Raw genomic sequence first — 144,179 nt, forward strand, 5'->3', positions numbered from 1 at the left:
TTGTCTTGTTGGAACAGCAAGTTCTCTTGCCGGTCTAGGAATGGTAGAACGATGGGTTCGATGACGGTTTGGATGTACCGTGCACTATTCAGTGTCCCCTCGACGATCACCAGTGGTGTACGGCCAGTGTAGGAGATCGCTCTCCACACCATGATGCCGGGTGTTGGCCCTGTGTGCCTCGGTCGTATGCAGTCCTGATTGTGGCGCTCACCTGCACGGCGCCAAACACGCATACGACCATCATTGGCACCAAGGCAGAAGCGACTCTCATCGCTGAAGACGACACGTCTCCATTCGTCCCTCCATTCACGCCTGTCGCGACACCACTGGAGGCGGGCTGCACGATGTTGGGGCGTGAGCGGAAGACGGCCTAACGGTGTGCGGGACCGTAGCCCAGCTTCATGGAGACGGTTGCGAATGGTCCTCGCCGATACCCCAGGAGCAACAGTGTCCCTAATTTGCTGGGAAGTGGCGGTGCGGTCCCCTACGGCACTGCAGGGGATCCTACGGTCTTGGCGTGCATCCGTGCGTCGCTGCGGTCCGGTCCCAGGTCGACGGGCACGTGCACCTTCCGCCGACCACTGGCGACAACATCGATGTACTGTGGAGACCTCACACTCCACGTGTTGAGCAATTCGGGGGTACGTCCACCCGGCCTCCCGCATGCCCACTATACGCCCTCGCTCAAAGTCTGTCAACTGCACATACGATTCACGTCCACGCTGTCGCGGCATGCTACCAGTGTTAAAGACTGTGATGGAGCTCCGTATGCTACGGCAAACTGGCTGACACTGACCGTGACGGTGCACAAATGCTGCGCAGCTAGCGCCATTCGACGGCCAACACCGCGGTTCCTGGTGTGTCCGCTGTGCCGTGTGTGTGATCATTGCTTGTACAGCCCTCTCGCAGTGTCTGGAGCAAGTATGGTGGGTCCGACACACCGGTGTCAATGTGTTCTTTTTTCCATTTCCAGGAGTGTATTTATTGTCCACGTTTCACTTCCATACATGGCTATACTCCATACAAATAGTTTCAGAAACGACTTCCTGACACTTATATCTGTACTCGATGTTAACAAATTTCTCTACTTCGACCATCATCAGTTATTTTGCTCCCCAAATAGCAAAACTCATTTACTACTTTAAGTGTCTCATTTCCTAATCTAATTCCCTCAGCATCACCAGACTTAATTCGACTACATTCCATTATCCTCATTTTGCTTTTGTTGATGTTCATCTTATATCCTCCTTTCAAGACACTGTCCATTCTGTTCAATTGCTCTTCCAAGTCCTTTGCTGTCTCTGACAGAATTGTTATCAGCGAACCTCAAAATTTTTATTTCTTCTCCATGGTTTTTAATACCTACTCCGAATTTTTCTTTTGTTTCCTTTACTGCTTGCTCAATATACAGATTGAATAACATCGGGGAGAGGCTACAACCCTGTCTCACTCCCTTCCCAACCACTGCTTCCCTTTCATGCCCCTCGATTCTTATAACTGCCATCTGGTTTCTGTACAAATTGTAAATAGCCTTTCACTCCCTGTATTTTACCCCTGCCACCTTTAGAATTTGAAAGAGAGTATTCCAGTCAACATTGTCAAAAGCTTTTTCTAAGTCTACAAATGCTAGAAACGTAGGTTTGGCTTTCCTTAATCTTTCTTCTAACATAAGTCATAAGGTCAGTATTGCCTCACATGTTCCAACATTTCTACAGAATCCAAACTGATCTTCCCCGAGGTTGGCTTCTACCAGTTTTTCGAAGTCTGAGGGTATTTCGCCTGTCTCATACATCTTGCTCACTAGATGGTAGAGTTTCGTTGGGACTGGCTCTTCCAAGGCCATCAGTAGTTCTAATGGAATGTTGTCTACTCCCGGGGCCTTGTTTCGACTCAGGTCTTTCAGTGCTCTGTCAAACTTTTCATGCAGTATCGTATCTGCCATTTCATCTTCATCTACATCCTCTTCCACTTCCAAAATATTGTTCTCAAGTACATCGCCCTTGTATAGACCCTCTATATACTCCTTCCACCTTTCTGCTTTCCCTTCTTTGCTTAGAACTGGGTTACCACCTGAGCTCTTCATATTCATACAAGTGGCTCTCTTTTCTCCAAGGATCTCTTTAATTTTCCTGTAGGTAGTATCTATTTTACCCCTAGTGAGATAAGCCTCTAGATCCCAGTGTGCGATTTGCAGGGGGGGGGGGGATTTCCCCCCCTCTGCATCAGACCATCCCCTCCTCTGGTTTTAGTTTATGCATCTCAACCTGGGATGTTTATTTCCCACGCACTGGAGTAAAACTTTACATATAATTTAAATTTGTGGAGCCAAACACTGAAAGTTTTTAATAAGTCTTACTATTAATATTATTAATATATTTCAGTTTTCTATCATCAGAATAAGTACAGCTTTTCACAAATGTGCCTCTAATTTTTGAATTCCCCTCGTGTACCTGTATGTAGATGATTTTGTAAATAAGCTTTACCTATAATATACTTTTAAAGATATAACAAGGGATGGCTTTTCTGATAGTGCATACGCGTGAATAGTGAGTTTCGGCATTAACATCTTTTTATAAATAGCTGCTTAACCATGCGTAATGCCACGGTCCAAGCTAGTAACATATATAATTCTACTAACCCCCTAAGACATCCCCCCCACTGGTAAAAGCACAAATCGCACCCTGCTACATCCTTACATTTGTCCTCTAGCCATCCCTGCTTAGCCATTTTGCACTTCCTGTCGATCTCATTTTTGAGACGTTTGTATTCCTTTTTGCCTGCTTCATTTACTGCATTTTTATATTTTCTTCTTTCATCAATTAAATTCAATACTTCTTCTGTTACCCAAGGCTTTCTACTAGCCCTCGTCTTTATACCTACTTGATTCTCTGCTGCCTTCACTACTTCATCCCTCAGAGCTATCCGTTCTTCTTCTACTGTATTTCTTTCCCCCATTCCTGTCAATTGTTCCGTTATGCTCTCCCTGAAACTCTGAACAACCTCTGGTTTAGTCAGTTTATCTAGGTCCCATCTCCTTAAATTCCCACCTTTTTGCAGTTTCTTCAGTTTTAATCTACAGTTCATAACCAATAGATTGTGGCCAGAGTCCACATCTTCCCCTGGAAATTTCTTACAATTTAAAACCTGGTTCCTAAATCTATGTCTCACCTTAGTATAATCTATCTGATACCTTCTAGTATCTCCAGGATTCTTCCATGTATACAACTTTCTTTCATGATTCTTGAACCAAGTATTAGCTATGGTTAAGTTATGTTCTGTGCAAAATTCTACCAGATGGCTTCCTCTTTCATTTCTCACCCCCAATCCATATTCACCTACTATGTTTTCTTCTCTCCCTTTTCCTACTCTCGAATTCCAGTCACCCATGACTATTAAATTTTCGTCTCCCTTCACTACCTGAATAATTTCTTTTATCTCATCATACATTTCATCAATTTCTTCATCATCTGCAGAGCTAGTTGGCATATAAACTTGTACTACTGTAGTAGGCATGGACTTCGTGTCTATCTTGGCCACAATAATGTGTTCACAATGCTGTTTGTAGTAGCTTACCCGCACTCCTACTTTTTTATTCATTATAAACCTACTCCACCATTACCCCTATTTGATTTTGTATTTATAACCCTGTATTCACCTGACCAAAAGTCTTGTGCCTCCTGCCACCGAAATTCAGTAATTCCCACTATATCTAACTTTAATCTATCCATTTCCCTTTTTAAATTTTCTAACCTACCTGCCCGATTAAGGGATCTGACATTCCACACTCCGATCCGTAGAATGCCAGTTTTCTTTCTCCTGATAACGACGTCCTCTTGAGTAGTCCCTGCCCGAAGATCCGAATGGGGGACTATTTTACCTCCGGAATATTTTACTCAAGAGGACGCCATCATAATTTAACCATACAGTAAAGCTGCATGCCCTCGGGAAAAATTACGGCTGTAGTTTCCCCTTGCTTTCAGCCGTTCGCAGTACCAGCACAGCAAGGCCGTTTTGGTTAGTGTTACAAGGCCAAATCAGTCAATCATCTAGACTGTTGCCCCTGCAACTACTGAAAAGGCTGCTACCCCTCTTTTGGAACCACACATTTGTCTGGCCTCTCAACAGATACCCTCCGTTGTGGTTGCACCTACGGTACGGCCATCTGTATCGCTGAGGCACGCAAGCCTCCCCACTAATGGCAAGGTCCATGGTTCATTACTCTATTACTTTTCTTGAATATTGGAGTGACCTGTGCAAGTTTCCAGTCTTTGGGTATGGGTCTTTCGTCAAGCAAGTGGTTGTGTATGATTGTTAAGTATGGAGCTATTGTATCAACATACTCTGAAAGGAACCTAATTGCTGTATTGTGTGGACCAGAAGACTTGCTTTTATTAAGTGATTTATGTTGCTTCACTACTCTGAGGTTATCCTCTTCTAAGTGACTCATGTTGGCAGCTGTTATTGATTTGAATTCTGGAATATTTCCTTGTTGCTTTGTCTTCTTTGATGAAGGAATTTTGGAAGGCTGTGTTCTGTATCTCTACTATAGCAGCAGTCATCAATAGTACTTCCATTGCTATCATGCGTAGAAGGTATGCATTGTGTCTTGCTGCTAGCATACTTTGTAAACAACCGGAGCCTCTTTGGATTTTCTGCCACGCTCCGACACAAAGTTTCATTGTTGAAACTATTATAAGCATCTCACACTGAAGCCCGAGCTAAATTTCGAGCTTCTAAAGATCACCAATCTTGGGGATTTTGCGTTCATTTAAATTTGACATGCTTTTTTTAATTGTTTCTGCAACATTGTTCTGACCTGTTTTGTGTACTGTAGGTGATCAGCACCATTGTCTGTTAATTTATTTGTTACAAATCTGTCAATTGTTGTTTGTACAATTTCTTTGAATTCAAGCCACATCTGGCCTACAATTACATTGTTAATTTGGATGGAGTGGAGATTGTCTCTCAGGAAGGCACCAAGCGAGATTTTATCTGCTTTTTTGAACAGATATATTTTTCATTTATTTTTAGTGCATTTGAGAGTTATGGTGTTCAGTTTTGCTACAACAGCCCTGTGTTCGCTAATCCCTGTATCCGTTTTGATGCTCATTATTAGCTCAGAATTATTTGTTGCTAAGAGGTCAAGTGTGTTTCCATAACCGTTTGCTATTTGAGTCTGCGAATGAACTAACTGCTCTTTATAATTATCAGAGAATATAGACCCATCTGTAATGGATGATGGATAGGGGAGGGAGGAAGGTGGGAGAGGGAGAGGAAAGGCACCAATACTGTGCGGTATTAAAATGTACACGGGTAGAAAAACACACCTCAGATGCCCTGTAGTGAAAGCTTTATGTTCTTAGTGTTTTATATTGATGTTTTAAATTAATTATGAATTTTAAGAATATATCTCATGTATTAATATTAGGTACATCACCCAAATTGCTTCTTAGTTTTAAACTAATTGCATTAAACCTTTCCAACAATATCTTTCATACATTTTTACACCACACCTCCCTCCTCCTATCTTCTACATCTCCTACCCATCACCCATGACACATGCATCTATATGATGCAACGGGAATCAAATGGAAATGAGACAGATGGAAAAAAAGTATATAGATTGTTTATTATATCAAAAAAATCGCCATTACTGTTAATACATTTATTGCACTGTGAGACAGGATGGTCAGTGTCTTCATGAAAAAATGTTTGTTGCTGGCTGTGGAGCCATGATTGTTCCCAAGTCTACTCATCTTCACATGTAACAAATCGATGGCCATGAAAGTCTTTCTCCAGTGCTCTAAACACATAGAAATCGCATAAGGAGAGATCAAGACTGTGTGAAGGGTGTGTAAGGGCTTCCTGTAAGGGCTTCCCAGCAAACTTTCTGCAGTGCAGTTGAAACAACCTTGGCAACACTGTGTGTTGTATTCATCAAAACAATCTAAAATCCAACATCCAAGGCAGCAGGAAGGAAACCTCATTCTACAGAAATTTTTTTGCAACAGATGTGATCACTGGATGTTATATCTAAAACAATAAAAAAGGGCAACACAAAATGAAACAAGTAATAAACATTTTTTTCTCCTTTTTCTGCTTCATTAGGACCCTTCAGGATCATGTGTGGCTTGTTTTGCACATCTTCTTTCTTCCCAATATGTCTTCATTCTCTTGCTTCTTCTGTTTCTTTCTTCTTCTGTTAAGACAACTTTGATGTTGGTGTCCGGTCACCTGTACTATCCACCAACCCTTTATACTTCTCCCTGTCCTGTACTTCTGCCTGCAGATTCTTTTCTTTTATTCTTACAGCCTTCCATCATCTCTGACTTCCTTCACCCAGTTGTTTCCTGTGTGACATGTTGCATTCCATATTTTCTTAGTCAACCTTTCCTCGTCCATCCTCATGATGTGCCCAATAAATCGTAACCTCTTCTTCCGTATCTCACTCGCTATGGGTTCAATATTTTCATACAGTTCCTGTCGTGTTCTGTGTATCCAGATATTCTGATGTTTTTTGGTGCTGCATATGTCTCAAAATTTTTCACTCATCCTTCTCCAACTGTATACAAGCTCTCCTGCTGAGTGTGATCGTTTCTGATTCATACAGAGCAGCATTTCTTGCAGTCGTGTAATGTCACAATCTGGCATTCCATGACAGATTTTTCTTGCCATATGTTGTTTTCACCGCATACCGAAGCTTCTGCAAACGCTGTGCCCTGTCTACTGCACTACTGTTGCTCTGTATGCCACCAGTTATCTTCTCCCTCAAATAATGAAAACTGTTGACTTTCTCAACCGTTTGGCCTTCCAGTCAGGCTCAGTGTTCAATGTCTTGGTCTTTCTGTATGCAGTCTTCAGTCCGACCTTTCTGCTGTTTCAGCTAGATTTTTTAGTGCTGTCTTTGCCTCTTCTTCTGTCTCATTTAAGAGTGCCATGTCATATGCGAATGCCAGGCAGTCCACTGTTGCATTATGTTTGACCTTGTACCCTATTTCCACACCTTTGATCTTCATGTTACTATTTAGTTATCTCCACTGTCTCACTACTTCATCCAAAACCAGGTTACATAAAATTGGTGACAGTCCATCCCCTTGCTAGACTCCTGTTTTTATTTCGAAGCTGTCTGACAGCATACTGCGATGCCTGATCCTGGCAGTAGTGTCACTTAATGTTTCCATTATTATTGCATTTGTTTTAGCATTCAGTCCTCTATCTTCTAACACATCAGCGGACTACTTCTGTCAACTGAATCTAGACCTTTTGGAAGTTCACAAATGTCACTATTCTCTTTTTTCCTTTCCTGTGTCTGTGTTCTATTGCCATTTTTATTCCAAATATCTGTTCTGTACAGTTCCTCCCTTTTTAAAGCCTCACTGGTACTCTCCTTTCATTTATGCAAAAATTTATAAAAAATACTTAGCTTTCAGATTTGTATGACGTATGGCTTTGTAGTTAAAGACCTATGTGCTACTCTAGCCCAACATATTGAAAGAGAACTGTCTAATCTAAAAAAGGTGAATCTGGACTGCTGTCTCTAACATTTTTCAGTTCTGACCCAGAATTGAATATCGCATATACACTCAGGTTTTATCTCCGGTGATCACTCATTTATAGCGGCTAGCTATAACAGTGGCAACTGGTGCTCTGCTTCGGTTGGCGATGACTGTTGATTAAAACTTTTGCTGGCTATGAACTGGAACTGTTGGCAACTGGAACTGCAACTGATGGACCACAACTGGTTGAGTGTATGCAGTTCATCTCCATTTATCTGCGACAGGTGGAATGGTGTTCATTTGAACTCTATGATGCAGAAGAGGAAAGTAGTTCCAGGTATCAGCACTCTCCATGGTAGCTGCCATTACTGCAGGCAGATGGAGATGATTATTTGAGAGTCTCTTGGCAGAAGCATAAATATATTCCAATTTGTAAGCACCATACAGGTGGTATGAAGAGTGCTTGCTTGGTATTGCTATCTCTTGTTATTGCTATCTGTTGATATTAAAGTGTAACACATGACTATGTACACAGCACATAGCTTTCATTAAAATCCCCACAAAGAAGAAAAGACTTGGAGAGTTGTTTGATAAGGTTGGTGGGAGTTAACGGATTAGATTATGCTGGAGGGCGAGGGGGAGGGTGTTTGAGAGCATGTACAGTAACTTTATGCAGCAAGTGACCTCTAATAGCAACAGCTTGCATGTTTGTGCTGACAGGGGTAGGTGAGAAGGGGTATCTTTTACAGAGATGTCTACTACTCCTCTAGCTATCTCCCCACTTAGGTTGTCCACTCTGTGAACAGCACAGAGCATCACTTAATGTAAAATGTGTTCCTTCCAAACACAAGCACCAAGATGTGTTCTGGGCTAGAAGTCTGACTTAATGAACTCATTTACATTCCACTGTAAAGTAGGAGCCATATTTATGGCGCAGTTTTGTTCTTTCTTTGCTCACTATCTTTCTGCTGAGTGGGTGTGTTGAGACAGAAGGGGGTTCATTGGAGAATTCAGGCTTGATATTGTCTGTAATTTCACCTTTATCCGATTTACCACAAGAAGGGTATAACGAAGATGCATGCCTGAAGATTATGAAACATTCAGCCATACCCTGGACAATGTTGAGGGCACCCAAAGACACTGGTGGTGTGCTTGAATCAGCATTTGTCAATGCTAGCAATAGTAACAATCTCCAGTACTACTGAGGGGAGCAGCAGAGGAGGAAGCACTACTGTCCAACACTTGCATGAAACATAACTTTGATATATTACTGGTCCAAGAAACTCACAGAGGACCAAATGACTGTTGACCAAGGGTGAATGGAATGAAACTTGTCTTAGGGAGAGCTAATGAGCAATATGTGATTGCATTTTTCACAAAACTGGACATTCATATACCATATGCAGATATGAAATGTGTAGATGATATTAAAAACCTGACAGTAGAAATTCAATCTTGCACTATTACACCTGTCTACAAGCCACCAAATAAGGAATACGCATTTCTTGGGCACATAAGAAGACAGGCACAAATGGCAAAAAAACTAGAAAACTGGGCTGAATGCATGGGTTTATGAGATTGGACCCAAATAAACTGTACTGACAGGATGCTGCCATTTGTAGACGTAGTACAGAGTTCTCCTGCTAGATGGGATTAGTAGAGATCTTCACAAGAGTAACCAAGCTGCAGGCTTGAATGACATGAGATCAGAGCAAATAAAGAACTTTAGCCCTGTAACCATCAATTGGATGCTGAAAATGATTAACACTTAAGTTGCTAGAATACAAAAAATCTGGCTGAAAGTTGTGGGATTGCTTGATTCAGGAAAAGAACTGAATAACCTCAAGAACTTCAGATGTACCTCACTTCTGTGCCATCTGTTTAAAGTTCTGAAGAGAATGATTTTGAATTGAATTTCTGAGTCTTTCAACAGGAGGATCATTAAGGAACAGTCAGGTTTCAGGCCAGGAAAATTGTGTATTTGTCAGATATTTAATTTAATGCAGCACTTTGACAAAGGGTATGCAAGAAAGCAGATTATAGGAGTTGTTCCATTGATCTTACACCTGCTTATTGTACCATGAATCATAAGAAACAAAGAAAGAAGCTGTACACAACAATGGAGGACTTCTGATTGGTGTAGTTTATTCAGTATCTGCTGTAGAACAGAAGATTTTTTGCCACTATAAATGACAAAAAAAGTTGATGGAGAATTCAGAAGACTGGCCTTCCCCAGGGAATTCTGCTGGCTCTGGGTTTATATAACGTATATAAAAATGATCAGCCACTCAACACTGGAACCTGGTCCTCCATCTATGCAGGTGATACAGCTGTCGCTGCTTGGGGAGGAGCTTTTGAGGAAGTAGAATCCAAGCTAACATTTACTCCCAAAGAACTTCCTATCTACTATGATGACAATCACTTGAAACTGAACCCAAGTAAAACTTAAGTGTATACATTCCAACTACATAATAAGGAGGCAAGAGAAAGCTGAACATCACCTCATCACCTGCAAGGGACGCAATCTAAATCACTATGGCCACCCCCCCCCCCCCCCCCATCACCTAGGGTTAAAGTTGGATCATGCCTTAATATACAGACCACATTGTATAGACACTAGACAGAAGGTATGCACTAGGAGCAATCTTATTGGTGTGGGGAATGCGGCCCAATATCCTCCACACATCTGAACTTTTTCTGTGTTTCTCTGCTATGGAGTATGCCACTCCAGTCTGGATGAACTCTGCACATGCTAACCAAGTTTATATGGCTCTTCATCAGACAGGCACATGGTGCCAGACCACAATAAACAAAATCTTTTCACTCCTGGGAATAGCACCTCCAGAAGTAAGAAGACAAGTAGCAGCAGGGAATGAAGTGAATAAGTAATAAACAGATCCAAGGCATATATTGTTCAGAACTCATGCTTATCCATCACAAATGGAATCCAGAAAAATATTCCTACTTGCAACAGCACTGATTCCAACTTCAGCAGAAGTCCACTGGACTGAGTTGTGGAGAACAACGTCTCTTGGAGGATTATAGACAGCAAAAAAGAAGCTAACTTCTAGCTGCCATCTTCAATAAGGGACATGGAAGACCCTCAGTAACATATTAAGAACAGGAGTGGCAAGGCACAAGACTAATTTGAAGAAGATAGGTGTCATTAGTGATGAATTTTGTGAATGTGTAGTGCCTATCATGACTGGGGCATGGAGCTCCAGGCAACAGATTATTGGACAGGTAGCCATTGTTGAGGCTGGGTGGCAACCATGTGAGAGAGCCCCTATTTGGAGTGGGTGGCAGCATGGCGGATGACTTGTGCCTGAAGCAGATGAAGCTTTCTCGTGCTGGTGGTCACACAGCCCAAGCAGTCTCTTCAGAAAGAAAGAACTCATTCAGTGCAGAGAGATATGACCCCCAAAATGTTTTCTTCCCTGGCTATGCCGTGGGAGGAGTGTAGGGTTAAGCAACAAGCAGAGAAATATTAGGCCCCTACCTCCAAACACCTGGTCCGTACAAGGACTGATGGGGATCTTTTTTGGCCACAAAGCCTTTATTCTTTGTAGGGCATGTAGAGGACAAGTTTGAGGAAGTTGCAGGCATCTCCAAAATGAAGAGTGGGTCAGTTTTGATTAAAACAGTAGTCCATGCCCAGTCACAGGCATTGCTCACTCGTGACAAGCTGTTTGATATTCTGATGACTATCCCTCCCCATAATAGTCTAAATATGTTCCAAGATATCGTTTTCCATTGTGATCTCCATTTGTAGGCTGATGATGAGCTATGTGGCAACTTGGAGTGACTTGGAGCAACTTCATCCATTGTGTCCATAGAGGACCAAAGGCCAATAGGGTTGCCCGATGGGGGGGCTTCATCTTGGCCTTTGAGGGTGATTTGTTGACTGAAAATGTCAAAGTGATAATATACTGATGTGATGTGAAATTGTATGTTCCTCTGCCCTCTCTCACAATGCCCCCTTCTCCCACCTTGCAGTCTTCAAATGCATGAAATTTGGGTACATGTCTTCACATTGCAGTGTCAACCCATTCTGTAGGGATTGTGAGTGATTTGCACATGAACATTCGTTGTGCCCCTCCCCCATCTGTGACAGCTGAGGAGAGCACCATTCTCCCTCCTCACCAGATTATACGGTCCTTCAGAGAGCGAGGAAAAAAAGAAAGGAATATAAGACCCTGGACAGACTGACATACCAAGAGGCAAGGAAAAAGTGTGAGTGTCTACATCCTGTCCACTGACAATGATGTACGCTACAGCTATGATGACATCGTCCTCTCTGATAACAGTACTCTTGCCCATTATACCTCTTACAACAGGCCCTGAGAGCTACTCGGCTACGTCTGACCTCCTGATGGCTTGGGACTCTTCTCCTGCCACTACTCCCACAACCACTTTAGGAGCAGTGGCTCCCCACTTGCTGGGGACACCAATCCCCATCCTCAGGTGGAGACACAGCATCCTTCTCTGGCTTCTCACACAACAAAGGGATCCCATGGGAGACTCCCCTCCAAGATTTCTTCCAGTCTGCAACTGGATACCAGCCAGTGGCCAAAGAAGCCACTGGCTGCTGGTTGTAGGGCATCACAATCTTCCTCATTCCCTGAAAATAATGTAGAGAATCACTCACATTCATCTAAACTCTCTAAGGAGAAGAAAGATAAAAAGAAGTATTCGAAGAGGAAGGAGATTCCGGTGGCACTCACACCACTGTATCCCTCATGTTCTGCTTCTGTGGCTGAGGCAGAGATCCTCATGACCCCTGGGGCCTCAGATTGCACCACGCAATTTGTCTCAGAACCTGTGTGTGTTGATACCATAACCTCTCAACCGGTTGCAGCAGGTGACCTTGGGGCATAAGCTGCCTCCTTGGTCCCTTCACACTTTCGTAGTATATTGACAGCATGATTCTCTTGTGAAATTGTAGCTGATTTTTTCCACCACCTGACTGAACTACGGCATTGCATAAGAATCTCTCCTGCTTTCTGCATTGCCCTTCAGAAAACTTGGTTTCCATCAACGCAGACCACTGACCTTCATGGCTACTGGAGATATTTTAAGAATTGTGCCGACTATGATAGGGTGCTGGATGGAGTTTATACATATGTTCTGGACTCTATATATAGTGAACTTGTGCCTTTTGGTACAACTTTGGAGGTTGTGGCTGTTTGAGTAAGGGCATCTCAGGATGTTTATCTCCCTTCTGATGGTGAAGTGCCTCAGAACATATTGTGTGCATTGGTTTCCCAGCTCCCACCTCCCTTCCTAATCTTGAGTGATTTCAATGCCATAGCCCTTTTTGGGTTGGAGCCACAATCACTGACCGTGGTAGAGAAATTGAGAACTTACTGGCAGATCTCAATCTTTGTGTCTTGAATACTGGGGCCCCCCACACACTTCAGTGTGGCATATTTACTCTGCCATTGATCTTTCCATTTGCAGCTCTGGCCTTCTGCCATCCATCCACTGGAGAATCCACAATGATCTGTGCGGTATTGACTACCTCCTGATCTTTCTCTCCATCCCTCAGCATCACTCACCTGGGTGTGCACCCAAATGAGCTCTTAACAATACTGACCATGATGCTTTTACCTCCACTGTTGTCCTTAGTTCCCCACTACATGGAGATACTGACATGGCTGGCCATTCTATCAGCATCTGACTTAGCAATCCCCTATTCTTCGGTATCCTCCCATTGAAAGATAGTACCTTGGTAGCTGAGGCTGTTAGAGATTGCAGGAGGGCTGTTCAGTGGTGTAAGTGGCATCCATCGATAGAGCACTTCATTGCCTTTAAATGGCTCTGTGCCTGACTCCGTCACCTAATAAAATGATGGAAGCAAGACTGCTGGGAATGGTATGCTTCAACCAATGGATCACATACCCCTCCTTGGCAGGTTTGGGCAAAGATCAGGTTTCTCTATGGAGACCAGTTCCCTGCAGGTGTATCTGATATTTCCTCAAAAGATGCTGTCTTCACAGATCCAGATGCTATTGCCAAACAGTTTGCTCTGTGTTATGCCCAAGCCTCTCCATCTGAGAACGATCAACCTGCCTTTCGAGTCCTCAAACAGCAGGCGGAGCAAATGCAATTCTTCTTCACCACACGCCACCTGGAGCCATATAATGCTCCATTCAGTGAGTGGGAATTCTTCACTGTTGTAGCTCTTGACCCAGTTACAACCCCAGGGCCAGACTATCCATAACAACATGCTCAATCACCTGTCGGTGGAATGTCAGTGTCATCTCCATACCACCTTCAACAGTACGTCGAGTGAGGGCGATCTCCCACCTCAATGGCTGAAACCAGGTACGCACCTCCCTAGAAATGGGCAGCTTTCACCCAGTTAGTCTTATCAATGTTCTCTGTAAGTTGCTTGACTGCACGGTGAGCTGGCAACTGTGTTGGCTCCTTGAGTCTTGGGGCCTTCTGGCTACACCCCATGGTGGTTTTCACCAAGGCCATTCCACTGCTGATAATTTGCTTTGGCTGGAGTCTACCTTCCAGACAGGTTTTGAGGCTTATAATAATATATGATGACACCATGTCCTTGCTGCCTTACATGAGTGGGGTCTCCAGAGCCCGCTTCAGAATTTTGTCCAGAACTTATTTCACACTGTACTTTCTGGGTTCAAGTTAGTGCTTCCCGTAGTGTCCCCCCAAATCCAAAAGAAGGGGATCCCACAGGGCTCTGTGTTGTGTGTCCTTCTCTTTCTAGGGGCCATCGATGGACTAGTAGCAGTTGTGGGGTCCTCAGTATCACCCTCCTTGTATGCTGATGATTTTTATTTTTACTGTTGCTCCTGTAGTAAGGGTGTTGCTGAATGCCAGCTGCAGGGCACCATTTGAAAAATGCAGTCATGGGCCCTCACCCACAGCTTTGGGTTTTCACCTGCCAAGCCTTGTGTCACGCAATTCTGTTGATGTCATATCTTTCATTCACAGTCAGAACTTTACCTCAATGACCAGTTAGTAACGTGGTAGAGATTATTGCTTTTTGGGACTGGTCTTCAATGCCTGGTCGATGTAGCTTCCCCGTCTTCGCCAACTTAAGCAAAAGTGCTGGCTACACTTTAATACGCTTCATTGTCTCATTAACACCAGCTGGGGTGCAGACCACTGTACCCTTCTGTGGCTTTACAAAGCCCAGATCCTGCCCTCTCCAGATTATTGGAGTCTGGCATATGGTTTGGCACTGCCTTCAACATTGTGCTCACTGGACCTGATACACCATTTACAACAGGAGCCTTTTGAACTAGTTCTGTGAACAGCCTATTCATGGGGGCTGGGGTCCCTCCACTATGAATCAGCCTCCAACAACAGCTACTTAGTTATGCTACACATGTGCACAACTCCCCTAAGCATCCAAAGTATTGTGTCCTTTTTCCTAATATGGAGATCCACCTCCCACAACAGAGATCCAGAACTAGGGTTACAGCTGCAGTTCGAACACAGCGTCTCTGCTCTGAACTCCAATGTCCCCCATTGTTGCCTCATCAGGGAGCAATCGTATATGTCTCCATGGCGTGTACCCCAACCTCGGATCTGTCTCGATTTATCTGTTGTACTGAAAGATTCAGTTAACCCCACAATTTTTGGCCACTTGTTTCCGGCTGGTCCTCGATGCTTTTGTGGGTTGGAGAGTGGTATACACTGACTGTTGATGGACGAACTGGTTTTGCATACACACATGCAAGGTGCATTGAACTATGCTCCATGCCAAATGAATGCAGTGTCTTTACTGCTGAATTGGTGCCCATCAAACGAGCTCTTGCCATACTCATTCTTGAACAAGCAAGATGCTTCTAATGTACAGTGACTCTTTGAACAGCCTTCAACTATAGACCAGTGCTATCCTTGTCACCCACTTGTCATGATTATCCACACGACTATCCAGGATCTTCTTTCTGACCTCCATCAAGCTGGACAGTCAGTTGTCTTTGTTTGGATCCTTGATCATGTTGGGATATCAGGGAATGAACATGCAGACCAGTTGACAAAGTTGGTTACCTGGATGCTGATTTTGGAAACAGGGGTCACAGAACTGGACCTTGGGTTGATTCTATGCCATCAATTGTTAGAGGTCTGGAACTCGGAATGGACCACCCTGGATTCCCCAAAGAAACTGAGGGCAATAAAGGAGATGCCAACCACGCGGCAGTCTTTCTTTTGTGCTTCTCATTGAGAATTCACCTTCCTTTGTCAGCTACACATTGGCCACACTTGGCTGACCCATGGCTACAGTCTTTGACATGGGAACCCACCTTTCTGCTGATGTGGTGCTCGCCTGACAGAGGCCCACATCCTGTTAGACTGCTTTGTGGTGATATCTTAAACTTCCTGACACACTCCATCTGATGCTAGTGAATGACACCAAAGAAGCTCACTTGGTTTCACATTTTACCTACAATGGTGGTTTCAACTTGTCTCTGTGAGATGGGGCACTTTGGCCTCATTGACTGCCTGAAGGGTTGGAGGGGTACTCATTGCCTGCTCTGGCCCAGGGGTCCCACAGCAGCCCTTGCTTTGTGGTCTAGCCTGGCTCCTACCCTCCCCACCTTTTTATTCTCCAAATTCTTTTATATTCACTATTTTTAATGTTTTGTCTTTCCTAAAATTTTATCATCTCATCTGTATTGCTCATTTTCGTGAATAATGGAGGGCGAGGTAGTGCCCGTAGGTTCTCCCACTGCGTGCTGTGCCCTGGGGTCCTCTTACTGCATTCTGGGCAAAACGAATCACCCACCTTGCTCCCTCTCACTCCTCTCCTACTTCTCCTTGCTTTTATCTCTGTCTTATTGTATCTTGGCTGCAATCAGGCTTCCTAGGATTTGCCTGTTGTATTGTTCCTCTGAGGATTATTCTTGGTTGGATTCATATAGGATGAAGGGACTGAAGACCTTTCAGCTTGGTCCATTTAACTCCAAAAAATGAACCAACAAAACAGCCTCTCTTCCTTCAGTTCCTGTACACCTGCAAGGCGAATCCAAACTCCACCAACTAAATTTCAGAGGTTGTTTAAAGATGTTTTCTGAGCATTTTGGTGTAATGAACCTGTGGTCATTAATGGCACATTACAGAATAATAATATAATTACAATATATTTGATTTTGTTACCCAATTTACCTTTGTTTCTGTGAAAATACCTTCAAAATAATGAAAAAGCCTGTAATACGCAGTCACCAAAATAGGGAAAGATCCACTTTCTTGTAGGTCCCTGCATACAGATGCAGAAGTACTATGATAAGATTTACATTGCTGCAGGAACATCTTGGCACAGAGTTGTGATGCTCTTCCATTGCATTCTGCATTCAGTGAACCTGTAGAAGAGGTGCATATCAGCTGATTCTTCATCAGGAAACCTATTTGTACTACTTATTTATTTATGTTATTTACCATATGGTGACTGTTTTGGTTGGCAGGAGAGCCAACACCGGGTTACTAGAGGAGGCCGAAGGGCACGCGTTTTAGCTCACGCAGGCTGGCGTGAGGTCTGGAACAGGACAAGGAAATTAGACTTTAGAAAAAAGGACGTAGCTGGTGGAATACTTAACTTTAATCCATTAATGGTGAACGTCGGTCTGGACGGTACATGATGCACAATATCAATAGTAACTGATAATGGCGCCTTGCTAGGTCGTAACAAATGACGTAGCTGAAGGCTATGCTAAACTATCGTCTTGGCAAATGAGAGCGTATTTTGTCAGTGAACCATCGCTAGCAAAGTCGGTTGTACAACTGGGGCGAGTGCTAGGAAGTCTCTCTAGACCTGCCGTGTGGCAGCACTCGGTCTGCAATCACAGATAGTGGCGACACGCGGGTCTGACGTATACTAACGGACCGCGGCCAATTTAAAGGCTACCACCTAGCAAGTGTGGTGTCTGGCGGTGACACCACAGTGACAACAGCAAATATTGAGTAACATATAAAGTTTATAATTATACATTTAAGGCTTTCGGCACAAAACTAGTATGTTCAAATTCTTAAAGTTAATAATTCAATAATACTAAAAGGAAGACATTTAAACTATAAAATTAAGATTGTTAATTAAAATAGATACATTTAGTCAGAGTTCAACATTTGCTGAACGAAGCTAGTTGATAGCAGAGGGAGCAGTGTTAATAGAATCACTGTGGTTCTGTGCATTTTCTCAGAGGGCAGTCTCCGACAGTATGCTGAACGGTTTGCTCTTGAGCCCCACAATCACAGGCTGGAAAGTCCTGGAGCCCCACTTGTGTGTCAGAACATTGCACCTGATTTGACCCATCCTTATCCTCTTCAATTGTGTCCATTCATTTCTCTTGAGATCGAATCCTGGTAGACTGGAAGACTGGAAGATGGATCTTGAACACCTTGATGTTTTATTGTACTACTATGTATCACTGTTAACATACAACTAACAAATCTGAGACAGAACCAAACAGTTCTGAATGAAGGCATGATGGTGAAGAGTAAAGTGGACATTACTGTTGCCAGTAGCAGGTATCATGAGTGAAAGGATACGGCAAGTTGAAAAAGAGATGGAGGGAGAGAGAGAGGGTGATATATATGTCCATATGATAAACCTGTTCTCTCAAAAACCTCTCTCCTCCATACCTCTTCTGTGTTACCAGGTGGCGTGTCACTGATCTCATTTGTACTAAGATTGCAGTACACACAAGGTGCCTATTTGCTTCCACTTCTCTGAGGGGAATGCATAAATTCTAATAAATATTCATGAACCTGCAGTCTTCTACAGTTTTTGTTCACTGTGCAGAAAACAGCACGTAGGTTGTGAACCTGTTATCTTTAGGCTGTAAGAAATTCTTAGCAAGGAACTGATATTATGTGAATAATTAAATTTTTGATGACTTTTGTTTATACGGGATGTCACTTGCTTCTTATTAGCAGAGCATGAGAAACTGTACAGTTACATCCCAGTTTAGAGTCATGAAAAATTTCCATTTTTCAATAAAATAATTAACTGCATATTTCCGTAAATACTATCACACTATTCTCAACTACATGTCCAAACAACCAGAGTTTTCTAACAGAGGCCTAACTGACATCGACTGCGGCATGCAACATATCTGCTTCCGGCACTGCTGAACCAGCTCTGATCTTACAGCCAAACCACTTCACCTGTCATCCAAGTTAGGTATGATCCAAATATCTCCAAAGTGCTTCATCTGCCTTTTCATTTAGCAGTTGTGTAATATTTTGCTGGTTATTAATACTTGTGAAATTATGGGCTGATAGCATGATATTGAGAGATGCTTTAATCTGAAATGCAAGTTGAATAAGAGAGGGAGGGAGAGAGAAAGAAAGGGTGATATATACATGCATATGATAAACCCCTTCTCTTGAAAACTTCTCATTCATACTTCCTCTGTGTTACCATATATGACATGTCACTGATCTCATTTGTACTAAGATTGCAGTACACGTGAAGTGCCTATTTCCTTCCACTGCCCTGAGTGGAATGCATAAGTTCTAATAAATGTTTACCAACCTGCAGTCTTCTGTAGTTGTTGTCCCCTGCACAGAAAACAGCACATAGGTTGTGAATCTGTTATTTCTAGGCTGTAAGAAACTCTTAGCGAGGAACTGATATTATGTGAATAATTAAATTTTCAATGAATTTTGTTTATACAGGATGCCACTTGCTTCTTATTAGCAGTACACAAGAAACTGCACAATTACATCCCACTTTAGAGTCACAAATAATTCCCATTCTTCAACAAAATAATTAACTGCATATTTATGTAAATACTAGCACACTGTTCTCAAGTACATGTCCAAATAACCAGAGTTCGCTAACAAAGTCTTAACTGACACCGACTGCTGCATGCAACATGTCTGTCCTCCAACACTGCTGAACCAGCTATACATTTACAAACCATACATTGCGAATAAAGTCTCAACTGACACCATGGCAGACATGTCTGTCCTCCAACATTGCCAAACCAGCTCTGATCTTACAGCCAAACCACTTCGTCTGCCATCCAAGCTAGCTGCAATCCAAAGATCTTTGAAGTGCTTCATCTGCCTTTTTGATTAGCGGTTGTTTAATATTCTGCTGGTTGTTAATACTTGTGAAATTATGGAATGATAACATGTTATTGAGAGATGCTTTAATTTGAAATGCAAGTAAATATGCTGTTTAGTTTGTCTAATATTAATAATATAAGATTATGATTTTGGTGTGCAACATCCGAATGCAGGAGCCAGTCGTGGAGAAGACCACAATTTAGGTGGTCTCTCTCACAATACCCTTACTGAACAAAGCATCTGTCATCAGTACCTCACATCACATTACGTCATCTTCCCATTGCTGCCTTCTCAACTAAGAAGAGCTTCTAAAGTGATCATCATTTACGACAGCGGCCGAGTTTAAGTTCATCCTGCGCATCTGACATCACAAAACACAGTCAGCCAATGGACAGAGAACAACGTTACCAGAGCTCGAGTGCAGTGCAGAGCACGGATGAGTGTCTTCAGTTTTAGAAACGTTCAGTCATAAATAAAGTAATTGAACAAAAGCAATGTCTTGATTGCAGACTTTCTATAAAAGAAAGTTTGGAAAAAGCATTCTTTACATCAACTGCTTAATATTCTATTAATTAATTAAACCAAACAAGCAATAAGCCTCCTAATTCAGGCGATAGCAAGGAAATTCATTCTCACTAACCGCTTTTTCGCAATAAAGAACAGTGGTAATTGTTTATTTTCTATTGTACTTTGACAAAATGTGAGTAATTCATAGTCATACCAACAGTGTTTGTAGGTATTTTGCGTGACTGTTTAAAGTACTCCAGGAAATATTTTGAACGATGCGCTATGTTAGCATAATGGTTAAGGTGTTTGGCTGCTACTCAAGAGGTTCTGAGTTCAAATTTTGTTTGGTGCATAATATTTTCTTTATTTAAAAACAATTTTGAATTGTCTTACTTCATGAATTTTATTCGTTTGAATGTAATTTTTTGAAATTTCTAGTGGCAACTAAAATCGACTATACGGAAAGTATACGCAGTGGACTGCAAACTCTTCAATATTTCGTGCAATGGTTTACCACATTTAATGCTGCACAATAACTGCGTTGAACATCGAGTGTGTCAAAGCAGTCGGAACACCATGTGTCTGCACAGGCGAGCAATGCACTGATGACAAAATCGCGCACAGCGCGGAATTCGGTGAGCATGTCTCTGAAGCAGCAAAAGAGTTAATGCGGCCGTGATGGCTTTACTTCATAAACTGTGTGCTTCCCTCTAAACGTAAGTGTGTGAACAATACTATACTATGGGCTGCTTCTCTTGGCGCGTGCAACTGGCAACGCAGCACTCTCCCGCGTCTGGGCAGGCATGCGCGAGCTGCCAAGATAAAAGAATTGAACTATAGTACCTGAATATGATGGCTGCAAACCAAGAAATATTACAAGGAACTAGTTTGTTTAGTAACACCAATGGATGTGCAAATGGCCACATCTCGTAAGGGCACCTGTGGTGGGTACACTATCCATTTTGCTGGCTAGTCACATGGGTTTCTATAGTGGGCAAATGTAAGGCCACCTGGCAGCAGTCTCTGCCTCAGTTGCTGTTACCTAACAAGCCTCTACCAGTCAGCTCCAGCCACTGCAGCTGTTCACTGGGACTGATGTAGATCTGTGTGCATAGTGTTTCAACTTATGAATGTGTAGTTTCCACGACTGACCAACAGGTGTAATTGTGTTCAATAATTATTATTGGCCTTAAAGTGAGAGCTGGAATAGCATTTTTCCAAACAAGACACACAGTGTGTACCATCAACATTTGCAGTGTTGTGTGGATAGTTTCAGTCCAAAACAGATATAAAGATAAATAGGGTAAGGAATCAGACAACATGCAATTGCTTTGGTATGACTAGAGACCATGGGTCCCTTACATCAAAACACTCAGAAAATATCTCTGAAAATCTTATGAAATTTTCTCAGTGATGTTCAAGTTTCTACATGATATGACCTCTTTACTTGAGTTTAAGATGTTGCTTTCCACGTTTGTTTAGTTGATGTGATGTAGCTATTTCCACCAATTGTATACCATTTCACATGTGCATCTTTGATTTCAGTGTACCTACTAGACATTGCAGCCCTTTATGTATATAAAAATGTGACACTTTTTCAAAACTTCCTTCCTGTCTCTTAATGATCAAACTACGTTCTGAGACACGTTAAGTTGTCCTATTACTCAACTGCATTCCTTTTGGAGCTGAAAATCTTGATAGACTATCTAAAGTTCCTGTTGTTGAATGGATCTTGTTGCTCATAGACAATATACTCATACCACTGGGAGTGTCTTCATTTGAAGAAATTGTCGCAGTACCTGGATGAGCAACTGAAGATGGACAATAGAAAATCCAGGACAGAATGTAACAATACCAGAGAAGGAAAGTTGCTCTCACCATATAGCGGAGATGCTGAGTCGTGACCAGCACAACAAAAATATTCACACAGTTATAGCTTTTGGCCATTAAGGCCTTTGTCAGCAGTAGACACACACACACACACACACACACACACACACACTTATGCAAATGCAACTTGCACACACATTTGCAGTCTCAGAGAGCTGAAACCACATCAAAGATGTGAAAGTCCACCCAGACTGAACCCTACTGAAGTGCAGTAGGTGCCCAAGTGTTTTCTCATAACAGCTGTTTAATCTCAGCAGCTATCCACCCCACTGGCACGTAGCACCTCAAGGTTGATATTTTTTTTTATGGAGGCTTGTACTATACTCATGATCCAAGCAGTTAAGCCCAGATCCTTATTCTTTGTGACACACAATGTTCCATCATTGTGCTGCACAGTGGTTTCTGAAGTAGTTGGCAGCACTCCCTAGTGCAAACTCGGATTCAACTGGTGAAGGTGCAATCCAGGAGGCACTTGTGACTTATTGAATGCCATTGACACAATGAACATTACCTGCCACCCCCCACAAACCACACACATATTTTCAAACCTGCGGATGGTGCAAAACTGTTTTGAGTGATTTGGGTGTACTACAGAGTATTGTAGTAGATCCTCTTCTGTCCTCCTTTCAATTGCCTTTAGACGTTAAACCTTCAGCTGTGTTTCTGTGATCCTGTGTCTGGCCGTTCATTTCCCCTGATTTACATATGGCATTGACACACAGCAGAAATGACATCACCTTTCCCAACGTCTGCAAATGGAAGAGAACATCCAGGGTGCTTTTGACTGAATTGCCTGCTGAATGGCCTGCAGAGCATTTAGTGAATCACAGCAGATGAGTAACTGTTGAGCCTGATCCCATTTTGTTCACTCCAATGCTCATAGAATCACACGAAGTTCAGCACCAGACAATGTGCATACATTTTGCAGATGTACTCTGATGACACAGTAGGGGAATATGATGGCACAGGCAGTCATGTCATCTGTTTTTGGCACCATCAGTGTACACTATCATACAGTTGATTTAAAATCAAACAATGGAAAATTCAGAATGGAATAACAACAAAATGAATTAGAACAAAGTGCTACTCACCACATACAGGAGGTGTTGACTGACAGACAGGCACATTTAAAAACTATTAAACACAGTCATTCTTCAGATGTAGAGAAACACACACAATCATATATATCCATTTGCATATGTGTTTTTTTAAATCTGAAGGGGGCATTTTGGGCTACTTTTAAATTGCATGTCGGCTGCTCAGTTCCTTCTCTGTGTGATGAATAGCAGTTTACCCTAATTCACATTGCTATACAGTTGAGATATTTGTTTAGCGTTCTTCATGGTAATAGTTAACAGTAGTGAAAATAGATGAATGATAATGTGTTTGGATCTTGTTGACATTTTCCACCATGAGTGACTGACACTAGAAGATTGTTGACAGCTCTCCAACATCTACACATAAGCTGGATTCAGGACTGGTCTTGTGAGTGCCAGTAACTAATCTGATGCTCTCCTTATGTTCTGGGTTGAACATTTTAAGGTATGTAGCTCATAGTGAATCACATATAATGCACCCATAACTCTACTACTTCACAAGGCATCCACATAAGTTTATGTTGACTGTAAGGGCCAAAAATCTCAATGCCTCTGTAAAATTGAGATTAGTATCCCCCAGTTTTATCTGTGGTGGGTTACAAGGACAATGTTGATGGTTAAAAAAAATGTGTAAAGGCTTTTTTTCCAGTGAAACATTATAAACTGTTTTTCCTTTTTCCCCCTACCCTTTTTAATTAAATGTCATGTACAGTTGATGGCCGTTGCTGACAGACTAGCACATGGATAAAAATTCAAAACAGGGAATGCTGCACCAGGCTTTTGCTCATTCACCAACTGTTCTATATTGCTACAGCAGGCAGTAAACAAATTCCTATCATATGACACAAGAAGCAGAAAAGCTAGTTATCCCAAGCTTCAATGGATATTATGCATGTTACGTAAAAAAAAAGAAAAAAAGAAAAAGAAAAACCATCTGTATAGTCAGGAAGAACAACATTAACTGAAAAAAGTAATACTTAGCTTGTCTATTCAACAAAATGAATCTTCACTGTTTGAGTTCCAATATAATCTTCTCCAGAGTTCATTGTGATAAATGAATGATAAACAACAATTATTCTGTGGTTGCTTATATTAAAAATAATAACTTTCTTCAAATGCCTTTTCACAAAATTTACTTTGTTTATCCTTGGTGTTATTCACATACACTGATCAGCTAGAACATTATGATCATCAATCTAATAGACAGTATGTCCAGCTTTGGCACAGATAACAATGGTGATGCTTCATGACATGAAAGCATTGAGGACTTGGTAGGTCACTGGAGGGAGTTGGCATGATGTCTGCATGCACAAGTCACCTAATTCCTGTAAATTCCGGGAAGGGGGGCAGAGAACTCTGACGCCACGTTCAATCACTTCCCAGATGTGTTTGATTGGTTCAGATCTGGCGAGTTTTGTGGGGCCACCACATCAACAGGAACTCACCACAGGTTTCCTTGAACAACTCCATCACACTCCTGGCCTTGTGACATGGTGCATTATCTTGCTGAAAAATGCTACTGCCATCAGGAGTCATGATTGTCATGAAAGGGTGTAAGTGGTCTGCAACCAGTGCACAATACTCCTTGGCTGACATCGTGCCTTGCAAGAGCTCCACTAGATCCATGGATGCCCATGTGAATGTTCCCCAGAGCATAATGGAACTGCTGCAAGCTTGTCTCCATCCCACAGTACAGGTGTCAAGGAGCTGTTCCCCTGGAACAGGGTAGGGGGAAAAAGGAAAAACAGTTTATAATGTTTCACTGGAAAAAAAGCCTTTACACATTTTTTTTAACCATCCCCTCAGCATGATGAAGAATGTATCAGGATTCATCAGACCATGCAGTGCCCTGTCACTGCCCCAACATCCATTGCCGATGGTCATGTGCCCATTTCAGTCGTAGTTGCCGATGTCAGGGTGTTAACATTGGCATGTGCATGGGTCGTCGGTTGTGGAGACCAATTGTTGGAACTGTTTGGTGCACTGTGTGTTCAGACACATTTGTACTCTGCCCAGCATTAAATTCTGATGTTAGTTCTGTCACAGTTCATCGCCTGTCCTGTTTTACCAGTTTGCCCAGCCTATGACGTCCCACATCTGCAACAAGGGGTGGCTGCCCAGCCCCACGATGTCTGGATGTGATTTCACCTTGGTTTCATCAGATGTTGAAGGCATTCACTAAAGCACTCCTCAAACAGCCAACGAGTTGTGCAGTTTCTGTGGTGTCACCGCCAGACACCACACTTGCTAGGTGGTAGCTTTAAATCGGCCGCGGTCCATTAGTACATGTCGGACCCGCGTGTCGCCACTGTCAGTGATCGCAGACCGAGCGCCACCACACGGTAGGTCTCGAGAGACTTACTAGCACTCGCCCCAGTTGTATGGACGACTTAGCTAGCGATGCACACTGATGAAGCCTCGCTCATTTGCAGAGCAGATAGTTAGAATAGCCTTCAGCTAAGTCAATGGCTACGACCTAGCAAGGCGCCATTAGCATTACATTGCATGTATCTACAGAGTCTCACTTGTATCGTCAAGAGCGATGTACAACAATGATGGATTAAAGTTAAGTATTCCAGCAGCTACGTACTTTTCTTTATAGCATTCATTACGTATCCTGTTTCAGACCTCACGCTAGCCTGCGTGAGTTAACGCGTGCATTCGGCCTCCTCAACCAAGTAGTGTGCGTAGCGTTGGCTAACTGCTAACACTACAGTTTCCTAAATGCTTGTGCCGAGCCTCGACCCATCACAATCTGCCCTCAGGCAAACTTAGATAGGATCATACACCTTCGCTCCCATCCACTTCACATGGTGCTCCTCCACCCATTGCACCACATTCCTAGATGTCGATCTCATCCTCTCAGATGGCTCCATCCACATCCCAGTCCACATCAAATCCACCAATCACCAGCAGTACCTGCACTTTGACAACTGCCACCCCTTCCACACCAAAAAATACCTCCCATACAGCCTGGCCACCTGTGGCAGATGCATCTGCAGTGATGAGAAATCCCTCGCCCAGTATGCTGAAGGCCTTACAAAGGCATTTGCTGACAGTCAATACCCACACGCACCTTCTCCTCACATCCATCCCAAGAACCAACCACAAAGAAGTGCCATCCTTGTCACCCTTTACCACCTGGGACTGGAATGACTGGACCACATCCTTTGCCAGGGCTTTGATTATCTATCACCGTGCCCTGAAATGAGGGACATCCTACCCAAGATACTTCCATCCCCTCCCAAAGTGGTGTTCCACCACCCACCCAACCTCCACAAAATCCTAGTCCATCCTTATGCCACTCCCACCCCCAGTCCCCTGCCACATGGATCATAGCATTTTGGAAGACCCAGATGCAGGATCTGCCCTATCCACCAACTCAGCATCTCCTACTCCAGTCCTGTCACAGGCTTATCCTACCCCATCACAGGCCAACCCACATGTGAAAGCAGCCATGTTATGTACCAGCTCTGCTGCAACCAATCCACAGCATTTTATATTGGCATGACAACAAACCAGCTGTCAACCAGAATGAATGGCTACCATCAAACTGTTGCTAAAAACAAGATGGACCACCCAGTGGCACAATATGCAGCAAAGCACAACAGGCGAGATTCCAATGGCTGCTTCACAACCCGTGCCATCTGGTTCGTCCCCCTCACCACCAGCTTTTCTGAGCTGTGCAGGTGGGAGCTATCCTTACAGCACATTCTTTGGTCCCATAACCTCTCTGGCCTAAACCAAAGGTAACTTGCTGTCCCCCCTCCCCCACCCTACCCAATAGTGTGTGTGTGTGTGTGTACACCATCCCTTTACCACTACCCCCATCCAATACATGTCAGCTAGTTGTGTGCTGCCACCTCACGCCCTAGTCTGTGAAATCATGTGCTCAGCTGTCTGCCACCTGCCCCCTCTACTTGCACCCATAGCTAGCCCACAGATGGCTCCCCACTCTCCCACGAGCTGCTAGATGCTTCCCTCCAACCCCCTCCCTGCCTCCCATCTCTCTCCATCCCTCATCCCACCCCACCCTGTACCCCCACCTCATCTCAGTACACTCACCAAGGGCCAGGAAAGAGATGGCAGTTGGATGAGCACAATGTAGGGAGACAGGCATATATATATATATATATATATGTGTGTGTGTGTGTGTGTGTGTGTGTGAGCGCGCGCGCGCGGGCGCGCGCGCGCATGCACTCACGTGCGTGCATGCATGTGCATGCGCGTGTGTGCGCATGTTTCTCCTACAGCTTGACAAAGGAATTTCATTCCAAAAGTTAGCAAAGCAACGCTTGGTACTTTTTGTTTGTGTATCTGTCCATGACACAGTGCTTTATTCATAAATAATTTGTTCCCCATTCTACACACAGACAGCACACTCACTGATACTACATTCACTGTGCATGTGTCTGACTAGCAGTCATTCCCTGCCAGATGATGCTGCTATTGCCTGGAGGAGTTTATATCAATAGTAGTTTGGTGGTCATAATGTTCTGGCTGACCGGCGTGTATGATACTGTGCACTGGTAATCATTCTCCATGTCTCACATCTGTTTGCCATGTGGTCTCAATGAACGCTACCACTTTTCAATGATGTAACAGGCTGTGAAGGCACCACAGCAAAGGGAAATAATACAGCTTAGCAACTCCTATTTGATATCTTACACCTTGAAAACTTTGCAAATGGACTGCCAATATTCTGTGTCTTGACAAACTATAAATGAATTGTCTGATACCCTGCTAATATTACAATGACCCTTCCCTCCAGAATTCCACTCATAATGTGCTATGAGTTGGATTGTGTCAGAATCCAATGGCATAGGTCAGAATCCTGTCACAATTGTAGTACAATGGCTCTCATTACAAACATAATCTTTCGCAATGAACATATTTCTTTAAGAGAAAAGAAAATAAAGAAAGAAAACATTATGATTTTCATGAAGCCTGGCAGTCCATCATTTTTTCCTTTTCAAGATCAATCTTTAGATCACATCTCCTAAGACATAGTCTTCTCTCATTTCCATTTTTCCCCAATTTCTTATAACAGTTCAGCATTGCTTTAGAACCATTGATAGGTTCTATAGTATGGACCATAATGCTTTCATCAACATCACAAAAATAATATATTTACCTCTGTTGCATAAGACTGTTATTTAACTATCAACATTACAGCGTCCAAGTTGATAAGCAGATAGTGACATTACGACTGTCAAATAACAGTAGCACAAAAATAAAATAACCACATGCAATCCGGGTTTGCATTACATATGTATAAATAAACACATTTTCTGTATCAAAGGTTAATAACTTCATATGCATGTAAGTAACGTTGCTCCTATAGTCATAATCATGTCCTAGCATACAGCTAGATAGAAAAAAGATAATTGTAATAGATGGAGAAAACAGAAAGAGACTGTGTAGCACAGAAGGAAGAAAAATGAAAAAATAATGCCACTTGGCTTGTAACACTGTACTCAGTAAGCACAGAGAGGCAGCAGATGTGTGGGATAGCAATGTAACACACAGGCACCAGAGCTGGTGGGTTCATGCAGAATATGATGATGATGATGATGTAGTGGAAGGGTTTGGGATGGGGTGGCAGTTCAGAGAAAGGGTATACTGTTGGGTAGAAGGTGTGGGTGCAGTGGGTTAGTGGAGATTGAGACCAGGAGGATTACAGGTTGAAGGATGTGTTCCAAGAATAACTCTCATACATATAGTTCAGAAAAGCTGATACTGGGGAACCAGATGGCATAGGTTGTGAAGCAGCTATTGAACTTGAGCAAGGTGTACTGAGCAGCATGCTGCAGGGTTGATCACTAAGTGGCAGAAAACAGTGCTCAGCACAACATACTCAAATTCAGTGGCTGCTTCATAACCTGTACGATCTGGATCCTTCTCCCCAGCACCATCTTTTCTGAACTACATGGATGAGAGTTGCAACACATCCTTCATTCTCATAATCCTCTCACCTGCTGCACCCACCCTCTACCCAACAGTCTCCCCTTAGTCTGTCCTGTAAACTCTTCTCAGATCCACTTTGCCTTGACATCATTATCATGCACTGCATGAACACACTGACTATGCTGCTTGTGTGTTGCATTCCTATCTACTGCACCTGCTACCTCTCCCTCCTACAATCCTGTCCTGTATATCCTGCTGCCCCCCACCAGGCCATCAGCTATCCTTTGCAAACCCTCTATATTGCTTCCTGCCTGTTTTCTCTCTCTGCACACTTTACCCTACACAACCCCTTACCCCAGTCTACTTGCCAAACAGGAGTCCCAACATTGTGCTTTCAGCTGGAACAGTATAGCTGCACAGGCTTCAAAACTCTTGATCATATGTAGGTAGACAGTTCCTGATAAAGCTTGATAGACAGATGGGTAGCAAGATTAAAGAATGCAGCACAAAAAAATTAAATTAGGAAGCTAATGCTACATGGCATGGGACCTTCTCACTATGCACATAACTAACAGTGAGAGTCCTCTTGGGGGTTGCTCACATTACTTGTAAGTATTGTATTGTATGTTAACCGGGGACCTAGAAATGACGGAGACACTCCGTCCCCGCCGCAGCCACAGTGGTCCACAACCCCACGATGACTACCGCAGTCCACTTCACCCCTCCGCCGCCCCACACCGAACCCAGCGTTATTGTGCGGTTTGGACCCCGGTGGACCCCCCAGGGAACGTCTCACACCAGATGAGTGTAACCCCTATGTTTGCGTGGTAGAGTAATGGTGGTGCATGCGTATGTGGAGAACTTGTTTGTGCAGCAATCACTGACATAGTGTAACTGAGGCGGAATAAGGGGAACCAGCCCGCATTCACCAAGGCAGATGGAAAATCACCTAAAAACCATCCACAGACTGGCCTGTTCACCGGACCTCAACACAAATCCGCTGGGCAGATTCGTGCTGGGGACCTGGCGCTCCTTCCCGCCCGTAAAGCCTTGCGTTAGACCGCATAACCAACCGGGAAGGCTCGCTCACATTACTTACTTTCACTCTTCTGGCTCTACAAACGGCTGTCAGTTTTCTGCCTTGTCAAGTAGCCTATTCCGTAGTGTTCTATCCTTGGCATGTTCTTTCCTTGCTCCAAATATCTGAAGACTTTTGGTCACCTGTCTCTCTATTTTATTTTTGGTCTGCCATAAGGTCTTCGACCATCCGGTTTCTTCTCTGACAGTCATCTCAGTCCTGAACCCTCTTTTCTGCTATAGATGAGATCAGCCCCTTTAATTGTCCTTGTTTTGGTTTCCACAACAACATCTGGTTCATTATATTCCTTCCTGAGCTTCCTGTTCTTTCTTCTTTGTCATTGTCTTCCCTCACAAACTGATCCAAATATTTTTTACAGGGTTTTATTTTCAAAAACCTTTATCTTTCTCTCTGAATAATTAACTGTTCCTCGTATTTCTGCCCCAGATAATAACACTGTTCTGATTATAGTTTTATATATCCTTATTTTGATTCTTCTTGAAAAAATTTGGATGACAGTAATTTGATGAAGGAGTATGACATTCTGAATGCTGCTTTGAGTTCTTTCATTTCTTGTTTCTGATCACTTCTGTTGTTTAGTGCCACCACCAGACCTTTAAACTCATCTACTTCTTCAAACATGCGGTTGTAATTTCTTTCTTTCAGCACTCATGAATTTTGCTTTTTTAAATAGCTTTCTTGCAAGTATTTTCAACAGTTTAAAACTACATACAGTGAAACCCCTGTTTTACATTTTCATGCAGCCCATACTTACAAAACGGAAAAGTGAGGAAAATACAGAATTGAGGAAAATGTTAAAACCCTCCAAAATTAGAGCAAAAACACATTTAATTGGCATATATGATTAGAAATCACAATCCTCTCCAATACTTTGTATAAAATCTGTCTAAGTGAAGGAAATTAAATGTACAATACAATGTTTACACAATAATTTGTCGTAATGAATTCCCTCAGTTCTTAAAAAATCACAGATGTGTAACAGCAAATGAAAACTCATCAAAAACTTGATATTAGTATCTGGGTAAAAGGTAATCGAGCATTTTCCAACACTCTATGACCACAAATTATATGTTCAAAACACGTTTTTGAGAGATCATTCTTTGTGCTCACCCAGAAAATAGCAGAAATTGATGAACATGTTGAATTAAACCAAAAGTGGTTAAACCATAAGCATAAATGCGAACTTTTACTTAATGACATACTTTGTCATTATTGCTGTTATTGTTTAATGCTTTTCTTATGAGCCACACTTCATATGCTACGTTAAAGTGTTATTTTAGGCTTGATGAGACATGAAAAAATGTGTTTACTTCCCCAATTGACGTCACAAGTTTGTTAGGAGTCAGCTCAGTGAATTTCTGTACACTGGGTAAAATGTAAATCTGAAATAAAGCTCAGATGCTACAGTTTCGCTTCATGCCCTCTATCACTGCTGCCAATCTTTACAATCTACAGTGCGTGATGTGTGTGGTGCCAAGTATATAAACAGGCAGTGTTGGAACTGTATCATGTCAGATTTGAACATGAAACTCTTTAAATGTGCTATCACTAAAGCTTTGTTCTATTTCATGTGACATCTCTGTTATAGCACATCACCTGCACAAAAATTATATTTTCACCACTTCATAAAAGGCTTTCACTCCTACCTGCACTCCCATTTCTGAAGGGTCACTCCCTCTCTCCACACAACCAGTAGGTGAGCTTACTTTACATGTGTAAGTGTGGTGTGGTGGCTGTGTTGGCTATTGGGTGACTTAACATGTTGACAGCCAACAAGAGTTCACTGGCCAGAAATGGGTGACATTTCCTTGATTATGACTGATCATATTCTTCGAGACGCAGTGTTTGAATTTAAAAGGTTGACGATTGATACTGCTGCTGAGGTACAGTACATTGGAAATTCGTGCAAAAAGATGAGACTGAGTTATAAGTGGCACAAGAAAAGGTGGTGGCTGGACCCCTTTGCCATGTATTGGCTTGGCCTGGAACACTTTGCATCAACTTTCTTGGTTTTTCATTACTGCTGTGTCCTAGCAGGAGTTGTATCATACAATAACTGTGTGGTGAAGCTAAATGTTGCAAGTTGTGTTGGCAACACCATCAGTGTCTCCTCTCTCACATCTCCCCTCTTCACAATGGCGTGAAATATTCCCTTAATTCCACCACCACCCATTGTGCGAACCATCACTTATAACTTGTTTAGTCACATCAAATGTCAATAGGAAGAAAATGGGACAAAGTCAAGTGAGACATCAAGTAAGAACTTAGAATCAAGGTAAACCGTACTAGGAAGAAATTTAAAATTGGGGAATTTTTGGCATTGATCTTATGGTTTTTTCACGGAGAATGTAAAATTAAGATTCCACTGTAATTTGAAATAGTATGAAAATTCCTTTTGATTCACATGCTTATTTCCCCTTCTGCTTTGATTGCTGTATCCAGTGCTCCCTGTATTATTTTGTTGAACAAGAGTGGTGACGCTCCATCTCCTTGCCTGGCATCTGGTTTTATGTCAAAAGCTTTGGACTATTCTGCTTGTATTTTCACTATTCCTTTTGAGCCTTCCAGTGTAATGTTTACAAAGTTTGTCATCTTCTTTGGTACCCCAAACTTCTCCATTTCCTTCTGCAACTTTTATCTATTCATCCTGTCATAGGCTTCCTTAATCCTGCAGTAGTTGCGTGTGGTCTGGCAGTCTTCATGGATGAATTTTTTTTCTTTCCTTTAATCTTGTTTGACGTAGGAATCACATGACCTGTGTATCTTCTCCTACAATAAGCAGTACTATGTTACTCCTTTGTTTCATTTGAACCGTAGCAGTGGTGGTAGAATGGTCAACAATTGTGGACTCACAGTCCTGCATGATCAACGACATTCTATGTAATTTGTGGTGTTGGCTTTAGGAGTAATAGTAAAAGATTAGCCTTTATTGCCATATTATTGTTAATTCTCAAGGGTTTTTTATTATTGCAGTGTTACCTTCTATTAGTTGTATTGTTTTGTTAGGTTCAGGTTAATTAATTATTTTATTTATATATTTTTTGCAGAATGGATGTATGTGAAAGAGAGTCTGAAAGAATTAGAAAGTTGCTTGCTGAGGTTTTGGCAGAGAGTGATCCTGAAGGTGACTATGATGGTTAATGCGAAGAAAGTATACGAGGGTTGTTTTTTAAGTAAGGGCTGTTCGCACGTATAGTCCCGTAGTTCGTGCGGACGCCGCAACAAGCCACCGCGCCACTTGCCGGCATCCTTCCCGTTCACACTGATGCAAGTTGCAGCTCTGTAGCTGACGTGTACGCATTGCTGTGCTACTTTATAATGTTTACGATTATTGAATCGCCCGCCGCGTGTGAGATTCGGTCAGTGATATGTTTTTTGACCGCGAGAAGCCTATCAGCTGCAGAAATTCATCATCAGTTAACAGAAGTTTATGGCTTGAATGCAATGAGTGAAGGTAAAGTGCGTCAATGGGTTAGAGAGTTTAAAAATGACCGTCAAAACGTCCATGACGAAGAACGCTCAGGCCGGCCCTCTGTGATCACTGATGATTTGGTGGCTGCAGTCGAAACAAAGATTCGTGAGGACAGAAGATTCACAATTTCCACTCTTTCTTTGGAATTTCCACAAGTTTCAAGATCGGTTTTGTACAAAATTGTGTCTGAAAACCTAAACTTTAAGAAACTGTGTTCTCGTTGGGTACCCAGACTCCTCACAGAGGACCACAAAGGGAAGAGATTTGCCACTTCATTGGACTTTTTGATTAGTTACGAGGAAGAAGGGGATGACACGTTGAGTCAAATTGTCACTGGAGATGAAACATGGGTATCCCATATCACTCCCGAAAGCAAGCGATAATCGATGGAATGGCGACACACAACCTCACCCGTCAAGGTCAAAGCCAAACAGACGCTGTCAAAGCGCAAGATTATGGCAACTGTGTTCTGGGACCGGCGCGGTGTTTTGCTAGTGGACTTTATGCCACGAGGAACGACAATCAACTCAGATGCCTACTGTGCAACTCTAAAGAAGCTCTGCAGAGCAATTCAAAACAAAAGGCGCGGCATGCTGACAAAAGGAGTTTTGCTCCTATACGATAACGTTAGGCCTCACACCTCTCAAAAGACTTGGGATTTGATTGATTCTTTTGGCTGGGAAGTTTTGGACCATGCACCATACAGCCCCGACCTTGCTCTTAGCGATTTTCACCTTTTCCGGTTCCTGAAACACCATCTTGGCGAGCAGCGCTTCAATGACGACGATGAAGTGAAAGCGGTCGTGAACTCTTGGCTGTCGGAGCAGGCGGCCGAATTCTTTGAAGAGGGAATTAAAAACATAATATAATAGAGGGAAACATTCCACGTGGGAAAAATGTCTGCTTGTGTCTGTATATGTGTGGATGGATATGTGTGTGTGTGAGTGTATACCTGTCCTTTTTCCCCCTAAGGTAAGTCTTTCCTCTCCCGGGATTGGAATGACTCCTTACCCTCTCCCTTAAAACCCACATCCTTTCGCCTTTCCCTCTCCTTCCCTCTTTCCTGACAAACAGTTTGTTGCGAAAGCTTGAATTTTGTGTGTGTGTTTGTGTTTGTTTGTGTGTCTATCGACCTGCCAGTGCTTTCGTTCGGTAAGTCACACATCTTTGTTTTTAGATATATGAATTAAAAACTTAGTTGTATGGTATGACAAGTGCTTAAATAAACAAGGCAACTATGTAGAAAAATAGGTTAAAGTGTGTAGAATCAGAAAATAAAAGTTTTTTTACAAAAGTATTTGTATCTTTTTTTTAAAATAAAAACGGCCCTTACTTAAAAAACAACCCTCGTAGATGAGGTAGAAGAGCAACCTGAAAATTACGATGCAAAACAAGAGGCGTCTGATGGTGAAGACATTATTGACAATATCACAAACAGTCCAATGTGCATTGGGAAAAAAAATCAGGTAATGAAATGGAATAAATAAGTACCTCCAAAAAATGTTAGAACCAGGTCCAAAAATATAATAACCCACCTTCTTGCTGTAAAACATCTGAAAATGTCAACTGAAATTTTGAAGCACTTTTTTATTGATGATATTATCAGAACAATAGCAGAAAACACAAACCTATTTACTAAGTCACAGAGAGATAAATTTTCCAGAGACAGGAACTGCAATGCTACAACTGCAAGTAAAATTTAAGCTCTAATAGGTCTACTGTATTTGGCTGGAATGATGAAGGCTAACCATCTAAATGCAGATAATATGTGGAAGACTGGTGGCACAGGGGTAGAAATTCTCAGGATCACCATGTCACTGTGCACATTTCACTTCGTTCTCAGATATCTGTGATTTGACGACAAGTAAACAGAGAAGAAAGACTGAAATATGACAAATTAGCTTCTACAAGAAACATTTTTGAGATGTTTGTCCAGAATGGCAAAACATCATATACTCCCTCCAAACACTTCACAATCAATGAGAAGTTAGAGGAATTTTGAGGCAATTGTTGGTTTATACCGTATTTACCTAGCAAGCTGAGCAAACACGGAATAAAAACTTTGCTCTTTGTGATGCCAGGATGTATTCTACTATTGAAATGGAAGTGTATGTAGAAAGACAACTGGAGAGGCCATTTTATGTAAATAATACTCCAGCTGCTATAGTTCAGAGACTGTGTACCTCCATCAAAGGAACTGGCAGGAATATCACAGTGGGTAACTGGTTTACCAGTCATCCGTTGGTTGAACTCTGAAAAATTATTTTCAGTTAACTTTAGGAGGAACCACACACACACACACACACACACACACACACACACACACACACACACACAAAAGGAATTGCCACTTGAATTCATGAAGCCAAATAAGTGTCAAGTGGGTTCAAATATGTTTTCCTTTAGAAAATTTTGCACTCTTGTATCATGTATGCTTAAGAAAGGCAAAAGTTTTGTAGTGGTACCCAGTCTTCACCAGGATGACAGTGTTGACAAAGAGACAGGCATAGCAGAAATGATAGCCACATATAACAAGATGGAAAGAGGTGTAGAGATGTGTGATGAGTTGTGTGCTGTCTACAGTGGCACAAGATGCACTCGCTGATGGCCTATGGTCATATTTTATTCATTCCTGAATGTTGGAGGACACAGTTCTGTAGTGATTCATGCTGCTAACAACCCATACAGCTGCACTCCATGAAGAGATTTTCTGCATCAGTTGTCTTATGAGCTTGTTACAGAACATGTGCAAGTCCGAGGTGCCGTAATTACATACTATCTAATATTCCTTCAAGGATTTGTGAAAGTTTCCAAGTGGAGGTGAAAGCAAGGCCTACCAAGCATCCTAACAACAAGAGAGCACATTGTACATGCTGTGATAGGAGAAAGAACAGACCTACCAGGTACATTTGCTGCAAATGTAGTAAATATCTCTGTTTGGAACATGCAAGTGTTATTTGTTCACAATGTTCAAAAATGGAAGACTGTAAAATGTAAATGTCGAGCGAGTACAACCTCCCGTCGAGTAGACCGTTCGCCAGGTGCAAGTCCTTCGATTTGACGCCACTTCGGAGACTTGCGCGTCGATGGGGATGAAATGATGATGATTAGGACAACACAACACCCAGTCCCTGAGTGGAGAAAATCTCCGACCCAACCAGAAATCGAACTTGGGCCCTTAGGACTGACATTCTGTTGGGCTGATTACTCAGCTACCGGGGGAAGACATGGAAGATTGTGACTGAGCTGTATAAACTGAAGAACTGTTGTAACCACTGTGTGCCTTTCCTCCTGTCTACAATATTATTATACATCTTTTTCATATCCACAAATTGTGTATCACCTCATTTGGCATATAAATATTGAAACATATTCAGAAACTTACAATTTCAGTGGATCTAGACAGAATTTACAGCTTTATAAAAAGTATGCACTTAGCACATTAAAATTAAACACAGTAAACTGCGTATTCTTAATTACTTCATTAATTTTTACTTATAAATCTATATTTATTGCCTTGCGGACTGACAGTTCACAGCAACTATTAGTGGTACGAAACATGGTGCAACTACTGCAGGGTTAACATCAACAAACAATATTGCCTTAGTTTAGTTGTATCCCCAGTATTCTGATATGGCTTCTTTTAGTGCAAATATCTGATCAGAGGTGGATCAGTTTTTCATAAATTCCACTTGTTTCCCATCTGTTACCTCTTTTAAATATGGTTCCAATCTTTTGGAGAATGCTTTGTAGGCTGTGTTACTTAATGAGATGCCTCTATATTTCTGCATTCTTGTTTGTTGCCCTTTTTATGGATGTTTCTATGATTACTTCTTTCCACTCAAACAGCATGCTTTTTTTAAATTTCAAATCTAGGTCAAGAGTTTGTGTATTTCTTTTGCAACTATATGTCCTCCCTTTTTAAATAGTTCAGCTATTACTCCACCATTCCTTGGAGCTTTGTTCAGTTTTAGTATTTTGATTTTGTCAACTGTCCCTTTCATTGTTGAGGGTGAAACAAGGTGATCTAGGTTCTGATATTTATGTTGTTCCTTCATTTCTGTCTTCAACATTTTAACTCCTCAAAATATTCCTTCCATATTTCTGTACATTTTGTTCTTTCCAGAACTGTATTGCCATTTTAATCATCAATGCTATCCATCCACAGGATATATTCTGTTTCTGACAAACCTAATTGACTTGTACAAATCTCTTGCATTCTCTGCAGTTTTATGCTTTTCTGCTTTTTAATTAGCCTTTTCATTTTTATGAGAAGAGTCTTAGTTTCCCTATTACCTCTTTTATATGCTTCTTTGCTTTAATTGGAATCTTCTTGTAGGTGCTTTTCCTTCACTGCTCTTCTTTCCTTCACATTTTGCTTACATTCTTCTGAGAACCATGGATTTTTCCCCTTTTTCTTTTTCCATACATTTCTAAAGCTGATTCTTCACATTTGTTTTTATCATTTTGTGTAGGCCTTCAATGTCAATGTGGTTTTCCATGTTTAGAAACTCAAATTTATTTCAAAGCATAACGACAAATTCCTATGCCTTGTCATAATCTTTCACATTGTCTGCATCAATATGCAATTCTTTTATGTTCTTTCCTCCCCTTGGTTTTTCTATAGCTATTCATTGTTTTATCTCTGTCATGACTAAGTAGTGATCTGTGTCTGCCTCAGTTCCTCTTATAGTTTTCATATTCATTACACTGCTTTCATGTCTTTTATCTATCAGGACATGGTCTGTCTTGCTCTCTCTCTCTCTCTCTCTCTCTCTCGGCATATATTCTTTTTGTCCTCTGCTATCTCAGTTGGAATGTGCAGCATAACTATTGATATATTTGTGAACCCACCTCTTAGTCTCATAACAGCTGTTCTGTCATGAATTGGTTGAAACTCATTTACTGCCAATGTTGGCCACTTGCTTAGTGTATGAATGAGAATCTATCAGAGACAGACAGTTTCATAATGAGATTTTGTAAACAACAGTTAATTCTATGATATCATGTACATAATTTTTTTGCAGCAAAAGGCTCTCCATTCCAGTTGGAACATACAATATAAAGGGCATTACAAGAATGAACTGGGTGGTAACCACTACATTTAGAACAAGTGGCTTGACTCTTTCATTATTTGCTGGGATTCTAAAGCACTACCTTATGCTGAAATTATATGGTGACACCTAACATCATATCCGATGAATAATTTCACAAATTGGTAACTCTCAAAAACTGCATTTCAGGAATCATGTCCAAAGTTCAGTGTTATGATTTCGCTTATCTTGCTTCATCTCCTTGGTGACTACTTTTACACTGTCTAATAGATCATTCTGTTTACAGGTTAATGTATAGCTGCAGCAGTGCAACCCATTTGAAATAATCATGTCTGCATGTGTAATACTGCTGGGTATAGACAATGATGGTGACTTATAATTACAAAACCCAAATACAGTGTGGAACAAATTTTTATTGCACAGAGCATACACAAGCAAAGCTACTGAACACAACAAAGCCATAAGCCAGACTGACTGTTAGAGAATTTCTGCCTGAGGTATTGGCCAACTGCCAGCATGATATTTGTCAGTGCAGTGTTCCCATAGAGCCCTACCCCCCCCCCCCCTTTTTAAGCACTGTAAGGGAAGCTGTGTAGTGGGACTTCACAGACACAGACAGGTGTTCAGGGTGTGTTGTCGTCTGCAGCAGTGAGGTCGTCGGACAGTGAAATATGCAGGATGGCAGACAGGTGGTAATCATGGAGGCAGGTCGGCCGTAGCGTGAGTGCGTGTTGATATCTGGGGATGATAGCACAGAGGGTGTATCGCCATGGCTGAGTAGCACCAGCTATGATGAATGGCCTGATGAGGTGGGTGTGAGGTGCTCACCCCTGAGATTGTATCAGTGAGGTATTGCCAGCCACTGATATGGTCACATGCAAAAAGTCTGTTATTATGAAGGAGGTGAGGCAGAGATGATCCATCATTGTCATCTTGGAAATCAATGCAAGCGCAATGTAGTTGGTGACATGTTGTGCATGTGTGGACACAGTGCAGCTTGTCATGTTCTGCACAGATGTGAGCACAGCACATAGGGGAGAAGTGGGGCTTTGTTGATACCATGTGAAGGTCACTGTTCTGGCCAGGTGCAGTGAAATTGGCAGTGGCAAAAATCGGGTGAGTTTGGGTTGGCTTGTTGTTAATGAGCTGTTGCTTTTACTACTGTTGAAGCTGTGAGTCAAGCCCACCACTATTGTTTTCAACATTATAAATGTGCTATCCATGCTGTATGAAGGAGTATATTTGATCAGCAGGTTGAAGGAATATGTCCAAAGATTCATGCTCATGTGCAGCCATGGCTAGTTGGACTTAAGTGAGGAGTTTCATAACTCACAGGATCCATAATCTATGGTCAGCCATGAGATGAAAGTTGATCTGACTGCAGAGGTGATGCCATAATTGCAATGGAGTCTTGTCACTAAAAACTTCGTCATAAATGATGTGTGATGGATCTGTTCCTCCGGAGGAGAGCAGTGTTGCTTTCACAGTCTCATGCTTGTTGTCTGCTGGAGAAGGGAGTATGATTTCACTTCTTGTGTCTCTGTGTTCCTCAAGTGAGTTGATAGAGTAACCAATTTTGTGCTATCACTTGAAGAGAAGATGCTGTCCACAGTGGTGAACCATAACATGGGATGGTCTGGCTGGAATGGTGGGTGGTAGTTTGAGGTGTTTCCTGTGGCCAGTAGGTTGTCAAGACATAGGTTGTCAAGACAATATTCGTAGTGAAAGAATGGCCAAACATGTATTGTCCATACGTGACACAACATGATACATGGTAGTTGATGTGGGAGGTGATGCAGCCAGCTGCATGAGGTCTGGAGCGATCACATTCACATGCAGCATGGTTGATGTCTCTTTGAAAGTGAGTAGGCACAAGTCCAACTGGTTGGATTGCTGTGGCTCAAATGTAGCCCAGTTTGCAAAAGGAGCAGGGCCCCAAGCATGATCACAAAGTGCATTGTTTGTTACATTCCATTGCTGAGCAGTGTTGCTCACAACACAGCACTGTCCAGGCAAGTATCACTGTCACTTTTTATTGCTTGATCTGCATGTGTGGTGTTATACGTAGTGTCTGATGTCATTGGATAAGAAACAGTGTCCATAGACGTAATCTGTGAGGCACAATAGGGACACAATGGCAGCATTGTAGATGCCCTAGAGTTGGAAACGGTGAAAGTGTGTGCAAACACAGTTGTCTGGTGTCACCAACGTAGTTATACAGGATATAGGTGATGACAGTAGCAAATAATCACATAACCCGAATACAACGTAGAACACTCTTATTATCACACAGAACATACACAAGCAAAATGACTGAACACAATGAAGCCATAAGCCAGACTGAGTGTCAGATTGTCTCCGACTGCGTTTCTGGTCAACCACTACTAATGCTTGTTGTCAGAGCAGTGTTCCCACACATGTACTGTTGCCACAGGAGGAATATACAGACTCTTGACAAATACTTACTTGCTAAAGTTGGCACAATGTCTACAGTTGATGGGACCACCATGTTATGATTCAAACTACAGTCTGGGATACCATTTTATGTCATACAATTATGTGTTGACTTATTCAAAACAGCACCAAAGAAGTTCACATAAACTATTTAAAGAGTAATGCATTTTTGTTCCAAATCAGTGTGGCACATAACATAAAAACTGATGACTTTTCAACAACAAATCAGTAATTGTTCTTACCATTAACTTCACACTGGTATTTTCATAAAGAGGTAACAATTACAATTTTAACTAGTCTTGATTTACAATAAAGAATTAAAAATGTGCAAAGTTTTAAGTACAACTACATATTTTCCTTAAAATCATAACAACACATGAAGGAGGAAGGAAGATTAGAGCTTAAGGGGCTCCGGAACGCCCTATACTTGCAATGTTAAAATAACGCTTATAAATTACATCTTTCCTCACAAAGTATTCGAGGTAGGAAGTTGAACTTTTTACAGATTATTTATTGGAATATGGGCTACAACTTAACACAAGGATTTTACAAAATTTTAGTTCAGTTATTAAAGATGTTTTTTTTCAATTGTAATGAAAATTCACAACATTTTTTTGCAATTTTTTATTTATATATTCAAAAATATACAGTTTTTTGGAAAAAGGCTGTGTTAAATTATGCAGAAGGTACTGTGTAACATTTACTGAAAGTTTGAAACAAATATGTTTGGAAGATCCTTAGAAAACATGTAATTAGTATGAGAAAATAAAAGTTTTGGGAATCGAGCGACAAAGATTGGATTAACTTTTTAGTGCATTCCAGGTCCATAGGATGGATTATCTTCATCCTCTGCAAACTCCTCGTCCAGCTTCCTCTTGTTCCTCCTCCTGTTTACTCTTGCTTGTATTTCTAGATTCTTTACAGCCCTGTCTGCAGCCCGAAGGCGTTCCTTGTCTAAAGCAAGCATCGCTCGTTGTTGTGTTCGTAGATTTTGCTACCATTTTCTTCAGTTTCAGTTACTGCAACACTGTTCCAAAAGGTGGTCATGTATGAACACTTATCACATTTCAGTTGTATTTCACTAGCAAGTCCTACGTGCTTTATTATGGAGAGTTCCAGACCAACTTCACTACAATGAATACATCTTACACAGTTTGAAAAAAATCCTTTGAGAACCGACATATCAAATATTTCATTCACATCCGATTCGCCCATAAAACATTCATAGTTTTCACTCATTGAACCAAGCTTCTTCTGTGAAGTATTTTCTTTCCCACTTTGACTGCTATGGGCAGGTGTACCTGAGAGGTTAGGTTCACTCACTTGGTTATCGTCTTTATTGTTTACAGTAATAACACATACCTTTGGCTTTCCAACATTTCTCCTTTTCTTAAAAGCCTTCAGAGGATTTCTAATAACTTTACTTTTACTCATTATTATACTTCAACAAAACAGAGACTCAAGATACAGAATTAATTACAAATATTTTCGATATAACGGCAGAGTAAATAAACATGAAACAATCGACAATCACACCAGCGATATATATTGAACCATCACAGGTTAGCCACAACACATACTTTATCTCACATCACTAAAATGTACCTGATGAACACGGACGTTAATAATAATACCATTTGACAGCAGTTTAACAGCGCCACAGAGGGTCACGCCCATGTAGAACACATTTCAAAAAAAATTTAAAAATAGTTGTAGTCTTCGGAATTGAATAAATTATATATCTATTAAAAGGTAATAGTCTGCAGGTTCAGAAAACGCAAAAAAAGTAAAAATTGAACTTTTCATGATTTTTGAGCCTTTCCGGAGCCCCTTAAAGTCCCATCAACAGCATGTCCCTTATGGACTTTGTAAACTTTTGTATTTTATTTATAGAATAAAAATGCGCTTCAGTTGCAAGTAATTCCTTAATCTGTGTTGTGGTGTCTAGGCAGGCACTGTGGTTGCTGGTCGTGCATTCCCATGCATCTGTATGACATGGGTGAGACCCACCACGACTGACTGATTGCCACACATTTATGTTCCCCATCATAATTATTTGATGGCACCTGAAGATGAAGCTTTAAGCTTTGAAACCGATCTTTAAATAAATTAAGAAATTACTAGCAACTTAAGTGGGTTTTTATTCTATTAATATGTTTCTCAGCTGCGGATGTTCACACATGAAATATTTTGCATTTTAACAATTGTTTTTGGAATTTGTGAATTTCAGGTATGTGAACTGATTATTTTAGTTGCATACATTTTCTGCATTCTGAAAGCTAAAGTCCTGTTAATTCTTACAAAGAAATGTCTTTAAAATCATGCAAGAGATGATGAATGTTCTAAATGTTTACATTTTGCTCATTTGACGGAGACATTTTACAGTGTTTTCCAGAAACATTTATTGGAAAATTCTATGTATTTTATGGAAAAACTACATTACATGGACGAATTTCTGTTTTCTTGGACTTGAAACACGTGAATTGATTGACGAGAAACATGTACATATGGAGCTTCAGTTTGTACTGTATCATAACTTTGCATAAGAAATGAGATGATGAACTTTGTCCTATGCAGGTCATTAGATTACTTAAAAGGATGTTAAATACTGGTTAATATGTGTAACAGAAAGAAACATAATCATAAATATACATCAACATAATAAACAAAAAATATTACAAAGTATTGCTTGGCCTACTTCTGTATGAATCTGGTGGAGGATAGTACATTATCAAACCAGTTACATCTCAGCTGTCAAGAGACACATTTGATGTAGAGTTCATTTAATGTTGTTAACAGTTATGTGTTTTGATAATAGATGACTCCTCCTTGACTATGAACCACTTTAACTGCAGTATAGACCAGATACTTGTGTCACTAGCATTTCAAAACTGAAATCAGCCACAATACCATTTGAATCCTTCTATTACCAACTTTACTAATGACTTTGAGATAAAACATAGTTTATTGATAGTAATAGGATGAAGTTTCCTTATGTTCTCATCCTTTTCTCCCATGAAAACTTTACAGAACCTTGTGTTCATAACTCTGTACTTGGGCTTCTGGAACATTTTTATTGGAACACTACTTGCTACCGGACTACCCTCACTGGTTGTTGTTGTTAGGTAAAGTATTGCTGGAAACCATTTCTGGGTCCTGTCTTATCTCTAAGTTTCTTGATTTTCCACATCATCCTCGTTCTGTCACTTTCAGTAGTAGTATTCTTGAGCTGGGTTGGCCATGGTAACATTTGTGGTATCCCATGATGTTGAATTGATTTGTATTACACAGGTCTGCAAAAAATTTTTTTGTCAGCTGCATTAGATATTTTTACTAAATTATATGTTTTAGCATGCACTGATTTCAGAAGTGATGTCCATTTTCTTCTATCGCACAAGGTTTTTTTGCAAATTCAAACACAAAAAATTGGTAAAAGCACTAGTTTATTCAAAATTATCAAACATAATTTTTTTTACAACCCATGAAACATTATTTTGAGATATATAGTAACAATATTATACTTATTCGTGTTTTTTATGAAACCATTTCTTCTTTTCCTTGATACTTTGCCGAGTCCTTTTCCGATTCCATCTTTAGTTTCCTGCTTAAGCATCCAACAGTGGTCAGCAAGCATAGTGACATCCCATCTTCCTTGGTACCGTATCTCAATATCACAGACACCCTGGTGAAATCACTCCCCTTGTTCTTCACTGTAAGCTCCCAGGTTTTCAGGGTACTGTCTATGTGGGAGTGTAAAAAATGGACCTTCAAGCTCATCTTGCAGCCTTGAGCTTTGTATTCTGCTAGCATCCGTTGAACAATGGTATTGTAGTCAGGATTCTTAGTATTTCCCAAAAACTTTCGCACTACATCCTTGCACGATACCCAAGCTTCTTTTTCCTTCTCATTCATACTTTCCACAAAGAGTGTGTCAGTTAAAAGTTTTCTTATGTCGGAGCCAGTGAAAACTCCCTCTTTCAACTTTGGTTCTGACAGCTTCAAGAATTTTGTACATAGATATTTAAAGCAGTCCCCCTCCTTTTGCAGCGATTTTACAAATTGTTTCATCAACCCCACTTTGATATGGAGAGGGGGCAACAAAACCTTTTCTGGTGGTACCAAAGTAGTATTGATAACATTTTTCTCTCCAGGTTTTAAAGTTTCTTTTTAGTCCAGTGCTGTTCTCTGGCTCTACTATCCCACAAGCATAAGAAGCATGGGTATTCAGTATAGCCTACCTGCTGACCCAAAAGCATCATGAGTATTTTGAGGTCCCCACAAACCATCCATTGATGGTCCTGATATTTGATTTTTTTCCAGGATAATGGCCAAATCGTTACAGTTTTTGTCCATATGCACAGAATGTCCCATCGGAAGTGATGCAAATTTATTTCCATTGTGCAATAATACTACTTTAAGACTAGTTTTGGATGAATCAATGAATAGGCACCATTCAGATGAGTCATACTGCATATCAAAGCAATGCATGAGTCCTTCCACGTTGTTGTTGTTGTGGTCTTCAGTCCTGAGACTGGTTTGATGCAGCTCTCCATGCTACTCTATCCTGTGCAAGCCTCTTCATCTCCCAGTACCTACCGTAACCTACATCCTTCTGAATCTGCTTAGTGTATTCATCTCTTGGTCTCCCTCTACGATTTTTACCCTCCACGCTGCCCTCCAATACTAAACTGGTGATCCCTTGATGCCTCAGAACATGTCCTACCAACCGATCCCTTCTTCTAGTCAAGTTGTGCCACAAACTTCTCTTCTCCCCAATCCTATTCAATACTTCCTCATTAGTTATGTGATCTACCCATCTAATCTTCAGCATTCTTCTGTAGCACCACATTTCAAAAGCTTCTATTCTCTTCTTGTCCAAACTATTTATCGTACATGTTTCACTTCCATACATGGCTACACTCCATACAAATACTTTCAGAAATGACTTCCTGACACTTAAATCTATACTCGATGTTAACAAATTTCTCTTCTTCAGAAACGCTTTCCTTGCCATTGCCAGTCTACATTTTATATCTTCTCTACTTCACCCATCATCAGTTATTTTGCTCCCCAAATAGCAAAACTCCTTTACCACTTTAAGTGTCTCATTTCCTAACCTAATTCCCTCAGCATCACCCGACTTAATTCAACTACATTCCATTATCCTCGTTTTGCTTTTGTTGATGTTCATCTTATATCCTCCTTTCAAGACACTGTCCATTCCGTTCAACTGCTCTTACAAGTCCTTTGCTGTCTCTGACAGAATTACAATATAATCGGCGAACCTCAAAGTTTTTATTTCTTCTCCATGGATTTTAATACCTACTCCAAATTTTTCCTTTGTTTCCTTTACTGCTTGCTCAATATAGAGATTGAATAACATCGGGGATATGCTACAAACCTGTCCCACTGCTTCCCTTTCATGCCCCTCGATTCTTATAACTGCCATCTGGTTTCTGTACAAATTGTAAATAGCCTTTCGCTCTCTGTATTTTACCCCTGCCACCTTCAGAATTTGAAAAAGAATATTCCAGTCAACATTGTCAAAAGCTTTCTCTAAGTCTACAAATGCTAGAAACGTAGGTTTGCCCTTCCTTAATCTAGCCTCTAAGATGAGTCGTAGGGTGAGTATTGCCTCACGTGTTCCAACATTTCTACGGAATCCAAACTGATCTTCCCCGAGGTCGGCTTCTACTAGTTTTTCCATTCGTCTGTAAAGAATTCGAGTTAGTATTTTGCAGCTGTGACTTATTAAACTGATAGTTTGGTAATTTTCACATCTGTCAACACCTGCTTTCTTTGGGATTGGAATTATTATATTCTCCTTGAAGTCTGAGGGTATTTCGCCTGTTTCATACATCTTGCTCACCAGATGGTAGAGTTTTGTCAGAACTGGTTCTCCCAAGGCCGTCAGTAGTTCCAATGGAATGTTGTCTACTCCGGGGGCCTTGTTTCGACTCAGGTCTTTCAGTGCTCTGTCAAACTCTTCACGCAGTATCGTATCTCCCATTCCATCTTCATCTACGTCCTCTTCTGTTTCCATAATATTGTCCTCAAGTACATCGCCCTTGTATAGACCTTCTATATACTCCTTCCACATCATTGCAAAAAACTAAATTTCCTTATTTTGAGAAAAACTGGGTAAATTCTTTTTCTCAGTGTCAGTACCATGAAAATGTGGTGCCAGATGATAAAAGGTTTTTATTTTTTAATCTGGAACCTAACAGTTTGGGGCTGCATCTATTGAAAGACCTAAATCTCTTACTAGATAATTGACCTCACTTTGAGAAAATAGTTGATGCCTTTCATCTGCATCTGAAGAAAAATCTGAGCTTGATCCACCCTGAGGAGGTAATATACGAGGCGTGTTTTTTAAGTAAGTACCGTTTTGAAATTAAAAAAAGATGTGCTAAGATATCTCAATAATTTTATTTTTACAGAAAAGCCTGTACCTTAATCTACTTTTCTACATAATTTCTGTCAATATTGAGGCACTTGTCATAACATTGTACCAGTTTTTGAATACCCTCCTCATAGAAGTCTGCCACCTGACTTGTTAACCACCGCATCACCACTGTTTTGACTTCATCATCGTCTTGAAGACGCTGACCGCCCAGGTGTTTCTTCAAGTGCAGGAACAGATGGTAGTCACTGGGCGCAAGATTGGGGCTGTACGAAGGATGATGTAGAGTTTCCCATCGAAAAGATGTGATGAGATCTTTGGTCTGATTCGCCACATGCGGACGGGCATTGTCTTGCAGCAAAACGATGCCCTTGCTCAACTTCCATGGACTGTTGCTTTGATTCTGGTGTGACGTAGGCCACCCATGTTTCATCGCCCGTAACAATTTGGCTTAAGAAATCACCACCGTTGTTGTGGTACTGCTCAAGGAAAGTCAATGGACTGTCTAAACTTTTGATTTTGTACACATCAGTCAACATTTCGGTACCCAGCGTGCGCACAATTTTCGGTAATTCAAGTGCTCTGTCACAATGCCATACAAAACACTATGAGAAACATTAGGAAAGTCATCCCGCAAGGAGGAAATCATAAAGTGTGTGTTTCCTCTCACCTTATTGTCCACTTCCTGCAACAAACTTTCATTAACGACCGAAGGACGCCCACTCCATTGTTCATGATGCACATTTGTGCGGCCATCTTTAAAAGCTCTCACCCACTTTCTTACCATTGCATCACTCGTAATGTTTTCTCTGTAAACTGCACAGATCTCACAATGAATATTGATCGCTTTTAGGCCTTTAGCACTAAGAAATCTTATAACAGCCCGTACTTCACAGTCGACGGGACTCATGATTATCGGAGGCATCTTAAACATTCAATACACAATGTAAACAAGGAAGAATCAGACTGTAATGGTGTCAGTGCATAGATTAAGGTGCAGGCTTTCATATAAAAATAAAATTATTGAGATATCTTAGCACGTCTTTTTTAAATTTCAAAACGGTACTTACTTAAAAAACATGCCTCGTAACTTCATCCTCCAACTCACACGGGTATTCATCCAAACTGGAAGGTGGCTGTAGGATAGGTATTTCAGAGCTATGGGGCACTGGATGTATAGCTGAGTCAAGATTAGGATAACTTATGCTTCTTTTGTTTTTTGAATTGAATCCCTTTTCATCAGCTGAACAGAAGTAGCAATCAGTGGTATGGTTTTTCTGCTCACACCATATCATAGGAATTCCAAATTGAAATGCATTTTTCTTACCCTTAAACCACAAATAAAGATCTTCTTCACGTCTTCTACACACCTTATGCGGGGCCCATGGTTTACCTTCATCACTAAGTTTTAATTTAAAGTAAGCAAAATAAACTTTCCTCAGAAAACCACTTATGTTTCTCTGTTGACTTTTAATAGTGTATTCACCACAGATATAATAAAAACTGTTTGGAGAAATAACACAACCTCTTGTAGCCATGACTAGACAGAAACAACATCACTGTCCACTTGAATAGCAATATGCCTACTGAGAGTTTCTCTTCATTTCATGCGAGGTACAAATCATCATTTGACTTGTCACAACACGATAAAACTGAACAATAAGATTAATTGCATTTGCTTCTGGCACCCAGGAGTTCATGGCAAAACCTGCAAGTGGTAACAAAGAATAGTTAACATTGTAAATTTTTTAAATTAAAGTTTATTTTACCAATTAATTTTTAATAATTATTTAATTAAAAAACCACACAGGTTAATTACCAATGAACATAAATACTGCAATATACATAAATACCTATGTGATAGAATTTTTTAAATATTTTTCCTGTTTTTGAGAGGTCAAAATCTATAAGAATATGTTAAAAAATCCCATGCAGTTTTTTAGTTGCAGACCTGTGTTAACCTTTCAGTTGGTTAACAACCTTGTGGCTTTGTCTAATGTTTCTGGTGGAGGATTTCGAAGTGTGTCCACTGGTCACTGCTTGTAGATGGCTGGAGCTCTGGCTCAAAGTTTCCACTCACCTCTGAGGTTTCTGCAAACACGGTGGGTTGTCGACAGGAGAGGGACAATAATTTATTGTCATATTATTACTAAAACTTGGGTATGTGCAGCTTATAGAGCCCAGGCCACACATTTTCTGTCACTGAAAGTAAGCTGTCTAATGGACCATGCTAGTGAACAATGTTCATTCAAGCACTTCTTAAATTAATTCATATCATTTAATAAAATTAGAGATTTCGAAAGTAACATCTATAACACATGTGTTACTAGGCAACTCATTTGCATGGTATTGGACTTTTGGCAATTAAAAATGTAGGAACTAGCTGCTGCCATAGATATATCTTTTTATGTGTTAACTACAGGGTGCCCAGCAAAGGAGCCCCAGATTTAAAAATTACATATCTCAAAATCTAAGATTGATAAACAAGTGCAACAAATGGTATGTTTATTGTAAAAGCTGTAAGAATTTTATACAGAAGTTTCAAAATAGTTTGAAAAGCTGCTAAAGATGGTGCTGTAATTGCAATGCATAGTACCTGTAAATGATACATCGCTACTCAAGAGCAATCAGTTCCACCGCAAAATGTGAAAGGAGATTAACATACTGAAGGAAGAGTTTAAAATTATGTATTCCATTGAACAAAATGTTTTACTGGAACACCACAGCTTAAAAAACAGTCCAACAACAACAAAACAAAGTTTTCAAAGATAGTTTAATATTCCATAAACCATTTGCAAGCTCTTTGCCAAATTCTGGTGGACAGCAGCATGGCTGATGATGTACATAGAGGGGAATGTTGGCCCCAGACAAGCTGTAGTTACTCCTAAAAATGTCTCTATGTTTTCTGGAATTATTCAGCAAAATCCAAGGAAATCTGTCTAAGCTGCAGCAGAGATCGGTTTGAAGTGTTCCTGCAGGCAGATAATACCGAGACAGAGCATACACATTTCCATTCAAAATGCAAAGCCACCAGGCCACACCTGTATGAGGTGTGTGACAAATAGCTGACTTTGCTAACCAGATTATCAAAATGATTGATAATGAAGGATTTCTTGTTGCCTGCATCTGCTTCACAGATGAAGCACACTGCCACTGGAATGGAGCTGCGAACACACAAAACTTACAACTAAATCCCCATTTGTGGGAAGTGAAACTACTGTATTCTCCCAAAGTTACTGTTTGTGCTGTGGTATGTAGCAGAGGCACTTTTGGCTCTCTTGTAGCACTAGAAACAATCACTAGTGAACATTATGTTGCAACATTTTGTCACCACACAACTAGTGATTGAGGATTGAGCAGGCACTGAGTAGTTAATACAAGATGGGGCCAGATCATATTGCACTGAACAGGTGTTTCACTTTCTTGGTGAATACTTTGGGAACAGTCATTGGATTGGATTATTGCAAATTTACTGAGTCAGGGATGGATTGATCTTTGTATTCGCCCCATCTGAGGCCCTGTGACTACTTTTTGGGGGGCATATTGAAAGTCATTGTCTATTGGAACCATCCCATTATGCTGGGACAAGCTCGAATTGGTGGTCCCTGTGGCATTTGAATCCATTTCCACTGGGACACTACCTGATGTGATGGTAAATTTCATTCTTCATTTGTGCCACCTCCTTACAGTGAGTGGTGCACAATTAGAAAGACTGTGATGTGACTGCAAAGAATGGTTGCAGAGCTGACTATGTAAGCGCCATCTGTTAGCAGCTTCCCAAACAATTTCGAAGATTCTGTATAAAATTCTTACAGTTTTCACCATATGCATACCATTTGTTGCACTTGTCTATCAATCGCAGTTTTCAAGATATTTAATTTTAAAATTGGGGCTCCTTCACTGGAAATCCTGTTTGAGAAGGCTTTGTGCACCATGGGAGCCACTTTTGTTGAATGGTCACCAAAAAAGCAGATGAAAAAACTACTCTGTTCTGTTTGGACTATATCGAAAGACGTACAACCAGCTGTAATAATTTTATACAAAAGTTATATAAAACCTCCAAAATACTTTGAATAGCTGCTAACATATGGCACTGTTGGGTCTGGGTCGCTTACTACATGCTGGGAATGGAGCGGTAATTAAAGCAGCAGGTGTAAGTCATTGGCACTACACAATAATGTGAAAGGTATATGGTCTGCTGGTGAAGCTAAGACCAGTGATTTTGGGGGAGCAAATGCAATTCTTCTTGAATGTTATCTTGAGAAGGGCAAAACAATAACTGGAGAATACTCTACCAGTCTTTTGAACAAAATGGATGAAAAAATATGCAAGGAAAGGTGTGGGCCGCAGAAGGATGAGGACAAAAAATCATCACTTATTGGGCCAATGTGCCTCCCCAAAAATGTTGCTTTGGCAGTGAGAAAACAGGGATTAGAAGAATGGCTTGTTACAATATCCACCAGGTTCACCAGACTCGATATCCATTACAGTTCACTTATTCCTAGAGCCTAGAAATTTGTGACTACAAAGTGTTTTGAGAATGATGAAGAGGTTGCAAACACTTTAGATGGTTACATAAATTAAATAAACTTTTTATTGACATTTTTATTCAACTTACTGATGTGTATCTATTGTCTCCATCAAACTACTACTCTCTGATGTTCAGTCACTTTTTGGTTTGCCCATCAGTGGCTGAGGGAGGACAGAAATGTGACTGCTGAACAGGCACACACATTGTCACTATGAAGAAACCATGAGCTGTCTTGCAACAACTGTGGTCTCTCTTTACAAATTTTTTCATGTACCTGTTTGAAAAAGGACCATTTGAGATTACATTCCCTTCTGCAAGTTCTCTGACAGTTAAATGATGGTTGGAAGTCACCAGACTGCTGATATTTTGAAAGCAAGTGCCATCAATTGAAGCCAAACACCTTCCTGGTGCAGAATAAGCTTCAGCTGATTAACAAATACTTTTTAATTCTGATAACCATTTATAACATTGTGTGTGACCTAGAGCAACATCTTTGAATAAGCTTTCTTCAGCAGGTCAAAGGTTTCCCACTTTCATATTACATTTTATATCGCATGACAGCTCTTGTGAATTAGACCTTGCAAAAACCTTGACACTATACCACCTTCACCTAAAATAATAATATTTCCAAAATTAAATGTGATGACAACAATATGATGGGTCAGGAAACGGCAACAGATAAAGTATTGCCATCAACATCTACCTAAAAGCTTAATTCCTGCATAAAAAAGATGATTTGGTTACTTTTCCAACAGAGCCCGCACATCACAATTTTGAGCTGAATTAACTGAGTGGAAGAAACAAGGGGCAAATTGTACTGACATAAAAGAGGACTATGTAAAAAAAAATTAATTTTTTACCTACAATCACAATCTTTCACTGAGAGGCTAAGAAGTTTACACCTTGCCCTTGTAGCAGTTTTTCAACATTTATCTCTGAAAACAGTGTAGGAGACATATTTCCCGTGTTTAAAATAATGAGAGGGATTATCCTGGATGTTACTGGTAACAGACAATTACACTTAATGGTTGTATGACAAATGAGCATTAAATGACATCTGTTTTTATTTATATACAGTTCACATACCCACAAATAATTTAAACAGGTTCATTCGGAGTTCTTTAAGATATAATTGTAGCATAATACTGACAGTCATATCACATTTACACAGATTTAAACAGAACTATGAAACAATCTAACAAATAGTGCTGAATACTGCATCACCATCCGCCACTGAATCGTCTCCTCACATACAATGACAAAAAATATAGTTGTGTGAGGAGAGACATGTTCTTTTTTTATTTTATACCTTGCACTGAAAAAATTCTTCCCTGTTAACTATAAGCCATACAATGCTTTCATTTTCTCATCATTCTCCTTGTCCGCTGCATCATCATCATACACCCAGAAGGAAGAGTTAAATCGGCTAGTTTTCTTCTTGGCTTCAGGTACCTTCTCATGGTCAAAAATGCACTGAAACAAATAATGAAGTGATATTAGTGCTTTATCCATAAGTAATCCAATGAAGTTATTACAGTAAGTACCAAACTTAAATTTGACTATGGTGCTTAGAGACTACTGCATAATACGTGTAAAACAAAGCTTAGGGTTAGAGATAGAGAGATGCTGAAGGAAATGAGTTTGGCTGTCAAGAAGGGAAAGTGTGATGCCTTCAACTGCTGTTGCAGAATTATATTGAAGGACCTCTCAGAAAACCCAAAGAAATACTGATCATATGTAAAGGCAGTTAGTGCTACCAAAGTTGGTGTCCAGACACTCAGGCATGAGACAGGGACTGAAATTGAGTGTAGAAAAGTGAAAGCATAAACGTTGAATTAAGTCTTTAGTCTGGCATGACAGCTTTGTTTGTTACATACACATCTGATCACCAAGATATTCATGACAAACTAAAGATGGGTTCTACCTGAAATGAATCAAATAGTCTTTGGTGGCTTCTTATTTAGTGACCAATACAGCAATTATTCAGTGTTCTTATTGATTCCCAATTTAATTCTCGCACCACTGGAAAGGTGAGTGATACATATGTTAGTGTCAGATAATTGAATAAAGCTCCAGGTTCCGATGGAATCCCTATCAGATTCTATAGCGAATCTGCAGCTGAGTAAGCCCCTCTTTCAGCTATAATCTACCGTACATTCCTCTGAGATGTGGCAGTGACATGTAATTTGCCTATCCATGCCCATTTACAAACATAAAAATTACATGACCCCTTGAGTTAGAGGAAAGTATAAATTATTGTATAACTTGGAATTAGTAGCTCCCATGAAGGCTCCTTGAATTCTGGTGTGAACCACATCTCTCTTTGATTCTGGATATGAGACCTATGCATTCCAACTCAACTGGAGGAAAAAGTTTTTGATATTGCTAAGCAACAGTCATACAATTTTTTAATTTCATTTTATTTATTTTTTATTTTTTAGGGAACACGCCACCATTTGATTGCTTTATTGTTTATTTAAGTACGACCTAGGTTTCGGTCTCTTATGCCATTTTCAAGTATTTGATTTTATGTCTTTAACATATACTGCAGGACACTTAACATGTTGTCAAGCTCAAACTTGGCCATAAATTAAAAAAAAAAAATTAGCTCCCCATGAAATGCCAGATTTAAAATCACCATCTTGTAACAGATCATTAAATAATCGTGGGAGCAAGTCAAATTTAGTGTAAACAGCCTTATGTTGCCAAATAAAAGATGAGCATAAGGACATGTGTTCATCTTTTATTAACCAACAAAGCCTGCTTTTCCTAAATATGATGTGCTCCTATGATTATTTAATGGCCTGTTACAAGATGGTGATTTTACATTTGGCATTTCGTGGGGAGCCAATATTTTTCTTAATCTATGGCCAACTTTGAGCTTGACAACATGTTAAGTGTCCTGGAATATATGTTAAATACATAAAATCAAATACTTGAAAATGGCATAAAAGACTGAAACAGTCAAATGGTGGTGTGTTCAACACGAGGCTACAGGGCCTCAACAATATAGTCTGTTTTTACAGGACACATTAGGTACTAATTTGCTGGCCAACCCCCTCTCTTCCCTGGCTTATCATTTTTTTCAAAGTGTGCTAAGGTTCTGCATGTTACCTATTGGGATGTTATTCTGTTTTGTAATCTAGCTAGTGAGAAAAAGAAATTTCTCATAAGTGATGGAGTAAATTGCTGCGAGTGCTAGTGTGTGTGTGTGTGTGTGTGTGTAATTAAAGTGCAGCTCTCACAGAAGTCCAGTCTGGGGCAAATTAATCTAATGGTAGCGAAGCTTGGTGGATACACTAATGCGGAACTGATTTAGGCTATAAAAAAGTTGGTTCCGATTCTGGCCACAAGGTGCAAATCTGGCATTATATAGCATCTCATAAACATCCTTGGTGCCCATAATGAACAAACTGTGTAAGCAGCAGTTAATAATAAATCAACATTATGGCTGTCTCACTTGTTTGACTTTTTCTGCTCATGTCCCAAAACACTAGTTTATTGGAGAATTACTTCGTTTTGATACACAAGTCCCAGCGTAAATTAGAAAGGACCAAAATGCATTAAATTAAGAACTGGCTAAGATGAAAAGTTTTAACCTGGAAGGTGTAATACTTGTTGAAACGGAGGTGGAATCAAAAGTTTGATGCTCCAATGAATAGTTTTATGTTCATAATAATTATGTAAAATATTGATAAATAATGGTGATGGTTTCAGCGTTTTCATGGGAATGCAAGTGATAAGAAAGACTTAAGAAGGATGAGGGAAAGAAGTCTGTTTATGTGCTGAACATTATTATAGTTATACAAACAGGCAAGCAGTGGCATTACCACCCTAGCAAGGCTACTTCCGGTTTTTGTTGCCTTTATTCGCAGTTGCATAAAAGACAAAGCTGGCATTGAATCATATGCAGAGTAGGCAAGTGGGATGAGAGAGAGGAGGTGGTGGGGTGGTGGTGACCAGCAGTAGCAGTCAGATACCACCTCCCTCCCCCCCCCCCCTCCAGTGGCCCACTGCCCTCCACAACTGTCTCTAATCCATTGACCATCATCACCTAAAATACAACAAGACTTAAGAGTCTGCTTTGAGGGTGAGAGAAGGGTAAAACTGCTAGTGCCTGTGAAGGAAAGAAAATAAAGCAGTAGGGAGAAAATTTTTCTTGTGTTTCCAATATGTGGATTCCATTTGTTTTATGTATTAACGGCAAAAGTGTTACATTTATCTGGTATGATGAAAAGGTCCTGGATAATTCTGGTTAATGATAAGGACTTTCTCAAGCAAGCAGTACAACAATTTGTCTAGCCATCATCATCTTTAACAGTTCTCACTCCCAGGCTGGGTCTGTTTGGGATGTAAATCTCACCATCTAGTCCTGTTTTCCCACAATCTTTCTATGTTCACTCTGGATCAGTCCTTGCCTATGTTTTCAACACTCCCCTCCTTCTTTGTCTTCCTCTTGTTCATTTCCTTTGCATCACCATTTCATGTATCCTCTTATTTTCCATTCTCTTTCAGTGCCCATGCCATATAAGCTTTAATATTCTATCCTGCTCTGCAAGGGTTCTTCTTTCACTATTTCCCTTACCCTTTCATTCTTCATCCTATCTCTCCTTATTATTCCTATCCTAGTTCTGGCAAATTTCATTTAATGTGCCTGTTACTACTGTTATATCTCTTTTCTTCATTACCTATGCTTTAGATGCTTAGGTCAATACTGAGATGCGGTAACTTCTATATATTACTTCTTTGCATTTTTTAGGGATGTCTTTATTCCAAACCAGGCTCCTAACACATCACAGGAATGTGTCAGCCTGTCTGATATGTCCACTGATCTCTTTCTCATTTTTTACATTTTCATCTGCCACACTTCCCAAGTGCTTGACACTTTACACTTTCTTCAATTGTTCATTTGCAATCCTTATTCCGATAGTTGGTCTATCTTTCTTTCTAGCTGTAACCCGGATCTCACATTTGTTTACATTACAGATCAATCCATAGTGTCTTGCAGTTTCTTCCCTAGCCAAGCATTCAGCTGTTCCTGAATCTCCTCCTCCCTGTTTCCCTGAGCATCAAGTCATCTGTGAACAACATTGCCGTCATACTGTCTTCTCCAGTTTTTCGTGCCACCTTAGTCATTAGCTCATGCAAGAGCACAATGAAGAGGAAAGGTGACAGTGCACTGCCCTGTTTCATGCCACTTGTTTGCTGGAACCAATCCATCCTTTCACTTCCCACTTTCACACAACCCAGACTTGCACACTATGCCCCCTCCACTCTGCTTTTTTTTTTCTTTTTTATTTTTTTTTTCCACTCCCTTCTTTTCTAGTGCTCTGCAGACCTGTCTTCTACAGACACTACTATCAGATGCCTTTCCTGTATCAAGAAAGGATGCCACTAGATCTTCGTCAGATTAATAGAGATGCTCCTGGAGCTATTTCACTGCAAATATGAGATCAAGAGTTGATCTCCCAGGTCTGAAGCCATGCTGTTCCTCTCCCACTTTGTTCTCGACTCTTGTCTGGATTCTGCTCTCCAGGATCTTCTCATAAACCTTGTCACAGTGCGTTACCAGTGTGACACCCCAGTAGTTTCTACTCCCTTTCTTGGATATAGGGACAATTAGTGCCCTGTTCCAATCTTCTGCAGTTTTCTCCTTCCACACTACCCTCATCATGCGACACAGCCACTGTTTCCCAACCTCCCCTGCTGCCTTCACAATTTTGACACTTCCTTCATCCAAATGTAGTGCCCTTCCCCCTTTCATCTTGTCCAGCACCATTTTCATTTCTTTCATTGTCAGAATCCCCCCCCCTCCCCTCCCCTCCCCTCCCCTCCCCTCCCCTCCCCTCCCCTCCCCTCCCCTCCCCGAGTTTACTTCTACCACCTTCAGCTTTAGTTTATTTTCATCATCTCCAAGTCCATTCAGATTTAGCAAGTGCTCAAAGGACTCCTTCCACACTCTTTAGTGTCTCTTTGTTATGAACTTCTCCACATATTTCTAAAAAGCATCTGACTGAGTACCACACCTATGCTTATTAGCAAATATGCAACTGTGTAGGATATTTGTGACTGGTTTGAACATTTTTTGATAGGGAGTACACAGTGTATTATCTTGGGTGGAGAGTTATCAACAGTTCTAGCCCCAGGGAAGTGTGCTGGGATCCTCGCTGTTCAGGTTGTATACGAACAGCCTTAATAGTAACCTATGACTCTTGCAGGTGATGCAGTTATTTACAATAAAGTACAGTCTGAGAGAAGCTGCACAAATATTTAGCTGGATCAGATTTCAGAGTGGTGCAAAGACTGACAAACAGCTTTAAATTTTTTTAAATATAAAATTTTGCATTTTGCAAAATGAAACAATTTAGTACCTTATGACTACATTATCAATGGTCACAGTTGTCATCAGTCAATTCAAACAAATACCTGGCTCACTTTTTAGGGATATGAAATGGATCAATCACATATTTGGTAAAGCAGGTGGCAGACCTCAGTTTATTTGTTAGAATACTAGGGAAATGCTATCAGTCTACAAAAGAGATGCCTACAAATCACCCATGCAGCCCATCCTAGAATCCTGATTAATTGTGTGGGACCCATAATAAATACGACTAACTACAGAGATATCGAATGTATACAGAGAAGGACATCACAAATGGTCACAGATATCTTTAACCCATGGGAGAGTGTCACAGAAATTCCGAAGAAATTGAACTGACTGACACTTGATGATAGATGCAAACTATCTTGTGAAATCCTTTTCATAAAATTTGAGAACCAACTCTAAATGATGACTACAAATATGCTACAGCATGCCTATGTATTGCTCCCATAGCATGCATAGAGGCATTTAAACAGTCAGTCTCCCTGTGCTCCATATGTGAATGTAACAGGAAGAAGTCCTAATAAATGGTGCAATGGAAAATGCCCTGTTTCTTGCATTTCACAGTGATTTGCAGAGTACAGATGCTGATGTAGAATGGAATGAGGTTTGCCACTTTTTTGCAAACTTATACTTTTTTTGCATCAGTCACCTTTATATTCCAATATGCATGTAGTAATTAACAACTTATAGCGTGTGTTTAAAACTCATTTCATCAGACTGGAGGGAAGCAAGCTTTATAGTAAGTCCAATAAAATTTGGATGACATCTTCCTGTAAGAGCCACACTCTAGTGAAAATTTTTGCCCCTGAAAACTTGTAATAAAACTGAAGGCAATAAGAGGCATAATACACAATGTAGTGGGAGAGAAATATGCTAGTGGGACTGAAACATCACTGTTGTGGAAAAACTGCCAGTAAGTTCCAAATAATGGCCACTTGTAGGTTGTGGTTGCAACTAGAATATACCGAACTTTTTGTACACTTGCATGTTTATTGTTTCAAATTAAATACTCTGCAATTGGATGAATAAAAGATTAACCCACCAAGTGGCAGCAGCAGAAAACACATATGAAAATACTGAAATTTGCAAGCTCTTCTGGCAGAAGGGTTGAGGGGGAAGGAAGAGGGGTGTAGGAAAAGAACTGCTGAAGTTTAGGAAATGGGGGAAGTTCAAAAAACTTGCTCAGAACCCCATATTACCCTGTCTTCCACATTTAAGCTCTCATGTTTCCACATCTTGTCCGGTGCAGTCCCTAGCAGTCAGTCTTTCCTTCTCATTCCATCCGGTGTGTCTTTCCCAATCTGGTGTTCTGGGTGACTTTTCCAAACTCTCCCCATTCCCTAAACCTCAACAGTCCTTTCCTTTCACTCCTCTACCTTCCCCTTCCATTCTTGTGTCAGAAGAAGGAGCCACTGGCTCTAAAAGCATGCAAATTTTAATACCCTAATAAGTGTTTTCTTCTGTCTCTGCTTGGTGAGTAGATTTTTTTATCGGTTCAGTTGCATTATATTTTCAAAAATTGATTATTTTCATTAATAAAAACAAATAATCTGGAAGTATAAGAAATATCTATAGACTGTGCATCCTTATGTGGAATTCCAAATGGAGTTTTATATTCTGGGGCAAAATTTGATAACTGAATACCAGCCAACCTCAGATAGGAAGCCGTGAGGATGATTTGTGAATTGTGCTGTAACAGATCAGTCAGTAAGAACATTACCCACAAAAGGCAAGGTCCTGGGCTGAGTTCTGGTTCAGCACACAGTTTTAATCTACCAGGATGCTTCAAAACTACACATAGGCTACTGCAAAGTGGAAAGTTCATTCTGAATGGGAAAGGAAATTGAAAATTCCCAAGTACACTAGACTCTCACTAATCCGGCCATTCCAAGCACATATGGGTGCCAAATTAGCAGAAGTGCCAGATTGTTGAGAGATCTGAAATTCAGTTTAAACACAAAAAGACTACACTTTATTAAATCCAAGGAAAATTCATATTTGTAGAAACTGAAAGTATAAACATACATGCTTGAACATTTACAGTACTATAACTGTCACAAACTTTTAGTTGTCACAATGATAATAAGGAATAGTGGAATGCTTTATCGTGCAATTGCTTTACAAGCATCAACATCAATACTGCATGTATATGGTTGTTGCATAATGTACTCCAGGAAAATTTGTGCCGCTACAGCGCTATCTGTGTGAGAAATGTTCATGCTCTCTCCTCCTATGTCCTCTACTTCATCAATTTCTTCATAAGTTTTCTGCCCAGTTTCGATTATTTCTTCATCTGTTAAAGTTTGATGTATCTCTCTGTTTTCCTCATTCAGCCACTAGCAACACATTCTCCTTATTAAAAACAGCTAGAACCAGTTCTTCATTCTCATTATTTCACATAATCGTGCAGTTTCCCAACTCACTCCCCATCTGGGTTACGTATTGTCAAATACACTACTGGCCATTAAAATTGCTACACCACGAAGATAACATGCTACATACACGAAATTTAACCAACAGGAAGAAGATGCTGTGATATGCAAATGATTAGCTTTTCAGAACATTCACACAAGGTTGGGGCCGGTAGCGACATTTACAACGTGCTGACATGAGGAAAGTTTCCAACCGATTTCTCATACACAAACAGCAGTTGACCAGTGTTGCCAGGTGAAACGATGTTGTGATGCCTCATGTAAGGAGGAGAAATGCATACCATCACATTTCCGACTTTGATAAAGGTCGGATTGTAGCCTATCGTGATTGCAGTTTGTCGTATTGCGACATTGCTGCTCATGTTGGTCGAGATCCAATGACTCTTAGCAGAATATGGAATTGGTAGGTTCAGGAGGGTAATACGGAACGCCGTGCTGGATCCCAAGGCCTCGTATCACTAGCAGTCGAGATGACGCATCTTATCCGCATGGCTGTAACAGATCGTGCACCCACGTCTCGATCCCTGAGTCAACAGATGGGGACATTTCCAAGACAACAACCATCCGCACGAACAGTTCAACGACATTTGCAGCAGCATGAACTATCAGCTCGGAGGCCATGGCTGCAGTTACCCTTGACATTGCATCACAGACAGGAGCGCCTGCGATGGTGCACTCAATGACGAAACTGGGTGCATGAATGGCAAAACATCATTTTTTTCGGATGAATCCAGGTTCTGTTTACAGCATCATGATGGTTGCATCCGTGTTTGGCGACATCGTGGTGAACGTACATTGGAAGCGTGTATTCATCATCGCCATACGGCGTATCACCCGGCGTGATGGTATGGGGTGCCGTTAGTTACAGTCTCGGTCACCTCTTGTTCGCATTGACACTCTGAACAGTGGACATTACATTTCAGACGTGTTACGACCCGTGGCTCTACCCTTCATTTGATCCCTGCAAAACCCTACATTTCAGCAGGATAATGCACGACCGCATGTTGCAGGTCCTGTACGGGCCTTTCTGGATACAGAAAATGTTCGACTGCTGCCCTGGCCAGCACATTCTCCAGATCTCTCACCAATTGAAAACATCTGGTCAATGGTGGCCGAGCAACTGTCTCGTCACAATACGCTAGTCACTACTCTTGATGAACTGTGGTATCGTGTTGAAGCTGCATGGGCATCTGTACCTGTACACGCCATTCAAGTTCTGTCTGACTCAGTGCCCAGGCGTATCAAGGCCGTTATTACGGCCAGAGGTGGTTGTTCTGGGTACTGATTTCTCAGGATCTATGCACCTAAATTGCGTGAGAATGTAATCACATGTCAGTTCTAGTATAAGATATTTGTCCATTGAGTACCCGTTTATCATATGCATTTCTTCTTGGTGTAGCAATTTTAATGGCCAGTAGTGTAATTTCTTTCTCTTTGATGTCACAAATACTTGCTCATCCACCACCTCTGTACTCAGCAGCAACGGCTTCTCGTGAAGAACCTTGTTTCCGCTTATCTAAAATTTTGAGTTTTTGCTTAAGACCTACCATAAAGTGTTTCCTTTTTTGAACCATGATACTAAACTGCAAAGGAAGGCCACATATTCAAATATATTTAGCTTTGTTTAACACAGTTGCACATGATAATCAATGTTGTGGGTGTCATTTCTGCTTAAGGGCCTGGAGTCTGTATATGGGCCAGATTACTGAGAGGCCAGACTGCGGAGTACTGGATTAGTGAGAGTTCAGCATATTCCAGACTAAAGTAAAACATTATTAATTACTCCTTTTATAATCAGTGTAAATATTTTGACTCTGCAATCATAAATTACATTCAACGCTAATGTTCACATTGAGCAGGTTTTAATTTTACCAGTATATAGGCAGCCTGACAATGTTACCTGGATTAGTCACGTTACATAAATACTTAGTATGAGGTATTAGATAAAAGCAGCCACAGAAAAAGCTTGAGACAAAGGGCAAAAACCATTAAGTAGCTGCTTATCATGTATTCTTAAACTAATTTAGAAATAATTTTCATAATAATCTATGTAAATAGATTAGCACTACTCATAACTAGATGTTAATATAATAAACAGCAGTAGCACACAGTGGCTGCTTCAATCAATTAATGTGTAGTTGGACTCTTTCCACACCCTTTATGATGGGATTTATGGAACATGTGTGAGAGAGAAATTTTTTTGGAAATTTGTGGTAAGGTCAATGTGACCAAACGGCTGAGGTCATCGTTCCCTAAGCTTACACGCTACTTGTTCCTAACTTACACTAAGGCCAACACACACACCCATGCCTAAGGTAGGACTTGAACCTCCGATGGGGATAGCCCCATGGACTGTGACAAGGTGCCTCAGACCGAGCGGCTACCCCGCGTTGACATGAGTGAGAGCTAGTAAGAGGAACTATCCTCGAATTTGTTTTTATCAGGTTAGGAAAATCACATACAACATTCTGGATTGAATGCCAGTTCACTTCTATTGATTTGACCACTTAGTGCAGCTGAGTACAAGCTTGGACTGGACACCAAGGAAAAAGAAACCAGGAATGACATTTGAATGCTGCTCCTTTCAACTGTGAATCCAGAGTATTAACCTCGGTGCCACTGTGGTCATTCAGAGTAATCAAGGACCAAACTCTACCAAACAATTCAAAGATCAGATGATTGCATAACAGGTTTACAGTAAATACTTTAAATATTCATCTCACAAAGGCTGTCACTATGCAATTTAAAACATATAAAACAAGCTGCTGGAACGACAATTAGATATTGTGTGTAAATATCCTTGGGATAGAGCCAGGCAGCAAGCCTAAATGGTTTCACCACACAGATAAAGTAATGAGTCGTACCGTTCAACAAGTTTTGCACTTAACAGTGTGTCTCACTGCACTGACTTCATGATTAGGGTACTTTTTTACTCCCTTTCATCTTAAGGTGTTGTATTCTGGGGAAATGTAGATTAAGCCAATAAAGTGTTTATTCTGCTGTAGTTTTCAGTAAGAATATTGTGTAAACATCTGTTGAAGATATTGAAATTCTTACGCGTACATTAGGTGAATTCAAGTTATCAATGCCGGATTTTGGATTTATCCCATAATGTAAGAGTGTTCTGAAATGTGTTGTCATTTGTATCCAAATAGAAAGAAAATAGGATACTGACCATATTCTTTTGTGTTTATATTGCTTTTTTTGAATGTAGATTGTAGCAATAGAGTAGCCCAAGACATAAGTTTAGTCAAAAAGTGACAATCTGATTATTACTTGAAGAAGCCAGTTAATGTGAATATGGAATCTTAGAGGTCTAGGTTAAGTTGAAAAGTTGTAGTTTGGTTGAGAGTTTGCAAAGTGGCATAAATGGCTTCAGTTAATTTCATTTTCTCTGTACATTTACTGCTCAGCTGTATTAATTGCTATTACAGAAAGAAAAAATGTTTGAACTGAACTGTAATTTACATAACCCCAGCACAATACTGTAAAATAAAATCCATGAAAGTTTTGTCCACTTGTTTAAGGTTCGGAGTGGATTTCTATATTGTGGTGTAAGATCTCTAATAAATGCTCTAATAAGAATAAAGTAAGAAATTTAGAATTCCTAGAAATGGAAAGAAAATTAAGAATATGCCACTAATTCTAAAAATTATCTGATTATTTATATTCACAGATTGAAGAGTCCTATTCACAGTATGACAAGTAGCAATGCTAATTTAAGGTGGTCTTTACTGTTATGGTACAGATAAAATCTATGATAAATATCCAAGCTGTCATATAGCTACTAAGGAGATAAACAGTAGATATTTAATATAACTGAGAAAGCAGTCAGCTTTTTTTTCAGTGTACTGACTTGCCTTTTATTTTACTATGTTGAATTCTGACTGAGGAGGCATAAACAACTTATGATGATTAAGCACAGCAAATTTTTTATGCAGTTTCTAACAGCTGTTTCACTTTGTTTACATATACTGCAACTGGTTCCACTTACCTGAATGGTCTTCTTGAAGGAATTTACAGAATACAATGAATAAATGAGTACCCATGCATAAAACTTGCTTGAGTGGATATTCTTTAATGGCATGGTCAGATTCTAACATCAAATGTACATTAGCTTGCAGCAAAAAATACAGATAAGCACTTTCCTCGTGCTATAATTGCTAAAGAAGTGGGTAAAACACTTTAACCATTACTATCTGCTGCAGACTTCAGAGTGAGATGACAAAATTTAGGAATTTAAATGTGTGTTAATGTAACTCCTGCCAGTGTATCATTCATTATGAATTCACATAAGGATCAATGTATTCTTGATACATGCTTACATGTTAATGTTTCTTATATTCATGGTAAGTCCTCTTATTTTCATTTCTAAAATAAATTATTTTTGCTAATGAGTCCCAAGATGGAAGATCCTGCTGCCTTATGCAAGTTCCTCTTAACTGTAGATGATATTAAGTAATCAGTTTTAGCAACACTTAACACTTATAATGATCTGTCTGGTAAACAACATGAATTCCAATTTATAATTAAGTAAACACACTAATGGGTGAGAAAATACTGAGCTCTGCCTTTAAATCATGTGGTATCATTGTGACTTTGCTGCACTACCAATAAAATCATGTCTGAATGTAATGGTAAGCTGCAATTTACGTTGTGTTGTCTTAGGCATGTGAGACTGCTGCATTTCCATTTAAAATATTACGCATGAATATAACAGTAAGCTCCATATTTCACACTGTTTTGTCCTTGTCATGTCCTTAAAATCTGTAAATGATATTAAGTACCGTACACGGTTTTGCTGCAACTAAATTCTCTTGGTAGCTCCTCCTGTCTCTTAAACAAAGATTCCAGTTGCTAGTCAGTTAAATACAAGAGAGCTAATGATGGGAGAGGAATAAATATTGTTTCAATATTAATTAAAACTGCAAGAATATAATAGTACCAATTTTGCCTTTGAACCACTGGGAATGAGTGGACTAGGAAATGCTGTGCATACTGAGTTTATAAAGATTGTCAATGCTCTAAGCTGACGCTATCTGACATTGGCGAACCATACGCAAATGGTGTCTGTTACAGTGAAGGAACATGATTATTGTAAGGATACATACGTGTCTACAAGCTTTTCCACAACATCTTCCTTTCAGAAAGTGGCGCAAACGTGTCTTGATTCGGTCTCCCGTTGCTGGATCATCGTATGTGAAATGACCACGCCGAACCGCTTCTGCGTGTGCTTCGTGAATAATTCTTTCCTCTGCAGTCAGCTGAGCGTACTGAACCTTCGACTCCATCTCTTTCTCCATCTCCCAAAACTTCTGACGCTTTTCCAGTTCTCTGGGATCTTTTAGCTCAATCATTTGTCGCGAGTATTTAGTAGGTTCTTGAGCAGACGGTGCGCTAAACTTCGCAGTTTTAAAAACGATTGGACTCTGAAAGTCTAATAATTTTACTGATGAATGTATGCATTTTTCACAAAACTTTAGAGGTACGAACATACTGAACACTGACCTTTAACAGATAAGAGAATTCATGGCTTCAAGTGTAACGTTTCATTTTTATGCGACGAGTTGTTATGTAACTCAAAAAGCAAATATAGTTTCGGCTAATGTGAATACTTCAGACATAATGTTGCGAATAATATGACATAAATTTTCAGTATCGCTGTGGTATTCTGTATCCACACAATTCTCCACTTAAGGTAAAACTTTCGTTGAAACGCTATTAAATTTACATGGCGAAATAAGCACTCGCTGCAATTATGTTACGAGTAGCCATTTAACGACAGTACGCTGTGTTGCTATTTGCCTGCAACACGAGACGCCTGTGGGCTGTGATATTACGAGACGCACGAGTTTCGAGGAAATATCGCTTGTCTTTCCATAATGAAAAGGCAGCAGAAATGATTAAAAATGTTAATAAATCGTCAACAAAGGAAAGAGAATTTTACATCGGCGCACTTGAATGTTGATTTCTGCCCAACAAATTGGAGTTCCAGGTACCATGGCCGATATCACAACTTTTCTGGTAACTGCTGCGCTCTATGTATGGCTTGGCAAATCAAAACTTCACCGTTCCGTTTTACTGTGTATTCACCTTGCTTCGTAGTTCCTTTTTGAATTCACGCAGCCGACGATTTTCTAGCTTTAGATCTAGTTGTGAATGCAACTGGATTTTTTATGATCGAAAAACACACATACATAAGTTGTATAAAGCAAAACTTCGGACATCTTTCTGACAATTATGGACAACTGTTGAACATGCATGATATAGGCTTAAAAAGCTGAGCTAATTATAGTTGTATAAATATATCCTGTAACGGCCCCACAAACTTGTACCCGCTCTTCTCCAGCCGAGACCTGAATTTAGATACGAAGCTCCGGCTGTATCACTCCGTTGTCCTACCCTGACTAACGTATGGTTCCTATGCGTGGGCCACGATTAGTAAGTCCCGGATACTGCGCTCCAGCGCCTACAGAATAAAGTTCTCAGGTGGAGTCTTCACGCCCCTCCGCTCACCAGGATTGTCACTCTGCGTGAGGAGACAAATACAGCCCTTCTCATGACGACCATTCGCCGTAAGGCTCGCCAACTGTACAGAAAAGTGGACGTCCTCCGCGAGGCAATCGCTGGACTCCAATCCATCGGCACTACAGTTCCACGGCGCTGGCATCGACACCTCGTTCCTTTCACCGTCCTGGAGGACTCGGATTCGGGCTGTGACTGACGATAGGCCCAATACGACCACGTTTTCCTGCCCGTTTCGTACAGTCACTAGCAGTGGCCTGGCCACGTCCAGCCACTTTTCTCCTTGACCATAGAGCTGGCGCATTACGGCCGAAGTGGCCGAGCGGTTCTAGACGCTTTTATTCAGCCGTTGCTTTGAGTCTACTTTTACTTGTTCACCGAGACAGTTGGACCGGATCTGAACCGGTGACGGTGTGTATTAGTAACCTGCAAAAAAAGAAAAAAAAAAAAAACACCAACTAGCTACGGACTTCAGCGATCCGTCGCATGGGCGACCGATTGTTTCCCGGGCCGCTTTGAGAACATTGTTCCAGAGAAGTGACTTATCGTTTGGCGCCACCTTCCCCTCTTTTCCCTCACGCACTTTCATCAACGGCAGTTTTCGCTACTGATTATTGTGATACACACTGTGAGAGGTGGCATGAGCCCCCTCTCATATTTCTATCTTACGATTCTCCTCTCTAGTTGCATGCGGTGGAGGGTTGCTTTTCCTTAACACGCGTACTTCCCACGCAGCGTCTCTCGTCACCCGGGTGGGCCGGTGACAGGCGGGCTCTGTGGAACTGGAGAGAGTTAAGCCGACGTGTGTGAGGCAGTCGAGTGAATGCTTTTCAGACGCCGACATTGTCAAGAGACACGCCCGCTGGGGTGTGAAGTAGCGGCTGGGCTAGAGGTTCCGTTACTTCAGAGAAACTTTGCGAAAACACTTTCTGGCGGGCTACCAGCGAGGCGTGGGAATGACTTGTGTACCCACGCAGTTGTGGCGGGAACATTCCCGCACTTTCTGCAAAATCAGCACAGAAATTGGCGCCAAGAATCTCCATTGGTGGAATGGTAGTGCTCCGGCAATGGAGTGGAATTTCCGCCGGTTTTCGAGTTGCTGATTGGAACGTAACCACGGCCACTGTCGTGGGGGCGGGAATGTTCGGTGTTCGGCCTGTACGGGTGCTCTGGGTAGTCGGCAGTCGCCTTTCGGTCGAGGACGTCGGAGCAACCAGCCCTCGCCTGCGGTACGCCAGATCGTGTTCTGGGAGATAAGAAGACTGTTGGTAATGTACGTCCGCAGCACCGGCAGATAGGGATTTTCCTAGGTGATAATCAGAGCTCAGCAGAGCGCGCCTGTTCATCCTTTTCTAACTTTGTTCAGTTTCGAGTAGCAGCAATTACTATTGGGTTAGCTGTGTGTCTCTCTTGAGATTTGAGTGGAAAGGAATTGGCTCCACATACCACTTCGTCTTAAACCTCACGATCTAAGTTAGGGACAACTTCACCTTTACTGTGTTTGTATGAATCTCCAATTTTAGCCAATTTGATGTTTTATATTTCCTGTGTCTCTTTTACTATTCTGCGTTTAATCTTAATAAATCATATTGTTATTTTGGACAGAACTTTCTTTCTGTTAATCAATAGAGCAACCCTATCATTCCTCACTATGCTAATGAAACCTTTGTTTATTTAACTTATTTATCAAATTAAATTATTGCAGGTGCCAAACTCTCTTCTACTCCACTAGCAGGGTTGATTAGAGTCAGTTCGCGTATTTGTTTTATCCTTGTGCAACAGCAAAAGTCGGAGTTAGAATAGGGGGGGCTTAGAGCATGATTTACACATGTGGATTCTAGTAGAATTTAGTGATAAATACACTACTAGCCCCGGCACCTCGCATAATATGGCGACCCTTGGCCTCGGATCTTTCCTGTGAATCTCTGATAAACAAACAGGATTCTTAGTAGGAACATTCAATTTTTTTTCTCTCTATTTTTTTTAATGATTAATACCCAAGTTTTTTTTGGTAGTTCCGCGTTTAGTTTTAAGTAGCGGCGCATGACTACAGTTTTTGTTTTCAGTGTATATATTTTTTTGTTCATTGTTTTTTTTGTGTTTCGCTGATGTGGTGTCTGTACCGCATCGCACTTTGTCGGATTTGTGTGCGGTTTCTGTACCACATCAAATTGTGTTTGTGATTACAGCGTTGGAACAGCGTTGTTGAAATTTTATGTTTATGTGTAAAAAAATATATGGAGTAGATTAATTTCATTGTGCATTTTAGATGAATTTGTTTTTATGAATGATAACGAGAAGTAAGGCACGACTATTATCGGGCGAAACTAAAACAAAAGAGGATAGCATAATGGATAAGGGGCAGTTTACTGACGGGAATAGGTTCGGAGATGAGATGGGCACATTTTTAGCAGGACAGGACGCCAGGGGCATTGATGAGGAAGGTGATTTGGACGCGATCTCAGAGCAGCGTTGCGGCCGTGATTATGATAGTGAAGTAGAGGATGAAACAGAGACAGGCACACAGGTCGAGACGGTAGCAGAAGTTTATAGTCAAACGAACGAGTGCAGACAGAGGCCAGCTCGGTCACGTCAGAGCTCTAGCGCCCAGGTGTCCAGAGTTACATCGCCCATGTTTGAAGAGGATCAAGAAGATGACGTAAACCCAATACTGAGCTTCCTACGATCAATGAAAGAAGAAGCTGACGAACAGCGTAAGAAGCAGGAAGAAGCTGACGAACAGCGTAAGAGGGAGAAGGAAGAAGAGGAGAAACAACGTAAGAAGGAGAAGGAAGAAGCTGACGAACAGCGTAAGAAGGAGAAGGAAGAAGAGGAGAAACAACGTAAGAAGGAGAAGGAAGAAGCTGACGAACAGCGTAAGAGGGACACTGAGGCAATAATCTCGCATATAGGGGCAATTCGTGGGGAATTATTAACAATAAAGAAAGAATGTGGAGAAGCAAAACAAATGTCAATGGTAGCACAAAAAGTAGCAGGCCTAGCCAAAACTGCAGCAACAGGGGCAATGAAAATCGCAAGAGTAACTCTTAAACTCGCAGGGCGCTTGCGACGTGCGACACAAGTCCACTCGAAATCCCTAGCGGCCTTAAAGACTCAAGGTAATATTGCGGTTACGAACATCACGAAACGAATGAAAGAAGTAGAGAGTCGGATAGCAAAACTAGAGCGAAATGGGCACACGAGCACTGCGCGTTCGGATACCAATGATGGAGCACACAGGATTGTGTCTCCGAGGAAAAGCCCGCCGTGCTCTAGCCCAGTGACAGCGTGCGGAACAAACAATGCACACGCAGAAACAGCGAGTAATAGCTCCAATAATTGCAGCCCACTTAGAAGAGTGAATGCTGAATGCCACTTCCACTGTGATACAGACGTAGCACATCACAGTTATCAGCAAGATAGATCAGGACACTCCGCAGACGTGCAAGTATCGGAAACGTCTGACAACACCAGTGCGAGGATCGGACAGAATTTTGATCACAATCACTTCCTGTCGATACTCAAATTCCAGAAGTTCAAAGATAATGGAGGGTCGATGCATCCGAAGAGCTGGGTGATGCAATTTACTAATTCATTACCGTCGTCATGGCCAACCCAGGCCAAATTAGAATTCATGTGTGGACACATCGAAGGCCAAGCCGCGGAAAAGATGCGGGGCGTGGCAGCGACGTGTCGGACTTATCAGGAATTTGTTGGTGCATTCCTGCGGACCTACTGGTCAAAGGAAACGCAAGACAGGATTAAAGAGGAAATAATATTTTGTCCTGAACTGGAAGTGTCCGGGCATAAGAGCGCAACCAAATTTTTTGATGATTTACTCAAGAAGAATCAGTTTTTAGATAGTCCATACAGCAACGGAGAAATTATTAAATTTTGCTTTTCGAAATTGCCAGTTAGGTATCAACAGACACTTGTCGGGAAGTGTGGATCTGACATAGATGCATTCAAGAGTCTACTGCGCGAACTCGAAGTAGTCTTCGATAAACAAGACGCAAAGGACAGGAAGAAGGCGCAAAATAACAAATACCACGGGCCAGCAAGGGAAGACGACAACAGATCGCATAATCGCACTGGTCAGTTAGGAAACCAGGGTTACCGAGATCAAGGTTACGCTATTCAAGGTTATGGAAACCAGAGACACGGTAACCAGAACGTCAGGGAACAGGGTCAATCCAGACAAGCAATCTGGGACAGGAGGAATGACGAACGGCAAAGCGACCGTAATTGGAGGGAGCGAAATCAAGGACAACAGGAGAGCCAGGAGATTGAAATTAGACCTCCAAATCCTAATGCACGTCAGAGGAGGGGGAGTCTAAGAAGGGATTGACGCTAGTCCATAGGACTCCACCACTTCTCTCACATAAAGGAGTTCGTAGAATAGTAGTAGTGTAAGAAATGTACATAGTAGAATAGGCAAAGATATGAACCTTTTTTCGGGGAACAATAACCGTTGCATTAATAGATTAAGATTGCTAAAGTGTTAACACGCTGCGTTGTCTTGCATAAGAATTTACTGCTGCTATCCTCTTTTTGTTTATGTTTGCGATCTCCAATGTCGATGGAGTAGGAGACACTACCTTTTCATGAGCAATGTTTTTGTCCTTTCCTATCTGGTGTCCATGTTAAGGGATAAGGATGAGTGACGAGACGTCGCACAAACGGGCGCATACAAGAACGTGCTCTTAGAAGCGTTCTGAGAGGTCGTGATACGCTCCATAGCGGCCACAACCAGTTCGTGAGACGTTCATACCAATGCTTGCAGGCACGCGTCAGTGCACTGCACGATTGTGGTATATTGCGCGATTTCGAGGGTGAATATGGGCAGTATAGTTTTTGCAGAGCTGCGCCGGTATCGTTGTCTTGCAAGTCGGGGTGAACCTGTGAGCATTTGACTCTAATGGTGCCCTAGACGAGAGAAATGAGGGCATAAAAGCCTACCATGCTAATGTGCTGGTTGGGGATTTAGCGTGCTGCTCGTTTTTGTCACAGATGAATCACTAAGGAATTGTACTTGGATATTCGTGACATACTGTGTAGCTGGCGTGTGTTGGGTGTCTGAATCCTCAACAGGAACCAGTCCTGGCTTGGTCATATTACATTGCTTCTGGAAAGGTGTACTTCGATCGCGAAAACCGCTTCACATAGAGAAGGAAGTTGCAACTATAAATTTATTGTCGTGTATAGCCATGGCTAACCCAGTCTCTGGAGTTTCAGTGAGGCGTAATGAAAACTCGGAGGTCATGTCGTACGGCGCGCACATCACTGTCGTCAATAGCGGCGAGCAGCAAGACATCTCAGCGTAACAGGAACTATGTAAGGGTATTGTATAAGGTAAATAAAAAAAATAAATAAATAAATAAATAAATAAATAAATAAAATAAAATAAATAAATAAATAAATAAAAGGGAAAGTACGATACTAGGATAAGTTAAACTGTAGGATTTAACAATAACTAGATTAATATTGTGGGGGTTTTCTACCACAAGTGTGGCGCGCGCCTGTTGAGTTGCTATTTTTCAGGTCACCAAACCACAGACCCGAGATGGAGGGACGACGGGCGAGCGAAAGTAGCGTAGTTGCATGTTCTTTATAGCACAGTAAAACTTAGACCTGCATAACAACATAATTTAATTAAAAGACGTAGAATGTAGATCGTTGGGATATGGTAGTTAATTCTTGAAGCATGTCTACTGTCGATCTATATAATTAATAGTAATATTAGTGCGGGCCCGCACATTTAGTTGTTCATCCATTACAAAGCATCAGTTATCACACACCATGTACTTACTGAGATCGGTCTCTACACGTATATCAAAATAAATTATTTCCATGTCTAGATTAGATGTTATAATGATTGCCATAGATTAATAACTATAAAAGTAAAATAAGAGTGTCTGAAATGACAGACCATCAATGTTTCATTAGGTAAATTTATTATAACATAGAAGGTCATGGGAAAAAGTTAGGCATAAGACTTTTGTAAGAATTGTACAGATGACGAGGAACGTGGCAATGCAGAGGCCAGCCAGCGCAAAAACAAGAGGTCTTCGGCTACCTGCTAGAGGGCGAGCGTCCCGTCCTACACGCTGACAGTCACCCGGCTGCCTACCTGAGGGATTACACGGGACCCTTGCCCCGCCACAAGCGAAAGTGGGGCTGGCCGTTGACCCTGACACGCGACAGCCTGCTAGCTCTCCGGACGCGGCAGCCGCTTGGAGGGATTCCCTGCGGCAGACCACGTTGTCGTGAGTACACGAAGAAGATCACATATCGTGTCAGAACCTGCGCCTCATGTGCCTCAGGACAGAAAGGGACGCTCTATACTCACCTGGTTGGGTTTTTACAACTCACTAGCATTGGCCGATCTGCATACACAAAGCAGTATCGTGCCACACTAACAAATGTATGGTCTCATGTCTTACTTCTCCTCTCTATTAGAGAGCAGTTTTTAACAATAGTCGCTCCTAGTTCGATCCTGTATGGATGACCTCACACACTTGTGGAGTCACTCCACGTGCCATCATCCCTCGTCGAACTGCAATATTGGGAAACATAAAGTTCTGTCCAGCGAGAGAAGAGACCTAGACTAGTGATGTATCCCAACGAGTAGACCTCAGAGACAATTAATCGACGTGAGGAGAGCCTATCACTGTGTCTTCCTACCATACGGCCGTGATCATATGCGTGGGTCTGACTACAATCTCAACAGCGTACTGCAGACACTCCAGAACTCCCTATTGCTGTTGCCACAACGTAGCAACTACAACCGACGTTTAGCCTTATGTGATGTCAGTACAGTGGAATCAGTGAAGTGCCACGGATATTTCTAACAATGTGATTTAGTGCCTCATTCTCAGCACAGTCGTGAACTTTGTGCAATGTGCACGCACAATTTGATGCCCCATGAACCTTGTTTTTTTTCTTAAATTTCTTTCTCTTATGTTGTTTTGGTAATGTATGTCATACCTTGTATGCGTTTGTGTTTTACACTGTAATTCTTATTACAGATTACTGTATTGTTCTCCACACCATGTTTTTTTTGTATTTTGTGTTTATTGTTGTGTGTATGCAAACAGTGTGCCTGAAGTCCCCATAAACTGAAGCAGATACCACCACTGTCATTGTGAATGGACCATCAGTTCAGGGAACATTTTGTAAAGGTTATTCTTGCTGCAGGGAGACAGAATGAATCGGAGGTTGTAATTAGATTCTGAAAGCTCACAAAGAGATTGTTAACTTATATAGTATCATGTGTGAGTGAGGTCAGGTTAGTTTAATGATTAAAATTGTTGTAACATCTTGGGCATTTAATTGCGGAGCACTCCAACTCTGATTGTAAAGAATAAACTGCTCCATATTTGGCTCAGATGCCCGGGCCATGTTTAGAGCGTGAATGTCTGCGTGAATCGGTGTTTGGAAGGGGCTCCCTGGGTATGGATGTGTGATGTGAGTGTTAGTGTTCCATATTAAGAAGGTGAAGTTGGCTACATCATAAATAATCCTCCCTCTATGAGTTGCATTTTTTAGTTGCAATGATCTTTTTTATAGAGTGCGGTATGTGGGGTCACTTTGTAAGATTGTTCTTGGGCGATTGACTCACTACCTTGCTCCTAAGTGAGCCAACCGCTCACCAATTACAATCTAAAATGGCGTAGGGGCAATGAGAGGTGGCATGAGCCCCCTCTCATATTTCTATCTTACGATTCTCCTCTCTAGTTGCATGCGGTGGAGGGTTGCTTTTCCTTAACACGCGTACTTCCCACGCAGCGTCTCTCGTCACCCGGGTGGGCCGGTGACAGGCGGGCTCTGTGGAACTGGAGAGAGTTAAGCCGACGTGTGTGAGGCAGTCGAGTGAATGCTTTTCAGACGCCGACATTGTCAAGAGACACGCCCGCTGGGGTGTGAAGTAGCGGCTGGGCTAGAGGTTCCGTTACTTCAGAGAAACTTTGCGAAAACACTTTCTGGCGGGCTACCAGCGAGGCGTGGGAATGACTTGTGTACCCACGCAGTTGTGGCGGGAAAATTCCCGCACTTTCTGCAAAATCAGCACAGAAATTGGCGCCAAGAATCTCCATTGGTGGAATGGTAGTGCTCCGGCAATGGAGTGGAATTTCCGCCGGTTTTCGAGTTGCTGATTGGAACGTAACCACGGCCACTGTCGTGGGGGCGGGAATGTTCGGTGTTCGGCCTGTACGGGTGCTCTGGGTAGTCGGCAGTCGCCTTTCGGTCGAGGACGTCGGAGCAACCAGCCCTCGCCTGCGGTACGCCAGATCGTGTTCTGGGAGATAAGAAGACTGTTGGTAATGTACGTCCGCAGCACCGGCAGATAGGGATTTTCCTAGGTGATAATCAGAGCTCAGCAGAGCGCGCCTGTTCATCCTTTTCTAACTTTGTTCAGTTTCGAGTAGCAGCAATTACTATTGGGTTAGCTGTGTGTCTCTCTTGAGATTTGAGTGGAAAGGAATTGGCTCCACATACCACTTCGTCTTAAACCTCACGATCTAAGTTAGGGACAACTTCACCTTTACTGTGTTTGTATGAATCTCCAATTTTAGCCAATTTGATGTTTTATATTTCCTGTGTCTCTTTTACTATTCTGCGTTTAATCTTAATAAATCATATTGTTATTTTGGACAGAACTTTCTTTCTGTTAATCAATAGAGCAACCCTATCATTCCTCACTATGCTAATGAAACCTTTGTTTATTTAACTTATTTATCAAATTAAATTATTGCAGGTGCCAAACTCTCTTCTACTCCACTAGCAGGGTTGATTAGAGTCAGTTCGCGTATTTGTTTTATCCTTGTGCAACAGCAAAAGTCGGAGTTAGAATAGGGGGGGCTTAGAGCATGATTTACACATGTGGATTCTAGTAGAATTTAGTGATAAATACACTACTAGCCCCGGCACCTCGCAACTGTAGTATACAAATTTTGCTCTTGGGTACCCTGGCACCCCACTCAGCTTGGCGCCTCAAGTGACGTCTATGTCGCGTGGGTTTTTAACCAGTCCTGATTGCTTCGTAGATCGCATTTGTGCGGGGAAATACCACTGATCGCATGGAAATCCAAGGCAGTTTGATGGAACGCATAGTACTCGTAATATCGCTGCCTGGCTGGTTAGTAGCGACTTATTTGTTTATAAACAACAATGTTATCATCTGGCTCTCTGGCTCTGAGCACTATGGGACTCAACTGCTGTGGTCATTAGTCCCCTAGAACTTAGAACTACTTAAACCTAACTAACCTAAGGACATCACACACATCCATGCCCGAGGCAGGATTCGAACCTGCGACCGTAGCAGTCGCACGGTTCCGGATTGCGCGCCTAGAACCGCGAGACCAACGCGGCCGGCTGTTATCATCAGTCCCACAGCAAACATACTTGATAAGGAAAGAGTTTACTAATAATCGACGATCCGTGGTAGTCCTTAACCATGTGAGTAACCAGTCAAGGGCTTTTGTAGAGAAAGCTACAATAATGTTTGCGAAAATGATAACCCGTGAACAGGAACCGCCCCAGAAAGTGAAAATTAAAAAGATAGAAGTGTTCCCGCTCGTAAAAGTTATAGAAATGGACTCCGCAGCAACAAAGGAGTTGATTTAAAAAATTTACAACTTGAGACCTGTTTTTAAGAAAGAGTGCAGGGAAGTGGAAAATATTTTAGTGTCTGGGAGAGCAACCTAGACCAAATATGTACACCACAACTGTGGTATTTCAATAACTTTATGTTTATAAAGGACGCTGCTTATCACTATTCCTCAACAGCCTGTTCGATGATTGAGGTGAGGAAATTACTAATTAATTCCTATTTATCACGGTTACTACATAGGAGCTATAAAATTAGTTCAAATATAAGAATGAGGTAGCAGTGATTTAAAGTCAGTACCATTTATTTTTATCTTTAATGACGGCTGTTACAAGTACTGCAGTACAAAATGTAGCAAATGAAAAAAAACAGAAAATGTATACGGTCGTTATTATGTGCAAGCTAGTGAATACTAAACAAAGTTGTCTTGCCAAATTACACTGCCAACATCACTGAAGTATTGGACATAAACTTCTTGTATTTGCTGACCAGAAGCTTTGGACTTAGCTCCAATTTTCTGAAGCCCCAATAACTCTCAGTGACATCCTGTTTCGGTCACTTCTCTGTCGTAATTTTCCCTGTCAAAGCAGTCTGATGACGAATAAGTGTGCGGACTGTTTCTGCCTAAATTACGAATCGTAGAACAAGCAAATTGCAACTGAGGATACATTGTCCAGATTTAGATTGATTTGAGTCTCAGGCCTTCTGAATCTAGCAGTCATTCAAAATGACAGTGGATAATTGTAAAACTTTTGTTCTCTATTTAATCGACATTTGTTCACGAAGTTTTTACCTAATCGAAAAGCTTTATCCCCGATAGATACGTAGGCTAGTGTGTATCCGTTCACCTCAGATGGTGGAAGTAGTTTCAACATGCTATTCACAATTTTTTGAAAGAAATTTCCACCGTTTGACTGTTAGTTGGTCATTTATTTTACACAACGATAGTTTCGGCTTTATAGCTGTTCTCAAGTGCATGCTGTAATGTTAAAATATGTCTGACCTGTCTGTTACATGTCATCGTCGAAAAATCATATTTCTGACCTTATAGACCAGTTGTCGTATTACAAGATACGAATATATATCGAAGATACATAATATGACCAACAGTGTGCGCAGTGAAAAACGCGTAATACACAGTATGGCATCTGTAACAGCCAATATATTCCCGTGACCTCCATAACTGACCCAGTTGCGGAACAGAAGTGACGAATGCAGATCGCAGGACTATATAGGCTGTTAAATACGCCATACTAAATGTTAATTATTTTTCACTGTGAACAGTGTTAGCCATATTATGTGTGATCGATGTGTACTCATATCCTGTAATACAACAACTGATGTGTAAGGCCAGAAATATCTTTTCGACAATGACATGTCACAGACGTGTTATACAGATTTTAACATTACAACATCCACTTCAGAATGGCTGTAAGGCTGAAATCATTTTTGTTTGAAATGAATGAACAATCAACAGTCAAATGGCGGAAATTCCTTTCACAACTCTGGTCCCCCGCGAAGGAATGATCATTAATTGCCATTCACAAGGTTTTTGTAGAAATCTGTACTCTTCATTACTCCCTTCTAACAGCTTTATCCAAAATTTTTGAGAAAGTAATGTATTCAAGAGTAGCTTCACATATCTGTAAAAATGAAGTACTAACAAAATGTCAGTTTGGTTTTCAGAAAGGTTTTTCAACAGAAAATGCCATATATGCTTTCACCAATCAAATTTTGAATGATCTGAATAACCGAACACCACCCATTGGGATTTTTTGTGATCTCTCAAAGGCTTTTGATTGTGTAAATCATGAAATTCTGCTAGACAAGCTCAAGTATTGTGGCATGAGTGGGACAGTGCACAAATGGTTTAATTCGTACCTAACTGGAAGAGTGCAGAAAGTTGAAATAAGTAGTTCTCGTAACATGCAAAGATCAGCACATTCCTCAAACTGGGGAACTATCAAGAATGGGGTTCCACAAGGGTCAGTCTTGGGTCCTTTGTTGTTCTTATTATATATTAATGACTTGCCATTCTATATTCATGAAGAGGCAAAGTTAGTTCTCTTTGCTGATGATACAAGTATAGTAATCACACCTGACAAACAAGAATTAACTGATGAAATTGTCAATACTGTCTTTCAGAAAATTACTAAGTGGTTCCTTGTAAACGGACTCTCACTGAATTTTGATAAGACACAGTACATACAGTTCCGTACAGTGAATGGTATGACGCCATTAATAAATATAGACCTTAATCAGAAGCATATAGCTAAGGTAGAATATTCCAAATTTTTAGGTGTGTCCATTGATGAGAGATTAAATTGGAAGAAACACATTGATGATCTGCTGAAACGTTTGAGTTCAGCTACTTATGCAATAAGGGTCATTGCAAATTTTGGTGATAAACATCTTAGTAAATTAGCTTACTACGCCTATTTTCACTCATTGCTTTCATATGGCATCATATTTTGGGGTAATTCATCACTGAGGAATAAAGTATTTATTGCACAAAAGCGTGTAATCAGAATAATAGCTGGAGTCCACCCAAGATCATCCTGCAGACATTTATTTAAGGATCTAGGGATATTCACAGTAGCTTCTCAGTATATATACTCTCTTATGAAATTTGTTATTAACAACCAAACCCAATTCAAAAGTAATAGCAGTGTGCATAACTACAATACTAGGAGAAAGGATGATCTTCACTATTCAAGATTAAATCTAACTTTGGCACAGAAAGGGGTGAATTATACTGGCACTAAAGTCTTTGGTCACTTACCAAATAGTATCAAAAGTCTGACAGATAACCAACAAGTATTTAAGAAGAAATTAAAAGAATTTCTGAATGACAACTCCTTCTACTCCATAGAGGAATTTTTAGATATAAATTAAGAAAAAAAAAGAAAAAAATATTAAAAAAATAAAAATAAAAAATAAAGAAAAACAAAAAACACAAAAAAATAAAGTTGTTATATTAACTTAAGTATGTTGTTAAATTAACCTAATTATGTCATGTATTGGAAAATTCGACTCGTTCCACATCATTACGAAATATCGTATTCATGATCCATGGAACTAGTATTAATCTAATCTAATCTAATCTAATCTAATCCACCGTCAGATACACGGTCATTTGTCCCACAATGAAAGCAAATTAGTTTATAATTAGCAACATAAACGGCAAAAAGAACTTGACTGTGGAACCGCTTGCAGTTGAACAAATAAGATAGCGCATCAGGTGGCGAAATAGTTGAGACATGTTTACCAGCTTGCAGACAATTAGGAAAATTCAGTCTGAATGCAGATGCCTTCGCGATTTGTTTCCAAAGTTGTTCAGTCGATAAATGCTGCAACAAGTAGAAAACATTTCTGTTAATACATGTTCCAGGAAATATCACCAGAGGATAGATAGCCAGAAGCTGACGTTTCAGGTGGTGGTGGTGGAGGTGGTGGTGGTGTTGGTGGAGGGGGAGGAGGAGATTGGGGAGAGGGAGGAGGGGGGAGGGAAACAAGAAGAAAACTAGTGATGGGCTAAGCTGCGATTTTCCGATATCATTGATTTCTGTGAATGCTACTTTTCAGTATCTGTTATTCTTGACTGTGTTTTGTCGCAGTTAACGAATCCAGGTCCTGTATCTCTCCGTACTCTACCACTGCTATTTCTGCGACTCCTGCTGTCGATATCATTGATTTCTGTGAATGCTACTTTTCAGTATCTGTTATTCTTGACTGTGATTTGTCGCAGTTAACGAATCCAGGTCCTGTATCTCTCCGTACTCTACCACTGCTATTTCTGCGACTCCTGCTGTTCTGCGGTTTCTGTGACTCCTGCGATTTCTGTGACTCCTGCGATTTATCACCGTGTGAAAAAGTTACACTTGTTCACACAGAAAATTGCATCTCAACAAAAGTGTCATTAATAAGTATGTTTTTCATTTGATCCTCCGTTGGCTTTAATTTTGTATTAAAGAAACAATTGTGAACATATTAATAATGTAATTAATATGTAGGAAGCCATACAGTACCCTAATAGTTCGTTTTTAGAAAACTAATTCTAACGTATTGTTATGTTCACAGGTACCCGAACTACATTTCAGTCACTCAGTATAGCGATAATTCAAAATATCATTGTCAGCAGATCTGGAGAAATTGCCACTGCGTCTTTAGACTGTCTTCGTCAGACGAGATGTTAGTTTTTAAGTTTTTCGAAGAACTTAATTACTTAAGTGAAATCGTTCTTGCAAATGTGAAACATCCCCCACTGAGTGGCTTTCATTACAGGAAATATTAGCAATACTACTCTATCAATTACATTGCTTGTAATTAGAAACTGCAAAAATGTTTAATAATCCTTGTGATTTTGTAGAAGCAGTTTAGACTCTGATTACTGGTTGCTGTACGTATCTATGCACACCAAGGCTCTTGAGAGAGAATCGTGAAGATTCAAGACAACTCTTAGAGGTTTTGCAGTTTAAAAGAGCCATAATTATGAAATAAATGTGCAGAATGAGTGATTGAACTGTGTTTAATTGAAGTTATGCAATTTTAAAGGAATGATAAATAAATGTGAAATACAGTGAGTACACATTGAAAATCTTCGTACATTTATTCTTAAAATTCTTTGTCACATATTTACTGAGTATCCACTGTTCACAAAATGTGATAAAGCTGAGATTTCCAACTACCAGCCAATTTCATTGCTAATAATTTTTTCTAAAATTCTGGAGAAGCATATGCCCAAGAGTGTTATGGATTATCTTAATAAACACGATATCCTTGATAAAAATCAGTTTGGGCTCCAAAAGGGCATTTCAACTGAACAGGTCATTTTTTCATTTCCAGCTCCTCAAATCCATAAACAATAAAACGTCACCAATTTTGTGATCTGTCTAAGGCAGGGCCGGCCACGGCGTGCCAAATTTCATGCGTGTGCGGGCCACGGGCGGGCCAAGCCAGGCCTCTCACTCAGCTTTGCTCGTCCTCCTCGGAAGTATCCGGCCGGAGGAGCGCGACGTTTCATTTAGCATTCGGTGCGGAATTTTTCGGTCGGCACAATCTCTTCAGCTTGGCAGAATCGTGCCGTATGCGCTGTGTATCCTTCGCGATTTGTTCTTAATATGAAGGGCGTTCACTGGTCCAGTGACTGTCTGTGGAAAGAAGGCAGTCTAGCGATCTATCGTCGTAATCCTTTAAAATGAATGGGAAGACAGAAAACATCTTCCGAAATTGTACTAAATGCTTTCTCTGAGAATTACTTTGATCAATTAGTTCATGAGCTCACACGAATTGTAAATGGTTGCAAAAACACACTTGACCTCTTAGAGACAAATAATCTTGAGCTAATAAGAGCTTCATGACGGATACAGGTATTAGTGAACACAAGGTCATTGTAGCGAGGCTTAAAACCATATCAACCAAAACCACTAAAAATAAACGCAAAATATATATATTTAAAACAGCAGATAAAAATTCGCTTGATGCCTTCCTAAGAGAGAGTCTCCATTCCTTCCAAGCTAATTATGCAAGTGTGCACCAGATATGGCTCAAAGATGCAGTATCGACATAAATAGATAGATTCATACGGCATAAGTTAATAAGAGACGGGACTGATCCACCATGGTACACAAAACACGTCAGAACACTGTTGCAGAAGCAACGAAAAAAAGCATGCCAAATTCAGAAGAACGGAAAATCCCCAAGACTGGCTAAGTTTCACGGAAACTCGAAATAATAGTGCGGACGTCAATGGGAGATGCTTTTAATAGTTTCCACAATGAAACATTGTCTCAAAATATGCTAGAAAACCCAAAAAGATTCTAGTCGTATGTAAAGTACACCAGCGGCAAAAAGACAGTCAATACCGTCACTGTACGATAGCGATGAAAATGTTACCGATGATGGCGTCACTAAAGCGGAGTTACTAAATACAGTTTTCCGTAATTCCTTCACGAAAGAAGACGAAGTAAATATTCCAGAATTCGAAACCAGAACAGCTTGGCATAAAAGTAGATATCTTAGGTGTTGCGAAACAACTCAAATCACTTAAGAAAGGCAAGTCTTCGGGTCGAGATGGTATACCAATCAGGTTCCTTTCAGATTATGCAGACACAGTAGCGCCTTTCTTAGCAATCATACACAAACGCTCACTTGGCGAAAGGTCTGTTCCTAACGATTGTAAAGTAGCACAGGTCACACCAATATTCAAGAAAGGAAATAGGAGTAACCCATTGAATCACAGACCCATATCACTGACCTCAATTTGCAGTAGGATTTTGGAGCATACACCGTACTCGAACATTATGAATCACCTTGAAGAAAATGACTTACTGATACATAAGCAACACAGATTCAGAATATATCGTTCGTGTGGAACACAGCTAACTCTTTATTCCCATGAAGTAATGAGTGCTGTCGACAAGGGATCCCAGATCGATTCCATATTCTTAGATTTCCGGAAGGCTTTTTTCGGTACCGTTCCTCACAAGCGACTATTAATCAAATTGCGCGCATATGGGTGCAAAACTCTTTTTCAGCTAATTAGACTCGCTGATTCGCAAGTAGAAGCAACGTGGCATTTGACAATGGCACATACCAATCAACAGTGCCCAAACAGCAGCCAGGTACACTTCTGCTCCGCCCCGCACTAAGAAAAATTCAACGTTTAAAGAAAACAATAACATCGTGATAAGCTAAATGTGAGGAAAGGCAGTATTCTGACAATTCCTCCTCTTAGCTCCTTTCACGTCATAGCTACGCTGACACGCATTGTTCTTCTGATGACGAACCTGAAAAGTGTGCAGTCCATCCAGTAATTTTCCTCCAGTTTTGTACACAGAAGCAAAGACATGCTCATGTGATTTGCTGTTTCGAAGCGATATGAGTGAATGTTTATAGTTAAAGGCGTGGGGTTACGGGTGGGCTGTAATGATTCTTAAATACAAGGTGACAATTATTGAACTATATAATATAAAATCGTCATAACTTCTGAACGGTTTGCGTTCGGACGTTCAAACTGCACGGTTGGCCGCGGGGCATGATGGGCATTAGTATGCGAATGCATGGTTTGGTTTAGCGACGAATCCCACTTTCATTTGGATGGGTTCGTCAATAAGTAAAATTGGTGCATCTGGGGGACTGAGAATCCTCATTTCACGATCAAGAAATCTCTTCACCCTCAATGGGTGCCCAGTCACGGAATAATTGGTGTGATGTTCCTTGTTGGCACGGTGACTAGTGATGATTTCATCCCCATTATCCAAAGTAATCCTGATTTCGTCAAGATGTGGTTCATGCAAGACAGAGCTTGCCCCCATCGAAGCAGGAGAGTGTTTAATGACCTGGCGCAGCACTTTGGGGACCGCATTATGGCTTTGCGGTACACAGACGCCACTTGAATGGGCCTCGATTGGCCGCCACATTCTCCGGATCTGAACGCATGCGACTTGTTTTTGTGTGACTGCAAGGTGTCCAGCAATAACCCGAAAACCATTGCTGAGCTGAAAACAGCCATTCAGGAGGTCATCAACAGCATCGATGTTCCGACAATTCAGCGGAATTTCGCTATTCGTCTGCGTCATAACATCGGCAATGATTGCAGGCATATCGAACATGTCATATCGAACATGTCATAACCTAAATCCAAGTACCTGTAGTGACATTTACGTGTTGAATAAAGCGTGTGCATGCCTTAGTTTGTAACTAATTTACGTTTTTTTCATATAGTTCAATAACTGGCCCCCTGTATTTGCAAAAATATCTCGTTTATTTGCATATATGCATAGAAACACTTTTGAGTTTATGATGACACCATACCACAATGTAAGAGCGCGTGAACAGCATGTACGAGCAGATCTGCATTGTACTACTCAGAACACGTTTCGCTATCAATGTCAGTGGCAAAAAGGTCAGCCTCAAAGACTCAAGCAGTCTGTGGCAGGAAACAGTAGGAAACTTTACAGAAAAAATTAACTGCAGCCTGTGAATATGCATTGCCTACTATTACAACAAAGCAAACAATTGCGCACTCACCGAGAGCCGCCGAGAATCCAGGTGAAACAATACCATTGAACCTAGCACAGAAACGCCAAAGCTATACACATATTACGTCGCATCGAGAACTGCGACGGAATAATTGTTGTAAGGTTAAAATTATTCAGCAACGTGAAACTAGAGTACCTGTAATCGCCTAAGCCGCGCGGCATCTGCTAGCCGATTGGAGGAAAGCTTACTGGTAACAGTCAATTCTTTCAGGTTCGTGGTTCGAACAGGAATCGCACTGAGAGGTCAGGAATCGATAGGTGGAAACCTCATGACACTTCTCAATGGAAGGAAGAACGATTTAAAAGAACTGCGGGTCTGGTTGAAGCACTGTGACACTTGATTGACACCAACGATATTAAACAAAATACTGGAAATTATGGCTCACATGATCCAGCTAGATATTGTGCAGCAAAAAAAAAAAAAATCATTTCACGGAATTATAGCACAATCGCTGGCAACTGCCATTAGACATCCTTCTTAGACTCTCACAAGAGTGGAGGTTATACATGCCCATTGTTTTTATGGTGGAACTAATATGTCTGGTCAGAACAACGGTGTGAAGGAAATCCTTATCCAAGACCAGCCAAAGAGCTCTTACATCCATTGCAGTAATCATTGTTTCGCTCTTGCACTATAGGAAGTTTTCCAGAAGCTGTGTCATTGTGCGATGTTTTGGTACATGAAAGACTATCAGATAAGGTTTTGGAATCCCAAAAGGATAACTTGTGCTACAATCTGGTGTTGACGAGCCAATGGCGAATACATATGGGGGGCGCCCATCCCCCCCCCCCCCTTTTTTTTTTTTTTTTTTTTTTTTTGCAGGGCCGCCCACATTGCCACAATTGCCACCCGCGCCGCTCCCGCCAGTCAACCCGCACGCTATTTGCTCGTTTCTTTCGTCAGTCGACCGGACTGAATCGAGCTATCGAGTAATTGTACTTTCCTATGTAGCACGTACGTCCGCGTCATCGTAATTTATGCGGTTCTGTCTGGCACATAGATAGCTAACACATACCTACGAGAAAAGTCGCGGCTTTCTAGTGATCTCGACACGTAATGCTGATGATGCTATGACATGTTGGAAAAGAACTGTTTTTATTCCAATACTGGACCATGTTGTGACTAACATGAGAAACATTTTGCTGAAGAAAATATTTATCACTTAAAATTCAACATACTTTTGACCTCATAACTACTGAAACATGACGGTAATGATCTGCACATAAATTGATCAAGTGCTTAACTGAACTACCGTTCTTTGAAGAAGAATCACTCTTTGTAATTAAAAAGAGACTAATGGGAGAGATCCTTCAATACAAGCAAACGAGCATAAACGCCCTTAATGATCGTGATTCTGTTATGCAAGCGTTGTCTATTTGTCCTAGATCTGACTATCCTACTTTGCACATGCAGTACAAAATATTTGCTTGTCTACCTGCATCTATTGCTACAGTTTTCCACCATTGCGGCGTACATAGACATGACTGAAGTCGACATTGAAGGAGGATCGACTTAATGGCTTAGCTCTGTTGAACACTTACCCTGACATTGATTGTCCTATTCACGATGCAATTAACCGATTTTTCAGGAAGAATAGGTGCATGGAATTCATCATTTAAAGAAGATAACCACAATTATAACTATTTTATATCGTCAGATGGCATTGCCTTGTGTATGTGTATTGTCAGTTTAAATAAAACTTTCTTAAACTTTGCAAGTGACTTGATTATTTTTTACTACGGTAAAAGTAAAGATAGCTCAAGATATCTTTAGCGCCCCTTGAGATTTTTCTGTACCCGCCACTGCGACGAGCCGGATACAAATCCATTAGTTCAACGGCTGATACCAGTTTGTCTGAGTCGGTTGGCTAAGATTTTTTAAACGTTTCAAGCAAAATTATGGCCTGGTCCAGAAAACAATAACTGAAGTACTGAATGCACAGAGTGCACAGAGCTAGTTAAGAAGAAACGAAAGCTGGTAAGTCGTGTAGGGTGCCTGAACTTTCCGACTGTGGTGTTTCCGATCCTTTTGTAGGTACCGTGGGACATCCGACCAACCATTTTTGCACCCTGGTTTTTTCGTCAGAGTCTGCCCCACTGCCGATTTACGCTAGTCTTTCAATAGCAGTGGATGTGGGTGAATTCTGCACAGAATACGAGCCGAGGACGTTTAAAAATTTAAATGGCGGAATCATGACTGAACAACAATATTCTTGCTCACGTGATGAGGCAGATGAGCAGATTATGAAACTGTAGGAAAACAGTACACACAGAAAAGATAGTGCCAGTTTTCGAAACTTTTAAAGATAAATTTAAAGACTTGATAGACTGCAGTGGTACGGCACTCTTAATATGAGATAAACTCATAATTCAGTCAGCAGTATGCATCTAAGAAGACGTACCTACTCTTCGCCCAGATCGCGGGTTACATTCTCGGAGATCGTATCTGACGTGCACACGAAGATAATTCAGTGATTACAAATTCCTGTATGCTCTCGCGGTCTGAATATGGACATTAGTTCTATAAAGTGACATGTTATTTCAAAATGGTTCAAATGGCTCTGAGCACTATGGGACTCAACTGCTGTGGTCATTAGTCCCCAAGAACTTAGAACTACTTAAACCTAACTAACCTAAGGACATCTCACACATCCATGCCCGAGGCAGGATTCGAACCTGCGACCGTAGCAGTCGCACGGTTCCGGACTGCGCGCCTAGAACCGCTTGACCACCGCGGCCGGCACATGTTATTTAATTGCAAAATAAGTAACAGTTTTGTTATCAGCAGCAATCGGATCTGTCGATTATTCTGTTGCTATACTAAACCAGAGATCACGCTTAACTGCATTGTTTTTGCTATCTCGTAATAACACACCTTTGCTCTTTGATCACTTAGCGTAGAGTCAGTCTTCATGAAATTTGAAATATTTATTACTAGTCGGGATATATGGGCCTATAAGAACTTGAAATTTCGAATATTTGCACTTTTCAATTGTAAGCCACTTAGTTTTTTTTTTCATCAGAGATCATAACCACTTCTACGGAGGTAAATGATGCAGTTTCTGATCAGTAGAATTCACACGTGCCTCAATTTACATACACAGTAGCTATACCCGGCATGCGTTGCAGTGCTACGGAAAGAATACACAATATTTTTGGTTTTTCTGTCTGGTGCGTACACGAAGAGTCAGATTGTTTGCCGATGCGTGCGCAACCCACATACTGTTGCCCACGTCAGAAGCATGGATTTTCCAAATTTAGTCCACACACTTATAGTGATTGTACCTGCACCGTGTTGATGGTCATTGCAAATGCGAATCGCACCGGAAACTGTAAGCGTTTGAACTCGAATGACATGTCTGTTGGAATTATTGGGTTGCAATTAGGAACATTTACATTTTCTATTCGTTTATTCTTAATAGCAAATCCCGGAAAGTTTTTGACCAATTGATTTGAAATTCTGACACAACGTCGTACTGAATACGCCCTTGCTTTTAAATACATTTTTAATGCGTTTGCAAAATGTGTTGCGAGTAGCTTTAGAAGTACAGAACGCATCTCAGTGTTTATGACTTCATATCTCCTGAACTACATATCGTACGGTAATATAATTTTGCCGACACATTTAGTGAAGTGTGGATACTGTATGCAAAATATGTTGCAAATAAAGTTAGTAGTAATGAAGTAATGCGTTGAAACATCGTACCTGATGCCGCAGTGGCCGGCCGAAGTGGCCGCGCGGTTCTGGCGCTGCAGTCTGGAACCGCGAGACCGCTACGGTCGCAGGTTCGAATCCTGCCTCGGGCATGGATGTGTGTGATGTCCTTAGGTTAGTTAGGTTTAACTAGTTCTAAGTTCTAGGGGACTAATGACCTCAGCAGTTGAGTCCCATAGTGCTCAGAGCCATTTGAACCATTTTTTTGATGCCGCAGTTTTACAGCATGTAGAGCGAAAATGTACATGCAGGGTGGGTGGGTGCTCAAGTGTCTCCCATTTGAGATGGGATAACTTCTGCGTTACATTTGCGATATGCGGACGTGCATTATCATGAAGCAGCAGCACCCCTTGTCGTGGGTTTTTCGACAAACATGCTGCCCCATACACATCTTCATTCTCCGATGGATGTCTACCGATATTTGTCCTTTGGCAGCCAAGAGAATAATAAGAGCATGATGGTTCTGTTTGGAAGCATTTGCTAATAACGTCGTCGTAATCCACATTTCCGCACTTACCGAACGCACATCGGAAAGACACGAATGTCATACTAACCCCTTACCCATATATCAGTGCCTATGTACCTCCATCGGAGTCGCGCTACGGTGCATATACGCTGCAGCAACGCCGTCAAACGGAATTTTTTTGATTGCCCCCTTGTAGTGTGCGAGTACATGCACTACGATTGTATGGTTTAGTGTTGATGGTATTATCTTGCGTAAAACATTCCGCATCTCCGGGCAGGACTAACCAGAAGCATGTTCTCTTCAAAGGAAAAAGATGCTTTTTGGGAGGGATGACACAGGAGAAAACTGAAGATTAGATGGGTAGCTCGGGTAACTAATGTGGAGGTACTGAAAGGAACTGGGGGAAAATTTTATGCCATAACTTAGTTAAAAGAAGGGATCAGTTGATAGACATCAATTAATAGTCAGTTTAATAATCAAGGAAAGTGTGGCAGGTAAAATTTGTGGAGGGAGACGAAGGATTACTACAGCAAGCAGATACAAATAGATTTACGTTGCCATATTTATGTATATTTGTAGAGATAGCACAGGATGATTAACGCAAACCAGACTTCAGGCTGAAGAACACAACAGCAGGATGTATAAAAATGTGTCATGGAGGAATTGCTTGATCGGGAACGGCCTACAAAACGAAGCTTGAGCGTCAATAGTCAAGAATCTCGATTAGGTAATAAAACATTAGGTTGGTGCATACACCCGTAACGCTTTTGTTTTGCATGATGTTATTCCGGTTGCTATGGATTTATCTACCGATTGTCGTTTCTTTATTTGTAGTACACTGTTGCTATTTGAGTTTAAATATTGTCACTTTGTCATTTGGAGATAATGAGTGGAGCTGTGGTCGCTAGAAATGGAGTGCCAAGTGAAGAAATAGGAACATTTCAGACATAGTCTTCTGTTTGATCTCAATAGAGAGTTGACAGCAGCAGAGGCAGGCAGAAACATTTCCGCTGTGTATGGGGATTATGACAGTGGACAGAGCACGGCAAGAAAACGGTTTCCTCGTTTTTAGGAGGATCGTTTTGATATTCGTGACCGTGTTGAAGAAAACCTTTCGGGTTTGATGAAGGTCGCTTAAACGCATTAATACAAAATGATCCACGTTAGTGTGCTAGAGAACTAGCAAATGCAATGAACTGTGATAATTGCACCATAGTGTGACATATGCATGCTATGGGAAAGATTCAAAAATCGAGTGTACAGGTAGCGAGCACGTGCTCTAATCCAAAATCACAAAAATCAGTGGGTGGCCATATATGCATCTCTGCTTGATTGTCATCAGTTGGCTCGTGAACAACATCGATCATTCCTATCCTGTATTGATATTAGTGACGAGAAATGGTGCCTTTATGCTTACATAAGGAAAAGAAAGGAATGGTTGAGCCCAAAGAAAGTAGCAACTCCCCGTACAATAGGCTGCACGCATCCACAATAAAAATAATGTTATGCATCTGGTGGAACAGCGACGGTGTGGTGAGCTAAGAATTGCTTCCCCGAAGTGTAAATGTCACTTGTAATAGTTATAGCTTTGCAGCCATCGTATTCGGCTACAAGAAGCTGCTCTTAGAGCAGTTTGGAAGGCAGCAGTTGCAAGATGTAATGTGGTGTGAGGTTCCGACGGCAGATGGTTTGATCGGTACTGGTATCTCGAGAAAGAGCGCCTAAATTGTGGTATTAGATAAACTAAACAGCTTATTTAATTGAATTTTAAGTTAAAGCATCTCTCAATAGCGTGCTATCCTTCAATTATTTCACAATTATTAATAACCAGCAGAATAATAAACAACTGCAAAACGAAAAGGCAGACGAAGCACTTCGGTGATCTTCGGATCGCGCCTAACTTGGACGGTGGGCGAAGTCGTTCGGCTGTAACATCAGAGCTCGTTCGGCAGTCTCGGAGGACGGACATGTTGTCTGCCGCGGTATCAGTTAAGACTTAATTTTCATTGTCTAGTTTGTAAATGTAGAGCTGGTTGGAAAGCTTTGGAGGACAGACGTGTTGTCTACCGCGGTATCAGTTAAGACTTAACTTGCAATGTCTAGTTGTGAACAGTGTGATTGTAATTACAGAAATAAGCAGTTTATTATTTTGTTGAAGAATGGAAAGTATTTGTGACTCTAAAATGGAATGTAATTGTGCAATTTATCGTGTTCTGCCAATAAAAAGCGAGTGGCTATCCCGTATAAACAAACTGATCGGAAATTTAATTATTTCTAAAATAACAGTTCCTCGCTAAGAGTTTCTTACAGCCTCAAGATTACGAATTCACGACCTACGTGCTGTTTTCTGTGCAGGGGACAACAACTATAGAAGACTGTAGGTTGGTGAACATTTATTAGAACCTATGCATTCCACTCAGGATCGTGGAAGCAAATAGTCACCTCGCGTGCACTGCAGTCGTAGTACAAATGAGATCAGCGACACGTCATCTGTGGTATCACAGAGGAGGTATGAAGAAGATAAATGTTTTTGACGGAAAGGGGTTTATCATACGCACGTATAAATATCACTATCTCCCTCTCTCTCCATTCTCTCTCTCTTTCGACTTGTCGTATACTGCTGACATTTATTGTCAACTGAGACTTCGTGAAGAATGCTACTCCACGATACAGTCTGTACGCATTCCAATGGACTGAAAAAAAAAAAAAACTATAGAGGGGTTGGGTTGGGAAGTTATTTCGCACCCACATTATTCATCTGATCTTACACCCTCAGATTTTAACCTTTTCCGCTCTCTGTCGAACAACAGCTACAAAATCACGTGATTTCTACAGACGTGGAATCGAAAATTTACCCCAGCGTTGTCATACTATTGTAAACACTGAAGGAGAATATACACTGTCCAAAATTAAAGCAACAAACCGCTATTTCCCCGTCCTGTGTCTAATTCACGATATAATAATACAAACTGTCAACAGATGTCCGTACGAACGTGTTCTGCACGGAAGATGGCATTTCGGTCAACGGAAAGCCACGAAAACGATGATGGAGTAGTGTTTGCCATGTAGTTCCACATCCACAATTGCTGTGTGCACAGTCACAGACAGTGCAGTATGGCACAGAGAAGACGCCTCCCAGATTCTCTGCGATGGTGGGCCGTGGGAAGAATGGAAGCAGGACAGTCGCAAACTCATGTGGCCCGATGGCTTAACGTGAATCGTTCTGTCGTTTCTTGGATGTGGCGACAGTTTATAGAGACCGAAACCGTATCACGAAGGCCAGGGCAGGGCTGACCACGTGTGACTTCCGAAAGAGAGCACCGTTATTTGGCTGTAAGGGCACGATGGAACTGCCTTTGAACTACGCAGCTACTGGCATTTGTCCTCGCAGCATCCAGTGGACGTGCTGTATCGAGGCAAACGATGTAGAGAAAGGCTTCGGTAGCGTGGCCTTTATTGTTGGACACCTGCTGTATGTGTGTCTCAGACCTGTCTTCACAGAAGCGAACGTCTAGAGTGGAGTCGTCAACATGCCACTTCGACAGTCAAACAGTGGGCCAATGTTCTTTTCACAGATGAGTCCCATTTTAGGCTGGAGAGTGATTCTCGGCGGATTCACATCTGGAGGGAATGTGCAACACGATTTCGAGACCCGAACATTGTGGAGAGAGACCGATATCGCCAATGGTGTGGGCAGAGATTATCGTGACCACTTGAACACCTATTCATGAAATTTTACGGGTGAATCGGAAAGTTTTAAATGCTGTGAGGTATCGTGACGATGTCTTGGGGCATAAGCGGTTGTTGCGAGGTCCTGTGCGCCCAGACTTTGTGCTGATGGACGAAATGCTCGACCTTATAGAGCACGAACTGCTGACGTTTTCTTGGAAACGGAATATACTGCACACATGGCGTGGCTTGCTCGCTCTCCCGATTTGAATGCCATATAGCATGTCTGGGATGCATTGGGGAGACGGGTTTGCATCACGTCATGATCCACCAACCACTCTCCAAGCCTTTCGAGCAGCTCCGCATTGAGAATGGGCGTTATTGCCTCAATATGACATTGGTGACATCAATCACAGCATACTCCGTTGTTGTCAGGCCTGTATTGCTGCCAGAGGTGGGTCACATTCCATAGTGAACACATTAACCAGTTATCGGAATGCGTGTGCAAATCCGTTACTGAAAGACGAAGAAAATTTTCGTCTACTGTTGTGCATCTTGCAGTTGATTGCGTTCCGTATTCTTTACATTGTTTCTATTTTGCTATCACCTGTTCATACTGTTGTGGCAAAATAAACGCAACCTTTTAAAATTAACGTTTGTTGCTTCATTTGTGGACACCGGCGTATTACTGGTGACTAAAGTCTCTGTTATATGTATCTGTTGTATTTATTTAAACTGTTGGTGAAACTGACTCATGCGCCAATCCAATACAATGAATAACATGAATAACGGAACCTGATGTAAAACGTAGCCACTACTAGTACACTCTTCAAATTATTACATTAATCAAGGAATTAATTTTAAAAAATTAAGTAAACAAGGAAGGAGGCAATATCGGTCAACATTTACGTCCACAACAAAATATTTTTTAAAAACATGAATGGATTTTAACTTTGTTTTGCAGAACATATTCTTTGTACTTTGCTGACGTATTGGTTAAACTACCTTTAGTTGTAAATGAAAGTGCAAAATTGTAACAATTGACACATATATTTCTTCTTTTTTTCCCCGACTGCTAGCCCATCAGGGACGACCCGATTGGTGGAATAATAAGTTGGGATGTTGGAAAGCGATATGCCCTGGACTCTGGGCTAACGTAATCGGACAGTGCCTCGGCGGGGTGATCGTCACGAACTCGATCTCTTCAGATGGGTGGGTCAGTCACCACGGCTGGCTTAACCCTCCGCCATCCCACGAACATGCGCTGCTTTACTCGAATCAGTCAAGATCTTGCGTCTGAAACACACTGAAAGCAGTGTTTATAGTGTAACAATGATTGCATTCAGGAATATGCGCCGCGCGGACGGGACTCTGATACTCCTCCAACTTCTAATGGACCTGATCAGTGGCCATTTTTCGCTACTTATAGAACCTTTCGATATAGTTTGGAAAAATATTTCCTGATGCATAGTAAACTTACTATGCAATACAAACAAATTCAAAATTATTATTATTTCATATTTTGTACTTTTAATAACACGAAAAAGATGAGTTTTATTATTTTTAAAATAATTTAATTATTTTCCATATGTTGGATTTATTACGAAATTCATTTATTTAATGTTATTTCCATTTGAAATCATCAGATTTAAAAATTGTTAATTATAAACTTTCAGAATAACTTCAAAAAAGATTATCAATAATTAAGCCATTTGTAAAGTAAGATACTTTGTTTGTTTGATGTACACACAAAATTTGTCCTTCGTGGTTAGTAGTTGGTAATCGTTTAATGTTGGCGGGAGTGAGAAGTATTTGTTGTTGACGCATGCTGCCATACTGTACAGTTGTCATTACATTTTATTCTTCGAAGTGTACGTGACATCTGGAAGTTTGGGTCGGTCCTAGAGGTGTGCTCGGATATCCGAAATAGTTACGGGGACCGCACGCGATACGCGGGAAATCCGGGTTCGAGTCTCGGTCTGGTACAAATTTTCATGTGTCACTATCAGCTTATATCTGATTTAATTTAAATGATTCTGTGTGATGAAATACATGAGCGTAATTTAGGTACTGATGAACTGTGTTACTTACATAAACATATTTTGAAGAGAAAGTATATTTTTTATTTGTAGAACCATTCTGACTTTCTATATTGAAGTGGCAAATTTGGTAACGCGTTCCTTATTAGTTTCTAATTAAATAACTATTTTTTATTACAACATGACCATAAAAAAGGCGTTACTGAACTGGAGTGCAAATGAATAGCATTTAGCTGTAACAGAATGTCTAAATGGGGATCAGGAATGAAATAAATGTTCATGCATACAGATTGTACGAGGAGGAATAATATCCAAGGATGTGCTAGGAACATCTTCTACTTCAAGCTCTTTGTTTATATTTTGAGAGTCGGTAGTATAGACCAAAACAAAACAAAAAATGTGCAGTAAATAAACGCTCTAAAGTAGATAACTTAGAGCTAGGATCACTTGTTCATCTTCGCTACTGTGAAGCGCATCTACTGAACAAGTGATCATAGCTCTTAAGGTATGCATTTTAGAGTCCGTGTTTACTAGATGTTTTTGCTTTGAATGATCGTTCCTGTGATGACCCTGAATATTGACCATTCCTCCTGGGACGCGCTGTATAAAATGTACTGAGTCAAGTAAGGGGCTTGTTGAAAATAAAAATGTAAAGTTCAGACGAATTGGGGGAGCATATTTTTTCCAGTTGAAGAGATAATCTTCCTTTTATACATGTCAGACGTAAGAAAACTTGCCTTCGACACTGCAGAACAAAACGGAATTACATTTGCTGGATCACTGCACGCGTGACACTCCTTTTTAACAGTCCCTATTTTGCAGTTCCCTAAGGTTCCTCCTTTTTTCCTCGTACGATTCACTAGGAACTATCCTGCTGGCTTATGCAACTTTTTGAACTTGTCATCCGATGAAGTTGATACGTGTATATCTTAAGGTGCTCGTTTTTATGCCATGTTTTTAAATGTTCTCTCCTAGTCGAATTTAACTCCTCTTATCTATTTTCACTCCTAGTTTTTCCTTGCCGTAACCAAATATACTTAAATATAACCACAACTGTTGTAACCGCGACCGGAACGGTAGCGGGATGGCCGAGAAAGCGCGGCGGGACCAAGCGGAGAGCGGCCCGCGAATAAACAAACGAACGGAAACGACGGACACGAAACAACGACGGACGATCGAGAGAGACCTTAGGACGAAACACGCAAGAAGCAACAGAGTGACAGAGACAACCAAACGAATGCAAGATGTCCACTAGTAATGAAAACAAAGAACGGTAAACACGCTGTCTGTTGTCGAGGCGATATGTCAAGACGCACGCAACGATTACACTCGCTGGCTGAGCTTTTTTTTTTCTTTATTGTGATTTCATTCCCCTGCCCCATATGGGCAGGGGAGGGCTGTCAGCGGTACAATCCGCCGCTCTTCAGCCGAGTGACATGACAACTAAAACAAGAAGAATATGTTACATACATAAGGCAATAAAAAAGGGTAACATAAAACAGAGTAAGGGGAGAAAATGGAGGTAAAAATACACTGACATGGAGACGTTCATGGGAGACTGTTAAAAAAGTCACCAGAAAGTTAAAAAACACAGTTGGCGATTCTTAAAACACAGAGAAGACACTGAAGGCACATGAACAGGTTAAACATCGGCCACAGTACTAAAAACACTGCGGAACGACACACTTAAAACCCACTTGGAGCACACACGACGAAGAATAAAACTGCCAGGTGGGACCTGCCGAGGGAAAGGCCAGAGAGGATGAAAAAGGATGGGGAGCAAGGGGCAGCAGGGGAAGCGGCGGGATGAAGAGAGTAGGGGCGTCAGCGGGTACACTAAGAGGCAGGAGACACGTGGGGCAGGAGATGAAGAGGGAAGACAAGGCCTGAGGGAATGCAGAGACACTGAAAGGGGGCACAGGAGAGGGAGGGGGAGTAGGAGGGGGAAGCCAGTCAGGAGGAGGGAGGGGGAGGAGAGGGAGCCCTGAGGAGGAGGCAGGAAGATGGGGTTAGAGTTGGTAGGAAGGGTAGATGTCAGGGCGAAGCTCATCGTCCGGGAGGGGTAGATGGTGGAAGTTTCGTTGGGAAAGGAGATGGAGGGTGTGGAGATGGAGAGAGAGTGGAACGCAATGGTAAAGGCGCGGCAACTGGTTGGGGGTGGAGAGGAAGGGAGACACCAGGGGTGTGTGGGGGATCAAGGCGGCGGACAATATATAGTGAGCGGATGTGTTCAAGGAAAAGGAGAAGTTGGGGGAAGGGATGAGGTCGTAGAGGATGCGCGTGGGGGACAGAAGGCGGAATGTGGAAGGCGAGGCGGAGCGCATGGCGTTCGAGGATTTGGAGGGCTTTATAGAACCGGGGAGGGGCGGTGATCCAAGCTACGCTGGCATAACAGAGGATGAGATGGATTAAGGATTTGTGGGTGTGAAGGATGGTGGAAGGATGTAGACCCCACGTCCGGCCCGACAGTAACAAAACATTTTACCTGGGCCGGACGGCTGTCGGTTGCGAAAGTGACCAGTTGGCAGAAAGTAGGTGGAGGAAGCCGTAAACTGCTGTAAACTGAGTCTTTGTGCAAATGGAGTCTGGGACAATATGGACAGAGCGGCTGGTGCACGTGTTTAGTGAAGGCAAGACTGTAACTTCCCTGATGCCAAGAAGTCGCCTGGTCTTCTTAGCGAGTCGCAAAAAATATATATAATTCACATGCATGACTGTGTGGGAAGCTTAACAGCCTTCTTTCAGAAATTGGAAATGGTCAACCTGGAAAGATTAGATCTCTCTGAAAATGAGACAACGTGGTCCCATCTAGATAGACTTTTTTGCCCAAACTTGGCTATGCTTACTACGAGAATGACACCTCCCTGCCCTAAAATCTCAATTTTTCAGACAAGTGAGATCTGGAGTCGCTGATTGGCTCCTCTTAGGATATGCAGAGCAATGACTTGCTCCCCCAGCGTGGGAATCCCGGTGCTGTGTCTGGATTGCCTACCAGGTCAACAGAATAGTCGAGAGAGGAGATTCAATGAGTAGAGGATAGTTCGGTTGGTTCGTGCAATGTGGGGGCTGTTTCGTTTCTGTTAATTCGGCTCCTGTACCGAGGCTTGGCGGAAAGTGGTTGTGTTCTTCGCTTTCTTCGTCTTGTGGTGCTCCTCTGGTGGAGAACTTCAGGTCTTTCCCTGCTGGGGGAGACGTGTGGTCTGTACCTTGTGGCGAATTAAGAGCTAGTGGCAGTTTCCATCTATACTGACAATGGAACTGCAAATCATCTCGGACGTATCGTGTGTCACGGGGGTGAGCTTAATCGTCCTGGGTCGGCCTTATGACGTTTGACAATTCCAGTACACACCGTTGTGCCTGTGTGTCAAATCGGTTTGGTCAGACCAACGAATGGTTGCACCTCACACTGAAATCTGCCGGTATTTCAGGGTTCTGATAGGGAATTTTCATGGACACGTCAGAACATTACAGGTGCCGCAGCGCGCCGTTTCCTGCTGCCGCCTTGTAAGAGGTCCATGACTAAGGAATTTATTGCTAGCGCACTCGAGCAGATGTAATTTCGATGGATTGCTCACGCGCTGCCTGCGATATGTAAGCTACAATAGAATCGCAGACTAGAGAGCAGTAGTAGTTGTAGCTCTGGCAGTAGGAGTATGTAGTAGCTAGCAGTCTGGTGTATGGAGTTGGCGGGGTTGGTCGTGGGGAGCGATGGCGGTGCCTGAGCGATGTAGTATAAGGTCAAAGCATGTGCTACAACAGATATATACGCGTTATCCGGCGATTTCATTGAGGTAATAATTTTCAATTTATTCAGAATGACTTTTCAGGGCCATGACGTAGCATTGCTGACGTCCGGATTTATCAGTTTAGGTTCATAGTCAGTTAATAATTGAAAGGTGATATATGAGTCACATTTTCATGGAGAGGTTAGTCATCATTATTATTGTGAGGTTACGGAATAATAAACCGTTGGGAGGTTACACTGAATGTGAATGCTATAAATATTTTTTCTGTTGGGAGGTTACAGCCTGAATCAAGGTGAATGGGTAAAATACTGCTGCACTGGTGTAGGGTTGTTAAATGATATTCACAGCTCCCTGTTCTCCCGTGAACCGTAGTTTGTGGTATACTTGGTCATAGTTGATTCCATATGAACATAGTTGGGCCTCATAGTGGATTCCTGTAAACAAAGGCAGATTGCGTTGTAAAAGGGTTAACTCAGGGGAGGATTTGTATAGCTTCCACCTCAATGAATGCTTTGCAACCAATACCATCCCTTTTCTGATCCGTCTTTGTCATTTTTTGTGTAAGATTTATCAGCTCATTGTAGCTATAAAAGGATTAATAAAACTTATTATTTTGTAAACTTAAACACACCACCGTTCTTATTCATACTCCCCCAAATATTCATTGTTTATACTTTATTGCGATGGTACGTGGGTACTCCAGCAATTTAAGATTCAGTATATCAAATCAATTAATTTGATTATTAATTTGTGTTCTGAAAGTGACCGCAGGCATAGGCATCAAAAATGCCATGAGTAAATTCACTAATTTCATATATAAAATTAAGGATGTAGCTCACGATTATCTTTATGTAAAGATAATAACATTTATCATCCCTCAGACATATGTTTATGATGAAAGCAAACGATGGCTTGCAGTTGGCGTCCCTTGGCCAGGATCTCGAATCATAGCACTTTTGTGCGATAGTGTCTGCCCCCGTTAGCTGAATGGTCAGCATGGCGGAATGCCACGCCAAGGGCCGCGGGTTCGATTCCCGGCTGTGGCAGGAGATTTTCTCCCCTCTGGGACTGGGTGTTGTGTTGTCCTCATCATCATTTCATCCCCATCTCCGCCGCGCAAGTCGCCCAATGTGGCGTCGAATGCAATAAGTACTTGCCCTCGGCGGCCGAACTTCCCTGAATGGGGGCTCCCGGCCCACAATGCCATACGCTCATTTCCATTTGTGAGATAGTATGTTATCTTGTGGAACAGGGGCGTGTTTTTTTTTTTCCGAAGTGAGACTATGCATTGAGAACATTTAGACTCGGGTTTGGAGCCATACGTTGTATCTCAGCAACTTGTAGCACGTTGTGGTCATTTTGTTTCAGTGTAGGTATTGTTTGTCTCTTTTTTGTTTGTTTATTTCTCATTGTGTCTTGTCAGTGACTTCTGCGTCACTTCTCGTCTGATGTGTCGTTGCAAACAGCGTTGTCCAAATTTTTGTGTAAAAAATTTGTGTAGGGGGATTGTACATTTTAGAGTGGGTTTTGTTTCATGGACTTAGGAATAATTATGTGCATTATTCGAAAGAAGATCAGATTAGAGCTGTGGCGCGTGATGCATATGAGTCGGAAGCTTGAGGAAGTAGAAATCGATCTGATTGATTATGAGAAGCAAGATTCGTGTGTGTAATGAGAAAGGTTGCGCACTGTCTTTCAAAATGGAACACGAGTCAGCCCTTGATACAGAACAACATAGAACAGCGGAAGCAGTTCATTTAAATCAGTCTGCAAACAGGGCGCAAATGTCAAGTGCAGAATACTCCGATGATAAGGGTTGTGTTCACTCAGGCAATGAAAGTGAAAAGGATTCCGAGGCGGCAGGTTATGTAAGTTCTGTAAATACGGAAAGAGGAACAGACAAAGAAAGTAACAGTCCGATTTCACGGACAAGGCGTCGTGTTGAATTCCTGTAAACAAAGGCAGATTGCGTTGTAAAAGGGTTAACTCAGGGGAGGATTTGTATAGCTTCCACCTCAACGAATGCTTTACAGCCAGACACCATCCCTTTTCTGATCCGTCTTTGTCATTTTTTTGTGCTTCTAGTCCAGAATCGATCATTTAATTTATGCAAGAGGCACAGGAAAGACGACAGGAAAAGAAAGAGGAGAGACGACAGGAGGAGGAAACCAGAGGAAGCAATGGGAGAAAAGAGACGACATTAAGAAGACCAAAGACAAGAGTCCTCATTAATGAAATTAGAGAAGTTGAGAAGCGACAAGACGAGGAGGAAAAGAGACAGGACAAAGTCACGAAAGAAATTAATGAAATTCAAAGGAGGGCTGATGAGTTTGTCGAAAACGTAAATCAGGTCAGGAACGAAGTTAAGGGTGTAAAGGCAGAGGATGAAGACATTTAGAAAACTTCAGATGAGAGGCGAGAAGTAGTGGCAGAGTCCAAACATGAGGCTAGCACAACCAGATAAGTAGCAAGAGATGCGCAAAAAAATACCCAGATTGCGCGAGATCAGGCAGCGCTGGTAAAGGTCGAATTGCGCGCAACCAAGACGGCCATTTGAACCATTTTCGAGCCAGTTTGCTGCAACGATACGCATGTGCTTTGCTGTTGACACTGACAACTGCTACTGGAGGACTGTCTTCTAAACAAGAGTGACCATTTGTAACTGCCCCATCTCTGGTCTGTCAATAGTCCAGACGCCTACCTGTTGCTGCCATAGACTGGAGACAGGTCCTGCAAGAGACACTGCTGACACCACTGGTGCCGTTAAGTGAAGGGATAACCCTATCCTTAGCACCAATTCACTCCCTACATCTGCCACAGCCAGCCTGTTACACACCTCATGAATGTAGTGCAGTGTTTATTTGTGTGTATAATGTTAAAGTTAATTTTTGGATTCTCTAAAGAACCTTCAGAAGGTAGTAGTAGGAGACTTAAAAAATGTTTGTGTTTCAGTCAATAAAATTCTTTTGGGTTTGAGGCCGCATTGTCAACTAGAAAATTCCGACGTTTCGGCGACTGTTGCAAGACGTCTTCCTCATGGTGTACTGTACAGTTAGCAGTACACCCTGAGGAAGGAGTCTTGCAACAGTCGCCGAAACGTCGGAATTTTATAGTTGACAATGCAGCCTCAAATTCAGAAGAATTTTATTGATTGTGACGACGGCCGCGGAAGCCTATGTTTACACATTTTTGTGTTTTTCTTTTATTATTTTTGTGTGCCTTGCTGTATTTATTTTATTAGGTTAAATATAATTTTTTCACTTTTCTTTTTTAACATGTTTGTCGAGAGGGTCAACACCATGTTTAGGTGTGTACTGGGACACAAGGTCACTCTCATCTAAAATCTAAGATTGACAAAATATCACACACAAAAAATACACTAATATTCAAACCTCATTTTTTTTCTTTAAAGTGATTCATGATTTTATTATGTCTTTGTCATTTGTGTAAAGTCTCACTATGTTACACTTGTCATTTAATTTGTTTATTTTGTGTTAGCACCATTTACTCCATTGTACTAAAAGAACTAGATTTGCTGAATGCTTGGTAGATTTTGCTATGTTATTGTCGCCATGGCAGATTGAATTACTGTGAATGCTTGGGCAGGGGTATCAAAATCTCTGAGGCAGAGAATTCTCAATGCTCAGTGATACTGTATTGTGGTTAGGGAAACCTATATTATCTCTGACCTCAGCTTCAGTGTGAATGGGTTAGTTAAATGTCTGCAAGACATTTAACTAACCATTTAGTCAATGTATTTATGGTCACGGGTGAACGTCAAAGACTTGAGGGTCCACTGGAACATTTATGACACCAAGTAAAGCACAAAACTTTTGCAGGCATGGAGCAGTTAGAGGGTGTATGAACCCAGGTTGAATAAGGTCAAGACAGGCTGTGGTATTTTTGGATTTTAGTTGGCAAAGCTGTCATGGTCCGGCATGTCATTCTCAAAGACTGAGTTAGAGTGTCACAATTTCATCTGTTCTGTGTCATACTAATCTCTTTCTTGAAGTGTGACATTTCCAATGCAGAAATTATTGGATAACAGGGAGGTAGAGAGATGTGACACATCACTCTCTCACTTTCACAATATTGTCAGTCAGATTAATATTCATATTTTAGATTATGATCTCTGTGTTCCCCAGTACTACATTTGGTATGTGTGGTCTATGACTATTTTACATGAGTAAATTTTGCACATAACGTTCGTGTAACTGCATGTGTAAGTCGTAGAGAACTTGTACCCGAGGAGCTGTAGTGGAGGTGATGAAGAACAAGGGGAGAGTGATGGATTGGGGGCCATTTATTGTGAGTCCAGCAGCCAGGCTGTGTGAGTGATTCTGGGAAGCAGCTCTCAGTGGATCGTACCTGCAGAGGGACTTCTGGCCATAGCAATCCTTCCGCTTAGGGTCAGAGAGGAGGGCAACAGTTTCCAAAACATTTTACCTGGGCCTGGCGGCAGTCAGTTGGAAAGGTGAGCAGTTGGGGGAAAGTGGGTGGAGGAAGCAATTCAAGAGAGGCTACTGTAAACTGAGTCTTTGTGCAAATGGTGGGAATGTCATAAAGCTCCATGCCTTCTCACATTAGATGCTGGGATGATACGAACAGTGTGGCTGGTGCACGTGTTTAGTGGAGACAAGACTGCAACACCTCTGACGCCAGGGAGTCGCCTGGTTCTCTTAGCGAGCGCCAAAAAACATATATATTGCATGGACATGACTGTGTGGGAAGTTTAACAGCCTTCTTTCAAAAATTGGAAATGGTCAGCCTGGAAATATTTCAGGCAAAATCTTTCATTAGCCGTAACTCCGTAACTAAACATTTGCGGACCTATGTTCATATGAACTTTTTTCATTAGTTTTACTTGTAGAATAACATATTAAAATATTTGCTATCTTTGTGAATACCCCGTGTGTGTGTGTGTGTGTGCCCAATGACAGTAATGAGGATACATACGTCGTCTTCGTTGGAATCTGCATTAAAAATCTTCACATAGCTTGCATGTAAATAACTAAAAACTATTGGCAGACACAGCATAGTTTTAAAATCCTTCCTCAGACATGATTGTCTGGAAGGTGTACTTCTCTGCAAGCCAACTTTAGTATGTCCTTGTTACTGCAGTAGACAAACTGCACCAGTGACGGTAGTTCTATATATGTATTCGAAAGGAAACAATCCTAATTCTGTAATATCCATACTTCTTTGATTTTGCTCTGGAGAACAATATGCGTTGAGAAAAAAGTGTTTTTCAGCTGTAATAATATGCCACTTACGAGTTAGTACTAGTGCCACAATCGACAACTTCAACTTGCTTACAGGATGTAAACATGATGTTGATTGTGGTAAAGTTTGTGTAGTGCTTTAATGTAAATAGAAAACACAAATTACGTTTTTCAGAGTAGTATGTGCACTGTGATTAAAACCATGGCTGCTAATAACCTTACACGATCTTTACAGTGCTACAAACAATAACTAATGGCGTTTACCATCTGAATTAAATTATTACAAAAGTACACAACTAACATAATGTACTTTTGTAATAATTTAATTCAAGTAGATATTGTTTGGTAGCAGAAAGAGGTCATGAACTGACCAACTAGTTGCCATATTTTTCTGATCGTGCATAATGGAATATGTGGCCCCTACTTAGGCTGCAGTTAGGTTGAGATGTGCTACTTCATACTGCAGCTTTACTACCTGTCACTAGGCACCGTTTGATTCTATTTAGCCGGCCGTTGGTGGCCGAGCGGTTCTAGGCGCTTCAGTCTGGAACCGCGCAACCGCTACGGTCGCAGGTTCGAATCCTGCCTCGGGCATGGATGTGTGTGATGTCCTTAGGTTAGTTAGGTTTAAGTAGTTCTAAGTTCTAGGGGACTGATGACCTCAGATGTTAAGTCCCATAGTGCTCAGAGCCATTTGAACCATTTGATTCTATTTATCCTTATGGTAAATATTTAGCGTAATTATTGCATTACATACGATATTTTGATTTGTATTGCCAGTGTCAGATTTTAAATTTCACACAGCGTCAGCTGCTGCCAGAAGTAAATCTGTATTTTTCACGTTGTGCAATAACTTACTGTAAGAGAAATCAAATAGGTGTACGGGTTTTTCGAGGAATCCAGCACATTATGCCAGGGACTTACGTATATTTTAAATTGCAGATTTCACTTAATACTGTCTCGTTGTTATTAACCAGGAAGGTACAAACCTTGACGGTGAATTCTTGGCGTAAAACTAAAACACGCGCAGCGTCAGTGACTGAACGTGGCTCTGCTTCAGTGCTGCGCTGTCTTTCCACTGGTACAGCACGGTGCGTTACTATCAGAGGAAAAATAACAGAAACAGAGAAAAACGTGAGCAGTGTCATCGAATGAGTGGCACGAGAATGTCGAAGAGTTATCGACCAACGCATGTTGCGTCAAATGGGGCAGACGGACATCGGTGGAAACCAATCTGGCGACTTGCAGCGGACCTCGCCTCTTGTTCGCCGCTCCCTTCTCTGCAGGGCCGCTGTATACACAGCACACTTATTTTGTCTACAGTATGTCTAATTGGGCCGGTGGGCTTAGTAAATACCGGTCAGCCATGGGCTGAACGCGATTGTTTGAACAGAATCTGCGCGCGACAATGCAAATACCGCGCCGCCAGATGGCGTAATGGAATGTAAACAATTAAGCCGAAGCACGTCGTTCAACCTGAGTATTGTTAGCAACCGAGCCGCTGGCGGCCAGGGACCCGTGGCCATGTTTTTTGTATTATTTAGGTGAATACGCGAGGGCCCGCGGGTCCTGTCCCATTGTGCGGGACGGGCGTTCGTTAGTGGATCGCTGGAATCAAAAGTGACATCCACGGAGGAGAAAAAGAGTTTCGCAGAATCTGAATTAACAAAGAGAAAAGCTACAGCAAAAAGCTACTTATGCTTATAAATGTGGTAATTAACGCGTATATACTTAGTTAACAAACATTGGTCACAACACTCCAATTGTTTAAAGCACAATTTGATCAAAAAAATCCCTTTTTGTTTATTCAAATAGTTTATACAGTTGTAGATTTTAACCCGTAACTGGTACACCTGGGTCCCAGGGACCCGAGCGAAATTTCTTTTTTCCAGCTCCGTGATGTGTGTGGTAGCACTGACTTCCCTCTCCCTGTACTCTCCTAACAATCAACTGGCTACCAGCCCACAACATTGTTGCAGGCGTTTCTTTGTTAGTTTTGTTTCTATAAAGGTGATCGGGTCCCGTGGACCCAGGTGTACCGTTAGTGAAAGTTTTCTTTTCGTGGCATTATTTCCGGTATCTTGGATTTACGGTGTAGTGCTTCAGAAAAATGAGCGAGGAAGATACTACAGATAATCTGAACGAACCATTGGACAGTGATATTGAAGACATAAGTGGAAGCGACAGTGACTATGAAATTAGTGAACATGAAACTGGAAGTGATGAAAGTGATGATGGAGACAGTAACAACGAACAATCTGGAACTAATTATATCTATGGAAGAAACAGATTCAAGTGGTCAACAACACCCAGCATACGTGGAAGAACCTCTCAAACCAACATCATTGCTCCAATTCACTTTCCTGGCATACGTAATGCAGCTAGACAGGTAACAGAAAAGACCCCTCTAGCATTTTGGGAACTACTTTTCAGCAAAGAAATGATTGCAGAGGTAGTACTCAGAACCAATGAAAAGATTATGTCATTGCCACCTGAGTCAAAAAAGAATTCTTTTTCAAATCTAACAGACAGTACTGAAATAAAAGCTGTCATAGGTCTTTGTTATTTGTGGGGAGCCTTCAAGTCAAACAACGAAGATCTGAATGGTTTATATGCTACAAACGGCACTGGTAGACCAATTTTTAGGGCAACTATGCCCTTGAAACGTTTGCTGTTTTTATTACGTTGCCTTCGTTTTGATGATGCAGCAACCCGTGACGCAAGGAAACTCACAGATAAACTGTACCACATCTCTTGGCTCTTCAATTCATTGATAGAAGCTTGTCAAGAAAACTATTCAGTCGGAGAGTACGTCACTGTTGACGAAATGCTTGTAGGATTCCGTGGTAGATGTCCATTTAGGATGTACATTCCATCCAAGCCACGGAAATACGGTATAAAAATATTTATTCTAGCTGATGCCAAAATGCACTACTGTTTGAATGCAGAGATATATTCGGGAAAATCAGCTGTAGCCATCCCGCGCCGTGTCCTCTTACCAACAGCTGTTGTCATGCGGTTGGTTGAACCAATCAAGGGAAGTAACAGAAATGTGACAGGGGACAACTGGTTCTCAAGTGTGGAGTTGGTCAATGAGTTGTCGAACTGTAATTTGACTTATATTGGCACCATGAGAAAGAACAAGGCTGAGCTACCACCAAGCTTTTCAACAGCAAAGGGCAGAAATGTGTCTTCTTCAATCTACGGATACTCTGGTTCTGTAACAATACTTTCACACGTCCCCAAAAAGAACAAGGTTGTCAACCTGATATCGACAATGCACCATGGAGAATGTATGGTGGAAAATAAGCCTGAAATAATCCATGACTACAATAAAACAAAAGGTGGAGTTGACGCACTTGACGAAAAGACGCATAATTACACGACTTCTAGAAGAACAAGGCGGTGGCCTATGGCAGTCTTCTACACTATGCTAGATATAGCAGGTGTAAATGCTTTTGTTTTGTACCATGGGAAAGAAGATACTGATGATGTGACACGCAGAGAATTCCTCATTGAACTAGGTACACAACTCATAAGTGATTGTATGAAAAGAAGATTGGATTCTCCATTTTTGAGAAAAGATATCCGAAATTCCATTTGTGATATTCTAGGCATGACCCCCTCCAAGGCATCAGGAACATCCCAGGTTCACAGTGAAGCTGGTGCTACTAAATCGAAGAGGAAAAGATGCTCAGTGTGCCCATCTAAAAAAGACAGGAAAGCATCCCGGGCGTGTGCCAGATGTCGAACACCATTATGTTTGGAATGTTCCACTGCTTTATGTCCAAACTGTTTCGGTAGTCTGGATGAATGAAATAACTGAAATGGACTGGTGAAGATGCTGTATAATTGAAACCTAATATTTTGTCATAATTTCTGCTATTTTCAAAGATCACATAGTCATTTAGCTGAGAAATGTACTAAAATTTATCCAAAAGTTGTGCCTGCAGAAATTTTTATATTGATTTTGAACTTTTCTTCTGGCTTACTGTTGTGAAGCATAGTACATTTTGTGTTTAAACGTGAAGTTTCAGTTGTCTATCTTACTATTTGTAACTGATGTGCAGGACTTTCCAAAAGTATATTTTTCACATTTCGTATTTTATGCAGTTTATTGTCCTTTTTTGTAACATCTTTAAGGTATGACCATAAATGAGGAATGTGGTTTTAAAACATTAGTAACAAAACATTAATAAAAGTTTCATATTTAAATTTCATTTAAATGTGTTTTTTTTACCAAAATATACTCAAAACTTGGGTGGGTCCCGAGGACCCAGATGTACCTTATGTGTTACAATTTATAGGTGTACCAGTTACGGGTTAATATAGTTATGGTGAAACGTCAACATAATATCCTTCACGATTTCCCACGTGGCTTCAACAACACAAACTACGTGGAAGTATCGGATTTTATTTCTCTGTTTTTCCGGAATATTAACATGTCATGAAATATTACGCGCTGCAAAAGTAGTACATATACGTATATTGGTTTTTATGTCAGGGTCTTGAAGGCACCTAAGTAGATGTTCAACCAAAATAAAAGAGATGGCAATATGGATGAGTCAATGTGCACAAATTCGAAAATTGTCGTTGTCTTCAGTCCGAGGACCAAATTCACGATTTCTTGATGCCTTAGATATGTCCTATCAACCGTTCCCTTGTTTTAGTCAAGTTGTACCATAAATACCTTTTTATTCAATCCTATCTAGTACCTTCTCACTACGTATCCCATCTGCCGATGTAATCCTCAGTATGAGGACCAAATTCACGATTTCTTGATACCTTAGATATGTCCTATCAACCGATCCCTTCTTTTAGTTAAGTTGTACCATAAATACCTTTGTTATTCAATCCGGTATAATACCTTCCCAGTACGTATCCAATCTGCCGATATAATCTTCAGCCTTGTTCTGCAGTATCACATTTCAAAACAAGTCTGAACTATCAAAACTGCTTATCATCTACGTTTCAACTCCATAGGAGATTACACTTCACAGTATTACATTAAGAAAAGGCTTTATAACTCTAAAATGTATACTTGATGTTAACAAATTCTTATGAAATGCTTTTGGCTTACAGTCTATATTTTATAACCTCTTTTCGGGCAACTTCAGTTACCTCATTTCCTAATCTAGTTCCCTCAGTATCGCTGACTATTTGACTACGTGTTTCACTTTTGATGATATTCGTCTTATAACCTCTTTCCAAGACAGTATCCGTTCCGTTCAACCGATTTTCCAGGTACTTTGCGGTCTCTGACGGAATTACAATGTCATCGGCAAACACCCTTTTTTTTTTAATTTCTGCTCCTCAAACTTTAATCCTTTCTCTAAATTTGTTTTGGTTTTTTTTTTTTTTTACTTTTTGCTTATGAACATATCGAATGACAGGGGGCATAGGCTACAATGCTGCCTCTCTCTCTCCCTTCTCAACAATGACTTTCCTTTCATGTTGTTAGATTTCGTACGTGCAATCTGTTTTCTACGTAAATTGGAAATAAGCTTTCACTTCCTGTATTTTTTCACTACTACCATCAGATTTTCGAAGAGTGCATTCCTGTCAACATGTCAAAAACTTTCTGTAAGTCTATAAATCGTATAAACTTAGCTTACCTTTCCTTAACCTGTCTTCTAATGAGAGTACTTCAAAGAATGTAGATCTATGTTGAGGTCGGCCAGTGTTAGCCCTGAAATCTTCTATTTTCGTACCCTTCTTCTATATATTGTCAGGTACAGAATTTGGTTGGAGCATGATTTGTCAGGTCTAAAATCAGCTTGTTGAGGCCAAAGTTTCATTTGGATGGAGCCTGCCATGCGGTTCAAAATGAGCCTTTCATACAGTCTGTACAGGTGAGAAAGACGTCATATAAGTCGATAGTTCTTTGGCGATTGTGGTTCCTTCCCAGACTTCAGCAGTGCCACTGTCCATGCCTTTTTGTAAATTTTGGTGATATAAGTTTCGCGAGAATGGCTGAAGGGACGTAAGATCCACATTTTGGCACTCTGGCCAAAATGTTTGACCTGCTCCATGGTCATATCATCCACTCTAGCCGCTTTATCGCTTTTCATAGTATTGAGGCCCTGGTTGAATTCTTTCATTTTGAAAAGCTTCCGATTGTAGGAACCTGTTAATTTTTCCTTTTTGGTGTTCTACATTGGACTTTCTATTCGGAGGAGTTGCTGGACCTCTTGGTTGGATGTTACTTTGGCAGGCTGTCGAAAGTCTTTTGGATCACCACTGAGCTTTTCGATAAGACTTCAGGCTATTTTGCTGCTGTGTGTCACGTTCATCCTCTGCAGTCTCCATCCATCTATTTTGCTTCGCCTCATTTACTATTTCCATCAGTAGTGCACCGCATATTTTGGTTTCTTCATTAAAAGCGTCTTTCTGATGTACTTTCTCATATTTACCGAGGAGTTTCTTATAACTTTGTGAGAGGCCTGGGATGAACTGTTGTCCGCAGCCTCGTAGTATGTGTTGTCTCGAGATTCTTTGTGATATTTTTACAAATGCTTGGTTATTTTCAGATAAATTTACAACCTGTATGTACATCATGTCGGAAAGCGAAGCCCATATGTAAAAAAGAGACAAATGCGACCCTCGTGCAGGTTTTGTTATTGACTCAGCCTACAAAACATTAACATACGCATATCGGAACGACTGCAAGAAATTTTAACACCACGTACGAAGAAAATATGAGGGCATCAGGATTGAAGGTACTCACTCCACATATGCACAAAGCCCAACAAAAAAAGTTCTCTATCATTCTGGCATAAGAACAGAGATGGATGTCTTATGACCTAACAACAAAAGAAGGGAATTCTTACTCTATGGAAAGCAAATTTCATGCAGAAAGCCATAAACAAAAATAAAAATGTTGTCAACGATCAAACGAGTAGTATCAGAAGAACAATATTCAATTTTATTCTCAGTTTACCATAAAAAGAATTAAAAACGCGTACACGCACAATGCACCTTCACCATCCCTCCTTCTATCCCCACCTCATCACCGCACTCCACTCTCACCCTCCCAACGTCCATCAATCAGCCCTAAAGAATGTAAACAAGAACGTATATAGTATGCTACACTATAGGTTACCTTATAAAGAAGTGTTTAAATGTGACATATCAAACGGAAGAAAACTGTTCCATGAGCATTTAGCTCTCATGTATAACAAAGAATCACTACGTATCTCATGCAAAATATGTATAGGTAAATAATCTTGTTTGTATTATAGATCACTGAAGATGCCTAGCATGAACGGGGAGAATATATTTGAGACACAAAAATAAAATCAGTTGCAAAAGATGGAACTTTTCTTATCTACATGATAAACTATGACTGAACGTAGCAGCTGAGGAAAGTGGCTGCAAATATTATCAATATAACGCATGTTATGGTCAGCATCTGAAAATCAAATCTAGATTTGGTTGACGCTATATGCTTGCAATCTATACTGTGGTGCAAGCAAGAGAGCTACCTTGAAAACACGCTAGGTGGCGAAATGAGCTAGTAGCTAAATCATGAAATGAAGCCACTGAGTCAAAATAAAACAGTCTACGTCGGTAAATCACTTCTCCCAAGATATCCGTTTCGTCTCTAATGACCTCGACATCAACGGAACTTTGAATTCTTAACTTACCCTTCTTTGTGCTTGTCGTGTGTCATCGAACTGCACCAAGCAGTTTGTTATGGAGCATCAGTTCATCAGTTTTTCGTGGAACTAATCCACAGTCACCTTAACGTTTATCATTCGAGATCTTATTGTCTTTTCAATAAAAATAAAAGACAGTGCCTTACAGGAAGTTGATATGAACAGTTAGATACAGGACACAAGTGGTCTATCAAAGCTGAGAAACTAGCTAAAAGTGGCATACGAAAACCGCGTAAGCTACAGCGCATGTGCGTTGGATTTTCAGTATTCTCTCGCTCTCTCTGCACAAATTATTAGTCCTAGAGAAAAAAATGAAAAAGACTTTTTTTTTGGAAATTTTATGTAGTTTAAGTTTGCATTGTGAAATGTTTTTGCTAGAGGCTGCGGTTTTAGCGGTATTCAAGGAAAATCTACAAAAGTGACCTTCAAACGCAGTGACTTCAGTCATCACCTGCCGACCGTCGACTATACGAATTATCTTCCATATTCGATCAGTTTTTGTCTTCACTGACTGGGTTACCACGCCGCCAGCTTAGTCAAGCGCTTACAAATTGTAGAATTGACGTTTCTTTTGCGAGGCTTACTGGCATAAAGTTAACAATTAAATCGTTTTGTTGCCTGGCCTTCTTATTAGGAAACCACTGACCTTGTAAAGGTTAAGTTTAGGTCGAATTATACACGCAGTAAGTTTTTGCACAACGTTTACAATGTCTTTTTCCTTTGTTAGCCTCACTAGAAATTTTAAATTGATGATATAATGTTTCATGACAATGTCTGAACGGTTCCCCAAGCCTTTGTGCCGAAAACCGTAATGTTGTGATCTGCTTCCACCTTGTCCTTTCTCGAGATAGGTATAATCCAGTGAAAAATTAAAAATATTCCTGCATTTACCACAGAGTTGAGATAGTAGGTATCTTTGTCCCCCAGTTGACTGAACTAGCATTGTGAACGGATGACAGATAATTTTCAGATGTTGCCCACCAAGTAAGATGTAACTAAGACGATCATAAACTGGTATGTTGGCTCGAACAACTCAGTGCTTTACTAGAATAGCCGTAGTGGAGTAGTATGTATTGGGTGTTTCAGGACCATACCAACAAACGTTGAGGGATGATAGAACACACAAAGACGATCATTTTTTGTTAAGTAACATACAGGGTGTTACAAAAAGGTACGGCCAAACTTTCAGAAAACATTCCTTACACACAAATAAGGAAAAGATGTTATGTGGACATGTGTCCGGAAACGCTTAATTTCCATGTTAGAGCTCATTTTAGTTTCGTCAGTATGTACTGTACTTCCTCGATCCACCGCCAGTTGGCCCAATTGAAGGAAGGTAATGTTGACTTCGGTGCTTGTGTTGACATGCGACTCATTGCTCTACAGTACTAGCATCAAGCACATCAGTACGTAGCATCAACAGGTTAGTGTTCATCACGAACGTGGGTTTGCAGTCAGTGCAATGTTTACAAATGCGGAGCTGGCAAATGCCCATTTGATGTATGGATTAGCACGGGGCAATAGCCGTGGCGCGGTACGTTTGTATCGAGACAGATTTCCAGAACGAAGGTGTCCCTACAGGAAGACGTTCGAAGCAATTGATCGGCGTCTTAGGGAGCACGGAACATTCCAGCCTATGACTCGCGACTGGGGAAGACCTAGAACGACGAGGACACCTGCAATGGACGAGGCAATTCTTCGTGCAGTTGATGATAACCCTAATGTCAGCGTCAGAGAAGTTGCTGCTGTACAAGGTAATGTTGACCACGTCACTGTATGGAGAGTGCTACGGGAGAACCAGTTGTTTCCGTACCATGTACAGCGTGTGCAGGCACTATCATCAGCTGATTGGCCTCCACGGGTAGGCCTACACTTCTGCGAATGGCTCATCCAACAATGTGTCAATCCTCATTTCAGTGCAAATGTTCTCTTCACGGTTGAGGCTTCATTCCAACCTGATCAAATTGTAAATTTTCACAATCAACATTTGTGGGCTGACGAGAATCCGCACGCAATTGTGTAATCACGTCATCAACACAGATTTTCTGTGGACGTTTGGGCAGGCATTTTTGGTGATGTCTTGATTGGGCCCCATGTTCTTCCACCTACGTTCAATGGAGCACGTTATCATGATTTCATACGGGATACTCTACCTGTGCTGCTAGAACATGTGCCTCTATAAGTACGACACAACATGTGGTTCATGCACGATGGAGCTCCTGCACATTTCAGTCGAAGTGTTCGTACGCTTCTCAACAACAGATTCGGTGGCCGATGGATTGGTAGAGGCGGACCAATTCCATGGCCTCCACGCTCTCCTAACCTCAACCCTCTTGACTTTCATTTATGGGGGCATTTGAAAGCTCTTGACTACGCAACCCCGGTACCAAGTGTAGACTCTTCGTGCTCGTATTGTGGACGGCTGTGATACAAAACGCCTTTCTCCAGGGCCGCATCAGCGCATCAGGGATTCCATGCGACGGAGGGTGGATGCATGTATCCTCACTAACGGAGGACATTTTGAACGTTTCCTGTAACAAAGTGTTTGAAGTCACGCTGGTACGTTCTGTTGCTGTGTGTTTCCATTCCATGATTATTGTGATTTGAAGAGAAGTAATAAAATGAGCTCTAACATGGAAAGTAAGCGTTTCCGGATACATGTCCACATAACATATTTTCTTTCTTTGTGTGTGAGGAATGTTTCCTGAAAGTTTGGCCGTACCTTTTTGTAACACCCTGTATACGTCTTGGTCTGACGCGTATGAGTTATGTGCATGCCCATGATATTTACTGTCATCTAACGACCTGTTGCGCAGGCTTTTATTCTGTGAAATCGTACACAACCTGTCACTCAGCTTGTAATCGTGCCTCTCCGGACGCGTGCATCTTACTAGTCCTGAATTCAGGTTTTCTTGCCGTGAGTACTCAAAGAAACATGGAGGATGGATTGGATGAAGTTACTGACATGATTATGTGTTACAGTGAGGCGAGGGGAAATGGAAGAGTAGGTCTTCGTATCTACGAAAATCGGTTCCCTAACAGAAGCCACTGACACCACCGCTTACAAGAAACAGGGAGTTTCCGCCCTCAGCATGTTGGTGGTGGTAGGCGTAATATGAGAGCACCAGATTTTGAGGGGGAAGTGACCTGTAGAGTCAGCAATGAACCTTCAAACAGCACGCGTGTTATAGCCCATGCTATGAGGTCACGTGTGTTTTGAGAGAATTGCTGGAGTACAACCTACACGCATACCTTCTTCAAAGAAAACAGATTTTAGGACTCACTGAGTACTCACATCTTATGCGGTTTGTCCAGTGGTTGGTACATCAAAGAGTGAATGATATTGCCTGCCAAACACGTTTTATTTACGGACGAGGCCTTCGTTAGGTGTGTCGAGTATTTTCACTTCACCAGTATCCATATCTGGGACTATGAGGACCAGCATGCAGTTACCGTTAGATCACATCAACGAAGGTTCGCCGTAAATATGCGTGTGTGTGTGTGTGTTTGTGGGAGGGGATTGTGAATAAACATCTTCCAGGACCAGTAATACTGCCATCTATGTTAATTGGAGCAGCTTACTTACATGTCCTGCAGACAATACTTCCGGAACTGCTGGAAAATCCACCACTTGCTGTGTGCTGACGCCTCTGGTTCCAGCGTAATAGAGCCTCAGGACACTTCAATATTGACGCGCGAGCACAGCTAACTGTTGACTTCTGGCAGCAATGCACAGGACAAGGAGGACATGTTGCGTTGCTGGTGCATTCGCTTGACTTGATGCCCCTTCGTTGTTTTCTTTGGGAACATGTCAAGAGTGTGGTTTACGTTACAACATTTGCCACAAGAGCTGAACTGATAGCCCGACTCACTGATGCATTCCACCAAATGTGACGGAATCCTGACATGCTCTCCACAACTGGATGAGTACTGATACGAAGGTGTACATCATGTGTTGAGGCACAGGGCGTATTGTTTGAACGAGTAACATAAACTGCTCTCAGAACACGGCTAATCATAAACAGTAATTTCTGTGCAATTCTATTTATTCATTAATATAACGTTAAGGAAGCGCTTAAGACCATATGTTCGTTGACTAAAAATGATCCTCTTTGTCTGACCTATCATTCCTCAAAGTTTGTCGGTAAGGTGTTTGAAATACCCTGTATACCTGTAATTTCATTCCTCCAATCTTTCAGCTAGATATAGTAGGATATACAATTTAACGTGGCATCCGAAGGATCGTGTGGACTATTTATAGACGTTAAAGAAAAGATAATAAATAAGATAAACTGTACGAATAGTTGGGAATCGACTCCGAATTGTAAATTGACTCAACTGCAAGAAACAGAAAAATTTTTTCTGACTCAGACTTTAAACTTTCGGAGATGACGGAGAGTTTGAGATAAAGAACCTAACGCCACGCACATAAGCTCCCCGGCCAAAATATTAATCACCCCTTAAAAAAAACACAGCGGTCGCTTCGCAGCGCTGTAGATCTGGTATCAGCCCGTCATGTGACCTACCGATGCTAACGTTCGTCATGGCGGTGAAGTGATGTGCATGTGTTTGTTGGTTGTACGGCATCTGCGCAGTAACATGGGCCGACGGGGAGGCGTGCCAGAATGGCAGACAAGAGCTATCGTATTTTGACGTGCCCATGACCACACCGTGAATGAAGTTACCCAGTTTGTTGGTGTATCATCGCAAACCGTCCATCCTGTCTACAAGGTACAAGGAGGAATGCACTACTGGACGAGGAGCTGTGTACCACACTCAGCTATTTGACAGGGCCTAAAAAAATCGAGAGGAGCCAAGGACGAGTGTTATGGTTTTTCGATGGCTGTCGGTTTCAAACCCAACAGGAATTGCTGTGCGTCGACTTTACTCCCGAGCCCAGCGACCAACATAACTCAACCCTACCCTCTCTGGTTTCAGCTCTTGAGGAAGAATGGGCTGCCATTCCTCCTCAGACATTCAGACACTTGATTGAAAGAACCCTAGCAGAGTTGAAGCCGTCAGAATAGCGAAAGGTGGACACACCCTATATTAATGTCCAATAACCAGTGACCGATGAACAGGGTGGTTATAATTGATCTGTCGCTATTTCAGCCAGTATAGACGGAAAACTATTTACCGTAGGTGTCCCCAACTTTATAGGAATAATGTTCAGACTGTGCACTGCAGGATTTCCACTATTATTAGTGATAGTGTCATGACTAGAGACAGTATAATATGCATCATAGAAACCTTAAAATATGCATGAGAAATGCTTCAAAAATGCATGTTAAGTGTCGAAATATGCAAGATCAAATAACAAAAATCATGGTACTTACTGCCTGCATTATCTCTCAAAGTCGAACTTGTGCATGTCAGTTAAGAGGAAGAGCGCCGGCCACGCGAAAAATCGGTACTGTTTGAACGCTGATATCATTATCCGAATACTTTCTGGTATAGTTTGGGAAGGGGAACTTTCTGGGATTATTTTCTAAAAATTTGCAAAATGGGGACGCATACTGTGTTTCAAGAATTGTTCCTTCTTTGCTAATGTTGTCGGTAACAAGCGGATGTCATGTGAGTCAGTCGCAGCGAAACAATCGATATGTACAGGACTAACTTCGATATATATATATATATATATATATATATATATATATATATATATATATCGCACGCAGAGTGTCACGCTCAAAAACTCCGTAATACTTTATTTAAAAAGCAACATACGTACAATCATGATTTTTTTTGAACAACTGTAACGTATTACTATGTTTACGACGTTGCTCATCGAGCCATATACGTTATCACGCGTTTCTAGCTGCTTCTCTCACACAAATAATGATAAAAATTTAGAAATTCAGGGTCGCCACCAGCCCAAGCCCTTCCTAACCATTTAGAAAAAACGGAGCTGGAAAATTATTAGTTTAATTACTTTAATAATTTAATTAGAAGTACGCAAATTTCTTTAAGCAGCCAGCTAAATAGCACTCCATGTCGTGCATGAAGCAACTTGATTAATTCAGGAATGGAAATCAGAGAAAGGGGGTAATATCGACACCAAAGAATTTATCTTTCACGTAAATTATTTATTGCAACTAAATATTTGGTTGCACATCCTAACTACACATAACTGGTGCCTGACTCGAAATATTTAAGTAAGAATTACGTGAGAATGAAACAGAGCACAATTTAACTACAGCAAGTAGAAACACAGAAGACGGGGGTGGTAGACAATTATACTATCATCTCCTTTGCATTAATACCATAAAAATACCTAAGTGAGATTTGCATTACGATTCTACGCATGCTCTATTCTGGACAGAGGTTTAACCAATACACAAGGCTGTGCGATAATTATTTAACATACTAACTGCGTCTGCTACTTGCAAACAGCCGAACTAGAGCACGTGGTGCATTCTGACTCAAACTGTTGAGCTGCTTTGTAGAAAGCGCACGAAAGAACAGATACTCTTGCAGAAATTGTAGCTCATTAAACAAGCAAACTGTTAAAATAAAGCCTACTGCGGTGCCGTGGTGGACCAGAAAGGTCATTGATTACCAAACACGTGGCACAAAATCGACGCACAAAGACAAAAGCAATTTCCTTCCACAAAATATAAGATTAAAAATAATTAAAAAAATAACTCGCTTCACACGCTTCAGATAAGCTACAGTTCTTAAGTATTTCACCAGTTAAACATAACGAAATCCTAACTCAACCTGATTCCTATTGAAACGTCCCCTTAGAACAATTATACTTGACTGTGTTTAAACTGACACACAATATTTTTTTTTTAGCGCAACGCAATCTGACTTTCAATAATCCCTACAAAGGAATGGCCCTGACTAACATTAACCTATACCTTTCACAAATCACTTACCTCACAAAAATCTTCGTTCCTCGAACTACTGCAATACAGCGAGCGCCACTACTGCCAGCTAAATAAAAGATTCAAACCACGTAAGGCACTAACTACTGATAGGCATAGATAGCAAATGAAAGATTTCAATAGAGAACAAACAATGTATTTACCTTAATAGTGTTGAAAAATCATAATATACATAGCAGTTCATGACATCCAGTCTTACAAATTTCAAAACTCCGCCATTTCTGTCCCCACATCCATCACTGCTGGCGGCTCACCTCCAACTGCGCAACGCTACGCGCTGTTCACATCCAACTGCCCAACACTACAATGACAGACAACAATGCAAACCAGCCAGTGATTTTCATACAGAGCGCTACATGGCGTTACCAATGAAGAAAACCTAAACAGCCTACTTACACTATCACCTGAAACCCCCTTTAAGAGCTACGATCCGTACTCACCAAGCGTTCACCGAAGAGTGCCCCTTTCACTCACGAGATTATCTAGCTTCCCGTGCAGCGGAAGCTACCACAGGAGTAGCCCTCCGTCACCAACCTCACACACAAAAACAGCCTTCGACACAGCCTTCGACTAAGATGGGTAAACCTCCCTGTTCAGGTATTGGAAACCTAAGTTGGTCATCTTGTGCTCTCCTTCGAACGAGAAGCAACATCGTCTGCTCCCAGCAGACGATGACCAACTCAGCGTTTCCCACAAACCGAAACTCCACATTAAAATACACATATAATAATCATAGGCCTTATTTGAATGCTCAGTTTTTCTGGAAGAGTTCATGAATTGAGCTAAAATGAGGTAGTAAAACGAATAGGTTGTACCGAATTCGACAAGCGTCTTACGAAACGACTTCACAGAGATGTTTCACAACATTAACTTAATTAATACTCTTGGACCAAAGCATCATTTACAATTTATTTTCCATTTTTCTATTATTGTAAACACTCAAAACATTTTTATAAGCAGAAAAGTACCGTTCTGTATCAACTGAGGTAACTGGGCAGTATTTGAATTTGGCTGCTATGTTGACACTTACAGTTTCTGGTAAAAGATCACCCGTCCCATTAATAAAACTATCAAAGTGGCACAAGGGTTCAAAGCCTGGGTTATTGTTCAAAATGTTTTCAAACATTTCTTTAAGTTTTCTTGGAAATATCTCCGGCAACTGAATAGATTCATTCAACGCCAGACCTTTAGTTTCAAGCTTTTTAATACTTTCGTGTATATGGGAAAATGAGTGCTAATCAAATCAATGTCTTTTTTAATACCGGAATCATTAAAAGCTTCCTTGCACTGGCAAACTGCCAAAGCCTCTGCACTATCGAAGTCGTTTACTACCCCTCTAATGACCTCGAAATGTTTATCGTAAAACACCACAGCTTCGACCCACATACTCCGAGTCACCACTGGTTCGAGAGGTAAAGGCCCATTTGGTAGTTTTTCTTTGTAGGTCTTGATGCGACCAGGAGCCTCTAGAAACACTTTCTTTGTGAGTGAAATCAATTTACGTATTTAAATTCACAAACGTGGCACGGACTTCTTCAGCAGGGTGATGTACACCATGAGCAAAGCATATCACATGAACCAAATTGGGATAAAATACTGGTAGGGCTTTTCCTGCTTTGATCGTATAGGGAGCAGCATCTGTAATAAACGCAAACAACCTTTCGTCTCGAGAAGATTCTGGAAATATTTTTCTAATACCCTCATTCACAAATCTGGCGATCTTAGAATGATATACTTTTTCAAGTTCTTTGCAGGCCGCTAAATAGGAAGAACAAGACTATTCTTTTAAAGCACCAACAATTAAATTTGCAATGTAACGCCCACAAGTGTCTGTACCATTAAATTTCGGGGGTGCAGCCGCAAGAAATCTCCTTCTTCTTCTAATATTTCGACTGTATAACGTTCAGCCATCTTCAGAGTGAGCCGCAAGACTGCCGCTCCAGTGCTCGCTTCGTCCCTATATACTGTTGTACCGCGCGACTGCGCATACGGCCACAGATGCAAATGCGCCAGAGACGTTGGTCGGCGGCAGAGACGTGCATAATGCGCGAGTTGTATCTATGACCCCGCAGTTGATCTGTGTTGGCATATCGATATATCATTGTGAGCTGCACTGTGACGACGTCTTTGCGAGTTTATTATTATTATTATTGATGTGGTGGCTTTATTTACAAAGGTTCCCCTTCCAGAATCTCTACAACTTATTGAAAGAAGTTTTGACAAAGAGATTTCAGCTTTATTTATACATGTTCTGACCTCCACATATTTCTTATTTAACAACGAATTTTTTGAACAGACGGACGGAGTTGCCATGGGTAGTCCCTTATCCCCTCTGGCGGCCAATTTATTTATGGAGGACTTCGAGGAGAAGGCGCTTGAATCTGCTGACTTGAAATCCACGGTATTCTGGAGGTATGTTGATGACACCTTTGTTCCTCATCTGTAATGATTCCGCTAGGCAGTGGCCTCTCGGTTAAAGATTACACGCAGTTCTAGGCCGCGGTCAATCTGCGAGACATCAAAACTAGACCGAGCTAGAGACCGCCGGTCAAAATTTTTAAAATATTGTAAACATGGAGCGAAAATATGCACTATCACTACTTTTTATTAAAATATGCAATAACCTGTGAAAAGGAGCCAAATACGCAAATGCATATGCAACATGCAAATGCATATAATCCGGCCTGTAATCATGACAACCGTTACGCGCCGGTACCGGTACAGCGACGTGGCACTGAAACACTAGCATCAGTGTGCGTTACATTTGCACACAGTGAACATCAGTCTCGACAAGGTGAGCAGGGCTTTGCTCCTAAAGGTGTTTTATCAAAACAACAGAAGTATACTATTATTTAAACTAGTTGTCACTTGACAGGTAACGGACTGCAGGCCTCCCGCCACCAATAAACCAATGGTAGCCAGCGCTGTCGGCTCCCACTGCGTTGCCACTTCTCTCTGCTGAGCTGACTAAGGCATTGTGGCAGCCAGTCCTCAGCGAGCCGTTGTAGACGTGTAATTTGAGAGAGAGAGGGATGCAGGAGGGCCTCTCGTTCCTTTGGATAAGGTGGTGGAGCGAACTGCAGCTGCTCTTCAAGTTAGCGAACGATCAGTAATAAGAATCTGCAAGGAGAAATTCACGAAAGGAGGCTCAAGTGAATCATCTAAATTGGAGACACCTGGGAAAAAGAGGCGACTAGAGAAGAGGGTCACAAAACTTGACTCTTTTCAGGAAGATGCCATTCGTCGTCAAATATACGCATTTTATTCGAGGAAGGAGTATCCAACATTCAAAAAACTACATACTACCCTCACAGCGGCTGACCTGTTTCAGGGTAGTAAATCGTCTTTGTTACGAATCGTGAAAACGTTAGGATTCCGCTATAAATCCATCTGTGGCAGAAAGTTACTAATGGAACGCCAAAATATTGCAGCCTGGCGATGCCGCTTTCTTAGAGAATTAGTGGGGACAAATTTTGATGATATCGTTTGGCCTGAGGAAACGTGGGTGAATGCAGGACACAGTTTAAAAAAAGACTGGACAGACGGTACCATCAGCGGTAGTATGCAGCTCCGATCGGCAGAGAGAAAAGGATAATTGTAGCATATGCCGTAAATTCAAAAGGTTTCATTCAAAATTGTCTGCTGCTATTCAGTTCAGATAAGATTTCCGACTACCACGAAGAGATGAACCACAATAAGTTTGTGAATGGTTTGAAGACTGTGTGCTCCACAACTTAACAAAAAACTCTATCATTGTTATGGATAACGCTCCTTATCACTCAGTAATACAAGATAAAGCACCCACAAAGGCAACAAGGAAAAACGACATTGTTAGCTGGTTACAGAAACATAAGGTACAGTTCGACAGTAATTGGAAGAGGGCAGAATTATTAGAACTTGTATCGCAACACACGCCAAAGAACCCGATTTACATTGTGGATGAAGTAGCAAAAAAATACGAGCATAAAGTGCTCAGATCCCCCTTACCACTGCCATTTCAACGCAATAGAGCTGATTTGGGCTCAGGTTAAACGACACACTGCTGCAGAAAATAAGAAATTCATATTAACCGAAGTGGAACGTCTTTTGAAAGAGGCAGTTGAAATTGTGACATCGGAAGACTGGCAGAAGGAGTAATACAGGACGCATGGAACAATGAAGGTATCTTACAACAAAGTGTCGAAGACTCAATTATATCTGTCAATACGAGGAGCTACACGGATAGTTTCACTGACTCTGACTCTGAATTAAGCGGTGTTTTCGCATTCTCTGATTAGTGTGTAGTGTACTTACTGCCATTAAATATTGTGTTTGTGAATTTATTTCGATTAATTCTTATTCTTGTTGTGAGACTAAGAAATACTGTTTGGCCAGCTCTCGTCATCTCCTTACGGTAAGTTAGACTGAATTTTAATTCTATTTCATTTTGAATATACACCAAGAGGTTATTCAATGTGTGTAATAGTTTTCGAGATTTGCATTCTAAAGAAGAAAACTTATCCGGACGCGAAAATTTCTCACACTTCAATAGTTAATGTAACAACGGCCCTAATTAAAATTAGAAAAGATATTTGATATGCTTATAGATACCACTGAGACCGATTCTGTACGTAAATTTCAAAATATTTACATAATATTTATAGGAGATAGAGATTTTAAACGTCATACTTGTTTCGAGTTCAATGCAGATAGGGTTACTTAAAAACGCTGTTTTCAGAAATTTATATACAGGAAACGTAATGCACTACGAAAACTTTTAAGGATTCTTTGCCGAGTGCATTATTTCGGTAATGAATGGAAAAAAATATTTTGCTGTGGCACCAATAGTTTTTCAGTAATGACGTGATAAGTTAGAGGCTGTTTGCGAAATCGAGAAGGGATCGGTTGGTAGAACATGTTTTGAGGCATCAAGGGATCACAAATTTAGCATTGGAGGGCAGCGTGGAGGGTAAAAATCGTAGAGGGAGACCAGTCGTATCAGATACTTTTGGACAAGTGTAAGTTTCAGTGTGAAAAATTTAGTGGACTTTACGGTAGACAGGTTATATGCAGACACTGTGTAGAGATCTCACATAATACGGTGGCCGACGCGCAGTGACCAATTTTCGCTAATAGCTCTGGGCGAGTTTATTCTTCTGTTCCAAAAGGGAGGCCGTCCAGTGTCTACCACCTTTTGGCCGGTCGGCAATGACAAAATCGATGTGCGCGCCCTGCATTCTCAAACAATTTTAGAGAAACTATTGGGTAAAAAAATTCATTTTTGCTTTAGTTATGGCTTTATATGTCGGGTTCATGATGTACCCACCGTTTCGTTAATGGTCATAGTTACTGTGATATTTGCATGGAAGTAAGACACTACGCCAAATTCGGAAAAGTTTGCAATGAAAAATAGAGGTCGCTATGATTTTGCTTTTGGTGCAATTCACATAAAATGTTATTGCTTATGAAATGTAGCTGCCATATCGAATTTTCCTTTAGACTTGGGTAGAGGTGTCTGTCCGTCTCCAATCACGAGCAAAATTGATCGTTTAAGATCGTTTAAGATCGTTTAAGATCGCGCCGCGCCAGTGGTATCCACAACATCCCTCATATTTCACAAACAGTTTCAGATATCGAGATGAAATTTTGGCAAATGATAGCACACAAAAAGGACAGTATTTCGCCATCTTTATTATACAAAACTATATTATCTACTGTGTTATTCCATTAACTACAGACTTTTTCAGTGAAAGAATGTAATGTTTAAGGACCATTGACAGCTGTTGAGATGAGAAATGCTGTGAGTTTTGGAACAACATAAGTGAAACCATTACATGTTTCGCTGTACGAAGGTCATGCTTCTTCATAAGCTGCTGACATTACTTTTCCTCAGTTCCTCACTTAATAAACCACTGTTTCAGAATTCTCTGGCAATTGTGACTGTACAGTATGTTAGTGAGGTGAGACTACGTGAAATCCACTGGGTTTTGGCAAAAGAAGTAAGTTTTTACATGGCACCCAGAGAAATCTGTCGGTTTTATTCAAAATGCGCCACGCATGACGTTTCTCTTAAAGTTACTAATGGTTAACAAACCAGGCGAAAATAAATCGCTGCATTTTCGGCATAATTCATTTATGATACTAATCAAAGCAGAGATGACAGTTGTTTTTGAATGGCCACTATGCAAAAGTGAGTGTGGAGGGGCCTCACGTAATATTTACAAAAAATGTGAGTGTAGGCTTCAGTTTAGAGCGGCACTTCTCCTCCAGCGCTCAGCATTTGCCCTACAGCGCCTGCCCACAACACCCACCATTACCGCTCACCTCGCGTGTGCCCTGCCGTTTGTGCATCTAGCGACCACGGTATTCTGTGCGGATTGTAATTCCATGGTCATGATTCTCCGACAAATGAGGAGAAATGAGAAGATAAGTTTGTCACCCATGACAGACTGCAATGAATGAAGTGTTCATTGTCTACATAATCATCACATCCCAGTCAAAAGCATTTCCTAACGATAATCGAACTAAATACGCGTAGACTCGACCAGGGCTGTACCAAGGGCATGGCGAAACAGGTCACCCCTAAGGAAGTAGGCACAGAGAAGACGCAAAACCTAGTCAGAAACAAAACAACAATCGATAGTGATATGTGAGTTCTATCCTTGGTGTTCTTATCTTCTACGTAGGAGAAGAAGGCCTTCCTCTATCTACGATTGTGAATGCGTACTCTTGCACAGTGTCGTATTGTCCATGCAGCATTATAAAGTAGCGACAACTACCGGACAGAGGACGTCTGTCACTAACATCGGTTGCGTAGCAACACGACGCTTGTTTTATACAGGTGCTGCTTACACAACTCGCTCTTTTTCGACAGCAGAATCTGGCTGCTATTTCGTTACGGTACTGTAGGATGTCGACGGTCGGCGAGCGGGTGATGAAACAAATATCGTACTTAATCGGAGCCTGCCGATTTCTGCCAACTGAAGACTGGAGCGCGACTGATTGCGCTACAATGTGTAATCTCCCCACGGAAAATTACCCTCTACCACGCAATGATTAATAATGGTCAATCAAATCATCCACAATTATTCACTTTTGAAAAGTATCTGATCGGATTTCCTAGTAATATATGCGCCGACAGCTCGTCGACGCCAAGGTATTTTTCTAGTACGTTTATTCTTTGGAATAACAGAGATACAGAGATGTATGCTCCATGGTTATATAGAGGGATAAGGGTACAGCTTCGGAAGTATCGGTTGGAAGATTGTCGGGTTGCTAAAAGAGACATTTTTACTCTTCTTCTCGCTAAAGCGAGCTATTAACGTTTGTGCCGCTAGCGTGATAGGTAAAGAGAAAGAAAAAACTGTAAAAGCAAATTACATGAGACTTGGAATCAACAGAAAACGGAACATGTAATGGAGATGGATTGAATATACAATTTTCCTCAGAAATAAGGTTTGTGACCATTTTATTCTAGCGTGAATGACGAATGAGTTCTCTGTCTGAATCATTGATGATTGTCTTGGCCCTGTAATTAGTAGGGAAGTTTCAGCTGTGACGAAGAGAGCCTGCAATCTCCGGGTTTTTATAAATCGTCCAAAAAGGCTTCGTCCACATCTGAAATTCTAAATCTGTCGTAAACTGAACGAATTGTTCAAACGATCGATTTTCCCAACTGAATGCAGCGCTTAATAATCATTGATGATTGTCTTGGCCCTGTAATTAGTAGGGAAGTTTCAGCTGTGACGAAGAGAGCCTGCAATCTCCGGGTTTTTATAAATCGTCCAAAAAGGCTTCGTCCACATCTGAAATTCTAAATCTGTCGTAAACTGAACGAATTGTTCAAACGATCGATTTTCCCAACTGAATGCAGCGCTTAATAATAATAAAAAATGTAAAGATCTTTTCCAGCAAGCCAGCCGCTGAATATTAAGACGAAGGGCTCCACCAGAGATTCTACTAGGCTGATTTCACGTAAATAATATATTTAAACTGTACACAGATAAAGGACAGAGAGAGAGAGAGAGAGAGAGAGAGAGAGAGAGAGAGAGAGAGAGCGAATGAAATTCGAGAAATTACTCAGAATCCTTCACTAGCATAATTGTTTGTCTGTCTTTTCACGGATCAGCCTAAACACAAAACCGAAGGCCCTGACTTTATTGTACCGATTTATGTGTGAGAGTGAAGGAGTAATATAGGCGACAGATACACCTCTGTACAGACAAAACATTACACCAAGTTAGCGGCAAGCTGCATTCAGATACTTTCATCATTTACAGTAGTAGAATTCATTATAATGGCCAATCCGTGACAGGACACGTTTTTGGACGTTGTTAAAATAATTTTGTTCTCTGTTTCATGTGAACTACGACGAGCCAACTTAACTTGGAAAAGAGAAGAAATACTCGCAGTCAAATTAAGTGGCTCTACAAATAAGAACATCACGCTGGGCGCAGAGAAAAGGCCAGATCTATAATTTTTATTAAAGCTTGCTAGTATTGATGAAGTATACGCTCTTTTGTTTAGTATTAGTGCATATTTGAACATTGACTAATTGTGTTCATGCTAGATGTAGTTTGATTGACCTGCCCTAGTTGCATTTATCTGTATAAGTACAGTAAGAAAGTAAACACAGAAGTACTCTTGTATGAAGGGAGATATATAAATATATTGGCGGTAGAACATTTATATGGTTTTAACTAGGGCAATGTTTAAGATGAGTCAAGCAGAGCAGAGCAGCACGCAACAGCCTTCAGCTGTTAGCACTGATAATAATGATGTAGTAAGAAGTGTTGTAGAACCGATCGCTACAGATAGCGCCATAGAACGCCCGGTAGAGACGGCTGGAGATGTAACAGCAAGTACGCAACATGGATTAGATCCGTTGGTCATTATCATGAGGCAGATGCAGATGATAACTGAGACCATAAATAATATGAATACGAAATTAGCCTCAGTTACTGAAGGGCAAGAAAATCTGAAAATTGACATTAATGCGAAGTTAGCCTCAGTTACTGAAGGGCAAAATCATTTGAATACAAAATTAGCCTCAGTTACTGAAGGGCAGGAAAATTTGAAAACCGACATTAACGCGAAGTTCGCCTCAGTTAATGAAGGGCAAAATGATTTGAACGCGAAATTAGCCTCAGTTACTGAGGGGCAGGAAAATCTGAAAGCTGAGATTAAGCAGCAGTTACACGACAGTTTTTCCGAATTAGAGCAGCGGATAGAGGCGAAGACAAAGGAACTTAAAGATCAGGCCGAAGAGACGGAACGAAAATTAACTGCACAAATAGAATTGGTGAAAGCACAATGTGAGGAATCTACTCACCGCGTACGTGTAGAAATGAAGGAGTATGTGGCTATTAAGATAGATACCGTACGGGAACAGGTGGAAATGGTTCCGCAATTAGTACAAAAGCAAGATGCCATGTCATGTGCAATTGCGCAACTTCCTGAATTGGCACGTACGCAGACTAACCTAAAGGAAAGTGTTGAACATCTGACGGAACGTCAAGACGTTATAGACCACCAAATTAATGTATTAACGGGTAAATTATCCGAAATCACATTAGAAAACAAAAGGCTAATGTGTGAAAACGTTGAGCAAAATGTTAAAGCAGCATTCCAGAGTCTATGTGGCAAACAAGAAGAGAATTTGTTTGCGAAAGGACTGGAGGAAGTGCGACAGCAGTTAGGTGCGGATTTCGAGCATTGGAAACAAACGATAGAGGAGTCGATACGCGTTTCACAACAAGGCTCAGAACAAATGAATACAGGCCAGCAGCAGAAGTTGGCAGCGGCTATTGAGCCAGTTACTGCACATTGGCACACGATACCGACTTGGGTAAGTAACTCAAATATTAAATTGCCACGAGCTAGTTATTCGCGTGAAGTTTTATCTGACGGAGATTACGAAAGCCTTTGCCATGCCGAAGAAAAAATGATAAAGCATCGGCAATTCCAGATTTTTAACACTGACAAAAGGGGGGTCCATCCGATTGTTTTTATACGAAGTTTTAGAGGAGTGCTACCCAGAAATTGGTCGGAGTGGCAGAAGATCAGTTTCCTTACGGGGTATATACAAGGTTCGATGGCGATCTGGGCCTCGGACATGACTTCTGTTTGCTCGACATATGACGATTTTGAGAAGGCGTTTTTAGCAAAGTTCTGGTCAGAAGGGGTACAGGAACGCCTAAGGCAGGAGGTGCTCTACCCAGAGCCTTTCTCTTTTTCAAAAGGAAGCCTTAGGAAGTATTTTGAAAAATATATAAATAAAACTAGATATTGGGACAGACCTATGCCCTTGCCAGACATAATAAACATACTTAAGACAAGACTACCAACTAGCATCCGGAATCAATTAATTTACGGCAACGATAAAGACCTGGAGTCGTTCCTCACGACGTTAGACCATATAGATATTATCGAAGAGAACAACCAGAAAGCCCGTAACAACTGATTCCAATATAGGGAGATAGAACCTCCGCCAAATGGTAGGCAAGTGAACGCACAGAGATCGATAAATAGTGGAGGAACCCCTCAAAATCTCAATAATAATACCGGCAATAGTCTTGCGAGGGGCCATCCAAGAAACAACAGGAATGGGAAAAGATACAATCCCGTATGGGGGAACGAAAGGAATTTCAGACCGCAAGCCTAGAACAATAACAGTAATAGAAAGTGGAATCAACCGGGGGGAATAAACTCAAATAACCAACATCAGTGGGGACGGACATCGGCGAATCAACCGGTAATTACCGAAGTGACGGACGATGTCAACCACCAGGCGAATCAAAATCCAACAAACTTGTAAGGACCCACTCGTGCCCCGGAGGAGCGGTCAACAATTGGTTGAGGGGCAACAGGATATGTGTACCCATGCTAACGTATAATGATGGACGATTACTGGCAGATGAATTGACCGAGGACTTAGAACCCCAAGATGAGGATAAGGAACAGGTGGCAGAAGCCGAAGTGCAAGTCATTTTGGAGACTGTACCTATAGTGGCGGTTTTAGACACAGCTGCAACCACAAATGTTATTTCGGAGGCTCTATTCAACAAGATCAGAAATATAAGACGAGTACCAATTTTTCCAGTTCAAAATTGCAGAATAATAGGCGCCGTTGGGGCTAGATCGGCGAATGTAAAGGTGCAGTCACTACTTAGTGTAGAAGTAGGAAATGTAGCAATATTAAGCACATTCCTTGTTGTGAAAAATTTGGTGGTAGACTGCATTATCGGGGTCGACAGCCTACGTCAATACGGATGCAGAATAGATTTTAAAACAGGAATTATTTGGTTAAATGTAAATAAACAAGAAATTGACTTGGACTTGTTGAAAAAAGAAAGCCTTACCAGAAAATATAATAGTGGGATCAGTGTGCAAGTAATCAGGACTGCACAAAATTCTAAACAGCACGTAAATAAGGAGTTCCAAGTCAAAGAAGATTTCGGTCAATTAGTGTGTGAGAAGTTAAATGAATCCGAATGCATTACTGAAGATCAGAAGAAGCAGCTCAAAGAATTATTATTAGCGTATGAAAAAGTGTTTGATGAAAGGCCAGGAGTTATTAAGGGATACATATGCCATCTCTACGTTAAGCCGCACGAAACGTATTATAGAACTTTCTATCCTGTTCCCTGGAGGTTAAAGGCTCAAGTTCAAAAAGAAATAGATCGCATGTTGAAATGGGGTTTGATCGAACCCTCTACAAGCCCATACTGCTCCCCATTGTTGGTCGTGCCAAAAGCATACCCGGGATCGAACAAAATAAAAGGGTTATTTTCTCATAACGACTTAAAAAAATATAATGAAGATTAGAAGATAGGGAGGAATGGTGTTCCGAGTGACAGAGATGAACGCTCGTAAAAAACATAACAATAAACTGTGTGTGTAGTGTTAAAAACCTTTAAATTGAAATAGTTAATCAGTGACATAGAGTATAGAAATAGTGACTAACTATTACTAGCGAGTGTTGTAAAGAAGATAGTGGAGATAGGCTTCACCTGTGGTTTGGGTGAACATGGAACTTTAGCATTGCTAATGTTATCAAGATTTATAAAGGATCTAACTGACCTTCAAGAAGAATGAAATGTTTCCCGTAAATGACGCTGAATAATCAAAAGAGGTTACGAGTGAATATTCATATATAATCTCATGTGAACGCTTAGATGTGTAAACGTGTGAAGGGATGTGTTGTGGCAGTGAATTGTGAGTGACGGTTAACGCCGCAAAGATAATTTCCCGCGCAAAACAGTTGACGTCGGCGCGAGAGTTAAAATCGATATAGACGCCGCAGATATGCTTTGTAAGAGACTCGCACCAAACGCGAGGGTAAACTGCTTCATGTTGAACTTTAAAAAGGAAAAGGTGTTATAATTAGAAGTTAAGAGTTTTTAATTTATTAATGAATGTTTAAAGAAAGTAATATTCATAGAATAGTAGTTATTTAATGGTTCGTGTTCGTTTGGGAATTTTGTTTGAAAAATCCATTTCCATATATGAGCATGGATGAACGCCGTATGAATCAGAGAGTAAATGAAAGAAGTAAATCCGCATTCCTCAATGCTAATAACTGTTACATTTCAGCACTCAAGCGGAGAAATATATGTATTTAGAATAAAAAGTTTTTGAGTATAGATAAATTATATGACTTAGCAAGGAAAGATGGATTATGTCTTTGTATAAAATGAACTACACTTTCCATTATTCGATGATTTGAATCCAAAATCTATAGTAAGTTACATGAATCCTTTAAATTACGAAGAACAAATCAGTGATAGAAAATCTGTTAGAACTTTTGGACTTATAAGCACAAGTGGGGAGGCAAGGTCAAAAGGAGTATTCAAACGAGAGTAAATCGGATGATGCTTTTCCCAACATCATTAGTTAATGGTTGAATTCCTTGAAGTAGGTCGTAACAAAAAGGATCCATGAAGCCATAAGGATTTTGCTTTCAAAAAGGAGAATCTTGGACGGTGCAACCTAACCAGTTCTCTTACAGGAAGAGTTTCCCTTTTGGTCATTGCTAATTCTTTTGGAATGAATGTTGCATGTGAATTCGAGTATCCCTGTCCCTTCTACTCTTCCCATTGTGGGCCGCGTAGAAGATCAACTACAAAGGGGGCCGCGTAGAAGACCGACTACAAATGTGGACGTCGGGGACATGCAAGACACGGGGGAGTTTAGCACCGCAAGATATTGTCCTAGGAACAAGATTGTAAAACGAGAATTCACGTTATTTATTGTAAAACTTTTTTTTTTTTTTTTTTTTTTTTTTTTTTTTTTTTTTTTTTTTGCTAGAGGCACAAACCACTCTTCTCCAAATCGCAATACAAATTGATCCCTGTCTTTCCATTAGAGATCTATTTCAAAATTATATTTTTTTTTCTTCTATAGGCTTTCCTATCTTCTATGTACCGTAGGCTGGGGGTCTAGGCTTAAGAGGTTTTCCAAGGTTTCCCTGCTTAAGAAAGTTCCCGAATGGGTAGACCCTGATAACAGTTTCATGAAAGATCATCTTCCTTGGTTGTGCACAGCAAACATAACACCTAGATGCACGTCAAAGCAATACAGCCGCGGTACCTGTCTCTTCATTTCTTCTCTCTTCAACATTTCTTTTCTTCGTCTGTCTCAAATATAATATTCTTTTCAGTCGGAGGACTGACAATCATCACTTCCGGGTTATCCACGCTAATAGATAGCTCGTGAAGTGTGTTCGGTGAATCAAAATTGAGCTCACAAACTTCGCTCGCTGCGAGGGGCATTGTAATCTCCCCACGGAAAATTAACCTCTACCACGCAATGATTAATAATGGTCAATCATATCATCCACAATTATTCACTTTTGAAAAGTATCTGATCGGATTTCCTAGTAATATATGCGCCGACAGCTCGTCGACGCCAAGGTATTTTTCTAGTACGTTTATTCTTTGGAATAACAGAGATACAGAGATGTATGCTCCATGGTTATATAGAGGGATAAGGGTACAGCTTCGGAAGTATCGGTTGGAAGATTGTCGGGTTGCTAAAAGAGACATTTTTACTCTTCTTCTCGCTAAAGCGAGCTATTAACGTTTGTGCCGCTAGCGTGATAGGTAAAGAGAAAGAAAAAACTGTAAAAGCAAATTACATGAGACTTGGAATCAACAGAAAACGGAACATGTAATGGAGATGGATTGAATATACAATTTTCCTCAGAAATAAGGTTTGTGACCATTTTATTCTAGCGTGAATGACGAATGAGTTCTCTGTCTGAATCATTGATGATTGTCTTGGCCCTGTAATTAGTAGGGAAGTTTCAGCTGAGACGAAGAGAGCCTGCAATCTCCGGGTTTTTATAAATCGTCCAAAAAGGCTTCGTCCACATCTGAAATTCTAAATCTGTCGTAAACTGAACGAATTGTTCAAACGATCGATTTTCCCAACTGAATGCAGCGCTTAATAATAATAACAAATGTAAAGATCTTTTCCAGCAAGCCAGCCGCTGAATATTAAGACGAAGGGCTCCACCAGAGATTCTACTAGGCTGATTTCACGTAAATAATATATTTAAACTGTACACAGATAAAGGACAGAGAGAGAGAGAGAGAGAGAGAGAGAGAGAGAGAGAGAGCGAATGAAATTCGAGAAATTACTCAGAATCCTTCACTAGCATAATTGTTTGTCTGTCTTTTCACGGATCAGCCTAAACACAAAACCGAAGGCCCTGACTTTATTGTACCGAATTATGTGTGAGAGTGAAGGAGTAATAAAGGCGACAGATACACCTCTGTACAGACAAAACATTACACCAAGTTAGCGGCAAGCTGCATTCAGATACTTTCATCATTTACAGTAGTAGAATTCATTATAAGTGCTTCAAAGTGCTTTTGGTGACAAATAAAGCGGCTAGTAAACGAAATAGTTGTTTTGCAGGTGAAAGAGCAGATGAATAATGACGCGGCTCCCCACTTTTCTTTCAAGGTGTGGGATAGGAGATGCTTCTCCACACACTGAAATAGTTTTGACGATATTCGTGACTATGTCAGCGATTGCCGCGTCTCGTGAACAGAGTTTCATCAAATTAAAAATGAATAATATATGGAAGAATGTGTGGAATATTTCAGAAGAAATGAAAATTTGTGCCGGACCAGAACTCGAACGTGGATTTCCCACTTGTCACGAGAGGCCCCTTTAACAATGTTTTTAATTTTTTTTATTTACAGTATGAGTCGTGGCGAGATGGCACCAGTCTTATTTTGTTCATGTATCGTTGAGATCGATTGTGGTCGAGGTAAGCTATCTTTGCTTTTCGCATGTCTTATCTCGCGGCTTCGCAGGCGAAACGAGTTGGTTGTTAGCCTTCAACGGATAACCCTCGAGATCTCGTGACATTCGCGGGAAGAAGAGTGTAAACGGCTGCCTAATGAGCGTGACGACCGTTACACGTGATGTGACATTGGTTGGGCGTTTTGCCGACATGGGCAGCTTGGAGATACAAGATTTGTGACTTCGCTGGGAACAAAATTTGAAGGGAAGCGGTGAATATATATATTGTATGTAACCTGTTTGTATATGAACTTGTTTTCGTAAGTATTAGGGACTGGTAACTGGTTAAAACTTAAACTGCATAGCATCTGCTGAGTTCCTTGTGTAGCTTTTTCTGGTATTTTTTATTAACACGTGTGAGCACGTAAACATTTACTTTTTAAAGATCAGTTTCTCTGTTGTAGTTTTTTTATTTAAGTGATTCTATCATGTTATGCAGTGGCATCTTAGCTTGGTACTAGTGTTAAAGTGTTATTAAGTCATGCTTTACCTGTAATTGTTTCATTATGTCTATTTTGAGGGAAGTTCTATATGGGAGTTTGAAGTTCTCAACCTTGTCAGTGACCCTGTTTTCTTAATTTGGAATTGTTTGTTAGAGTACTGAGTACGTTGGGTTTCTAACTGTATTTGTAAAATTTTATCTGGTGGCTCGTCCACAATTTGTAATTGTCAATTTTGTTTAAAGGGGTATTGTCAATAAACTGTCTTAATTATAAATCGTGACTAACAATCAAGATTCCATTCCGCTTCCTCTTTTATGGTATATAAGATATGGTGGGTAAGTGTGGTATGATTAAGGTATCGCGTGTCACACTGTTACATATTAATTCAATATGCAGTCTCCTTGTGAGATGCGTTAACTGGGTGGATTATTCCAATCTTATCTTTCGTGAAAAGTCACTTTTTCTACAGTTATCTTTTACCTCTGCCTAGAAATTACAGAATACAGGTAAGTAAGGAAACCATTTTGTGTTCATTTGTATCTTTTATTTATACAGTCTGAAAAGATCAACAGGAAAAAATAACTACAAAATGCTCCTTATGTGCGAAAACAAATGGGCGACCACTCGCTTTAAGGATGCCAGACGCCGGTTAGGGACTTGCCATTGGGATGCAGTGTGGAGCTTTCGATGGTCATGAGAGTAGAGCTGCACCTGTCAGACCCACCCACCGAAGAGATTCGAGCTGCAGGGCGGTTGGGGAAAAAAATGTTCAGTAAGTAGTTAGCAAAGTGGGACTGGTATTTGACGTGTTGTCTCATTGTTGTATTAGCAAAAACATCCAAAAATTGATCACGTACCTGGGTTAATCACTGAAAAGATAAAGGACGTCCATACCCTTTATCCACGTTATAACACTAACACAAACTAGTGAGGCATATTAGTTTCAAACATTATGTTTAAGAAAATTGAATACGAGTTTACACATGAATACAGGTCGATCTAAGTTGTGGGTAGCAGTCGTTACCCTTAATGCACAAACCAGTAATCATAAAAAGCAAGATAGACCCCACCCTTATAATAACAGTTACCATCACTATCATTACATGATTCAGTACTGAGATGTTACTGAAGGAAACACTGAACTAAAGTTGGACATGAAAAGATTTCTGATTTAACTGACATATAAATACAGAAGAATGCTGAAGATAAGGTGGGTAGATCACGTAACTAATGAGGAGGTATTGAATAGGATTGGGGAGAAGAGAAGTTTGTGGTACAACTTGACTAGAAGAAGGGATCGGTTGGTAGGACATGTTTTGAGGCATCAAGGGATCACAAATTTAGCATTGGAGGGCAGCGTGGAGGGTAAAAATCGTAGAGGGAGACCAAGAGATCAATACACTAAGCAGATTCAGAAGGATGTAGGTTGCAGTAGGTACTGGGAGATGAAGAAGCTTGCACAGGATAGAGTAGCATGGAGAGCTGCATCAAACCAGTCTCAGGATTGAAGACCACAACAACAACATAAATACCACAAATAAAATTGAATAATACTACCTACACACTTTTTATATTCTCATTTATGGAAATGCTTCAGATTTCTTTAGTAGCGACAATATTTCCCAATATTTCAGTTATCTTTCTAATAAGAGAAGAATATAGTGGGTACCCATAAACTAATACTGCCCACTAGCCAAACTCTATGATTATTTCAGAAGCAAAGTTCAATTCAACCAACATTAATGGTTAGCCCCCTTGGAATAATTTATGTTTTCATCCTTTAAAGCAATTTATTCAACACTAAGCTCGATCAACCTCAAAAATTAATCGTTCATGACAGTAATCAATGCTAAATTACGTTTCAAATAAGTTTAATAAGCCCTTTTCATCAACTGTGAAGCGTGCATTTTAGACAGTAACATTTACACACTCTGGCACTGAATTTTTTCACATTTAATACACAGAAACAAATAACTAGTTTGTTAGAAACAGGATACTCGGTTTTCTGTACACTTAGGATGGAATCCTGCATTGGTTCATGATTAGGATAACTTTAGAGTTCAAACAGTGGTTTATAGCACTTGGATTATTATTGAAAACACTTACACAAATTATCTGGTCCATGCTCTAATACATTTCTGTGTGCCTCAGGTTGGTGGAGCAGTGGCGAAATGGTGGTGGCAAGCGACGTGGCGGCTAACTGTACTCACGGCTCTTTATGTTGAATGCTCTTTACAATTTCCTCTTGGCGACGGATTTGTATCGTATTAGAGCCATTCCTTATTGCCAAGAGCACCATGCAACTGCCAAACCTACAACCGAGGCAAATTTCTATACAAAACGGCTTCCAATTGCCTCCCTTGGCACCCTCGATGTATATCATGCAACGGCTAGCCACTGACTGCGTACCGTACCCACCAAGTAACCGACCAGATTGACCGCCAAGCCACTTCCGTTGCGGAGGGGCTTCCCTACAGCTTTTACATTTCACAATACAAGTTTCCTAAGCATGAACCAGCTTCCAAAATACAAATTTTTCTTTATGAACATACATATATTATAAAATTTCATCATTTTTAAACATTATTTAACTTTTTACACATGTACATCACAAACTTTAAATTTTCTGTCACAAATCAGTGACCTTAATTAACAGAGAACAAACACTTCATAATCATATATACACATTTACATAGTAAAAACTTACTTCCAATATTACCGGCCGAGGTAGCCGAGCGGTTCTAGGCACTACAGTCTGGAATCGCGCGACCGCTACGGTCGCAGGTTCGAATCCTGCCTCGGGTATGGATGTGTGTGATGTCCTTAGGTTAGTTAGATTTAAGTAGTTCTAAGTTCTAGGGGACTGATGACCTTAGAAGTCCCATAGTGCTCAGAGCCATTTGAACCAATCGATATTCACATAGTAGAAACCTACTTATAATCGATATTGGTGTTACAAGATGACCGCATGCACCTTTGATGGTGGAAAACACGTCGTTTCCGGATAGAGGAGTAAACGAGGAACAGTTATATGCGTTGGTACTCGGAGATAAAAGGCCAGTATCTGCTGGTGAAGGAAGCACACATCCGCCACCGCGCCGCAGAGGAAACTGTTGGTTCGTGTCGTTCACAATACACTTCAGGCAGAGGGGGTTGTCTGCCAGGGCAACAGCACGGAGTTTGTGTCGCGCCGGGCATTTATCGGTAATGACGATGTTCTAGGTGGTGCTCGTTTCCATGGTGAAGTATGATTGATGAGCTGCTCGCCGGTGACGTCTATTGACGGCATTCCGGGGATGAGTCCGCATTAACAGTGTTGTGTCTAGACAAGACAGCCTAGACACAATGAGAGGAAGCCGAAAGGCACGCGCTTAAACTCACGCAGGCTGGCGTGAGGTCTGAAACAGGATACGTAATGAATGCTATAAAGAAAAGTACGTAGCTTCTGGAATACTTAACTTTAATCCAGATTTGTACAACATCGCTCTTGATGATACATTAATAGAATCTCAATATCAATTGAATACGGCGCCTTGCTAGGTCGTAGCAAATGTAGCTGAAGGCTATGCTAACTATCGTCTCGGCAAATGAGAGCGTATTTGTCAGTGAACCATTGTTATGAACGTCGGCTGTACAACTGGGGCGAGTGCCAGTACGTCTCTCTAGACCTGCCGTGTGGTGGCGCTCGGTCTGCAATTACTGACAGTGGCGACACGCGGGTCCGACGTATACTAATGCACCGCGGCCGATTTACAGGCTACTACCTAGCAAGTGTGGTGTCTGGCGGTGACACCACAAACAGGTGATAAATATCACGCATAGTGGGAGCCCTAGGGCGAGGAAAGTCTCCGTGGACATAACTGTATTCAAGAAGAAAACGTCTGATGTGTGACAGCGCTGGTGCAATGTGGGGAATGGTGACCGGCGGTTGACATGAACTAGGAGCAACTTCGTAAGCAAAAAGTTCAGTGAGAGTGTCGAGGCTGTGATTCCACAACTTCAAGATTGAACGCAAAGAGCTGCAGCGTGCACATGAACATTGACCAGGGTAGACCCCCCTCTTTGTTTAGGGAGTATGGGGGTGTCATGCTTGATCTTGAATGTGTGACCGATAGTGACAAAATAACCGAGTCCGCTTGGGTCGGACGCGCTATCACTGTAGAGAGAGGTAAAATTTGTGCGATGCGTGCTTCGTGGGATGCCATATAAACGTTAATAAACTCAACCTTTTGTAACACGTTCAGAGCTCGCAACAACGGACTTCGAATACTCGTCCTAATGTTTTGAAGAAGATGCTGGCAGCTGTCTCGAGTGAAAGCTGTTCCTAGACGTCATGGAGTTTCCGTCGTCCTGAACGGAGCTAAACTGTCATCCAGAAGTTCGCTTCCAATGTTCATCGTGCAGGGTTTGGCGATGTTCATATGCCTGTCTGCTTGACTTCCGTATTGCTCGATTCACAGTGTTACCTCTCGAACCTCCTCGCTGGTGTGTGCGATGAAGACGAGGTCGACTGGAGACGTGCGGTATTCGATTGTGTGTCCCCGCAGGTTGATCCCTGATAAACTCCCTTGCGGGAAGCCGATCAGTTGTTCTAGTGCGATGCCATACATTATCGTTGAAAGGGGACTGACAATGCGACTTCATGAGGAAGATGTGGTTCACACTATCGAATACCTGATCGAAGTCGACGGAAATCATGCTCCCTGCAGGCGACAGACTGTTACAATGGTGACGACGTCTCTACAATTGCATAGCGTTGACTGTATGATATATTAGTATTTCCGCCTGAGGAAAGACGGATGACAAGACCACGTACAGAATTCGTCTGAGATGCATCGCGAGGAGGCGGATAAGTTGAGTAACGTGATTGGCCAATAAAAAATGGTTCAAATGGCTCTGAACACTATGGGACTCAACATCTTAGGTCATAAGTCACCTAGAACTTAGAACTATTTAAACCTAACTAACCTAAGGACATCACACACACCCATGCCCGAGGCAGGATTCGAGCCTGCGACCGTAGCAGTCCCGCGGTTCCGGACTGCAGCGCTAGAGCCGCACGGCCACCGTGGCCGGCCATTGGCCAATAACTATCACGTCGCATATCTCTGGAGGGTTTGAGTACTGGAATAATTAGACCTTCCAGAAATGCCGGTGGTGGCACTATCGTAAAGGACAATAGGTCCTGGTACATTTCCCTCCATCGCGGCAGCATCAAGCCTTTAAAGGTCCTTTAAAATTCTAACGGCAGTACGTCTGGTCATGAAGTTCAGTTGAGAGCCTTCTTGGCGAGTGCATTAGCGATGTCTTCAGTGGAGATGTTTGCTAAAACAAAGTCTGCCGCCTGGCCATCAAGGGTACGTCTGTAAGTGCCGTAACGTTAGGGTCTTCCACACGATAAAAACTCCGATAGTGAGTTTCGAAGGCTGTTGCGACGTCAGTCAGGTAAACCTAAAGAACGGATAAGCTCTTGTCGACGGCGTCAGAGATCTGCATCGAGGGAATTTCTCCGTTGATGCTGACTTGGCATCGCTCTCGGACAACTATGCTCCCAGTCTGCGCCGAATAAGAACCAGGACGATAGCCTTGACGCGTTTAATGTCTACCTCACGTTCTGGGGACGGCGGCTACTCCGTGAGGTCCTGGAGGATCTTGTAATAAAATTCTGTCGTGCGTCGGTGCCATTGCATTCGTTCCTTACCATATTGTTCCAGTGTGCGGCGTAGGGCTGGCTTTACATATTGTACACACTACAAAGGTATGGACGAGTATAGTGTGATGTGTCTTTCACAGGATTCCCATGTGTTCGTGACCATTCATCGACATTCCAGATCCTATAAATAGGCAGCGATGAGTTTCCGCAGACCTGACTGCGCCATATTGTTTGACGTCAGAAGTCGATAGTGCACATATAAAAGCTATGGTATGAGAAGGCCGAAGGCCACCTTTCCGCATTCGGGACTTCCGAAGTGGGTGAGGAAGTCACGTAAACGCGATCCAATCGACTGAGTGGCTTGCGACATGCGTATATCTCAGACGACTGCCGCGCACGGCTTCCCAGATGTCTACGAGACTTAGTCTACCTAACGAGTTCGGGACGGGTGATAAAATTTGGATATTGGTCATTTCTCGCAAGAACGCAGTTGAAATCTCCGCCGAGAATGATGTGCTCATATCGTACCCACCCTCCCCCTCCCCCCAAAAAGGAACGTGCTTCTTTCAGATTAAAACTATGAATGCTCTCGTCTTTGACCTGTGCTGGATGGCGCATTGACATTCACTAGTCTGATCCTGTGTATGACTAGTGCTATCGCACACTGAATGCAAGCAAGTGACTTCTTCCACTGAAATGCCATCGCGCACGTTAATCGCTGCTCCACTAACTGCGTTGGCAGTTGGGGTGACGATAAAATCGGGCCAAATCTTCTCCAGTAGCTCTTGGAACAGGGCAATGTCAACGTACGCTACTGGCAACGTGTCATGTTGTAACATTAGAAATCGATGTCAGTTCTGTACTCCTGCATCGGCAGCACGTTGCCGTGCGCGGTGATATCGGTAAGAAAAAATATCGTCGGGTCTAAGGCCTGTCTGTCTTTTGATGATGCCCAGATCACCGGGCAGTCCATAGCGGGCAGTCCATAGCGTTTCTTACGAGGCAGTCAGATCTGATCAGATCTGATGCAGGAAGAGCCGTTGGCATGAGGGTGTCAATGCGTGGGGAACGTTGCCGGCGGTGTCTTCAGGGTGTTGCTGTGTTCTGGAAGCACTCAGTAAATTATCCTGCCCATGATTGGGGTGGGTACCGGCTACGGTGCTTGCTATTTCTTGCTGAAAGTATGACTTTGACTCTGCCGTCGACGGCATCCTCCTTTCCTGCATCGTTTTGCTGAGCTCAGTTTACAGGGATGTGGTCCCGAGGCAGATGATAGGATTGAGTCGCGACGTTCATAAACGAAGGTGGTTGTAGCCATCGATGCTGACATCGAGGTACATGTCACCTTCACGTCTATCAGCATCTTCATCCGGCACCAGAATATTCGGATGAGGGACCAGTTGCTGTCTTAGACGGTCGGCCTCGTCCGGTCTCTGCAGGTTGTGAAAGATCTTGTAGAAGTTGCTGTGTAGGTGTGTGGAGGGAAACAGGTCTTAGCGCCGCTGCGAAGGTGTGTGGAAGGGATGTCGTGGCCGCAAGGGCTGCATAATACTGAGTTCTAGGCATTTGTTTCGCACATGTCCTTTACTGCAAATGGTTCAAATGGCTCTGAGCACTATGGGACTTAACAGCTATGGTCATCAGTCCCCTAGAACTTAGAACTACTTAAACCTAACTAACCTAAGGACAACACACAACACCCAGTCATCACGAGGCAGAGAAAATCCCTGACCCCGCCGGGAATCGAACCCGGGACCCCGTGCTCGGGAAGCGAGAACGCTACCGCGAGACCACGAGCTGCGGACCCTTTACTGCACCCAGAACAGATCTTTTGCTACCCATCGTATATGACTATGGTCCAGCAACCACCAATGAAGAGGTAGGACGGGACATATTTCTTTCGCTCATTGTGGACTTGTCTGACGTCGTTGTCCTGAAGACCCCGCCCTATGTAATGATGTGAGGCTATTTCTCTGCTACATGCCTGTGAACTGTTCCATACCGGTGCGGTGCCAACATCACGTCTTCAGCCTCACTGCGAACGGAAGTTCAAAGATACAGATTGTGCATAGTATCGGACCGCACACAATACGACCATACATTTCAGTTTGAAATGTATGATCATCTTGTGTGCGTCTCCTAAATATCTGTGCCTTTGAAGATTATTTATTGTAGCAGAAGCTATGTTTTCCTACCTACATCGCAGTCGTTCACTTCAAATATTACAGTGACAAGCTGGTTTCCCTTTGCTTAGGCTTGATATTGGTCTGCTGATCGAAATCGGTAGCACTGAGCTTGAAAATAAACAGCTGATGGTCATCTACAACGAAATTTCTCAAACAGAAATTAACGTAGGAACGCCCTCTTGGCAAAAAAAAAAAATACAAAACGGCGACGACATAACAACGCCAAACCCCAAATCCCAGCAGCCGTGAGACATGCACGTCTTCTCGGAAAACGTTCCATAGTCAAAAACAAATGGTTCAAATGGCTCTGAGCACTATGAGACTTAACATCTGAGGTCATCAGTCCCCTAGAACTTAGAACTACTTAAACCTAACTAACCTAAGGACATCGTACACACTCATGCCCGAGGCAGCATTCGAACCTGCGAGCGTAGCAGTCACGCGGTTCCGGACTGAAGCGCCTAGAACAGCTCGGCCACCGCGGCCGGCTGTTCCATAGTCCTATCACATGGGTCAAATTCTGGAACAAACACCATACAAGAATGACCTTCTCTTTCCTGGCACACCCCAGCTGTAGGGAGGATTCATGAAACCACTGCTCAAAAAACTGGCACAGCACTGACGATACCTGGAATGGGACATTAAACAGGTATGAAGGTCTTGGAGAAACGGCCATAAATCTAGGACGCTCCTGAAACAAATAATGAACTGAAAGCCCTTCTATCTAATTCACTGCATTTGTTTTCGTGTGTAGGGAAAAAAGTCTCATCCAGGAACAGAAGCGATTGCAACTCAACAGCATGTAGAGCAGCGTTAAGAAGAAAAGCAATTATTTTCGATAACAACCGCCACACCTCTGCAGAAGGCCTACACACCACTTGATGCTTATTCATGTCAAGCCTGTGACAATGTGGACAAAGTGGAGAATATGCCACCTTAATGGTATGTAGCTGGAATCGCACCACGTGTTTCACATTTACAACCAGATACCACGTGGCAAGAACTACGTGGCGAGGAGGGCTTGGTGTACGGGACACCTCATCGTAGGCCATATCATCTCAGGATGCCGGCTTTCCACCATTTTCCTGACGTGAAACCTCAACATAGACAATAAAGATCACATCCCGTAGTGCGGCGGCGAGGTTTCTTTTGTCTTGCACCTACCTGTCAACTCGTTGCAGCAGATCGCCGGTAGGAAAGCCGAGCAGAAACCTACCGTGCTACAACTCGCACCAGGCTGGATACAACTTAACTATTCTAAGAATCGGGAAAAGTCTTAATTCTGAACGAAAGATGAAAATACTGGCAAAACTTGGGTATATTCTGGAGTCGAGAATTACACGCCCACTGACAAGTCCGTGCTAATCCTCACACAGTCATACACAAACCCTTTCATTCGCGTTAGCAAGTTTATGGAACGTATTTCCCGAAATCTGAACTAAGTACGGATTGTTCTTAAATGAAAATGCTCGCCATGCTAATAAGTTTATCAGTGTCTAATGCACGCCAGTTTTTAGTCACCGATATGCTCAATATGCCACACGAAATTACAGTCTTTTCTCATATACAAAACTACTTAAAAAGTCCGCGTTTTCTAAAAAACACACAAGAATAAGCATGCCTTTACTTTAAAACACTTTTGAAACATGTAGCACAACTAAAACCGGCAAATTATAACTTCCTTCGGAGCTCATACTACACACGACCGTGCCATTGAAAGGCTGGGCTCTGACTACTTGGACAGCTGTAAGAATTCTCTTTCTACAAGAGAAAAGACGCGCGAAGAATTCCCCGTTCTGATTGGTCAGTTTTCTTTAAGGCAAATAGAAAACCATTGTTCTACCGCGTTAGTCCGCGCTTTTCATGACTAACTAATCAACAAATTGCATACTTTCGAACTTCACTTTTTCCCGAAATAAATAGTTAAAATTCTGATATTTTGTTTATACTTTGCGTTATTAACTACTTTCATTTGCACTCGAATTAGCTTTCCTTTTACCATGAACTTACTTAACATATTATGATACAAAATTCCCCGTCGTCTGCATTCACACTGACTAAAAATTTTTTCAGGCTAGTTCGTACAGCGTTTATCAGTAGAACAATGATCTACATATTTACTGTAGACCACATTCGCGCAGCATTAACACTTCTAAAAGCGTATACAAAACTTTACAAACATAAAGAAATAAAAAAGCCTCTTAGAAATAAACGGAACAGTTCACAAAAACATTCTCTTGACCTGT

The 144,179-nt window shown here is 41.3% G+C and overlaps 1 protein-coding gene and 1 long non-coding RNA gene across 2 annotated transcripts; both read right to left on the reverse strand.

The window, feature by feature from the left end:
* Window positions 1-1,441: 1,441 nt before the first annotated feature.
* On the reverse strand, window positions 1,442-52,224 carry LOC126263198 (uncharacterized). The gene is made up of 3 exons (XR_007546863.1): window positions 52,046-52,224; window positions 46,531-49,135; window positions 1,442-1,561 (listed from the first exon to the last, which is right to left on the reverse strand). It is a non-coding gene; the product is annotated as an uncharacterized LOC126263198 (long non-coding RNA).
* Window positions 52,225-53,267: 1,043 nt separating this feature from the next.
* LOC126263197 (uncharacterized) lies at window positions 53,268-66,743 on the reverse strand. Its single transcript, XM_049960259.1, has 2 exons — window positions 65,887-66,743; window positions 53,268-53,431 (listed from the first exon to the last, which is right to left on the reverse strand). Exons 1-2 carry the CDS (start codon window positions 66,268-66,270, stop codon window positions 53,297-53,299), a joined length of 519 nt encoding a protein of 172 aa, XP_049816216.1. The 5' UTR covers window positions 66,271-66,743; the 3' UTR covers window positions 53,268-53,296.
* Window positions 66,744-144,179: the final 77,436 nt, after the last annotated feature.

Source organism: Schistocerca nitens, chromosome 6 (genome assembly GCF_023898315.1).
Source record: "Schistocerca nitens isolate TAMUIC-IGC-003100 chromosome 6, iqSchNite1.1, whole genome shotgun sequence".
NCBI lineage: Eukaryota > Metazoa > Arthropoda > Insecta > Orthoptera > Acrididae > Schistocerca > Schistocerca nitens.

Bases quoted from the DNA above. Each gene is read 5' to 3' on its own strand.
- LOC126263197 (XM_049960259.1), bottom strand. From the start codon at position 66,270: ATGTTCGTACCTCTAAAGTTTTGTGAAAAATGCATACATTCATCAGTA. The intron at 53,432-65,886 runs GTATGTATCCTT...TATTTGTTTCAG, and splicing joins GTGGAAAAGCTTGTAGACAC to TGCATTTTTGACCATGAGAA.